The sequence below is a fragment of the Stegostoma tigrinum genome, chromosome 3, assembly GCF_030684315.1.
Source record: "Stegostoma tigrinum isolate sSteTig4 chromosome 3, sSteTig4.hap1, whole genome shotgun sequence".
Lineage (NCBI taxonomy): Eukaryota > Metazoa > Chordata > Chondrichthyes > Orectolobiformes > Stegostomatidae > Stegostoma > Stegostoma tigrinum.
This window is the reverse complement of record NC_081356.1, coordinates 56496062-56640240: the sequence shown is the minus strand read 5'-3', so window position 1 is coordinate 56640240 and position 144179 is coordinate 56496062.

Genomic DNA, 144179 nt, shown 5'->3' with positions numbered 1-144179 from the left:
GATAGGGTGATGATGGGATGGCAACATACTGGTGGTGAGGGATCTTCGTTCAGCATCACTTGTCAGAAAAGTAAGGATTTGTTGGTTTTCACTTTCCCAATACATGCTACCAGCATACATTTCAAACGCCGTCCTCTATGTCTATTCTAAAACTTGGGTAGTTCCAGACATCCCATTTAGAAATTTTAGCTTCTGGTTACAAGCTGGGCAAGCAGTGACAAGGAGAGGCCATGTCGATCATATTAAATTAAGTGTTGTTGCATGTTTATGGCACAGAGCCATTCATGACAACAAGTGAGCATGCTGCTGAAATAAGTGGGGCATCCACAGGTCAGGCAGTCACCAAGGTAACAACTAAATTTGTTTCACAGAGTTCTGCTGCCACTGGATATTTCCTAAGGCTGCGCGGAATTTGTAGATTTAGCATGTGTTCTGCACATGGTTGGCCTTCCATAAGAGCTAGAGCGATTGATTCACTGAACATTTGTTTTGTAACAGTAAATAGTTCCATTCTGTGAATATGTTGGTGGTCGTTGAAAACATTGGTGGGGGCGGGGGTTAGTTTTAAACCTGAGCATGTGTGATTTAGAGGAAAGTGGAAGGTAAAATATGTTACAAACTGAAAATCACCCCCATCTTCTGAAGAGGCTGCCTCTGTTCTCTGACACCCACCACCCTCCCAGCTATCTCCTCCTCAAAAGATATTCAGGTTCCCAACTGAGTTCCCACCTGACAAGTACACAGCTCTGTTAGGTAGGCAATCTGTCAGTTAATTTCAGCAGTTAATTACTACAAGTTTTTCATTTTGAATTCCTCAACCTCTACGCCCACAACCCCTTGCACCATGTGCCTTGCCCCTACAATCCATCCTTTTTGTGGCACTAAATAGATATTGGGATCAATGTGTAATGAATAAATGTGAATATTTCCTGTCCAGAATTATTTCATAGCTTGATCATTTTAACAGAGCCTGGGTTATATCACTTTTGAGACAGGAAATTCATGACGGCAAAGGAAAGTAAGATCACTGTACAAGTATGTAAGTGTAACTCAGTTGGCTGATTTGCAATGCTGCGCAACCCTAACAGCACAGGGTCATAAGATTGTAAACCCATAAGCAATAGGAGCAGAATCAGGCCTTTCGACCCACTGAGTCTGCACCACCAACCATTCAATCATGGTTGATATGTTTATCAAACCCACATTCTGGCTGGTCCCTTGATCCACTTGCTAATCAAATTCCTGTACATGCGGGGTTTACCATCGAGGTTCTGCCTTCTCAATCTCACTCCTTGCCTAAAGTGTAGTGAACCTCAGGTTAAATTCACCACCATTTGTCTCTCTGTGATATGAGAGTAGCCTATGCTCTGCTAAGACTATGAGTGATCCTATGTCTTATAAATACATTACTCTAAAAGGTCCTCTCTGCGGACTTCATTTAATTAAGAGATAACAAGGTGTAGTAGAGCTGGATGAACACAGCAGGCCAAGCAGCATCAGAGGAGCAGGAAAGCTGATGTTTCAGGCCTAGACCCTTCTTCAGAAAGTCACAACATTTCTGAAGAAGGGTCTAGGCCCGAAATGTCAGCTTTCCTGCTCTACTGATGCTGTTTGGCCTACTGTATTCATCCAGGTCTACACCTTGTTATCTCAGATTCTCCAGCATCTCCAGTTCCTATTACCCTTGATTTAATTAACCTGTTTCTTGCGTAACCCAGTTTTTCAGGCTGGTGGCTAAAAGCTAAAAACTGGTTTATAAGCTCTGTCGCAAATACTTTAACAATGATAAAAGGTGTCAAATAGAAACAATACTATTTCAGAGAATTTTAAGCTTCGTAAATGTGCATTTATAGACTTGATCTGTGCAGCACATTATAACTCAATCATAGCAAATTTTAGAGGCATTTGAGCAAAAGATCATTCAGTTTAGTCCCTAATACGTTATTTTTTGCCCAAACAAAGAAACAGCTAGAAATGTGGGTAACAAATTTCTTATTGTTGAAGATCCAGACATGATTTGCCTGGGAAAACAGATGTTCGAAACAATGACGTTTGTTCTGAAATGTTGTGGGACAAACACAAGTAGCAAATTTAATATCATTCCAACCCCAAAAGGAACACAAGGATGCTTGTGGCTTACAAGGATGAAAATTCCTTAAAATTACTAACCACATAGACAGAAAGAAAAATAAAGCAATAAGCGCAACAGAATATATTGAAAATATATACAAAAAATATTGAAAATGATTCCTTGGATGACAAATCATATTTTTTTAAACAGTCAGCCACGTTAGCTATTCATTTGACTAAAATGTGTAACTTAAACTTTAATCAGAAACAATGGTCCTTCAAGACAAATTTAGTTGGGCTTGCACTTGCATCCTCATTTGTCTCTGAACAGCTGACTTTATCAGCATTGAGAGAAATTAAAATAAGATTTGTCACCATGTCATTTATGTTAGGTTTGTTACAGATAAATGTTTAGGTGGAGAACTTGAGAAAATCACTTTACATTTATCGAAATTAAACTCCATCTGCTACTCCTTAGCCCACTGGCCCATCTGATCAAGATCCCATTGTACTCTAAGGTAACCTTCTTCACTGTCTGCTACGCCTCCAATTTTAGTGTCATCTGCAAACTTACTAACCATTCCTCCTATATTCACATCAAAATCATTTATATAAATGACAAGAAGCAGTGGACCCAGCACCGATCTTTGTGGCACACTGTTCGTCACAGGCCTCCAGTCCAAAAAATAACCCTCTACCACCACATTCTGTCTCCTATCTTCAAGACAATTTTGTATCCAAATGGCTGGCATTCTTTAGATTCCATGTGATCTAACCTTAGTAACCAGTCTACCATATGGATCCTTGTCAGACTCCTTGCTGAAGTCCATACTAGTCCGCTCAGCTTTTATTAATCTTGTACGCCACTTCTTTGAAAAACTCAAACAAGTTAGTGAGACACGATTTCTCATGCACAAAGCCATGTGACTATCCCTACTCAGTCCTTGCCTTTTCAAATACATGTAAATCTTGTCCATCAGAATCCCCTCCAACAACGTACCCACCACAGATGTCACTCTCACCGGTCTATAGTTACCTGGCTTTACCTTACCAAATTTGTTATACAGGTGAACCACAATAGCCAACCTCCAGTCCTCTAGCACCTCACCTGTGGCTATGGATGATACAAATATCTCAGCACGGGGCCTAATGATCACTTCTCTAGCTCCCCGCAGAGTTCTGGGATATATCTAATCAGATCGAGGGGACTGATCCACCTTTATGCATTTTAAGACATACATCACCTCCTCCTCTCTGGTATTAACACTTTAAAGTTATCACTATTTATTTCTCCAAGTTCTCTAGTTTCCATATCTTTCTTCACAATAAATACTGATGCAAAATACTCATTTTGTTTCTCACCCATTTCTGGCGGTTAATCCTAAAACATAGTCAGCCTTGTTGATTTTTAAGGAGACCTGTTCTCTCCCTAGTTACTCTTTTGACCTTAATATATATGAAGAGTCTCTTTGGATTCTCCTTAAATCCATCTTATGTCCCCATTTTGCACTCTTGATTTCCCTCAAAGTCCATCATTACAACCCTATCCTTCGTAAAGATATCTGAGATCTCCTCATATATTTGCTTCTTGATTTCTGCTGGCTATTGGGGCCCTGTAGCACAATCTCAATAAGGTGATTACCCCTTTCTTGTACTTCAGTTCCACCCAAATAACTTCACCGGATGCACTTCCAGGAATATCTTCCCTAAGTACAGCTGTAATGTTATCCCTAACCAAAAACACCACTCCCTCTCCTCTTTCGCCCCTCCTTCTATCCTTCCTATAGCATCTGTACTAGGAACATTAAACTACCAGCTCTGCCCTTACTTGAGCTACTTTCAGAAATGAGATCCCAGGCCTATGTTCCCAACTATCCCCTAAGGTCTATCCCCTCTCTGATGAAGGGTCTAGGCCTAAAACGTCAGCTTTTGTGCTCCTGAGATGCTGCTTGGCCTGCTGTGTTCATCCAGCTACACACTTCGTTATCTTGGATTCTCCAGCATCTGCAGTTCCATTATCTCTATCCACGAAGGTCATCTGTCTTACCTGTACGGCCTCTTACATTGAAATAGGTGCAGTTTAATTTATCAGTCTTACCTCATCCTCTGCCTTGCTCTTGCCTGCCTTGGCTAATTGACTTGCGCCTCTTCTCAACTGTACCAGCCTTGGACTTATCTCTTTTCTCACTATCTCTTTGCCCACCCCCACCCCCCAACTAATTGTAGCACGAGCAAATGTCCCCTGCCAGGACATTGGTCCCCTTCCAATTCAGGTGCAACGTGTCCTTCTTATGTGTGTCAATTTCAACTCCAATCCAGAATTCCAATGATCCAAAAATACAAATCCCTGACGCCTGCACCAGCTCCTTAGCCACACATTCATGTGCTCTATCGTCCTATTCCTACTCTCATTAGCATGTGACACCAGGAGTAATTCAGATATTACTATCCTCAAAGACCTTCTTTTTAACTCCTTTGATTTTGGTTCTTGAGTTTTATTTTATCAGAATGTGTACCAAAATACTGTGAAAAGCTGTGTTTAGAAGCTCTATAAGCAGACCACAGCAAGCAAAGAATGTACAGATCAAAAAGACTTAGCGGCATACCAGTTACATTCCAGATTACATTATTTGAGCCTATTCAACAGTCTGATAATGGCCAGAAAGAAGCTGTCCTAAACCTGCTCGTGTGTGTTCAGGCTTCTGTATCTTCTGACTGACAGAAGAGGTTGTAGGAGATCATTACCAGGGTGTAATGGGTCTTTGAGGGTGGCTGCCTTATATTCTCTCTTCAGAACCTCATCCTTTCCTCTTTCTGTGTCATTGATACCAACATGTACAATGAACTCCTGCCAGTGACTCTTCCCTTTTGAGGACATGCTGCATCTTCTGTGAGACACCTTTGACTCTGACACTAGGGAGGAAACACATTGTTCTGATGTTTTGCTGTCAACTCCTGAATCATCTGTTTGTTGTCCCTGACTAGAGAGTCCCAAATCACAATCAATTGCTTGGAACCCTCACATGTCCCTCATTACAATAGAGCCACATGACCTTCGTCAAAATTGATGTCTGGGCTGGGAATCCTAAAAACAATAGGGCAGGAACAAAAGGATTAAAAAGGAGGAAAAATATGTCTTTTTGGACAAAGCTAGAATTTGGCAACCTAATGAAGACACAAGATGACGGTTGCAAGATTAGGTGTAATATGAACTGACAAAGGTGCAATGAGTGCAGTAAGGTTCAAAGGCCAAGTAACATTTGTAGGAATGAACAAAAATCCCTGTTATTTAGAATACTGGGCCAAAAACCTTGGATTTTAAAACAAAAAAAAGGCAGCTAGGCAATGCCTGGAACACACAAACAAGCAGGAAATCTATTCACATCTTATTGAAACACATTTATACCTACTGCAAGGGACAGGATGCCAATTATCCTCCAGAAGAGCAACAGTAATACCATTGCTAAAGCCAGGATAAGATACCTGTAATTCAGTATAATTGCAGGCCCCAATCTCACCTGAGCTCATAAACAAATAAAGAGAGAGAAGGTGAGAAGAAAGAAGAACGATACACCTCAAGAGCTATACACCTGCAGCTACCAACAGGAGACAGACTCCAGAGAGCTACCGCACTGAGAAAGACTCCTACAGCCATCTCCAACCATTGATGACTGACCACAACCTGCAGATTGAACAACCAACAACCTCCATGAACCTCTGGCCTATCAACAGCACAAGGTGTCAGACACATTGTGAGGTGAAAACTCTATCACAAAACCCGTCAAAAGTAAGCAAACCAAAGTAGTCACCCAATACATCCACAACAAGTCTCACCGAACCAGTGGAATCAACACAGATTGAAGGACTGCTCGAAGCCTTCAGCAAAGCATTAGTGAAGGCAAGCAAGAATGGCCAGTTGTAACTAAAAGCGTGTTTATGCCCTGTGGTGAGCTGATTTTCCTCAAGACCCAAAGTATCCAACCTAGCCAGCAGGGAGGGAAAGGTGGGTTGGTGACAATGCACCGCAGGGCCAGGAAGTCTGATTGAAGCCTTTGTGTTTAAACTACTCTTTAGATTGTAACAGTAACTGGCCTGTATTAATAGTTAATAACTGAAAGTGTCAGTTTCACTATTTAGCATTTTATTTATCTCTTGCAATTTATTCACCTCTGTATTATTTTCCTATTTATTACTTTTGCCTTTTTTTACTTCTTGTTTGCATTTAATAAACAGATTTTTTTTGCCCCAAAACACCTGCCTTCTGATTTTTTACTCCACCTTCACTAACCTAAGTCCAGTGTCAGAACCAGGGACATGGTGGGTGATGCAGGCTGCCTGAGAGTTCCGGCAGGATTATCAATTGCACAGACCAAAACTCCCTACTGAATGGCAAGCATGAAGGGACACCGGCAGAGTGACTGTGGTGTTGTGGAGGGTGTCGGGAGGCAAAGTCTCAGATGGCTCATAGGATTTCTTCGTACATCTTTAAAAAAGTGGCTATCTCAAAGAAATGGGTCCTAGAAATATAGAAACAGATGTTATTGTTCCTAGTGTTCAGGTACACCCAGGGGATGAAGGGCCACCTGGGGTAGGGTATACGAACTGAAGCTGTAAGAAGTAAGAAGGAGTGGTACCCAGGGGGAGGTAGCCCCTCAATAAGAAACACAACTACATTGGATGAGGAAAGAGCGGGCACTGGTGGAAGGTTTGCCCCAACGCATGGAGGTGGGGTGAGGGGAGCATCTCCTGTGCCTGTCCAAGAACCAGGTCCAGTAGCACAGGGTTCCCTAACTTCTTTGAGGAGTTTTTAACAGTATTCCAGGCCAAACTCTTAGTGATGACAGCTACTGCAAGTGCCCCCACAATCTCACACCGAACCCCAGCCTTTGATTAGAGCTGGAAGGGTTCAAGGTGAACCCAAAGGAGGCACTCTTGGGTTGGCAGGAAGGGAAATCCCTGGGTTTGATTGTTTTGGTGAGGAAAGAGGAAAGCTGCACACCTTGCTGAGGCCCAGGCTGGCACACTGGCCAAGGAAGGAACCCAAACAGGTACCTGTTGGGACCTGAGGGGCTCAGGCCTGATAGCAGCAACCAGGGATAGAGGGGGAGCAAAGTGGGGTATAAGGGTAGCACTGGCCCCAGACCTAAAGACAATCCAGGCACAGGATCCCATCCTCCAGCCTCTTTCGAGGACAATGGCTGGGGAAAGAAGGTGGAATGCCCTCACAACATAATGAAACAGTCGGGGGTGTGAATTGCAGGATGGGGGCAGGCCCTGGATGGTAGGAAGCCCCCATGGGAAACCCTAGTCCCACAAGCCTTTGGGCCAGGGCAGGTTAACCCGCGCACAGTTTGGGACTCCGGAAGTTCCCTGGAGCCTCTGGGGAAGTCACACTTCCACAGATCACAGATCAGGCAGCAGCCCTGAAATGGAGAGGCTCCCTCCACCCCCCCCAACAGAGAAGATCTCAGGCAAGGCAGCACTTACGGACAGTTAGGAGGTCCCAAGGGTGGACACTGGCTGGGGAAAGAAGGTGAAGTGCCCTCACAAAATAATGAGACCATCAGGCGGTGTGAGTTGCAGGAAGGGGGCAGGCCCCGGATGGTGGGAAGCCCCCTGGGGAAGTTAGGGTTTGTTTCTCTTGGGGTTTGTTGGGCTAAGATTTGAGGAACTTTTTAGATATTGGGCTGTTTCAATATGCAGCTGAGCCTGAGTACTGCTGAAGGGCAAGGTTGTATTTGTGTTCAGGACCATCAAATGGACAATGTTTTTGCTGCTGGGTTGCCCTAACAGGGGGAGATTGGGTAGACGCCAGTGGTAAAGGGGGTCATTTTGCTGGCTGTGTGTCCTGCCACCTCCAGGGCACCAGGGTACAGTTTGGTACTATGAGGGGAAATGAGGTCACTGGGCCTCCCTTACAATAAAATTTAAAATGAAGGCTCACTTACCAGAATTATGTCCACAGAGGCAGAGTGACTGCTGGAAATGTTACAAAAGGTTCCACAAGATAGAATTTGGGGAATATAAATCAAACTGATACATACATACCAAACACATTTGGGGGCACTAACCCAAACAGGGAATCAATTGAAGGGTACAGTATTGACCCACAGATCCCGACTCTAGAGAGATTGTACTACTGGCCAGAGATGTGTGTGCGTGAAAATTGTGTTGCTGGAGGGGTCTTTTAAAGAGGATGTATTTTGTTTATCCTATGTAAAGACAAACATGCATAAAATGTATTTAAAGTTTGGATCTGATGTCCTATACGTACGCTGCACCAGTATATTTTGATAAGTTTCTCTAATCCTGCCTTGTGTTTTCCTTTCAGGGGGCCGAGTACTGTCTTGGAGGGAAAAAATGAGTGTGAGTGGGATTAGGTAATCTGGGAAGTTGGCTTTTGGGTCTCGATGATTTTTGCTCACCTGAAGTGATACTCTAGGATGTACAGTACCAAGGGGGGATATGTAGGAGTGAGCAAAAATCCCTGTCATTTAGAATACTGGACCAAATTCCCTGCATTTTTATCAGAACTTTTAAAACAATAAAAATGTAGCTGGGCTATGCTCTGGAATACACAATCATGGGGATACTGTCTGGAACCATGTTTCAGTTAGAAATCCTATTCATGCCTCAGCCCTAAAGGAACAATGGACCAGAGCTAAGGCGACAACTTCATACATCTTGGACATAGTAGGAACTGCTGATGCTGGAGTCTTGGATGACAAGGCGGATAAACACAGCAGGCCAGGCGGCATCAGAGGAGCAGGAAAGCTGATGTTTTGGGTCTGGACCCTTTTTCAAAAATGGGGGAGGGGAAGGGGGCTCTGAAATAAATAGAGGGAAGGGGAGGCGATGATAGAAGGTGGATAGTGGAGCAGATAGGTGGAGAGAAGACGGACAGGTCAAGGAGGCCGGGATGAAGCCAGTAAACATGAGTGTAGGTAGGGAGTTGGGATGTGTGTTGGTCAGTGATGGAGGAGGGGCAGGGAGGTCGGAGGAAAGACAGACAGGTCAAGGAAGCCGGGACAAAATGGGGGGTGTTGGTCTTGGGATGAGGTCGGGATGGGGAGAATTTGAAGCTTGTAAAGTCTACATTGAGACCATTGGGTTATAGGGTCCCCAGGCAGATTATGAGGTGCTAGTCCTTCAGTTTTCTGGTGGCATCGTTGTGTCACTGGAGGAGGCCCAGGATGGACTTACCTGCGCTCAGTCAATGACAAACAACAACACCTCCTAGTCATGAACCACTTCAACTCCCCCTCCCACACCTTGGACGATATGTGCATTCTGGGCCTCCTCTGGGTCACGACAATGCCACCTGAAAACTGGAGGAACAGCACCTCATATTCCATCTGGGAACCCTACAACCCAATGATCTCAATGTGGACTCTACAAGCTTCAAAATCTCCCCACCCTGATCTCATTCCAAGGCCAGTATCCCTCTCGTCCACACCTCCTTGACCTGACCATCTTTTTTCCCACCTACCCGCTTCTCCCTCCTCACTGACCAGCCCCCATCGCAAGTCCATACCTATACTTATCTTTACTGGCTCCATACATCTTAGACTCTTTAGGGGTATCAAGGCATTCAACTTCAATTAATATTCATTCACAGAAAACACCAGACATTCCATGCAATTGCAATACATTTACACTTACTCCAAACAATCAAGAAACCTATTCACCTCTAATTGAAAGATATTTACACCTACTGCAAGCATCAGGAAGACAATTCATCTCTAGAAGAGCAACAGTAATACTATTGCCAAAGCCAGAATAGGTGGCAAGATAAGAGACCTTCAATTTAGTATAATTGCAGGCTCCAATCTCATCTGAGTGAGAGAAAAAGTAAAGAACAAGAAGGAGAGAAGAAAGAAGAACGATCCTCTTCAAGAGCTATTCCCCTGCAGCTACCAACAGGAGACAGGCTCCAGAGAGCTACCGTACTGAGAAAGACTCCTACAGCCATCTCCAACCACTGACGACTGGGCTGCAGACCAAACAACCAATAGCCTCCAAGAGCCACTGACCTATCAACAGTACAAGGCCTCGGACTCTTCCTGAGGTGAAAACCCACCTGTAAAAGCCACCAAAAGCATGAAAATCAAAGCACTCATCTGATACATCCACAACACGTCTTACTGAACCAGTAGAAACAACACAGGCTGAAGGCCTACACTGTTGGAGGTCTTCAGCAAAACACAGTGATGGCATGTAGGAACGACCAGCTGTAACTAAAAGCGTGTTTATGCCCTGTGGTGAGCTGATTTTCCTCAAGACCCAAAGTATCCAACCTAGCTAGCAGGGAGGGAAAGGTGGGTTGATGACAATGCACCGCAGGGCCAGGAAGTCTGATCGAAGCCTTTGTGTTTAAACTACTCTTTAGATTGTAACAGTAACTGGCCTGTATTAATAGTTAATAACTGAAAGTGTCAGTTTCACTATTTAGCATTTTATTTGTCTCTTGTAATTTATTCACCTCTGTATTATTTCCCTATTTATTACTTTTGCCTTTTTAATTTCTTGTTTGCATTTAATAAACACAGATTTTTTTTGCCCCAAAACACCTGCCTCCTGACTTTTTACTCCACCTTCACTAACCTAAGTCTAGTGTCAGAACCAGGGACGTGGTGGGTGATGCAGGCTGCCTGAGAGTTCCAGCAGGATTATCGATTGCACAGACCAAAGATCCCTAGACATTGCTTTCACTCATTGATTAATATCTACTTTGGCGTATAATTGGAGCCTGTGATGATAGTTATAGCTTGATTAGTAACCAATATTTCTTAGGCATTCTCCACTGCTGGAAGTCAGCCCAGTCAGTTCTCTAGGATGGTTCTCCAATCACCATTTGACCGGCCAAAGAAGCTGATGTGGACCACCAAGCTGTTTCTTTAAAATTGAGTTAAGTGCAAGCAGAAGATTTTGAAAGGAGCTGTTTTTCCAATCTCTCTCACATTTGCTGCTGATTGGCTCACGAGAGAGCCAGTCTGTGACTGTGGGAATAGGGACCTAAATGATTTCAGTGATATAACTCAGTGTTACATCTCCCGCTGAAGCAATGAATCTGGAGGACAGGGACTTGGAGATTTTCCGGCAGACACAATCTTGGGGAGATGGAAACTGACAGGCAGGCCACTGAGAATGAAATCAGAGATTAAGAGTGTTGGGGCAGGGTGTGCTTGATTTCCAGCGCACTCCTTGTATCAGAATGCTTTCCTTATTCATAGCAGATTGTTACAGATTGCCAAATTGGAAATTAGGCTTCATTTAGCTGTGTTACTAATTAGAATTTTCCAGCCCTGAGGCACTGAAAGTACTTGTTCTTTCTGGCACCCCTGCTATGTAACTTTGACAGGAGTCTGCTGCAAGGGAAGGAATTTAGCTGAGGCCTAAGTTTGCAGAAATTCTTGCTCAACATTATGAGGGATGGAACCTCAGTCTGCCCTTTACAAAATTGACTGTGTAAAAAGAATGGGGATGGCATTCAAAACTTCAAAGCTCCTACGTCAGCTGGTAAAAACACATTCCGCAGCCAGCCTGTCAGAACTACCAAACCAATGCATGGTGTAAGTGGGGCACGCTTGTGGATCAAGACAGAAATATGTCCTGGAATCAGAAAGAAGACAGTGAAACAAAACAAATTTAACACATGGAGTCATACAAAGAGAGGTGCAAAGGGCAGCTGATGGACTTTTTTGAGGGGGTGGAACCCAACACTGCCACTCCTGATAGGCCTATCTTTGACATGACATGCAGTTAGCCATGGTTTAAATTTCTCATCTATGATACCCACAATTGACAAACAAAGCCTGGTCCTCCTTTTGTCAATATTGGTGGGATCTGCAGCAGATGTCTCAGGCAGCCACATTCTGACTCTTGCCAGAACACTGTCAGCCCTATTCCCCACAGATTCTTTTGGGCCAATGTCTCACCAATAACAGGTTCTGTAGAGCTGACTTTAAATATTTTTCCATACATTTCAGTATAAAGAAACTACTGTCCTCAGCAGGATTAGAAACACATCAGAAGAGACTACACCTGGCTTAATGCCAGAACATCCGCCAGCCCTTGAGTAATTCTTTACTTCTGATGCCAATATCAGCTACATTGAGCTCCTGCTGAATGTACTGATGGCCACGAGCCATGGCACTGACTTTTTCTTTTACTACACACCTGGGCTAATGAATGAATTCCTTCATCAATGTCTTAGATCAGCCAAATATCAGGTTTTAGATGCAGAGACCTTGTTCTGTGTGCTTGTGTCTGTGTCTGATTAACTCTCATTAATAGTGCAAATATGATTTAACCATTAGAAGTGGCCTAATGAGAAGCAGTGAGAGATGAAAGCTGGACAGTAATCAATCCCCCTGTGAGGTCTCTTTTGCAATGTTATTCTCCATTTGGTGTGAGTTACTGAAACCTGTCATTGTAGATGTTGGCTTTAACATTTGCAGGGCGCATTCAGGGGGATGCCAAAAATGGTTGAAGATTCCAACAAGTTTGGGGCTTAGAACTACTTGGGCTTGATGGCAAGGCCTCATTGACATGTTTTGTAATCCTCTTCTTGCCTGACAGCTGGCCTATTTATCAGTCTGCCCAATGGCCAAGCAGGAAAACCAACGGTAACCCTGTGGTCATTCCTTGCCAGGTTGAAGGGGTAGTTGGCTATCAAGGTTCAAAGAAAAATAAGAGAACATTTGGTTTAGGAAGGGAATTCAGCTTTTACAGCTGGGGAAATTTGTTGTGGCTAGTGTAGGCTCCCTTGAGAGACTGGATGAGAACTTTTATTTCTTCTGGCCCACGAGGAGTGCTAGATAAGGCGGTGGCCTTGTGGACTTTTGAACTCCTGCCTCCTTTTCTTGACCCCTGGGAAACTCACAGAGCAGCAGAGAATTTTAATTAGGGCTCTGAACTGCGTAGTGGGAATAATGTTTAAGTATGTTAATAAATTGTCCTGTCTCTTCTTGACATAAAAAAGGACAAAGGGCACAGGCACAGCCAGTTGTGGATGCAAACTTAGATTAAGCTTAGTTTTCTTACAGATCCCCACTCCTTGACTCAATTCAACACATCATGTGTGTGAATCTTGGGAGAAGAGTAGTTTGAATATTTGGACACGTATAATCAAAGTAAGTCACTGGGGACGTACAATGTGTGTAACATATCAGTACAGCATGGCTGAATGTCTTGATTAATTCACCAGGTGGATATTTTACAGCTTCAAGCACAATAAACTATTAACCAAAATGAATGCAAATGGAATTGAAATAAGCATGTGACCCAGGTTATTAATTGGTTGAGAGGTAAGCATCAGTGTAAGTGTGAAGTGAATACTCACTAATCTCAAGAGATGTCAAATGGTGTTCTCCAGGGCTCTATATTTTCACTCAAGCTAATAATGCTTTTGATTAAATAAGAGTCACATCTATAAGTTTGCAGATGACATCAAGTTTGGTACCACAGTAAGTTGTGTGGACGGGAGCAAGAATTCACAAAGACATATGCATAGAAAAATATCCTCATCTGGCAACTGGCGATTTGCAAGTACAATGTAAATTCAATAGGATGTTGAGTAGTGTTGTAGAACAGAGAGACCTATGGGTTCAGATAGGTAATTCTTTGAAGTTTTCATCACATTTGGACAAGGTGGTTAAGGAGACATTTAACACACTTGCCTTCATTGCTCAAACCTTTGAGTATAGGAATTGGGAAGTCATGTTGAGGTTGTATTGGGCATTGGTGAGCTCTCTTCTGGAGTATTGTGTCCAGTTCTGGTCACCCTTCCTAGAAGGATATTTTTAAGCTGGAGAGAGTTAAGAAGAGGCTCATCAGGAAGTTGCCAGGAATGGAGGGTTTGAGTTATAAGGAGAGGTTGGATAAGCTGGGACTTTTTTCACTGGAGTCTAGGAGGTTGAGAGTGCCTTTATAGAGGTTTATAAAATCATGAGGGCTATGGATAAGATGAATGGCTGGTGCATTTTCCCTGGAGTAAGGTATTTGAAGACTGGTGAGAATATTTTTAAAGCGAGAGGAGGAAGATTTAAAAAACACATGCGGGGAATTTTCTTTACATGAAGTGGTTTATGTGTGGAATGAATTTTCAGAGGAAGTGGTGGATGTGGGTACAGATACAACATTTAAAAGACATTTGAATAAGTACGTGAATAAGAAATATTTGGAGGAATATGGGCCAAACACAGGCAGGTGAGATGATTTAGTTTGGGATTATGGTTGGCATGCACTGGTTGGGCTCTGTGTTGTATGACTCTATGTAATGAAGTGTGAGACTATCACTTTTGATTCAAGCAAGTCAAATGAAATAGTTTCTTAGTGGTAACATGCCAGGAACAGTGGATGAGCAAAGGAATTTGAGAGTCCAAACTACAAAATGTTAGTGCACAGAATCACAAAGTAATCCAAAAGACTAGTAGAATATTGGGATTTATCACAAAGACCTCAAAATTCAAAACTGCAATTCTTCAATCACATCACCTTGATCAGATGTAATGTGGAGCGCTGGATTTATTTTGGGGAGCACAAGGTGTTTAAACTGATCAAGGATTCTATAGAAAATTAAAGAACAAGTGACCTATTATTTAAAGCTGGAACTGACCCATTTGGAATAATGTCTAGAAGCAAAATTTCTATAAATTCAGACATTATTGCCCTAAAGGTTTGTGGTTGCAGCTGTTTCAATCACTGTACATGACCTTTTCATTGCATTTATGGAAATATTTCTAATTTTGCATTTATTTTAGAGTGCATTGAAATTCAAGATTGAATGGAAAAGAATTATGACAGAGCTGTAGATGTTGTCTATTGGACTTTAGCAAGCACTTCGACAATATTCTGCATGGTAAATTGGTTAGTAAAGTTAGATCACATGGGATCCAGGGAGAACTAGCCAATCAATACGAAATTGGCTTGACAGTAGGAGGCCCAGTGTGGTGGTAGATAGTTGTTTTTCAGAGTGGAGGCCCGTTATCAGTGGTGTTACACAAGAATTGATGAGGGACCCCTGTTGTTTATCATTTATGTAAATTATTTTAATGAAAATATAGGAAGCATGTTTAATAAGTTTGTGGATGACACCAAAATTGATGGTATAGTAGACAATGAAGAAGGTTATCTAAGACTTCAACAGAACCTTGATCAGTTGGGCAAATGGGTCGCGGAGTGACAGATGGAGTTTAATTTAGATAAATGGGAGGCATTACATGATGGTAAGGCAAACCAGGGCAGGACTTACACAGCTAATGGTAGGGTCCTGAGGAGTGTTGCTGAACAGATAGACTTAGGGATTCAGGTACATAGTTCCTTGAAAATGGCATCACAGGTAGACAGGGTGATGAAGAAGGCATGCTTGCCTTTCTTGCTCAGAGTATTGAGTATAAGACTAGGGACCTCATGTTGTGGCTGTCCAGAACATTGATGAGTACTTTTGGAGTACTGCATACAGTTCTGGTTTCCCTACTGCAGGAAGGTTATTATTAAATTGGAAAGGGTGCTGGAATGATTTACAAGAATATCACAGGGACTGAAGGGTTTGAGGTTTAAGCAGAAGCAGGATAGGCTGGGACTTTTTTACTCTGGAGTGTGGATGTGACTTTATACAGGCTTGTAAAATTATGAGGGACATAGAAAAGATGAATAGCAAACGTCTTTTCCCTAAGGCAGGGGAATACAAAATAAGAGGGCTTAGGTTCAAGCTGAGAGAGGAAAGATTTAAAACGGACCTGAGGGGCAACTTTTCACACAGATGGTGCTGTATATATGGAATGAACTGCCAGAGGAAGTGGTAAATGCAAGTATAGTTACAACATTTAAAAGACTTTTAGACAGGTACATGAGTAGGAAAGGTTTACAGGGATACGGGTCAAAAGCAGGCAACTGGGACTAGTTTAGTTTGGGAAATATTGCCTGTATGGACGAGTCGGTCCAAAGGATCTGTTTCCATGCTGTATGACTCTATCACTTTACGTATCAAAGCAATGCATGGAGCATTATTTGGTTTCTAGTTCAGGCCTCAAAATGGTGTCTAATTTCTATTAGGTGCTGCTTGTTAAGGAAATGTCAGGAAGTGACATACTTCTATGAAAATAAAATACTTATATGCTCATGGCTGTCACAATTCCTTTTTACCAAAGAAACAAAAATGCAGTTTTCAGAGTTCACTTTAGTCTAATTTTAGTGTGTAAAAATGTAACCATTAGTTTGCTATCCATGATTAGCTTTTAAAGAGGGTGGTATTCAGTTCTACGTGCCACATCTTAGCTATTTGAAAATACCAGTTAGATCTTTAATGGCATGTATTAGAAAATAACAATTCAAGGTGAAACAGCTTAAGAGAAAGAGTTTCAGTTTTGGCTTTTGCTGTAAATCTGTATAATCCAAGTCATGGGAGAGTGACATCAAAATTTGTTTTTCTTTCCAAGACTTGGACTAGTCCCCTCCAGTACAATTCAAGGTTTGTTATATAAGTGGAGAATGAGGGCTGTATTTTTCTTCTTTGTAGCAAAGCAGCATTGTCATCCAACCCTCTAACTTGGAGCTGGATACATTAGGGATCAGTTAAGTTTCTGGAGGGATGACCTGTGACAGATGTGGTGAACTTTGCTTTGTCCTTCCCATTAATGCTCTTACATTAAATGATTTAATCTTTGTCGCTTGTAATTTATCTCCCCATTATATTTGGCAAGCTCTGGTAATTCATATCTTGTACTGTCAACATTGTTTGGATTGTGAACATTTTAGTGAACTCTTACAACATAAGATAGTGTCATTTATCAAATATTTTTATGTCAGTTGTGCTGTATTTTACAGTAGGGAAACATATACAAATCATACAATTTAAGAGAGAGCCAAGGAGGAATTTCTTCTTTCAAAGGGTATCAAGCTGGGTCATTAAAGATAGTCAAGGCTGAGATGGACAAATTTTTAATGAGTAAGGGAATCAAAAGTTATAGGGAAAAGGCAGGATAGTAAAGATGAGGCTTATCAGATCAGACATGATCACATTGAATGGTGGACTAGTTTCAATGGAATGAATGGCCTAATTGTGCTCCACATCTTAGGTCTGATGTTCTAAGTGTCACTATCTGCATAAGCTTGAGCTCTGGGCTTTGGAATTTGTGTGGGTGCTTCTGTCATTCTAATTGCATTCATGAGGCAGAGAACTATGTGGATAGCACATATAGGAAGGTGATCACACTGCTGATTAGAAGTGTATGAGCAGATTGGAAATGTGTGACAACTTGGCAGTCTAAGAAAGCCAGGTAGATAGTGCAGGTCCCACTGAGCCTCAGGAGAGTGCAGCCAGTGAAAAGTCCATGCCAATAAGGCTACCTCAGCTGTACAAGTTGTGGGGTGGAGAGTAAAGAACAATGGAAAGGCTGTAATGATGAGGGATTCCATAGTTAGGGGATCAGACAGGAGTTTCTTTGGCAGCAAATGTGAGTCCATGATGATGTGTAGCTTCCCTGGTGCCAGGATCCAGTATGTCATGGTGCAACTGCAAGACATGGTTTTGGGGGAAGTTGTGGTTCACAATTGGTACCAGAGACATAAGTAGGAACAGGGGTGAGGTCCTGAATGCAGATTTCAAGGAGGAGGGGACAGAAGTTAAGAAGGAAACTAGTAGGTAGGATCTCAAGAGCAGTAGTCTCAAGAATATTCCAAATGCAATGTTCTAGTGAGCATAACAATAAGCATTTGAACGAGTTCTGAGACTGGTAGGACATGTAAGAGCTGGCTGGATTATATCTGAACAGGACAGGGACTCATATGGAAACACATCACTCTACTAATGTAGGCAATGCCTAGTGGTATTATCGCTAGACTATTAATCCAGAAACACAGCCGATTTTCTGGAGAGATAATGGGAACTGCAGTTGCTGGAGAATCCAAGATAACAAAGTGTGAAGCTGGATGAATACAGCAGGCAAAGCAGCATCTCAGGAGCACAAAAGCTGACGTTTCAGGCTCTGATGAAGGGTCTAGGCCCGAAAAGTCAGCTTTTGTGCTCCTGAGATGCTGCTTGGCCTGCTGTGTTCATCCAGCTTCACACTTTGTTATCTTCAATTTTCTGGAGATTCAGGTTTGAATCCCACCATGGCAGAATTTGAATTTTAAAATGTCTGGAATTAAGAATCTACTGATCACCATGAAATCATTGCCAATTGTCAGAAAAATCCATCTGGTTCACTAATGCTCTTCAGGGGACAAAATCCGTCACCCTTACCTGATCTGGTCTACATGTGATGCCAGGCCCACAGCAATGTGGTTGACTCTCAACTGCCCTCTGAAATGGTCTGGCAAGCCACTCAGGTATACCAATCACTACAAAGACTCAAAGAAATAAAACTGGGCAGATCCCCTGGCATCAACCTATGCACCAGAAAAGACAACAACAGAAACAACACTGTCTACCCTGCAAAGTCCTCCTCACTAACATCTGGGGGTTAGTACCAAAATTGGGAGAGCTGTCTCACAGACTAGTTAAGCAACAGCCTGCCATAGTCATACTCAAATACACCTTACAGACAATGTTCCAGACTTTACCATCACTGGATATGTGCTGTCCCAGCAGCAGGACAGACTCAGCAGAGTGATGACATAGTGGTATACAGTCGGGAGGGTGTTGCTCTAGGAGTCCTCAACATTTACTCTGGAATCCCTGAAGTCTCACAGTTAAACATGAAACCTCCTGCTGATTACTACATACCATCCTCCCTCAGCTAATGAATCAGTACTTCTCAATGTTGAACAATACCTGGAAGAAGCACAGAAGCTGGCCAGGGCACACAATATGCTCTGGATGGGGGGTTTAATTGCCCACCACCAAGTTTAGCTCTGCAGCAGTGCTACTGATGGAGCTGGTCAGGTCCTAAAGGACATAACTGCTACACAGGGTCTGCGGCAGGTGGTGAGAGAACCAATATAAGGGAAAAACATACTTGACCTCATCCTTTTTAATCTGCCAGCTGCAGTTGCATCTGCCCATGACAGTATTGGTAAGAGTGGCCATGCACAGTCCTTGTAGAAATGAAGTCCTACCTTCATATTGAGAATAACCACCATCATATTGTGTGACACTATCACTGTGCTAAATGGGGCAGACTTCACACAGATCTAGCAACTCAAAACTGGGCATTCAGGAGGCATTGTGGGCCATCAACAGCAGTAGAATTGTACTCCAGCACAATCTGTAACCTCATAGCCTGGCATATCCCCCATTACCATCAAGCCAGGGGATAAACCCTGGTTCAATGAAGAGTGCAGGAGGGCATGTCAGGAGCAGCACTAGGCACACCTGAAGATGAGGTATCAACCTGGTGAAGCCACCAAATAGGACTGCTTGCATGCTACACAGCGAAAGCAGCAAGTGATAGACAGAGCTAAATGATCGCACAACCAATGGATTAGATCTAAGCTCTGCAGTCTTGCCACATCTAGTCATGAATAATGGTGAACAATCAAACAACTCACTGGAGGAGTAGGGTCCACAAATATCCCCATCCTAAATGGTGGAAGAACCCAGAACATCAGTGCAAAAGATAAGGTAGAAGCATTCACAGCAATCTTCAGCCAGAAGTGCCAAGTGGACGATCGATCTCGGCCTCCCCCAGTGGTCCCCAGCATTACAGATATCAGTCTTCAGCCAATTTGATTCACTTCATGTGATATCAAGAAATGGTTGGAGGCTATGGACCCGGACAACATTCTGGCATTAGTACTGAAGACTTGTGCTCCAGAACTCGCCGCTCCCATGGCCAAGCTGTTCCTGTACAGTTACAACACTGGTATATACCTGGCAATGTGGAAAATTGCCCAAGTATATCCTGTACACAGAAAGCAGGACAAATCCAACCCGGCCAATTACTGCCCCATCAGTCTACTCCTGATCATCAGTAAAGTGATGGCAGGTGTCATCAACAGTGCCATCAAGCAGCACCTGCTCAAAAATAACCTGGTCAGTGACGCCCAGTTTGGGTTCCACCAGTGCTACTCAGTTCCTGATCTAATTACAGCCTTGGTTCAAACATGGACAAAACAGCGAAATTCCAGAGGTAGCATGAGAATGACAGCCCTTGATATCAAGGCAGCATTCGAATGCGTGTGGCATCGAGGAGCCCTCTCAAAACTGGAATCAATGGGTACCGGGGACAAATGCGCCAGTGGTTGGAGCCATACCTGACACATAGGAAGATGGTTGTGGTTGTGGGAAGTCATTCGCTTCAGCTCCAGGACATCTCTGCAGGAGTTCCTCAGGGTATTGTCCTTGGCCCAACCATCTTCAGCTGCTTCATCAATGATCTTCCCTCCATCATAAGGTCAGAAGAGGGGATGTTTGCCGATGATTGTACAATGTTCAGCACCATTCGTGACTCCTCAGATACTGAAGCAGCCCATGTTTACATGCAGCAAGATCTGGACAATATCCAGGCTTGGGCTGACAAGTGGCAAGTAACATTCATGCCATACAAATGCCAGGCTGTGACTATCACCAATAAGAGAAAAATCTAACCACCATCCTTTGACATTCAAAGGTGTTACCATCACTGGATTCCCCCATTATCAACTTTCTGGGGGTAATCATTGACCAGAAACTCAACAGGACACACCATATTAGACACTGGCTACAAGAGCTGGTCAGAAGCTAGGAATACTGTGGCAAGTAACTCACTTCTTGACTCCTCAAAACCTGTCCGTCATCTACAAGGCACAAGTAAGGAATATAATGAAATACTCCCCACTTGCCTGGATGAGTGCAGCCCCAACAACACTCAAGAAGCTTGACAGGACAAAGCAGCCAGCTTGATTGGCATGACATCCACAAGCATTCACTCCTCCACCACCTACACTTAGTCTCAGCAGTGAGTACTATCTACAAAATGCACTGCAGAAATTCACCAAAGATCTTCAGACAGCACCTTCCAAACCCCCGAACACTTCAATCTGGAAGGACAAGGGCATCAAACACACGGGAACACCGTCACCTCAAAGTTTCTCTCCAAGTTACTCATCATTCCTCCACGGTCACTGGATCAAAATCTTGGAATTTCCTCCCTAATAGCATTGTGGTCAACCTACAGCAGGAGGACTGCAGAAGTTCAAGAAGGTAGCTCACCACCACCTTCTCAAGGGCAAGCAGGAATGGGCAAGAAATGCTGGCCAGCCAGCGATGCCACAAATGAATAGAAAAAAAATCCCTGCATGGACTCTTGCAGATACTGATGGGATTGGTTTATCCTCTTGTCCAAGTATGAGAACTTGAAGTGTAATCTAAATTGGAAGGTAACTAATATGGTGAGTGGAAGTAGAAAAGCTGTGAAAGACCCGAGAAGACAGAAGAATCAAAGCCACATGCTGAGTTTACCTCAAATGCAGACTATGTCAAAAAGACAAAGTTAAGTACACAGCATTATAACAAGGTAAATCAACTAAAGGCATAAATATATGTAAATCATTTCCACTGCAGAAATAAAGCTGCATGGTGACTAGCACTGGGGACTGGATATTCAATGTTTAGGGAGGACAGACATGAAGGAATAGGAAGTGAAGTTGTGTTGATAGCATGGGTCTGAAGAAAATTCTGAAGAAGGGTCCCAACCCGAAATGTCAACTTTCTTGTTCCTGTGATACTGCCTGGCCTGTGTGTTCTTCCAGCTCCATGCTGTGTTATTTCAAATGTATATAGATTGGTTAAATCGTGAGCACTGAAACTATGGAGGGTGAGTTTCTGGAATGCGTTAGGGACAGTTTTCTAGAGGAGCTTGTTGAAGAGTCAACTAGAAGACATACTATTTTAGATCTCATGTATGTAATGATAAACAGTTAATTTTTAGCCTTGTGGTTAATTAATCTTCAGGGCTAAGTAACCACAATATGGTAGAATTTTACATTATGTTTGAAAATGATGTAGTTAAATGTGAAGCATTGGTATTAAATTTGGATAAGGAAGACTATAAAAGCATAATTGCAATTATGAATTATGAAATTGAAATTACAAAAGCATAAATTATACTACATGCTAAGTATAAAAAGACAGAGATTAAGACTAGCATGGGTGCAGGCACAATGCCCTAAATGGCCTTGTTCTGCACTGAGACAGTTTTGCGATTCTGTGATTCTATGAAGCACAAGTTGACTGAGCTGGATTGTACATCAAAAGGCCACACTACATAAGCAATGGACAATCTTGAAAGCACTATGAATATGGCTCACAGCAAGTACAACTGTGGCTAGCAAAGAAAATTAAGGATTGTATAAGATTAAAAAGAGAGACTTATAAAGTGGCCAATAGTAAATCTCAAGATTGGGAAGATTCTGGACAACAGCAAGGATAGCCAAGGAAATGATAAGGAATAAAGACAAGAATCCAAATGCAATCTAGCAAAAGCATACAAAAATGAACTGTAAAGGTTTCTACACATATATAAAAAAGAAACTTTTGGCTAAGATGAATGTGCATCCATAAAAAGCAAAACAAGGAGAATTTATCATGGGCCCATAAGAATGGGACAGAAAGCAAAATGATTACTTTGTGCCTGTTTTCACTGAGGAAGATACAAGAAATCTCTCTGAATTAGGAAGCCAAGAGACTGAGGAGAATGTGGAATTGAAAGAAATTAGCATAATTAAGAAGGTTATACTGGAGAAATTAATGGGCTGGAAGCTATTACATCCCAGGGATCTGATAGCCTACATCCCAGAGTGTTGAAGGAAGTGGTTCTCAAGATAATCAATGTCTAACAACAATGAGTCAAACTACAGAAGGGAGTTAGAGGGCTTGGTGATGTGGTGCAGTGAAAATGATCTGTCTCTCAACGTCAGCAAAACTAAAGAACTGATCACTGACTTCAGAAAGAAAGGAGGAGAACACATCCCAATCTACACCAATGGAACTGAGGTTGAGATGGTGAAAAGCTTCAAGTTTCTCAGAGTAACAATAACTGACAACAGGTCCTAGACTGCCCACATAGATGTGACAGTCAAGAAGGCACAAAAATGCCTCTCCCTCCTCAGACAGCTCAGGAAATTCGGCATGTCCACAAGATCCCTCACCAACTTCTTTAGATGCACAATTGAAAGCATACTGTCCGGCTGCATAACAGCCTGTTATAGCAACTGCTCTGCCCAGGACCGTAAGAAACTACAGAAGGTTGTGACCACATCCCAGACATCACGGATGATAACCTGCCACCCATGGACTCTATTTTCATGGCATGCTGCCGCAGAAAGGCTGCTAACATCATCAAACACCCATTGCACCCTCGTAGTGACAGCCTTCAACCTCTTACGTCAGGCAGAAGATACAGAAGCCTGAGCACACACATGAACGAGTTCAGAAGCAACTTCTTCCCAGCCATTATTAGACTGATGAATGAACTCTCCTGCCTCAAATAATCCTGATCTTGCTAACACTGATCTTGTGTAGTACGTTCCCTATGCAATGTAACCTGTATGCCTCTTTCAAAGCTTTTGTGATCTGTACATCTTTTGTTTACTATGGTCTGCCTGAATTGATCATAAACAAAGCTTTTAACTGTATTTCGGTATACATGACAGTAAATCAATCAATCAACCAAGAAATCCAGGGAGCAGGGCTATCACTAAGGAGAAGGTGCTAGGAAGCTGAAAGATCTGAAGATGGCTAAGTCACCTGGACCAAATGAACTACATCCCAGAGTTCTGAAAGAGATAGCTAAGGAGTTTGTAGAGACACTGGTGGTAATCTTTCAGGAATCACTGAAATCAGAGATGGTGCCACAGGACTGGAAAATGACTAATGTTACAGCCCTTTTTAAGCAGGGAAGAAAGCAGAAGACTGGTTAACCTTGCTTTGGTTGTCGGTAAGGTTTTAGAGTCCATTATTAAGGATGAGATTGTGGGCTGCTTGGAAATGCATGGTAGAATAGGGCTGAGTCAGCACAGCTTTGTCAACTGGAAGACATGCCTGATAAATCTGTTAGAATTCTTTGAGGAGGTAATGAGCAAGTTATACAAAGGAGATCCTGTGGATATGATAGATTTGGATTTCCAGAAGATCTTTGACAAGGTAGCAGACAGAAGTCTGCTCAATAAGATAAGAGCCCATGGTGTTCGGGGCAAGTTACTGCATGGATTGAGAGTTGGCTGACTGGCAGAATAGGATATTCCATCCAGAATTGTAAAAAAATCAGGGAGCCTCACCCGGAGATTGAGTGTAACAATAAAAGTCCGAGTGACCCCTATATTTTAGCCCACACAACCTATACCATGAAGACTGGGTTCTTGTTGAAACAGTTGTCTCAAAGCTTATGAACAACCCTAACTGTTTACATTATTATAAGATATCAGGCTTGCATAAATTTGAGTTCTATTCTTACTGATGTTGCAGCCACATTGCATCACTGTAAAGGTGAGCAAGGACCTTTATACTGGAAGATCATATGTCATATCAGCTAACTTCCTTAAAGTGACAGTGCCTTTTTGGAATTTCTGTCATAATGCAACATTCTCCATTTTCCTTTAAAAAATAGGAACACCTTCGTGGTAAACATATAAAAGGATGTATATAGATACTTTAACTCAAACACATTAAGTAAATAATTTGGTAAATGTCTAGCATGGCAGGATCTAGACAATTCGTTATCATATCTTTACTCTGTTACTTCACTGTATAGTCTGCTGCCAGTAATTGTGGATCAATGTGAATCATTTGCTTCAGATGCATGGTTGTTATCTCAAGATACTTTCAGTATCTGAGGAGCCATCCTGTATGACAGATGGCTGATCATACACAGCTTGAATGTGTTGCCTTTTTTTTGCAAAATTTAACTACTGCTTATTGCATTTCATATGGTCTAGGCTGGACACACAACTTAGCATCTTTCCATGAACCCATGCACTCAAGCAAAGATTGTAAACTCTTTCATTTTGTCCTGGTTCAGTTTGGGATAAATGTCTGCATGCTCTTGTGCCATTTTCTCAAAGGATACATTGAGATGTCGTTGTGTGGTGAGAGAACAGATGGCAGGAACTGTATGAATCTGTCTTTCAAAGATCATATTTGCTGCTAGGGATAATCTATTAACCTTGAGGAACAGCATAAAGCTTCAATACAGCAATCCAAAAATTTTGGCCAGTTGTCTCACACTGGATGTAATCTTTCTTTGGTATAGGAAAGTTGTCAGGATTACCAAAGTAAACTCCTATGGCAGGTAATAGGGACAGCACTTCACCGTTAGATTGTCTATGTAACTCACCAGTGTTGTCATATCCAAGCACCAAGAAATATTGATCAGGAGGCAGATACCTCCAACCTTTGCCTTGCCCACAGATGCTAGGCAGGCCATCCGATTGATTCAGAAATCCTCAGGTTATAAAGTACAGTCAATTGGAGCAGAAGTGAGCCATATCCCTGTAAAGCAGAACCCCCAGCAGTCTCTCAATTTCCTTTGGTAGGCAAAACTAGTAAGATTATCCAGCTTGCTTTCAATAGTTTGGATATTTGTCAGGAGTATGCAGGGGAGAGGGAATTTAAGCCACCTTGTTTCAACCTGACCTGTCGACTAGCATACTCCCCACGTTTGCTGGGTAAGTAGCCGCTTCTTGTTGAGCTTGGAAATTGAAGCGGATGGTTCTGCCATTCTGGAAGGTGAGTGGGTGCATTCGAGGGAGTCCTGGCCTTGAGCGTTTTGGGAGTCTTGTTATGTCTTTATGACATGTGTCCTCTCCATGGTATTGGATTGCTGATTGACATAGAATAGAATCATAGAATCCCTACAGTGTGGAAGCAGGCCATTCAGCCCAACAAGTCCACACCGATACTCAGACCATCCCACCCAGACCCATTCCCCGAATCCATACATCCCTGAACATTATGGGCAATTTAGCATGGCCAATCCACCTAACCTGCACATTTTTGGACCATTGGAGGAAACCAGAGCACCCGGAAGAAACCCACGCAGACACGGGGAGAATGTGCAAACTCCACACAGATAGTCGTCTGAGGGTGGAATCGAACCCGGGTCCCTGGTGCTGTGAGGCAGCAGTGCTAACTACTGAGCCAACGTGCCGGCTGTCTGAGTTGGACCTTTGTAAATCTGGTAAGAGGCTGGTCAGTCCATTATCACGAACGTAATTCTAAGGTCAGCAGTCAGGCCTCATCAATTCATGCAGTCAGGAGCTCCTAGTCTTCATCGGGTCAGATCTACTCAAGTCATTGGTTATTTTCGGAAGCTGAAAGGCCACCAGACCTGTAAGATTTAAAAGAACAATATAATGAATTCAATATGCTGAGATTATGCCCCCTGGTCCTAGACTCTTCCACAACAGGAACCGATCTTTCACATTTACCCTATCTAGTATCCTAAAAAACTTACATGTTTCAAATAAGATTACCTCTACTCATTGAAAATGTAATGAGGACAGACTCAAAGTATTCAACTTCTCCTCATGGGACAGCCTCTCCATTGTTGGTATCCAGTGAACCTTCACTGGACTTCCTCTAATGCTGTTATAATTTTCCTTAGATAAGGGGATGAAAACTGTTCACTGTATTCTATGTGTGGTTTAGCTGGTACTTTGTATAATTCTAGCAAGACTTCCTTAGTTTTATACTCTATTCGCTTCAAAATAAAGGCCACCTTTCTATTTGCCTTCCCTATTACTTGCTCAATGTGAACACTAGTTTGTTGTGGTTTATTCATAAAGACTCCCAAATTCCTCTCTGCTGTAGCTTTCTGCAGTCTTTACATTTAAATAACATTCAGCTCCTCTGTTCTTCTTGTCAAAGTACAAAACCTCACATTTTTCCTGTGTTTTACTCCATCTGCCAAGATTTTTTATATGCCTTAACCTATATATATCTATCAGCAAGATAACTGTGAAATGTTGCACTTTCGTAAGGCAAATCAGGGCAGGACTAACACCCTTAATGTTAGGGCCCAGGGGAGTGTTTCCGAGCAAAGTCCCTTGGGGTGCAGGTTCATAGTTCCTTGAAAGCGGAGTTGCAGGTAGACAGGGTAGTAAAGAAAGCTTTTGCCTTTATTGGTCAGTGCGTTGAGAATAGGAGTTTGGATGTCATGTTATGGCTGTAGAGGACATTGGTTAGGTCACTTTTGGAATACAGCATTCAAGCTGGTCTCCTTGCTATGGGAAAAATGTTGTTAAACTTGAAAGGGGTCAGAAAAGATTTACAAAGATGCTGCTGGGGTTGGAAGGATTGAGCTGTTGGACAGACTGTATAGAACATGGAACATAGAACATAGGACAGTACAGCACATACAGTACGGGCTCTTTGCTTACGATGTTGTGCCAACCTATTATCCTACTCTAAGTTCAAGCTACCCGGCATACCTTCATTTTACTATCATCCATGTGCCTACTCAAGAATCACTTAAATGCCCCTAATGTATCTGACTCCACTACTACTGCCGGCAGCACGTTCCATGTACCCACCACTCTCCGTGTAAAGAACCTACCTCTGACATTTCTCCTTCACCTTCCTCCAATCACCTTAAAATTATGCCCTCTCATAATAATCATTTCCACCCTGGGAAAAAAGTCTCTGGCCATCCATTCTATTTATGCCTCTCATCATCTTGTACACTTCTATTAACTCACTGCTCATCCTTCTTTGCTCTAATGAGAAAAGCCCTAGATCCCTCAACTTTTGCTCATAAGACCTACCTGCCAGTCCAGGCAGCATCCTGGTAAATCTCTGCACCGTCTCTAAAGCTTCCACATCTTTCTTATAATGAGGCGATCAAAACTGAACACAATATTCCAAGTATGGTCTAACCAGGGTTTTGTAGAGCTACAGCATAATCTTGCGACTCTTAAACTCAACTAGCCTGCCAGCGAAAACGAACATTCCATGCATTTTCTTAATAACGCTATCAACTTGGGTAGCAAATTTGAGGGATTTATGGCCATGGAACCCAAGGTCCCTCTGTTCCTCCACATTGCCAAGAACCCTGCCATTAACCCTGTATTCTGCATTTTAATTCGACCTTTCAAAATGAATCAGTTTACACTTTTCTGGGTTGAATTCCATCTGCCCCTTCTTTGCCCAGCTCTGCAACCTGTCAATGTCCTGCTGCAATCTACAACAGCCCTCCAAACTATCCCCAACTCCACCAACTTTCATGTCATCGGCAAACTTACTAACCCACCCTTTCACTTCTTCATCCAAGCCATGTATAAAGATCACAAAGAGGAGAGGTCCCAGAACAGATCCCTGCAGAATGTTACTGGTCAGCGAGCTCCAAGCTGAATAGTTTCCATCGACCAACACCCTCTGTCTTCTATTGACCAGCCAATTCTTTATCCAGAGTTCCCTGAATCCCATGCCTCCTTACTTTCTGAATGAGCCTACCATGGGGAACCTTATCTAATGCCTTGCTAAAATCCATATACACCACATCCACTGCTCTACATTCATCAATGCATTTTGTCACATTCTCAAAGAAGTCAATAAGGCTTATAAGACATGACCTTCCCCTCACAAAGCCATGCTGACTATTTCTATTCAAAGTGTGCTTTTCCAAATAAACATAAATACTATCTGTTGGAATGCTCTACAATAATTTGCCCACCTCAGAAGTAAGACTGACTAGTTTGTAATTCCCAGGATTATCCATATTCCCTTTCTTAAACAAGGGAATAACATTTGCCACCTTCCAATCATCCGGTACTACTCCATTGGACAGGGAGGACATCACCAGAGACACGGCAATCTCCTCCCTCGCTTCCTGTAGAAACTTTGGGTATATCCCATCTGGTCCTGGAGACTTATCAATCCACATGCTTTTAAGAATTTTGAGCATATCCTCTTTCCTAACATCAACCCTAACATTTAAGCATATCAGTCTGTTTCATGCTGTCCTCACAAACATCAAGGCCCCGCTCACTGGTCAATACTGAAGCAAAATATTAATTCAGGACCTCCCTTACCTCCTCGGACTCCACCCACAAGTTCCCCCCACTATCCCTGATCAGCCCTACCCTCCTGCTGCTCATCATCTTGTTTCTCGCATAAGTGTAGAATGCCTTGGGGTTTTCCTTAATCCTACCCACCAAGGCTTTTTCGTACCCCCTTCTAGCTCTTCCAAGTACATTCTTCAATTCCTTCCTGGCTACCTTGTAGACCTCTAGGGCCCTGTCCAATCCTTGCTTCCTCAATTTTAAGTAAGCTTCCTTCTTCCTCTTGACTAGATATTCCACATGTCTTGTCATCCAAGGTTCCTTCATCCTACCATTCCTTCCTTGCCTCAGTGGGTCAGACCTATTCTGCACTCATAGCAAGTGCTCCCCAAATAACCTCCACATTCCCGTTGAGCATTTTCCTCTGCACAGTTCCTGCCTGATAGCATTGTAATTCCCCCTCCCCTAATTAAATACTTTCCCATACCATCTGCTCCTATCACTCTCCATGACTATAGTAAAGGTCAGGGAGTTGTTCTCACTATCACTAAAATGCTCTCCCGCTGAGAGATCTGACACCTGTCCTGGTCCAAGCACCAAATCCAATATGGCCCACCCTCTGGATGGCCTATCTACATAGAGTCAGAAATCCTTCCTGGGCACACCTAACAAAATCTGCCCCATCCAAACTATTTGTATTTAGAAAGTTCCAGTCTACATGAGGGAAGTTGAAGTCACCCATGAAAACAACACTGTGACTTGTGCAACTTTCCACCATCTGCCTCCAAATCAGTTCTTCAGTGTCTCTGTTGCTAGTGGGGGGAGGTCTATTGATAACTCCCAATAAAGTGACTGTTCCTTTCCTGTTTCTGACTTCCACCTATACTGACTCAGTAGACAAACCCTCCTCCACAACCTCCCTTTCTGCAGCTGTGATACCATCCCTGACTAGCAATACCAGTCCCCCACCTCTTTTAACTCCCTCCTTATTTCTTTTGAAACATCTAAACCCCCGAACATCCAACAACCATTCCTGTCCCTGTGTTATCCAAGTCTCCGTAATGGCCACAACATCGTAGCTCCAAGCACTGATCCATGCTCTAAATTCATCAGCTTTATTCCTGACACTTGTTATATTGAAGTAGTCACACCTCAACCCATCACACTGACTGCCAGCTTGCCCTATCAACTGTTTATCCTTCCTCACAGGCTCTCTGCATGCTGTATCTGCCTGTACACCAGCTCCCCCATCCTCTGATCTGTAGCTGCAGTTCCCATCCCCCTGCCAAACTAGTTTAAACCGTCCTGAAGAGTTCTAGCAAACCTCCCATCCAGGATATTGGTGCCCCTCCAGTTCAGGTGCAACCTGTCTTTTCTGTACAGGTCCCACTTTCCCCAGAAGGTATCCCTATGACCCACATGTCTGAAGCCTTCCCTCCTACACCAACATTGCAGCCATATGTTTGGCAGCACTTGCTCTCTATTCCTAGCCTCACTAGTCTGTGGCACTGGTAGTAATCCTGAGATTATTGCTCTGCTCGTCCTGCCTTTTAGCTTCCAACTTAACTCCCTATATTCACTTTTCAGGTCCTTTTTCCTAGTTATGTCATTGATACCAATGTGTAACCACGACCTTTGGCTACTCACTCTTCCCCTAAAGTATTCTGTAGACTTGATCCGAGACACCCCTGACCCTGGCTCCGCGGAGACAAAATAACATCCAGGAGCCTTGTTCGCACCCACAGAATCCCCTGTCTGTTCCCCTCACCATTGAATCTCCAATCACTAACACTATCCTATTCTTCCCCCTTCCCTTCTGAGCCACACAGCCAGGCTCAGTGCCAGAGATCTGGCCGCAATGGCTTTCCCGGTAGGTCACCCCCCCCAACCCCCTCCACCAACAGTATCCAAAGTGGCATACTTATTATTGAGGGGAACAGGCTCAGGGGATCCCTGCACTGTCTGCCTATTCCCTTTCCCTCTCCTAACGGTCACCGAGCTACCTTCATCCTCTAGCTTATGTGTGACAACCTCGCTATGACTCCTCTCTATCACCCCCTCAGTTCCCCAAATGAACCGGAGTTCATCCAGCTCCAGCTCCAGTCCCTAACATGGTCTGTGAGGAGCTGGAGTTGGGTGCACTTCTCGCAGGTGCAATCAGAAGGGACACTAGAAGTGACCCTTACCTCCCACATGCTACAAGAGGAGCATGCAACTGCCCTAGCTTCCGTTCCCTCTACTCTAGATTTACAAAAGGGATAAAGAAAAAAAAAGCTAACTGTACTGACCCCTCACACAGTCTTTTGTTTGGAGGAGTAGGATGTGTGGCAAATAGTGTTTCTGGTTTAGCTAATGCCTGATTATATTATTTGATGTACCCGGCTGCCCCCGGTTCATGCTGTCACCATTCCCGCCACTGAATCAGAATAGGCTAGGGATAATTTCCCTGAGCATTGGAGGCTGAGGGGTGCCCTTACCGAGGTTTATAAAATCATGAGTGGCATGGATAGGGTGAATAGCAAAGGTTATTTTTCCCAGGGTAGAGGAGTTCAAAACCAGAGGGCATAGGTTTAAGGTGAAAGGGGAAAGATTTAAAAGAGACCTGGGCAGCAACTTTTCACATAGACGGTGGTACATGGATGGAATGAGCTACCAAAGGAACTGGTGGAGGCAGATATAATTACAACATTAAAAGACAACTGGAGGGTACATGAATAAGAAGGGTTTAGCAGGATATGGGCCATATGCTGGCAAATGGGACAAGATTAATTTAAAATAATAAGGGCTGTACAGTGGCTTGGTGGTTAGCATTTCTGCCTCACTGCACCAGAAACCTGGATTTGATTCTACCCTTGGACCACTGTCTGCATGAAGTTTGCACATTTCCCCCGTGTCTGCATGGATTTCGCCGAATGGTCCAGTTTCCTCCCACAGTCCAAAGATGTGCTGGTTAGGTGTTATGGCCATGCTAAATTACCCATAGTATTCAGGGATGTTTAGGTTAGTTGTTTAGCCATGGGAAATGTAGGGTTAAGGGAATTGGTAAGAGGAATGGTCTAGGTGGGATGATCTTTGGAGAGTCAGTGTGGACTTGTTAGGCTGAATGGCCTGTTTCGACACTGTAGGGATTCTATGGTTTGCATGGACAAGTTGGACTGAAGGCCTGTTTCCATGTTGTATGACTTTATGACTCTGTGTAATTTTCACCACTTGTCTTCCCACCATTTTTATGTCTGTGCAACTTGCCTATGGCAAATTTACTTTCCTCACTAAAGTCATTCATACGTATTTTAAACAATTGTAGCCCCAGCATAGGGCCCTGTGGCACACCATTTGTTATAGGTTGCCATCTTAAAAATGCACCCATATTTCAACCCTGAATGACTCTTCACCAAAAAATTATCATTAACAGAATACTGTGCTGAATATCTTCAGCACTTTCTGTTTTTATCTTGCATATTTTAAGAATTGGCAGCTTACATTTTCTTAATTGTATTTACAAATTTCACTTAGCAAAATATAGGCCAGAATCAAACTTTTACAATGACTAATAAAAATAATCAACATTTAATAAGTAAAACACAAATCAATACAAATGTAAATATGAATCGAAGTTTGATTCAGTAATGTTAAAGTGTCAGAATTGAATTATTTTACGGATGTTAGTTTGTCTGCTCATTTAACATGTTCAGTTAAAAGGATTAATACCTCAATTGAAATTGTTTGCAAGAAAATTTCATACAAATATGTTAAGAGTTCATAAGATGACACCACGCAGTGCACTTTAATTCCATCTGATCCCAAAACAATTGTGGCCAATATTAAATTCATCCAAATGACATGAATATATCTTGTGAATATGTTAAACAGTAACAGGTATGACAAATCAAACATAGCCTCTGTTGTAAGAATTAAGTTGTGTTAATGTTTAGCTTAGTTAATGTTGATCTCACTGAGCCTAGATATGCGCATTGCCTCATTACCAACCACTCAGAGATTCTCCTATTGATATCCATCATATTTTCAGCAGTCTAAAGCAAAGTAACTCACAAATACCTCACCTGCTTTTATTTCCTATTAAAATATTAAATTAATAAATTATTTTCTCTCTATGGTTCATGAAATGGTTCAGTTTTTGTTAAAATAAGTTTTTTTTGAGCAAATTAGACAGCAACACTTCACCTTTCCACGGCATAATTAAATGCAGAAATGCAATTGCTACTGCCTGAGGTAGCCTTCTCTTACAAGATCAGCAGGCTGTAATGAAGATAAATGAAATGTTAGTCCTTATTTTAAGGGGATTGGAGCATAAAGGTAGAGATGTCTTATTGTAATAGCGCAAGATGCTGGCGAGTCCACATTTGGAGTATCATTCTGAGAAAGGGTCACAGGACCTGAAATATTAACTCTGATTTTTTCTACACAGATGCTGCCAGACCTGCTGAGCTTTTCCAGAAACTTCTGGTTTTGTTCTGGAGTATTGTAGTTTTGGTTTCCTTATTAAAGGAAAGATACTATTTCACTGGAGGCAGTTCGGAAAATGTTCACTCGGATAATCCTAGTATGGAAGGATTATTTTATGAGGAAAGATTAAACAGGGTGTGACTCTACTCACTGCAGTTTAGAAGAATGAGAGATGATCTCATTGTGTCACACAGAATTCTTAAAGGGCTTGACAGGATAAACACTGAGAGGGTGTTTCCGTTATGAGAGAGCCTAAAATCATAGGGCGTAGTCTCAGAATTAAGGGACATTGATTTAAGATTGAGATGAGAAGAAATTTCTGCTGTCTCAGAGGGTTGTAAGTCTTTGGATTGTTGCCACAGCGTGCTGAGGGGGAAGAGAACTTGTGTATATTTAAGGTTGAGATAGCTAGATAATTGATAGTAGGGGTATCAAGGATTATGGGGAAAGGACAGGAAAGTGGATGTGAGGAATGTTGGATCAGCCAGGGTTCTATTGAATAGTGGATCAGTCACAGAGGCTGAACAGCCTACTTCTTTTCCTATTTCTTATGGTCTCGTGATGTCACCTAACTTTCTAACACGTATGCTGCCTTTCTGACATATTTGTAATATTATAACAACTGGGTGCCTTCCCTTTGGATGAGATGTTAATTTGAGTTTGACTGTCAGTTGGCCAATCCAAGTTGATATGTGACCACTGGTGGTCAGATCACTGCTGTGGCCATTTTAAGTCAGGATTTTTGTCCCCATCAAAAACCAATATCATCTCAGGAAATAAATCAGCTAATAGACTTCAAAAATCAAAATGAACATTATACTTTACAGATATACGAGTGAGATTTTCACAGTTGCTGATGCTGTCATTAATTGTACAATGATTCATTGGAAGCCAGCTTAGAGAAAACAGCAAAGATCATTTGCAAATCTTAGATGGGTTTGTGAAAAAAAAACTAGGCAAGTCAGCAATTCACAGTGGAAGTATTAAATTAATGACTATAGGTTTAGTCAATGTTTACCCAAATAGAAATTATGCAATCCAAAACCTAGGACTTGCACTCAAGTTGTTGTTAGAGATTTTGCGAGCTTTCTGATTATCTGAGTTCTGCCACTGATCATTAACAGCCAGAATCCAATTCACAAAGCTGTTATTGGTAGAGAGGTTGCTGCATGTGCCACAGGCTGTTTTACTTCACAACTGTAGAGGGGTCAAAGATTTAAGGCAAGCGGCAGGAAGCATAGAGAAATTTTAAGGAAAACGTTATTCACCCAGAGACTGCTGGGTATTTAGAATTCATCGTCTGAAATTGTGGTGGGGACAGGAACCATCAAAACATTGAAGAAATATTTTGATGAACGTTTAAAAATGCCACAGCATACAAGGTTATGGGCCAAGTCCTTGGAAATGAGGTGAAAGGAGATAAGTGTTTGGTGCCTGGCACAGAGACAATGGGCTGAAGGGCCTCCTTCTGCACTGCAAATTGCTGTGACTCTATGACAGTGAATTCAGCAAATTCCCTGACATTTTTGTTCACTGGTTCATGGGATAAGGCCATTACTGGCTATATTTAATTATTTCCCATCCCCAAGATGGCAGCAGAGCAAGACGCTCCAGCCGGAGCTCCTCTGCACCATCTGTTCTCTTTCCTTTCCTTTTTATCTCTCTTCTGTTTCTCCCCCTTCTGCATTAAGGCAGTGGAGGAGCTGGTGATACGCTGAGGTGAACCTTGGAGCAATGGCTGGCATGTGGAAGCAGAACTGAGCAGCAGCCAGCACGAGGGAAACAGTCCCAGAGAAGTACCTGACACAGGGGAAACAGTTCCACAGCAGTGGTTCTGCAGGGGAAGCACTCCTGGAGCAGTGGCTGATTCGATGGAAGCAATCGTGGAGCAGTGGCTGACTTGATGGAAGCAATGCTGGAGCTGTGGCTGATGCAATGGAAGCAATCCTGGAGCAGTGACTGACGCAGTGGAAGCAATCCTGGAGCAGTGGTTGACTTGAAAGAAACAATCCTGGAGCAGTGGCTGATGCGATTGAAGCAATTTTGGAGTTGTGGCTGATGCGATTGAAACAATCCTGGAGCAGTGGCTGATGCGATGGAAGCAATCGGGGAGCAGTGGCTGACTTGATGGAAGCAATGCTGGAGCTGTGGCTGATGCAATGGAAGCAATCCTGGAGCAGTGACTGACGCATTGGAAGCAATCCTGGAGCAGTGGTTGACTCGAAAGAAACAATCCTGGAGCAGTGGCTGATGCGATGGAAGCAATTCTGGAGTTGTGGCTGATGCGATTGAAACAATCCTGGAGCAGTGGCTGATGCGATGGAAGCAATCCTGGAGCTGTGGCTGATGCGATTGAAACAATCCTGGAGCAGTGGCTGTTGCGATGGAAGCAATCCTGGAGTTGTGTTTGATGCGATGGAAACAATCCTGGAGCAGTGACTGACTCGATGGAAGCAATCGTGGAGCAGTGGCTGACGCGATGGAAGCAGTCCTGGAGCTGTGGTTGATGCGATGGGAGCAATCCTGGAGCAGTGGCTGATGCGATGGAAGCAACCTGGAGCAGTGGCTGACGTGATGGAAGCAATCCTGGAGCTGTGGCTGATGCGATGGGAGCAATCCTGGAGCTGTGGCTGATGCGATTGAAACAATCCTGGAGCAGTGGCTGTTGCGATGGAAGCAATCCTGGAGTTGTGTTTGATGCGATGGAAACAATCCTGGAGCAGTGACTGATGCGATGGAACCAATCTGGAGCAGTGGTTGACGTGATGGAAGCAATCCTGGAGCAGTGGCTGATGCTGGGGATGCAGTCCTGGAACTTAGTTTGGAGGAGCTGAGAGTTGGTATGGAGTGGAATGGAGGCTTGGAGCCGAGCGGGGACAGTTGTTGGTCTGGGATCTGGCGTAAGCAGTCAGACCATGTTGGGAAGCCCCTGTGCTGTGCTGCTGCAATGCAATGTTTATTTGGAATTTTTTTTAATCGGACTGTAATGTCAATCCTTTGACTATGTCTTTTTTCTAACTTATTCTTCAAACACTGTAAAGTCATGCAACTCTTTTTGCTCTTCTTTTGTTCCTAAAATTTCTACCTAGGTACTTGTATCTAAGATGGTGCTATAAGAGGTGAAATTGTAAAACTTTTCACTGTACACCTCAGGTGTACCTGAGTACATGTGACAATAAATGTCACTCTGTTACCCTGAGGATATGGAAGCTCCATGGTATGGAAATGGCCACTCAGCCCATTGAGTCTACCGACCATATGAAGAGCATCCCACCCAGAGTCAGACTTTAATAACCCTGTCCCTGTAACTTCTCACTTATCATGGCTAACTCACCTAGCTTGCACATCGCTAGACATTACAGGGCAATTTACCATAGCCAACCCACCTAACCTGTAAAACTTTGGATTGTGCGTGGAAATTGGAGCACCTGGCAGAAAGGGGCCCTTCGGCCCTTTGCCTCACTGTCAGTCACCAAGCACCTGTCTCCTCTCATCTCATTTCCAAGCACTTAGCCAATAGCCTTGTATGTTGTGGCATTTTTAAGAGCTCATTAAAATACTACTTAAATATTGTGATGGTTCCTGTCATCTTGTAGAAACCATAGGAAGAACATGCAAATTTCACACAGGCAATCAACCAAGGCTGGAATCAAACCCAGATCCCTGGCTCTGTGAGGCATCAGTGCTAACAACTGAGCCACTGTGGTGCCCACTTACTGTGAAAAGTCAACCACATTGCTGTGATTCTGGAATGAATCAGATGATATCTAACTTTGGTTCACAAAATTAATTACAATTACCAATAACTTCCAAATCAAATTTTGAAATTCTATTATTCAGACATTTGCTAAATAACTGATAACATTTTAGCTGACAGTTTCCCATTACTTGAAATCACATGAAGAGAGGCCAGTCCGCTGATCAAATTGTTCCTTTTACCCTGTTTACTGCTTTCTGTCAATCATAGGGGCTAGTGCAGATGTTCTTAAACTCCAGGATTTATACCATACCGCAGTGTGTTGCAATGTTCTTTTGTGTGAGGGTGATGATTAGTTAAATATTGGTGCATATCATACAAGTACTTTGAAACACCACCCTCTTCCACCCTTGATTATATTATTTTGATTCCCACCTTCAGTTATCAGGACCATTACCGGCAAGATTCACCTACATGCAGTGTTACCATCTAAATATAACATATTTGTTTAGGAGTAATTAGTAATTAATGAATCTACATACCGATATTCATCAGGTTGATTGAACTTCATAGGATATAAACAGTGCTGATCACTGCAGAACTTCTGCATCTTGTGATGCCACACCTCATTGCAAGACTCGGATATTTTTGTTCAAATTTTGATTGGTCTATTAATGGTTGTAAGCCCTAGCTTATAGATTTTATTGTGGATCACTGCATTTCCTGCACGGCCCTCAACCTACGCAGACACTGGATACTTTTGAATGTTGATTGTTCAACTAATTATCAAGGGTGAATTTGAAGGTTGAAAACACAAAATGTGAGTTTTTCCGGCCACATTCTGAGTCATGTGCTGTCATATCACACTCTTGACCTCTCCTTCCATCAGCACTGCCTCATGTTAGCTCAGAACTGTCCTGCCTATCAGTTCCACTTAAGTCTCTAGCCCATTCAATGCCCAAACAAGAAACTTTTTCTCTTGCTTTAAGGTATTAAGAAACACAATCTGCAACAACTCAGAGATACCCAAACCTCTCTGGAACCTTTCTCCCATCCTCTTCTCTCAGTCTTCATCCTTTCTCCTAAACCTACCTTCTGTTGAGTATTTACTATCACTTCTGACCTTCTGCTATCTGATGCTGAATGTTCTTTGCTCAGCAATGATCTTAATTTTATCCCTCTGTACACCCACCTCAATGTATTTCAGGCATGGCATGACGTTGAACTCTTTTTCTGTCGCTTCTACCTCCATGCCCATTTCTGCAGACAAGAATCCACTCTACATCCCACAGACACCTTCAGCCACCTCCAAGTCACTCCCTGCAACTGGACTCATCCCTCTGGCCTTTTACTTGAATATGGCCTGTTCATTGAGCACTGTCTGTGCGACATTGGTCGCCTTAATTACTCTGCAAACCTCCCTTACCCATTCAAACCTATCTGCCTCTAAACTAACTAAGCTTTGTGATCTCATCTTCAACCCTGACTTGTCATCAAACTTGACAAGGGTAATGCTGTTGTTGTCTGTTGTACTGACCTCTACATTGTTGAGGCTGAGTGCCAGCTTTTGAACATATCCTCCTCTCTCCCCAAGACCATGACCCGACTATGGAACATCAGGCTATTGTGTCTGTGAGGGACACTAATCTCATTGTATCTGGGGATCTACCCCCAAATAACCTGTCAGCTCATAGCCCCTAACCTCATATAGGCTGCTTCTACCGTCTTCTCAAAATCCACAAACAGGACCGCCCGGGGTAGAACTATTGCTCCTGCCCCACCCAAACTCATCTCTTCCTACCTGACTCAATATTTCCATTCCTTGGCCAGTCCCTTCCCACTTATATCTGCAAGTTTTCTGATGCTTTGTGGGTTAAAGCACTATCCCTTTACACCCCCATCCCACTTGAAGACAGTCTCAGGGCTCTATGCTTCTTCCAAAAAAAAAGACCTGAACCATTTCCATTCAACACCACCTTTCTCCAGTCACTTGGAAATAGCAAGAACTGCAGATGTGGGAGTGAAAGTCAATACAGTGTGGAGCAGGAGGACAACAGTAGGTCAGGCAGCATCAGAGCATCAAGATCAAGCAGCATCAAGACGGATGAAGGGTGTAAACCCGAAACATCGACTTTCCTGCTCCACTGTTGCTGCCTGAACAGCTGTGTTCCTCCAGCTGTATGTGTATTGGCCACCCTTCTCCACCTGGCTGAGCTCATCCTCACTTTGAACAGCTTTAACACCTCTCACTTTCTTCAGATCAAAGGAATATCTGTGGATACCCATGTGGTCTCAGTTATGCCTCTTTCTTTTTGGGGTGTATGGAACATTCGATGTTCTAGTCCTTCATGTCCCACTGCACAACTCTTTCTCTGGTACAATGAGAACATTATTGATGCTACTTCCTTCTCTCATTTGGAATTGGAAATGTAACAATTTCACTTTCAAGATCCACTCTGCAGTCACCTTCACCTGGTCTGACTCTGAATCCTCCCTTCATTCCCCAACATCTCTGTTTCTATTTCTGGAAATCAGCTGGCCACCAGTATCCACTACAAACCCATCGACTTTCAGTTACCTTGACTATACATCCTCTTCCCCTGCTTTCTGTAGAAATTGCATCCCATTCATCCAGTTTCTCCACTTACACTGCATCAGATCTGATGATGCTTCCTTCTATATGGGGGCCTCAGAAATGTCCATCCTTTTCCTCGACCCAGGATTCCTTGCTATTGTGGTGTACAATTCAAAGGTACCCAGGCCCCTCTGGATTCTTCCTTCACTTCTCTTCTCAGTCTCAATACTTTCTCCTAACTCTACACTCTATCAAGAATTTATTATCCTTTCTGACTTTCTGTTGTCTGATGCTGAACGTTCCATATTCAGCAAGTGTCTTCATTTAATCCCTCTATGCCCCACCACAATGCATTTCGGGCATGTTGAACTCTTCTTCCATCACTTTCACCTCTACACCTACTTCTTTGGAGAAGAGCCTTTTTTCTATTGCACTGACCCCTTCATTTTCCTCCAATCCTCTCCCTCCATTTGAAACTCTCCTGCTGTACTTTTACCTGCTCGCAACCTGTCCATTCTGAACTGTCTACATGGCATCAATATTCTGTGCCCCTCACCCATTCAAACCTATCTCCCTCTGAAATGACTGCATTCTGCGCTCTCAGATCCAACCCTGACTTTGTAATTTAGCCTGCCGACAAGGTTGGTGTTACTGCTGTCTGGCATACTGAGCTCTACATTACAGAGACTGTATGCCTACTCTCAGGTACCTCCTCCTATCTCCCCCGGACCATGACCTCGCCATTGAACATCAGACCATTGTGTCCACAATTATCACTAATCTCACTGTATCTGGGGATCTACCCTGATGACCTTCAAGCTCATTGTCCCCCAACCTTGCAGTACTCACTTCTATCTTCTTCCCAAAAATCACAGGAGGACTGCCCTGGCAGACCCATTATTTCTACCCATTCCTGCCTCACAGAACTCATCTCTTTCTACCTTGACTCAATATTTTCTCCCCTTGTCCAGTCCCTTCCCAGTTAATTCCTTCTGATGCTTTACATTGGTTTCAGAAATTTCTGGTTGACTGGCACAGCCACCTCTTCACCATGAACGTTCAATCCCTTTACACATCCATCTTCATCAGGACTGTCTGCTTCTTTCTGGAAAAAGGGCCTGAATTGTCTCCATCCACCACCACCCTCCTCCATTTGGATAAACTCATTTACACTTTGAACAGCTTCTCCTTTAACTTCTTCCACTTTCTTCAAGGCAAAGGTATAGCCATGGGTACCTGCATGGTCCCCAGTTATGTCTATCTCTTTGTTGGGCACATGGAACACTCTTTATCCCAGACTTACCCTGGTCCCTTCCTACAACTCTTTCTCCAGTACATCAATGACATCACTGGTGCTGTTTCTCTCTCTCTGGTTCAGATTTGGAAAAGTTTATCAATTTCACTTTCAATATTCATCTTGGTCTCACCTTCACTTGGTCCATCTCTGACTTCTACCTTCCTTTCCTCAACATCTCCATTTTCATTTCTGGGGATAGGCTAACTGCCAATTATCCTTTACAACTTCATAAACTCCCATCCTCATACCCTGCTTCTGATTAAGATTCCATTCCATTCTCCCAGTTTCTCCTTCTCAGTTGCCTCTATTCTGATGATGCCATCTTCCAAGTATTCTCCTTCTCTCCCTTGTCAGTATTTCACAGCGACCATTCTCTCTGGGCCACCCTGGTCCACTCCAAACAGTCCTCATACTCTGATGGCACCTTCCTATGCAATCTCAGGAGGTGGAACACTTTCCCAGTTACATCCTCTCTCCTTACTATCCAAGGCGGCAGATACACCTTCCAGATGAAGCAGCAATTTATCTGCCCTTCACTTAACCTCATATTTGCTGCTCACAATGTGATCTCCTCTACAAAACAAAGCACAAAACTCGAGAAACACAGACTCAGGCCATCGCTTTGTGAAACATTTATACTCAGTCTGCAAATATGACCCTGAGCTTCCAGTTGCCTGCCGCACCTGTACAACACTGAGTTCCCTAGTCAATATTTCTGACTTGGGGCTGCAGTGCTCCAGTGATGCTCAAAGCAAGCTTGAAGAAATGGTTTTTGTTTTCCTCTTAGGGACACTGTAGCCATCAGGACTCAATATCAAGTTCAATAAAATTACAACATAAACACTTTCTTCCATATCCTTTACCCACTCCTGTCCTTTAGCCAGGCTCTTTCAGGACAAGGGCTGCTTTCAGCCAGAAAACCCACTCTCACTTACCTATGAAACTCATTATCAGCTTTTCTTTGTCCTTTTGCCAGCCCAACTGTTGGGTTCCATCTTTGCTTATCTGTTCACTCCCCCACCCTCTGTCTTCAGCATATATACCACCGTTCCCTAGCTACTATCAGTTCCTAAGAAGGGTCACTGGTCTCAAAACAGCAATCCTGCCTTCTCTCCACAGATCCTGCTGGACCTGCCGAGTTCCTTCATTTTTTGTATCACATATCCAGCATCTATAGTTCTTTGTCGGTAAGGTTCTGTCCTCCTGTTGCAACTCTCTCATTTGCATGGAGTTGCCACTGAAAGGATGAGTGGAAGTACTATGAATAGAGGAAAATTTATTGTGGGGGGTTTTTGCTGTAGAACCTGGTGTACATTGTTCTTCCCAGAAATTCTTTGAGTTTCGAAAGCATTATTGTTGATTTATGCTACCCCCCCAGCCCAAGGGTTTTGGCTTATATTTTAGAAATAAGGTGCACTGTTGAAATGAGTAATGGTAATAGGGTTAATGGGAAGCTCAAAATAAGCAGTAAGTGATTGACTCCACTTTGACCCACACAGACCGGTCATTGCAGACATTCTTACTTCATATCACTCAGCTGCACAATATATCACAATGCAATTAGGAAATTAGACATGAGAAAACAAACATTTCTTAACATTCATTCCTCACATTCACATTAAAAATGTTGTGGTTTCAAAGTTAAAATTATTTTTTATTTATAGAAAGAAAAGATTAATTTATAAATTCTGCGAACTATTTAACAAAAGGTAGAGGGCACTTTCATTTGAGCTTTTGAAGTATAGTTAAGATGCTTGCCTCTGATTAATATGTGTTCACAATTTAAACCCAAAAGCATGTTGTGTTTGGTTGGCTCGCCAAGCTGGTTTGTTGTTCCGCAGATGTTTCATTACCCTGCTGGGTAACATTATCAGCGCAGCCTCCAATGAGACTCCATATACACTCTATTCTGAAGGGAAGCCGGAAGGGAGGTTATACAGCTCAACGGACACCAGAGTTTAAATGACAGGCAGGAAAACGCAGCAACATTTCATTGGAGGCTGCACTGATAATGTTACCCCTCAGGGTAATGAAATATCTGCGGAACAACCAATCAGCTTAGTGAGCAAACCAATGACATCATTCACAACCCGAGCTACAAATCTACCCAAAAATCTTAGAGACCAAAAGCATAGAACATAGAACATAGAACAATACAGCGCAGAACAGGCCCTTCGGCCCTCGATGTTGCGCCGACCTGTGAACTAATCTAAGCCCCTCCCCCTATCCCATCATCATCCATATGCTTATCCAAGGACTGTTTAAATGTCCCTAATGTGGCTGAGTTAACTACATTGGCAGGCAGGGCGTTCCACACCCTTACCACTCTCTGAGTAAAGAACCTGCCTCTGACATCTGTCTTAAATCTATCACCCCTCAATTTGTAGCTATGCCCCCTCGTACAAGCTGACGTCATCATCCTTAGAAAAAGACTCTCACTGTCCACCCTATCTAATCCTCTGATCATCTTGTATGTCTCTATTAAATCCCCTCTTAGCCTCCTTCTCTCCAATGAGAACAGGCCCAAGTCCCTCAGCCTTTCTTCATAAGGCCTTCGCTCCAGATCAGGCAACATCCTGGTAAATCTCCTCTGCACCTTTTCCAATGCTTCCACATCCTTCCTGTAATGGGGTGACCAGAACTGCATGCAATATTCCAAATGAGGCCACACTAGCATTTTGCACACTTGCAGCATGACATCACGGCTCTGGAACTCAATCCCTTTACCAATAAAACCTAACACTCTGCTAGCCTTCTTAACAGCACTATCAACCTGGGTGGCAACTTTCAGGGGTGTATGTACCTGGACACCACTATACCTCTGCACATCCACACTACCAAGAACCTTTCCATTGACCTAGTATTCTGCCTTCCTACTATTCTTCCCAAAGTGAATCACCTCACATTTATCCACATTGAACTCCATTTGTCACCTTTCAGCCCAATTCTGCAGTTTATCCAGGTCTCCCTGCAACCTTCTTCCACAATGTCCACCACTCCACTGACTTTAGTGTCACCTGCAAACTTACTAACCCATCCACCAATGCCTGCGTCCAAGTCATTTATAAAAATGACAACCAGCAGTGGTCCCAAAACAGATCCTTGAGGCACACCACCAGTAACCAGACTCCAGGCTGAATATTTTCTATCAACTACCACTCGTTGCCTTCTTACAGAAAGCCAGTTTCGAATTCAAACTGCTAAATCTCCCTCAATCCCATGCCTCCATATTTTCTCCAGTAGCCTACCATGTGGAACCTTATCAAAGGCTTTACTGAAGTCCATGTACACCACATCAACTGCCCTGCCCTCATCCACATGCTTGGTCACCTTCTCAAAAAACTCAATGAGGTTTGTGAGACACGACCTGCCCTTGACAAATCCATTTTGACTATTTCCAATCAAATTGCTTGCTGGATGATCATGAATCCTATCTCTTATAATCCTTTCCAAAACTTTTCCTACAACAGACGTAAGGCTCACAGGTCTATAATTACCTGGGTCATCTCTACTGCCCTTCTTGAACAAGGGCACAATATTTGCAATCCTCCAGTCCTCTGGTACTAAACCCGCAGACAATGAAGACGCAAAGATCAAGGCTAAAGGCACCGCTACCTCCTCCCAGGCGTCCCAGAGAATCCTCGGAAAAATCCCATCCGACCCAGGGGATTTATCTACCTTCACACCTTCTAGAATTGATAACACCTCCTCCTTACTAACCTCAATTCTTTCAATTCTAGTAGCCTGTAACCCAGTCTTCTCCTCTACACTATTATCCTTTTCCTGAGTGAAAACAGATGAGAAATATTTGTTTAGGACCTCTCCAATCTCCACAGGGTCCACACACAACTTCCTACTTCTGTCTTTGACTGGCCCTATTCCTACCCTAGTCATCCTCTTATTCCTCACATACCTATAGAAAGCTTTAGGGTTCTTCTTTATTCTACCTGCTAATGTTTGCTCATGTCACCTCCTTGCTCTTCTTAACTCTCTCTTTAAATCCCTCCTAGCTAATCTGTAACTCTCCATTGCCTCATCTGAACTATCTCGTCTCATCGTCACATAAGCCCCCGTCTTCCACTTAACAAGAGTTATAATTTCTTTAGTAAACCACGGTTCCCTTACCTTATCACTTCCTCCCTGCCTGACGGGGACATACTTATCAAGGACACGCAATATCTGTTCCTTAAACCAGCTCCACATTCCGATTGTCCCCATCCCCTGCATTTTGCTACTCCATTCTATGCCTCCTAAGTCTTGTCTAATCGCATCATAATTGCCCTTCCCCCATCCATAACTCTTGCCCTGTGTCATGTTCTATCCCTTTCCATCACAAAACTAAACGTAACTGAATTAAGGTCACTCTCTCCAAAGTGCTCACCTACCACTAAATCACACACCTGGCCTGGTTCATTACCATGTTCCAGATCCAAATGTGGCCTCCTCTCTTGTCGGCCCTTCGACATACTGTGTCAGGAAACCATCCTGCACACATTGGACAAAAAACTGATCCATCCAATGTACTAGAGTTATAGTCAATGTTAGGGAAGTTAAAGTCTTCCATAATGACCACCCTGTTCCTTTCACTCCTACCCAGAATTGTTTTACCAATCTTCTCCTCCACATCCCTGGAACTTTGCGGAGGCCTATAAAAAAACTCCCAGCAGCGTGACCTCTCCTCTCCTGTTTCTGACCTCAGCCCATACCACCTCAGTAGATGAGTCCTCGTCAAAAGTTGTTTCAGCCACCGTTATACTGTCCTTGACTAACAAAGCCACACCTCCCCCTCTTTAACCGCCTTCCCTGATCTTAATGAAAGATCTAAACCCTGGAACTTGCAACTTCTATTCCTGACCCTGCTCTATCCATGTCTCCGAAATGGCCACAACATCGAAGTCCCAGGTCCTTACCCATGCTGCAAGCCAAAACAACCTTATTCCGGATACTCCTGGCATTGAGGTAGACACAATTCAAACCAGCTTGCTGTCTGCCAGCACACTCCTGCGACTATTCTCTTCCTCCTAGGTACTGGAACTACACCTCAGTTTCCCATCCCCCTGCTGAGCTCGTTTAAATCCACCCGAATAGCACTAGCAAATTTCCCACCCAGGATATTAGTACCCCTCTGGTTCAAGTGCAGACCGTCCTGTTTGTAGTGGTCCCACCTTCCCCAGAATGAGCCCCAATGGTCCATGTGCCTGAAGCCCTCCCTCCTGCGCCATCCCTGCAGCCACGTGTTCTCCCTGTTCTTTGCCTCACTATCACGTGGCACGGGTAACAAACCAGAGATAACCACTCTGTTTGTTCTAGGTCTCAGCTTCCACACTAGTTCCCTGAAATCCTGCCTGACACCCCTATCCCTCTTTCTACCTATGTCGTTGGTACCAAAGTGGATATGGTCACCCTCTCCCTTCAGGACCGCTAAGACACAATCCGAGACATCATGTACCCTGGTACCTGGGAGGCAACATACCAACTGTGAGTCTCTTTCGTTCCCAACAAACCTTCTATCTGTCCCTCTAACTATTGAGTCCCCAGTGACTAACACTCTCTTCCTATCCCCCCTTCCTTGCAAGAGGGACAGACTCTGTGCCAGAGACCTACACCCCAGTACATGCCCCTTGTAAGTTGCCCCCCCAACGGTATCCAAAACAGTATACTTGTTTTTCAGGGAATGACCACAGGGGATCACTGCACTGACTGCTTTTCCCCCTTCTAACAGTTACCCAGCTTTCTTCATGTTTAGGAGTAACTACTTCCCTGTAACTCTTGTCTATCACTGACTCTGCCTCCCGAATGATCCAAAGTTCATCCAGCTCCCGCTCCAGTTCCCTAATGCGGTCTTGGAGGAACAAGAGTTGGTTGCACTTCCTGCAGATGTACTTGGATGGGACACTAATGGCATCCCTCACCTCAAACATCATGCAGGAGGAACATTCCTCTACCTGCACTGCCATCCCTGTTAGTCCCCTTGTCAGAAAGTGAAGTAAAAGAAGCTTACCTGATTTGTCCCTGGTGTATAAGGTTAGAGGAGGTGGATGGATGGGAGGCCCTATAAGGATCACTTATATAGCTGAGGGGAAAAAAAAGTCCCTCCTTTCCCAGAAACCACTGCTTTCCGAGGTGGTGCTGCTGAAAACAGAAATGGAGGGCTCCGATGTTCGAGGTAAGCCCTGACAGGCCCTTGGTCCAAGCTCCAGCTTGTGCTGCTGCTGAAAACAGAAATGGGATGTTATTACATTGTAGGAATCTAAAGTAACCTTTGCTAAATTTGAAATGTATTTGGAAGTGAAAAAATAAAGAAGTGTGTTAGTGTGGGGCCTGATATTTTGATTAGATCTAACATTTGTGTACCATTACTGATGATGGATACCAAGAGATGGTCTTGTTAAAATGAGCCTTGGCCTCTCAGTGCACCATTGTACCATGGAGAAAATTAATATATCACTCTGACTTGGGTCTGCAGCAGTGCTCAAGTGATGCTCAATGCAAGAAATGGTTCTTATTTTCCTCTTGGGGGCATCCTCACAGACATGCCCTGTTGACAGCACTTCTTATGAAATTTTAAAAAATAGTATAAATCAGAGAATCCTCAAAATAGGAAGTTTTTCTTCAACTCCCCAATTTGTTTTTATCTACACAGTCTGCTTTCTGGCAGCTTCAAAATAATTAAATTTAGCTGAGTGTGTTTTGTTCAAGTTGCATGCCACTCACCATATGTTAGTACTTTTAAACTGTGAGATTGAAGATTGTGTCATTTAAACAGAACATCCGGAGTCCAGTTTCAAAGGTATGGAAAAACACCGCAGTACAATGGATTTTCATGACTGCATCAGTGGTTAAAAGTCTGCTTACTGACTTGAATAGACCAGTGCAATTGGGCTGGAATATGTTTTGCTTCTGGTTTCCATCTGTTGTGCAAGGTCTTTAAGACCCTGCAACAAAATTATGATGACATTATGTAGCTGCTTCCAACAGGGCATAAATAACAGTGTGGGAGGAGTTAATCATAAAGATTGAAGTTGGTAGATCTTTAGATTTCAAGAAATAGTCTTTTGACATTGTAAAAACATTTCTGAAACTAGTATCTTACATATTACCATGTATAGTAGAAGGCTAAGCTTGAAGACAGTTCTTGACTTTGCCTTCTCATTTACCAGCGCCAACTCTCCAACACCTCCTCCTACCGCCCCCTTGATCATGACCCCACCCCCGAACACCAAACCATCATCTCCCAAACCATCCACAACCTCATTACTTCAGGTGACCTCCCACCCACAGCCTCCAACCTCATCATTCCCCAACCCCGCACCGCCCACTTCTATCTCCTTCCCAAAATCCACAAACCTGACTGCCCTGGTTGACCCATTGTCTCTGCTTGCTCCTGCCCCACTGAACTTATCTCCATTTATATGGACTGCATTTTCTCCCCCTGTGTCCAGGAACTCCCTACCTACATCTGTGACACCACCCACGCCCTCCATCTCCTCCAGAACTTCCAATTCCCCGGTCCCTATTGATGAAAGTATCGGCGCTGCCTCGTGCTCCAGTGAGGAGCTCGAACAGCTCATCAACTTTGCTAACACCTTCCAGCTTTCCTGCTCCTATGATGCTGCTTGGCCTGCTGTGTTCATCCAGTTCTACACCTTGTTGTCTTGAACTCAAGCTTTCAAGACGTGACCCCAAAAAGACCACCCATCTGGATTTGAACTGGATTGTCACTTGTTGAAGATAGTTGGTAGAGAAGTTTGAAAATGTAAACTGGAAACCAAAGATGCATTTTCAAAATTTATGAGAAGCTTAGTTTACCAATTGAATGGATTATCTCAAAATTCAGGAGACCATTTTCATTGAAACATTCAGAGAATAAGGATATCATTGAGTCCCAAGTGTCTTTGTCAATTCTTTGAAAGAGCTAACTGAATTGGCCCACTCACCTGATTTATTCCCATAGTCATACAGGTTTACGCTTTTCAACTATGTATTGCATTCTCTTTTGAAAGTAACAATTGCCTCTGCTTCCATTACCTTTTCAGGCAGTGCATCCCAAGTCAGAGAACTCACTGCGTACATAATAGCTCTGCTTATCTTTCTGGAATCTATGCCATGGATTTGAGAATGGAATAGTTAAAGAGTGAGGAATACAGTTATAATACATCATGAAATGCTGTACCCTAAATTATGCATGTGCTTATTAAAGTGAATGATTTTAAAGTGAATGCGCTTAGAAAAGGTGTGTCCATTAAATAATGTGATTGACACATTGTTATTTCATGTTAAAAGTGTAAAACTACTTGAATGTTTTAGAATAGATTATCTACTGAATAAATTAATATTCTGCATCGTACAAGATGGAGAGCACAATGTAATAGAATGTAGACAACAGAAAAATACAGCACAGGAACAGGCCCTTCAGCTCACATGTTTCAACCAACCATGAGACTGTTCTAAACTCATCATTTCTGCCTTGCATATCCCTCTATTCCATGCCTGTTTATGTGGCTGGGTAAATGCCTCATAGACACTACTACATATCTGTTTCTATCATCTCTCCTTGCAGCATGTTCTAGGCACCTACCATCCTCTGTGGAAAACTTGCTTTGCATATGTCCTTGAAACATTCTTGCTCCCATTTTAAACGTATCCACCCTCATATTTGATATTTCCATCCTGGGAAAAAGATTCTGACAATCCAACCAATCCATGCCTCTCAAAATTTTACATACTTCTGTCAGGTCACCCCTTAGCCTCTGATACCATAGGGAAACAATCCAAGTTATCCAACCTTTCCTTATAGTTAACACCAGCTTTCCTGCTCCTCTGATGCTGCTCGGCCTGCTGTGTTCATCCAGCTCGACACCTTGTTATCTAACTTTTTAAAACTTTTGCTTTCTGTTTCTTTTATTTCCATTAAACTTTTTGACATCAAGAGTGTGATGACGAGAGTTCAGAAACATTATGTTTTAGTTGGAGTGAAGGGTAAGGCTGGTGAGATTAAGGAACAATGGATGAATAAAGATATTGAGGTTCTAGTCAAGAATAAATGAGAATTTTATTTTAGATAGAGACAATGAATCTAAGTTTGCTCGCTGAGCTGGAAGGTTAGTTTTCAGACGTTTCGTCACAATTCTAGGTAACATCATCAGTGAGCCTCCAATGAAGCACTGGTGCTATGTCCATATGACACCAGCACTTCACTGGAGGCTCACTGATGATGTTACCTAGAATGGTGCCAAAACATCTCAAAACTAACCTTCCAGCTCAGTGAGCAAACTCACATCTAGAACCTCAACCTGAGCTACAAATCTTCTCAAAACTCGCTAACAATGAATCTAAACTCATCGTTTCTGCCCTGCATATCCCTCTATTCCATGCCTGTTTATGTGGCTGGCTAAATGCCTCTTGGACACTACTACAATGTTCAATGAATCTCTTAACCAATATAATGATAACGTAGGGACATCCTTTGGAAGGAAAGCAAAGAGGAGATGTGAGATAGCATTCACAGATAAGGTTAAGGACAATCCAAGGAGAGCCTACAAATTCATTAAGAGTAAGAGGGCAACTAAAGAAAGACTATGGCCCCTTAAAAATCAAAGACATTCTGGAGGTCTTCGAGAATATAAAACTGGATAAATCTCCAGGACCTGACCTAATGTATCCCAGAATGCTGTGGGACATAAGAGAGGAAATTGCAGGGCCCCTTTCAAAAATATTTGCATCATCTGAGGCGAGATGCCAGATATCTGGACCATTTGAACATGAAGGATTATGAGGAGAAACTGGGGAACTGCAGACCAATGAATCTGAATTTAGCTGTGGGTGAGTCATTGGATGTGAGTTTAAAAGATAGGATTTATAAAGATTTGGAGATGCAAAAGTTGATTTTGGATAGTCAGCATGATTTTAGGCAAGGAAAATTATGTCTCACAAATGCAATTGAGTTTTTTGAGGAAGCTACCAAAATGAATGATGAGGGCAGAGTAGTAGACTTTGTTTACTTGGACTTGGTAAAGCCTTTGACAAGGTTCCATATGGTAGACTAATTAGTAAAGTTAAGTCACATAGGGTTCAGGATGAGCTTGCCAATTGGATACACAGTTGGCTAAACAGCAGGAGACAGAAAGTGATGGTCGAGAGTTGCTTTTCAGACTGGAGGCCTGTCACCACTGGTGTTCCACAGGAATCAGATCTGGGACCTCTTTGGTGTGTCATTTATATAAATGATTTGGATGAGAATATAGAAGCCATGGTTAATAAGTTTGTGGATGACACCAAAATTGGTAGACAGTGAAGAAGGTTTTCTAAGATTACAAACAGATCTTGATCAAGTGGGCCGATGGGCTGAAAAATTTCTCATGGAGTTCAGTTTGGATAAACATGAGATATTGCTGAGGTTGGTTGGCTCGCCGAGCTGGTTTGTTGTTCTGCAGACATTTCATTACCATGCTTGGTAACATTCTTAGTGCAGTCTCTGATGAAGCGTCGGTGTGTTTTCCTGCCTGGTTTTTAAACTCTGGGGTCCGTTGTGATGGATTGCCTCACTTCCAGGTTTCCTCCATAGGAGAATGTATATGGGGTCGAGTTCAATGTGTTTATTAATAGCATGCTCCATGGAGTGCCACGCTTCCAGGAATTCTCATGCCTGTCTCTGCCTAGCCTGTCCCAGGATCTTGGTGCTGTCCCAGTCGAAGTCATGGATCTCCTTGTCCATGTGGATTGAGATGAGTGAGTATTGGCCATGTCTTTTTGTAGCCTGTTGGTGATCATGTACTCATGTTGTTAGTTTCCTTCCTGAAGAAGGGTCCTGACCCGAAATGTCAACTTTCCTGCTCCTCTGATGCTGCATGGCCTGCTATGTTTATCCAGCTCTATACTTCAGTATCTCATAATTTAGGTTACTGTATTGCAGTGCCAAGCTTATATTACACAAGGTGATGTCCTTTGGGTAAGACATCACATCAAAGATATAGTTTACATATTCTGGTAGTTCAGATGGCTCTTCAAGATAAGTGTAGGGAAGTTTAACAATTAAAGACACAAAATTTATATTATTAATCACTCATACCTTTGCTGTTTGTGACAACTTTCCAGAGATAGAATAGTTAATCTGTTTGAATACACTCTGTAGTTAGTGGGGTGGATCTTGACTTTCTACTTTGTACTGACATAAAATTGGTCATTATGAGTCAGCAACTCTTTTATGTCTTTAGAACATAGAACATAGAACATAGAACAGTACAGCACAGAACAGGCCCTTCAGCCCACAATGTTGTGCCGACCATTGATCCTCATGGATGCACCCTCAAATTTCTGTGACCATATGCATGTCCAGCAGTCTCTTAAATGACCCCAATGACCTTGCTTCCACAACTGCTGCTGGCAACGCATTCCATGCTCTCACAACTCTCTGCGTAAAGAACCTGCCTCTGACATCCCCTCTATACTTTCCACCAACCAGCTTAAAACTATGACCCCTCGTGCTAGCCATTTCTGCCCTGGGAAATAGTCTCTGGCTATCGACTCTATCTATGCCTCTCATTATCTTGTATACCTCAATTAGGTCCCCTCTCCTCCTCCTTTTCTCCAATGAAAAGAGACCGAGCTCAGTCAACCTCTCTTCATAAGATAAGCCCTCCAGTCCAGGCAGCATCCTGGTAAACCTCCTCTGAACCCTCTCCAAAGCATCCACATCTTTCCTATAATAGGGCGCCCAGAACTGGACGCAGTATTCCAAGTGCGGCCTAACCAAAGTTTTATAGAGCTGCAACAAGATCTCACGACTCTTAAACTCAATCCCCCTGTTAATGAAAGCCAAAACACCATATGCTTTCTTAACAACCCTGTCCACTTGGGTGGCCATTTTAAGGGATCTATGTATCTGCACACCAAGATCCCTCTGTTCCTCCACGCTGCCAAGAATCCTATCCTTAATCCTGTACTCAGCTTTCAAATTCGACCTTCCAAAATGCATCACCTCGCATTTATCCAGGTTGAACTCCATCTGCCACCTCTCAGCCCATCTCTGCATCCTGTCAATGTCCCGCTGCAGCCTACAACAGCCCTCTACACTGTCAACGACACCTCCGACCTTTGTGTCGTTTGCAAACTTGCTGACCCATCCTTCAATTCCCTCGTCCAAGTCATTAATAAAAATTACAAACAGTAGAGGCCCAAGGACAGAGCCCTGTGGAACCCCACTCACCACTGACTTCCAGGCAGAATATTTTCCTTCTACTACCACTCGCTGTCTTCTGTTGGCCAGCCAATTCTGTATCCAAGCAGCTAAGTTCCCCTGTATCCCATTCCTCCTGACCTTCTGAATGAGCCTTCCATGGGGATTTTATTCCCATTGGTTTTAATTGCATGTGAAGTCTTTGAAGAATTTTCTCAGAGATAAAACATTAAGACCATTAGATGTACATGAAGAAGGAGGCTATTCAGCCTATCAAGTCTGCTCCACCATTCAGTGAAATTGAGCTGATTAGATAATCCTCAACTCCACTTATTCACCTTTGCCCCTTAACACTTGATCTTCTTACCAATTAAAAGTTTGCCTTTCTTGGCCTTGAGTGTACTTGAAGACCTATCCTTGATAGCCCTCTTTGGTAAAGAATTCCACCACCATCTGAATGAAGAAATTCCTTCTTACCTCTGTCTTAACTGGGAATCCCTTATTCTGAGATTTGGCCCTCTGGTCCTGGGTGTTCCACAGGGGAAACTTTCAAATTCACCAATCAAGTCACCTAAGAATTTACATATTTCAATAAGGTCACCTCTTCTTCTTTGAAACTCCTGTGAGCATAGGCTCAATGTATTCAATCTGTCCTCATAAGACAGTCCCTCTATACCTGGCGTCAACACAGTGAACCTTCTCTTAACTTCCACCAATGCCAATATATTTGTCCTTAGATAAGAGGACCAAAGCATTCTAGGTTGGTTTAGCTTTAGCAAGACTTTTCTAGTTTTATACTCTATTCCCTTTGAAATAAAGCCCATCATTCTATTTGCTTTCACTATTACCTCTATCCGTTCTCGCATATTACATCCAACACCATGGGCTCATTTCTTTTTAAGTCACCTTCTGGAAATCCATGTAAATTACAGCTGCTGTTCCCCCTTTATCTATCCTGCTTGTTACCACGTCAAAGAATTCTTGTAAATTTGTCACTCATCATTTCCCCTTTATTGTGGCATGCTGTTTCAGCTTGATGATATTACACATTTTTAAATGCCTGCTATTATTCCTTTTTAATAGACTCTCATATTTTCCTATTGACAGACATTAAGCTGAATGACTTATATTTACCTGTTTTTGATGCCTTCTCTTTTTAAATAAATGTGTCACATTGGCTGTTTTCCAGAGCTCTAATCTTTTAATAATGATGAATCCAAATTCAGCTCGTATATTTTTACATTTCTTCTTATGTTATTGTTTCTCTTGGTCATTTCCAGAATGTAAGGGTTCTAGAAAGATTGCTACCACCATCTCTGTTACCTAAATTGAAATTGCTGGCTAGGAAATTTCATACAAATATGTTTTCATAGGATGGCATTACACAACACAATTTAACTCCATTGGATCCCAAAACAATTGTTGGTAAAATTAAATTTATCCAGAAGACATGAATATACCTTGTAAACATGTTAAAGAAATATCGAACATGGTAAATCAAAGATAGCCTTTACTGTAAGAATTGAGTTGTGTGAATGTTTACAGTCATTATGATTAATATAACCGAGGCTAAGTATATATGTTACCTCATTACCTACCAACCAGAAAGATACTACCCTACTAATGTTCATCATATATTCAGGAGTATAAAGCAAAGTGACTCTCTGACTCACAAACACGCACCTCAATCTATTTCCTAACAAGAATAATGAATTAATAATTTATCTTATTCATACTTTTCTGTTCTAGTTCACTGTGTTCCTATACATTTTGGTAAAATTAATGTAGTCTTCATGTTAATACCACACTGATACATCAAAGATTTTCCCTATTCATTTTCTTCTATATTCCACACTCCCTGTAAAAATGCCGACTCATGCTGCAATACAATTTATTTAACCTACTTTTCTAATCATTTCTGAAGCAGATGGGACCTGAATTCAGGCCTCCTGGCTCAGAGGTAGGGCCACTACCACTGCACCATAAGAGGGCCCTGCTGGCAATACATTTAGATTATAACCTATTTTTCTAATCAACCTATTGAGAAATCTTACTACTATTTCCTTACTATTACACATACACCTCCGGAGCAGATGAGACTTGAACCCAGATCTCTTGGTCAAGAGGTAGGGATACTATCACTGCACCCTCCATTAAGAGACCCTCTCCAAAGTACTTCCTTACTATCTTCCACTCTTTTCAGGTGTTGACTCATTCAGGAAAAATCAATATGTATTTAAGCTCAAAGAAGATCAAAGATATTTATGTCCCAATTCATTGTTAACATTTATACACTTGTTATCAGGGCTAATTGGATAGTAATTAGAAATAGGACTCAAACTCATTTGGTCTCCTTTCATTCCTAAGACCAGGAGCACATTCTATTTGAAGATAAATTACCAAATCAATTGCCAAGGATCAAAATAAATAGTATTTTCAAGGAATTCCTGTTATTCCACTGTTTGCTACAAATAGTTTTTCATGAATATGGTCATGTTTATTCTTGATAATAGCATGTAAACATTTGAAATAATGTACTTTTGAAGTTTATTTATATTGTTATTTGTTTGGAATTGAGGATTTTTGGCATTTTGAGTTTTAATGAATATGAGTGTATGTTAATCTACTAAGAAAATTCCACAGAATGACACTTCAATTAATTGACCACATTGAGTATGTGGCTACAGATAGCTGAGAAATAACACTTTCCCATTAAATAAAATTCACAATGAACAGCATTATAAAATCGACATAATTTTTCTTTCTAAATTCCTAATCAGCACCAGAGAATACCAATTCTCTTGGGGATCAAGAGAATAAACCAACTTAGTTTTAGGTTGGAATGCAAGTAGAGCTCTGTTTGCCAAAGAACATGTATACAACCAAATAAGGTAGCATTACTTGGAAGAAGCTGCCCAGATCAACTCTTTTGAGAGTTTCCTACCAGTATCCAGTCATCTGATTTGGTTCAACATCTCAAATTTGTATGACAAATGGGTTTCTATTAAAGGTATTTATTGTGCATTACTGAAAATAGAAAACTGTTAGCCCATGCAGCAAAGCTCTTTTATCCAAAGGCTAAAGTGGCTGAGCAGCATGAGCTTTTTAGTTGAAAGATTAGAAGCAAATGCAGGTGTAATATGAAATTGAAGAACACTGCTTTCGCTTTCAGGATCTGTTGCAGTTTCAAGAAAACATTCAGAATAAACACAGCATCACCTCTAATCCACTGTCAGTCTCTCTTCTTCATTTGTTTATATAAAATGGCTGGAAATCTTGGGTTGGCTTACAAATGTCTGCTGTTAAGATTGTTTATGGGTAGAATCTTTAGTGTGCTTTAACTTCACAACCTCTGCCCTTAGGTAACTCTGCTGTTACTAATGGTCTTTATACACACATTTATTTATATAGAGAAAGACTGATGGGTCCTAAAGTTAGGATTTTGCATTGCATGTGCCAGTTTAAGGACATCTAGTTTCAGTAAGCAAAGAATAAAGCTCAAGTTAGACAATGGCTTCAGCTCTGGGCAGGAATACATTGCTTTGCTTGTAGGTGCTGACATGCATACATAGACTTTTCAAGAATGCTCAAATGCTGGTGCCATTTTCAATATCAACGAAAAGCCGATGAGGCAGTTTGACAGAAATAAAGTTTTCAACTCAGCTAAACTCCCTACAAAGTTCTTAAAGTTCACTTTGCATTTGTTGCAATTATATTTCAGTATGTATGGAATAAACTACTATACAACATGGCCCATAATATGTGCTCAGACTGTGAGGGTCTGTTCTGTTTAATGAATCAAGGCAGGACTTGGGCCAACAAATATACTGAGAAATAGAAGAGCTGTGCACTGTGACACTCAGTGATTTTCAGGCATGATAATTGAAAATTTCATAACTCATGCACACAAATGCTCCACTAGATCCTTCTTCACCATTACTCTCCTCTGACCCAATCATGTCTTCTAATCATATCACTGTGTTGTGTACCTGATAACCTTCAATCTTTCCTGTCAGACCCTGAACAGTTTGGAAAGATTTCAACTGGTCTTTTGCCCTGACCCCTGAATTTTGAGCTCAAAATTTTGCTCAACTCTCTTTCTGTTGACTTTCACTTCGACACCCACTTATTCGATCACAATTGCATTTCACTGCAGGTCCTTTTTATCATCTTCAGAATTATCCCTGCACTGTACAGGAAACACTCCCTCCAGCCCTGATTTGCTCAGTGAGAAATGGTAGTGAGCTGTAGAGTCATAGTGATCTCTAGCACAAAGGTCCTTCAGTTGCATTATGTCTGCGCTGATCAAAAGCAATCACCTAACTGCTCTAATCACATTGTCCTTCTGAATTTCTCAGTTCTGTCAAATCCAACACTACCATTGAAATTAAATCTGTTTACGATGATAATGCCGTTCTTGTGGAGTATTGTAAGGAATTCTCTCTAACTCATGGTTTGGGCTTGAATGGATTGCCCAAAAATGAGTTTATTATTGAGATAAAATAGGACAGTTATTACAATGCTAATGCAATAAACTCATTTTACCAGACCCACGTACGACCCAAACTGATCAGGTATGGCTCTGATAGGCACTTTTAGCTGATCATCATCACAGCTCTTTTCAGCAGGGCCTTCACTGGTTAAAACGACCCTTATTTATCCTGTCCACTAAAATTTAGAATTTTCTTTATTGATATCAGAGATTACTACTTGAATTGCTGTAAATTGGGAGAGGGTAGTGTGCAGTGGGAACTGCGGTTCTTGTGCACCAGTTGCTGAAGGCAAGCATGCAGGTGCAGCACGTGGTAAAGAAGGCAAATGATATGTTGGTCTTCACTGTGAGAGGTTTCAAGTGTAGGAGCAGACATGTGTTGTTGCAGTTATACAGGGCCTTGGTGAGACCAAGATAAGCGGGCAGGTGCAGCAGGTGGTAAAGAAAGCAAATAGTATGTTAGCCTTCATTGCGAGAGGTTTCAAGCACAGAAGTAGGGATAAGTTATTTCAGTTATACAGGGTCTTGGTGAGACCACACCTGGAATATTGTGTGCAGTTTCGGTCTCCTTTTCTGAGGAACGATGGTCTTGCTCTCAAGGGAGTGTAGCGAAGGTTTACCAGGCTGATTCTAGGGATGGCAGGTCTGACGTATGAGGAGAGATTTATTAAGTTAGGATTGTTTTCAGTGGAGTTCAGATGAATGATGGGGGAGGTCTCATAGAGATTTATAAAATGCTAACAGGACTGGACAGGGTAGATGCAAGGAGGATGCTCCCGATGGTGGGTGTGTCCAGAATCAGGAGCCACAGTATGAGGAATAGGGGTAAACAATTTAGTATGGAGATGAGGAGACATTTCTTCACCCAAAGAGTAGTGAGCATATGGAATTCATTACCACAGGAAGTAGTCGATGCCAAAACACTGAATGTACTCAAGAGACGGCTAGATATAGCACATGGGGCAAATGGGATCAAAGGTTATAGGGAGAGAGTAGGATTAGTCTATTGAGTTGGATGATCAGCCATGATCATGAAGAATAGTGGAGCAGGCTCGAAGGGCCAAATGGCCTCCTCCTGCTCCTAACTTCTATGTTTCTATGTCATCTGATGCTCAATAATGTGTATAGAAACCAGGTTCCTTCTCAACAAAGCTGCAAATGTAAAGGCTATCCTTGTAGTTTAATTGTTAATCAGTTTAACCTGATGTCTCCTTTCTGGTAACAAAGAGTCAGGAGATGATCTGGAATCCCAGATAGGCAAATTCTTATTCTCCAACATGCACCAACATAGTACCTAGTACCTAACAGAGGCCAAACATCAACTCTTTGACACCTCTGCCACCTCCCCCAGACCATAATTCCATTAAAAATCAAAAAATTGATTTCAGACCTTTACTGGTCTCATTTCTGTCAATGATCTTACCCCCAAAGCCTCTACCATCATTGACTCCTCCTGCCAGCACTGGCCAGACTGCTTCTACCTCCTTTTCAAAATCCACAATCACTTCTGCTTTGGTGTGCCCAATTTTTCAGCCTTTTTCTGCCCCACTGAACTAAATTCTTCCAATTTTGACTCTATTTTTACTCTCCTTGTTCACTGTCTTCTCATTTACATCTATGAACCTTCTGATGCTTTCCATTCATTTAATAATTTCTACTATCCTCACCTTAACCAGCTCATTTTCACAATGGATGTCCAGTATATCCGCATCCTCATCTACACAAGGATGACCTGAAAGTTCTCTATTTCCTACATGAATGGAGGACTAATCATTGGCTATTTGTGACATCAGTACCGTCCTCTTCCTGGCTATGCCTTCCTGTGGAACTGCTGCCAAGTAAGGACTACAACTGTAAACATCTACAGTAGACTTTCTTCTGATAGGCCTTCAAACTCCATTGAACATCTCATCAAATTCTCATTCTATTCTGAATCTAAAAACATTTTCAAACTCCACATCAGTGTCTGACACTTTTTGATTTCACTATACTCGCTTCCATAACAGAAAAGCCATGCTAAGGTTAATGCCCTCACAAACATTTTGGATCGTGGATGCCATTTCATGAGGACCAGGTTTCCATGGCACTGACATAGAGATTGTATGGCACAAATGTTTTCAGTTGCTCACTCTACCACCTAACCTCCTCAGATGTGCTCCTACTGTGAGATGTTCTATGCCAGCACAGTCAGTTATTCACACCATAGATTCTTAAAATGATTCTACAGGGTGGCATGGTGGCTCAATGGTGAGCTCTGTTGCCTCACAGCATCAGGGGCCTGGATTCAATTTCAGCCTTGGGTGACTTTCTGTGTGGAGTTTGCATGTTCTCCCCATGCCTGTATGCTCCACTTTCCTTCCATGGTCCAAAGATGTGCATGTTAGGTGGATTGGTCATGTTAAATTGGTCAGTTTATCGAAGGATGTGTAGGTTAGGTTGATTAACCATGGGAAATGCAAGATTACAGGGATAGGATAGGGGGCCAGGTCTGGGTGGGTTGCTCTGCGGTAAATCAGAATGAACATGTCGGGCCAATGACCTGTATCCACACTGTATGGATTCTATGGAACTGCACAGAATGAGGTCAAACAACCCATCCTGGCTGAACAAGCTATCCAACTAGTTCCACCCTTAGATTAGATTACCTACAGTGTGGAAACAGGCCCTTTGGCCAAACAAGTCCACACCACCCATTGGAACATCCCACCCAGACCCATCCCCCCATAACCTACACACCCCTGAACACTACGGGCAACTTAGCATGGCCGATCCACCTAACCTGCACATCTTTGGACTGTGGGAGGAAACCGGAGGACCCGGAGGAAACCCACGTAGACACGGGGAGAAGGTGCAAACTCCACACAGACAGTTACCCGAGGCTGGAATCGAACCCGGGTCCCTGATGCTGTGAGGCTGCAGTGCTAACCACTGAGCCACTGTGCCACCCCAAACTTCTGGTCTTTGAGTGGAGATTTGTCTCTAATCTCCATTCCTTATCAATTCTATCCATCTCTGTGGTAGCAATCTGAGATTAAACCAGTTTTTGTGCAATCTTGGAGTCATGTTTGATCCCAGAATGAGCTTCAGACCTCATATTCATACCATATATCCATCTTTAAAATATCACCTCACTTTGATTCAGCTCATCTGCCGCAAAAACCCTCATTCGTAAATTCTTTAGACTTATTTATTCCAATGCACATTTAGCTGCTCTGCCACATTCTACCCACTTTAAACTTGAGATTATCTACAATTCACTGTCCATGTTTTAACACACAGCAAGTTGTCTTCTCCCATCATCCCACGCACCAACTTTGCTGATTTTCATTGATACTCAGCGTCTCTCCTTGTCCCTCCCTATAACTGTAACCTCCTCCATTAAACTGAGACCATTAATGCAAACTGAACAACGCCACACTCAGATAGAGAAAGAGCATCAATCTTTGTCTTTGTGAGCATTTTAAAACATACTTGTTTGGGAGAGATGAAATGACAGTGGAGTCCACTCAAAGCCACTTTAAAGCATTTTCCTCAGTTGCTTCTGTCTGCTGCAAAGCATCTGCAAAGAATACTTCTTTGCACCAGATATCTCAGAGTCACCGAATTATTCTGTTGCATAAGGAGGTAAATTGGCTCATTGTATCTGTACCTAATTCTCTTATCTAGTGCCAATCTCCTGTCTCATTTGGATGTAACATACAAGCAACAAAGACTGTTGCTGACATGTTGTTGTGAGAGCAGTACTCCCTGTGAAAGAAGTTGAGGATGGCAAGGGAGAGTGTGAAATCTTCCAGAATCAATGAGAAGCAACAGCTAGATGAGGCCAAGAATTCACAAACCCATCAGAGATATTGAAATTGGAAAACAAACATCTTTCTCAAATCAAGCAAACTATGCAAGAATTCTCCAAGTGCTGCAGGAAGTAGAAATGAGAGAATGATCTGAAAACATTAAGGGCACATCTATTGCTATACCTATTGCACATACAGAAATGAAATGATAATCCAAGATGATACTTTGTGTGATGGAAATTGTCATTAACCCTGAGGGAAAAAGAGATATTGAGGGGCAACAGTAGTAGCCATAAAGAAATGGAGTGTGAAGAAGGCAAGAATAAGCAGTTAGCCTGAGGACCCACATCACCTTGTCCGTAATTTGTAATGAATACCGTGGTAAATAAGCTAAAACACTGCTTATAGTACAGATATTCCAGACCAGGCAATGGATGAAGCTTGAAGTAAACCTATTCACTCTCACAGGAACTATCATCTTGTCACTATTGATATTAGTCTAACTACTAGGGGTGAAATTGTAGAATGCCTGAAAGGACACTTAGTCAGACTGGGATTCCAGATATTGTAATAAGTGACAGCAGCCCTCAATTCACAAGTGAAGAATTCAGCCACTTATGGAGAATTCAAAAATTCAACACCATATATCATCTCCACACTAGCCCCAATCAAATGTAAAGGTTGAGGTGAAGATTAAAATTGCCAAAGGGATCATAAAGAAATCATTCAAATCCAGGTCTAATTATATAAGGCACCTTTTGAGTAGAGAAATACATCTACAGCCCAAAGATTTACATCATTAGACAAAGTACTATTCTAACAGTGTGTAAACACTACAGCTACTGAAACAAGAAGTAGTAACAGATGTGAATAACAAAATTAAGTTGAAATGATATTAGGTCAAACTTCACTTTGACAAAACTTCCTAGGCATTGCCAGAACTGACCATTGGAGGTCTAGTTAAGTGCAAATGGTCAACAGTCTCAACAAATGTCAGGCTACATTCAACTTGAGACAACTGTTGAGTCATTGTCACCTATGTCACATGTGGTGTACGTGAGTAATCAGATATCATCCTAACTGCAAACATTTATGTACAACTGGATAAGCTGTCCTTTCACTCACAACTGACAGAAAGAACAGAATGACTATTAGCCCCAGAGGCATTCCCAACAATGAAAATTGATCCGTCACCTTGTTACCATGGCAACAACACCATCCATGATAACCACACTCTCTGGAGAAGAAACATCATTCTAAGAATGAGCAGATATTAGACAAACAGCTGACAGCAATATACATGCATACCTCCCCAACTCCCTTTCATCCATAAGATTATTTAGAGAAACACAATTATACCGTTAGTGTACTGGCTGGTGTGCCATATTCATGTGGCCATTACCTCTGCTGTAGATGTCTTTATGTGCAATCTGTGGCAGCTGTTAATTCCACATCACATGGAACAAAGAGTTTTCTTGAAACCTATACCTTTGACCAAGCTTTTTGTCATCTGACCTAATGTGCCTTAGCATATTTATGCTTTATAATGCTCCTATGAATTGCCTTGGGATGTTTTATTATGTTTAAGGCATTATATAAATATAAGCTGTTATTGTTATCCTTATCATGATAACCTTCAATCCCATTTCTAAGGAGTTGTGTATTCACTATAGGCTTTTTGAATTTAAAACACTAACTATTATTTCTCATTCCATGAACCTTGTCCAGGCAACCTCCATCCTGTGAAGCAGAAAATTATTGTTGGCCTTATTAGCAGACCGACACAAATATATGACACTATTTGGTCTGATATTTTGTGGGAGCTATAGCTTATTTGAAATATATGGATTAATGTCTCAATTTCAATGCCAGACGGAGGGGTTCTTGATAAAGTTATTTATCTACTAATAAAGCCAACAGTAACTTCTACAGTGTAATCTTATAAACACAGTCTACATTTTAAAAAAACCTGTCTTAAACATGTGGTGTTTTACCATGCATTGACTTGCCCAAGCAAGAGTATTTTCAGACCTTGATCAGACATCAGGCTTTTCTCAATGATAAACAAATCCTGGAAAGTGCAGTGGGGAAAAACCAAGAAATACCTAGGCACCAGACATTTGGTTTACATTAAAAAATATTGTAAGCCCACTGTACAAACGAAATAGTTGGCCAAAATACCAATGGGTAGTAAATTAAATTTATATAGCAACAATTTTGTCAAATGGCATGCAATTATGGGTGGCATGATTGACCCTGTTGCTGTTCTTATATTTGCACTGTTGATCTTAGGGGTGGAGGTTTGTTTGTTCCTTCCAGTTAAAGTTATGTGGCTTTCTTTCATTGGTTTGCTTTGCTGCATGTTGTTCTGCTTTGGTGTTTGCACGGGTGGGAAGTCTTGTTGATGTGGTAGTAGATTAGGAATGGAACCTATTGGCAAAAGATGTTCACCTGATTCAGTCATGCTGACCTTAATTTAATCAATTTTCACAATACTGCAGGCTATGTGCGTGAAGGGAAGGGTACGGTCTGTGACTGGTTCAGTAGATGTACTGTAGCGATAAAGTTAGAACTTCATTCCAGAGGCTTAGCTTCTTTAGAATCATAGTGGAGAGATCCTGATAGAATACCAGAGTTCTCTTCAATAATGAGTAGAAATTTTTTAAAAACTTCCATTGCAAATTTGGCCAGCAGCACTATATTTTTAAGTTAACCCAGAGAAGTGAAGATTCATATTCTCAACTTGAATCCTCCAATATTCTCCTGCACTTCTGAGTTTCATTCATGTTTGTGGCAAATGGTCTGGCATGCCTGATGTTTTATCTTAAATTCAATCTAGCTCAAGTTGTCACAGACTATGTACAACGCTTCATAGGTGTGAACCCATTTATCATTGGAACTCTTCCAAGATATTTTTCTCAAATTAATGTTGCTCATTTTCTGATGCAGAGGAAAGTATCATGGCTTCAATTGTTCAAATGTACCAAAAATGGATTTGTGTTTGTCCAGAAGAATCAAATGTTTTAAGGTATAATGTGGAATTTCAAAGCCTGCACAGAGCTTTTAGAAGGAATATATAGAGTCATAGAGTCATGCAGCATGGAAACAGACCTTATGGTCCAAGTCATCTATGTTGGCAAATCTTCCCAAACTAAACTAATCCTACTTGCCTGCGTTTGGCCCATGTCCCTCTCAACCTTTCCCATTCATGTATCCATCTATATGTCTTTTAAATGTTGTAATTGCACCTGTATCTACCACTCCCTCTGGCAGTTCATTCTACATAAGAAACACCCTCTATGTGAAAAAGATACCCCTAATAATCCATTTAAATCTTTCTCCTCTCACCCTAAAAATATGCCGCCTAGTTCTGAATTCACCCACCCTACGGAAAAGACCTTTGCTAATCACCTTTTCCATATCCCTCATGATTTTATGAATCTCTATAATGTCACCCCTCAACCTCCTATGCTCCAGCGAAAAATGTCCCAACTTATCCAGTCTTTCTTCATAACTCAAGATTTCTGTACCTGGCAACAATCTCCTCTGAGCCTTTTCCAGCTTAATAATATCTGCCCTATAACAGAGCACCCAGAACTGTACACATTACTCCCAAGAGGCCTTACCAACATCCAGTACAATCTCAACATGATTTCCTAGCTCCTATGTAAGTCAAAGGACTGAGCAATGAAGGCAAATGTGTTAGATGCCTTTTTAACCAGCTTGTCTACTTCTGATGTAACTTTCAAAGAACTATGCACCTGAACCCCTCAGCCTGTCTGTTTGATAACACTACCCATGGCCCTACCATTAACTGTACAAGTCCTGCCTTTTCTTGTTTTACTATTTATCCAAATTAAACTCCATCTGTCACTTCTGAGCCCGTTGGCCCATTTGATCAAAACACCTTTGTAATTTTAAATAATCTTCTTCATTGTCAATGGTACAAGCGATTTTGACGTCATCCACACACTTACTAGCTGTACCTCCTAAATTGTCATCCAAATTTTTATAAAAATTACAAACAACAGTGAACCCAGCACCGATCCCTGCAGAACATCACTTGCCACAGGCTTTCTTGCCAAAAATACAATGCTCCACCACCACCCTTTTTCTCCGATGGTCAAGCCAATTTTGTATCCAATTGGCAAGCTCTTGCTGAATCCCATGTGATCTAACTTTAATAATTAGTCTACCACACGGAACCTGGTAAAGGCTTAACTAATGTTCATGTAGACAATGTCTACCGCTCTGCCCTGTTCAATCCTTTTGGTTATGTCCTCAAAAAACTCAATGAAGTTTGTGAGATAGAATTTCCCAAACGTAAAGCCATGCTGACTATCCCTAATCTGTCCTTGCCTCTCCAAATGCTTGTAAATCCCGTCTCTCAGAATCCCCTCCAACAACTTAACCACCACTGATGTCAGATTCACTGGTCTAAAGACTTTTATAAATAAAGTCACAAAATTAACCAGTCCTCCGGCACCCTCATCCATTGCTGTAGATGATACAAAATATCTCTGCTGAGGCCCTGCAATTTTTTCCCTAACTTTCCACAATGTCCTGGGATACACTTGATCAAGTCTGGGAGATTTATCTACCTTTATATTTTTGAGACCTCCAGCACTTCCTCTTCGGTAATGCGGAATGTTTTCAAAACGCCAATTTTCATTCCCCGAGTTCCCTAGCCTCCATTTCATTCTCCACAGTAAAAACTGATACAAAATATTCATTTAGTGTCTCTCCCTTTTCCTATGTTGCCACACATAGAGAACCTTGTTGATCTTCAAGGGGCCGTACTCACTCCCTAGTTTCTCATTTGCTCTTAATGTGTTCGTGGAATCTCTGAATTACTCTTAATCTTACCTGCCTGGTTATCTCATATCCCCCTTTTGCCCTCCTGATTCCCTTCTTAAGAATGCTCCAACACCCCTTATTTTCTTAGAATCCCTACTGTGTGAAAACATGCCATTTGGCCCAATGCACAGTTTAAAATGGAAGGGCGCTAGATTTGTCTGTACATAATAACATACACACAAAAGAAGTAGTCAAGATTGGAAACATGGACTGCACAAGCCATGTAGAGCCTTTACTTGAACCTACATCTGAAAGGTAATAGCATTGTGAAGAAACTGTTATGTTGTCTGATTCTTCCAGTACGCAAGAGTAATGTAATGCAAAGAAATTCCCATGGTATTAATTGGCACATGCTTACAAAGCAACACTAAGATAAGGAGCTCAAATAGTTATTTGTATCAGCAGCAGAAAAGGGGAGAATAAATCATGGATTATGGAGCTTGCACCTCAGTCAAGACAGGTGCAGCATGATAAGAGCAAAAAATCACCATTGACAAGACAACAAACACAAAGCATATACATCGCATTCTGGCTCTTTCCTCATAAATTAATAACTTGACATCAGATGCTAGAACCACTGAATTCTGTGCAGCATCTCCCAGCTGTGAAGCTAAAGTTACTGATGCCCTTAACAGGAAAGCAATTCACTTTGTCCACTTCATTGTGGAACTAGTGAATCAAAGTGCCTGAGCTATGGGATTTGCAGCCATCAGGTATGAGGGGCCAGTGAATGCATCCATGTGATGCTCAGGCATCCATGCCAGAACAGACGGGATTTCACTCCTTCAATGTCCAGCTTGTGAGTGACCACGGGCAACAACTCCTGCATTGTTACCCCATTATCTGGGGAGCTGGCACGATGCTAATATTCTGCACAACCTCAGATTCCACAGATGTATACACCCCACTGCTTTGCCTCAGGCTGGGGGTGGGGAAGGGGGGTTTCATGAGTGACAGGATATATCCCTACAAGTTATCTCTAGAAACAATCGGACTGAATCTAAGCAGCGCTACAATGATGCCTTTACATTCACAAAAGCCCTCATTGATCAGTTGAATGGTCTTCTGAAGATGCTTGGACAATTCAGGAGGGGCATTCCTTTAAAAGCTGGACAGGGTGTCCAGAATAATGATTTTTTGTTGTGCCCTGCACAATCTAGCTCAATGGCTGGATGAAGACTTAGAAGAAGGGAGGATGGGGTAGCCACCAGTCTCCTCAGATCAGGAAGAAGGGGAGTCTGATGGAGATGCTGAAGGAGCCATCAGTGATACTGAGAATCTGAGGAAGCCAGGGTCATCAGGAAAACAGGCAGAACTGGCCTGAGAACAGTTGCTGCCACCTAGATTGGAGAACAAATGACGTTTCAAGAATATTCACAGATACTCAGGAGTTACAGGAAATTGTGATGCAATTTGTTTCCAATGTAGTTCTGTACAGAAGATTTACTTCTGTGAACCCAAAGTAACTTAAATACTCTTTAATCTTTCATTTCCTTACACTACAACATCATGCTATATCTGGTCAGCAGCAACTTCTAGAAACCTGTGGATGGCTTTGCTGTCTTGCCTCTGATGACTGGTGGGAGTTTGTCCAGTTAGATAGGCTGTCGCTGCCAAAACAGGTCAGATGCTAGGTGACTGACCTCCTGCCTTCTCGAAACTTGTCCACCATCTGGCCTAGTCAGGAATGTAATGAAATACTCTCCAGTTTGCTTGATGTGGGCAGTTCCATTCACACTCAAGAAGCTCAACACCATCCAGAATGAAGGCAACCCACTTGATTGACACCTCATCCAGCACTTTCAATATTCTGTCTCTTCACTGCTGGCACACAGTGACATCAGTGTCTACCAGCTACAAGATGCATGACAGTAATTCACTCTGGATTCACCAGCAGTACCTTCCAAACCTGTGCCCTTTAGCACCTTGAAGAGCAAGGGTAGCAGACACAGGAGAATAGGCAAATATACAAATGATCTGCAAATTGCTCTCCAAGCCACACACCATCCCAACTTGGAATTATGTCAAGGTGCTTTTGACACTGATCGCACAAAATCCTGAAACTGCTTCATACCAGAACTGCAGATATCCCAATACTCCAAGTACTGTGGAAATTTAAATTCTCCAACTTCTCCAGGGTAATTAGGAACAGGTAATAAATTTTGGCATAGCTGACTGTGGTCATATCCCACGAACAAATACATATAAAAAAGGGAGTTGTTTCGGAGTAGTCAGCATGGCTTTGTGCGTGGGAGATCACTAATTTGTTAGAGTTCTTTTATGAAGTGGCCAGGAAGGTTAATGAGGGCAGGGTGGCAGACGTAGTCTATATGGATTTCCATAAGGCCTTTGATAAAGTTCCACATGGTAGGCTGTTCTGGAAGGTTAGAATGCATGGAAACCAATGAGAGTTAGCAAATTGGATACACAATTGGCTTGATGGTAGGAAGCAGAGGATAATAGTGGAAGGATGCTTGTTGGACTGGAGGCCTGTGACTGGTGCTGTGCCTCAGGGATCCAGTGCTGGGCCATTGCTGTTTGTTATCTATATTAATAATTTGGATGAGAATATTCAAGGCATGATTGGTAAGTTTGTGGATGACAGTAAAATAGGCAGTGTCTTGGACAGTGAGGAAGGCTACCAGAAATTACAGCAAGATCTTGATCAGCTGGGGAAGTGGCTTGAGAAATGGTAATAGATAAGTGTGAGGTGTTGCATTTTGGAAAGTCAAATCAAGATAGGAGTTTCATGGTGAATGGTAGGGCCTTAAGGAGTGTAGTAGAACGGAGGGACCTTGGAGTTCAGATGCACGATTCTCTGAATGTGGAGTCATAGGTTGACAGGATAGTGAGGAAAGCTTTTGGTACAGTGGCCATCATCAGCCAGGATACTGAGTATAGAAGTTGGGAAGTTATGTTGCAATTGTACGTGGCATTGGTGAGTTCGCACTTAGAGTGTTTTGTTCAGTTTTGGTCACTTTGTTATAGGAAGGATGTTATTAAACTTGAAAAAAGTGCAGAAGAAATTTACAAGGATGTTGCCAGGACTCAAGAAACTGAGTTATGGGGGCATGTTGGACAAGCTAGGACTTTTTTTTTAGAGCTTAGGAGACTGAGGGGACATCATATAGAATCATACATGATCAGAGTGGCATGAATAAGGTGAATGCATTTAGTCTTTTTCCCAAGGTTGGGGAATTGAGGACTAGAGGGCATCAGTTTAAGGTAAGAGGGGGAAGAATACATGGGAACCTGAGGAGCGACTTTTTTAACACAGAGAGTGGTATGCCTATGGAATTAGTTGCTTGCAGAAGTAGTTGAGCGGCATTTAACAACATTTAAAAGGCATTTGGACGAATACATGGATATGAAAGATTTAGAAGTATATGGGCCAAGTGTATGGAAATAGACTTAGAGTGGATGGACATATGGTTGGCATGGACCAGTTTGGGCCGAAGGGTCTGTCTCCGTGCTGTAGGACTCTATGAAAAGAGGACGACTGGAGATATCCAATCTCCCCTTCCCCTGTTCAAAAGAAGTCTTACTGGACTCGAAATATTAACTCTGTTCCTCTCTCCACAGATTCCGCCCAACCTGCTGAGCTTCTCCAGGGCTTTCAGATTTATATTTCAGATTTCCAACATCCACAGTATTTTGTTTCTATTCCTTCAATGTCCCCTTCTGTGCAAGCATGCTCTCTTTGTTCACTTGCCATGTCAGCCCTGAAGAAGGTGAGGTGCCTAATGTTAGGCAGTTCCCTTTACATCTACATAGGATTATGCAAATTATTCTTTTGAAGAATAATAGGACCATTAAGAGTCATTAGCATGGGTGCATGATTACATTACCTGCATTGCTACATACAGTGAGTGATCAGAATCCAGAACTGTGATTATTCATGTGCATTATTTGTAAGATGAATGTGGGACGAAATTATGCATTACAGTGTTCTGATTGAAAGCCGGTTCACTGTGATCAGAGCTACAGTTGACTGGAATCAATGAAGGTTTACATGATGTGTAGACCTAATATTCATGTGATTAGTGGCTCACAATGCTCACTCACACTAATAAAAGTAGCTACTGTGATCCACGCTGCCTTGGTGACTCCTGATGACCTCTTGATGTGCACTGTTCAGAAATAGTAGATCTCTTTTCTCCAGGTCAGCCTATAGCAGAACCTCTAGAACGGTGTGACTGAAGTACAGGGCTGACCTCTGGCAAGTCTCTGACATCTCGAAGGGAGACTGAAGATGATGGGCTGAGGTCCACTGATGTTCTGGGCTGCAGAGAGTGAAGTGTTGTCTTGGTGCCTTTTAAACTGTCCGTCTGCCATTACAACTTGGTCTTTTTCTCATAGAACATTGTAGGGATTCTATGTGGAAACAGGCCCATTGGCCCAACAAGTCCACACTGACCCTTGGATCAACCCACCCAGACCCATTCCCCCAATAACTCACCTAATCTACTCATCCCTGAACAATTTAGCATGGCCATCCACCTAACCTGCACTTCTTTGGACTGTGGGAGGAAACCGGAGCACCCGAAGGAAACACATGCAGCCACGAGGAGAATGTGCAAACTCCACACAGACAGTCACCCAAGGGTAGAATCAAACCTGGATCCCTGGCACTGTGAGGTAGCAGTGCTAACCACTGAGCCACCATGCTGCCCAGGTCTTTAAGGGTCTCTATTCTCTCCCTTGTTACTGTTTTGTCCTCAAAGTATTTGTACTTGAGTGTACATAATTGTGTAGTTAAAAGTCACAGCACATCGAAGCGGTAGTCCCTCCTGTTCTTCCTTTTAACTCCGCGCATACTTAGAAATTCAGACTCTTCTTATATGTTATTACGTACCTCTGTGGCGGGTGGGACTTGAACACAGATGCAGGGGACACTACCACTGTGCCACAAGGCTTCTTATTTTCTTTCACAAACACAATGATTACCACTTTCTAAAACACATGAAGCACCTCAGACTGTCTGATGTGCTAAATGTTGGGTTTAAATTAGTTTCCAATTGAAAGCTCAAGAAATTTAACTGGCAACCAAAACAAGTGCAAAGTCCACAGAACAAAGCTTAGGATGCTTTCCCATGCCAGATTAACATCTAAATTCAATTTGGCTTTAGCTCTTATTAAGGGACTGCCAAGAAACCATGGATGAGAGATAGACACTTCACTAGATCCCTCAAGCCAAGGAATTTGAGAAATCAACTGGCTCCAAAGGTGAATCAATCAGCATTATCCCATCCAGAGGACAGTACTCATACTGGGGGAATGAGATGGTTATCATTCGATATGCCAGAAGTTGAGCAAAGCATTTTTGCAGGCTCAGAAGGAGCGCCCTTCTGAAACTGACATTACTTGATTATTTTTAAATGGTCCTGGGGTTGTCTCTCTTTACTGTTACTCAATACCTGATAACAAGTTCTAGGCATGTTACTCAAAGTTTGCATTCAGTATGCAATAACGAGCCTCAGATCCCAGCTTACTTGTTTAGGGAACCTTCTGTCAGTGGTAGGGAAGTGCCCTGGATGAGCAAGAAATTGGCTGAATCAATACAGAATACATCCATTACATTTCGGACATAGTAGGCAACACTGAAGAATATTTTACACCGTAACAAAAGATTATGGTAAAATGAATATCGCACCCACCTCTCATAGATAGGAAAGAAAAAATGGGGGCATTCATAAGAAAAACTCTAAAGGGCATACACCAAGGTCCAAGATTTCACATTTTGCAATAAGTTCTGCATCAAGTTGCTTGACTAGATTTTCCACTGATTTGGCTTGGCTACCATTGAATAAAATAAATCTTCTGGTGCCAGCCTGATTTGAGTAGTTTGTTTGCAGACCTGAGTAGGGGAGCTTGCTTTGGGAATGAGAGTAAAATGGCACATACAGTTATTTCCTAAGTTGGAGTAAGATTAATTGCTTTTAAAGCAATTGGAGAGAAGTTTTAAATCACAGATCAATTTAAGTATGGCTGCTCAAGCTTTGGTTCAGACATCCAATGGACACTACTGCTTTTGGGAGAATTATTGAGAAGTGATGGTGATTATTTGGGGAGTGGTTTGTAGTCAACTTCTTATCTCCAGCCCATCCAAGATCAGGTGAAAAATACTAAAGAAGAAGCTTGCAGTGAAATGGCTAGAGTTCTAGCAGCAGTGAGTCTTGGGTTCAAGTCCCATCTGCTCCAGAGCTTTTTCATAACATTTCTGGACAGGTTGTTAAAGAAAATGGTGACCAGTTAATGGAGCAAAAAAAGTAAACCATCAAAAAATTAAATAGTTATGTCATTATTTGTTTGCAAATGAAGGTTTATAAATGAATTGGTTTATATTCATGCTTTTTCCTTCACTGTGAACAGAATGATTCTCCTGAAATGCAACGATCCATCATACACGAGCCAAGTTGCTCTTCACACAATCTCAGGTAGTGAATGCTAGCAGATGTCTACACAAAAAAATTCTGGATGTAAGTTTGCTCGCTGAGCTGGGAGTATTGTTTTCAGATGTTTTGTCACATTTTTTATTTGAAAAAATATACTTTATTCATAGAATGTACAAAAAAAGACATTTATACACCTACCCAGTCATGCAAGCCGCTCCGGGTTACCCAGGTGGTACGTACACCAACTAGAGGCAAAAACAAAACAAAGAAAAAACAAAGCAAAGAAAATACCCCAGCAGTCGTCTCCCCGCACAGTCCCCGTTGGCCCCCTGACCAGTTGGGGAAGGCGCCAGCTGGGCCCAGTTACCAGATAGGGCCCTTTTTTCTATTCTGGATGAGGGGTTTCAGACGGTGGTCTTTCCCCACCGCGCCTCGGCGGCGGCTGCCCCAAGCTTTAGCGAGTCCCTCAGCACGTAGCCCTGGACCTTGGAGTGCACCAGCCTGCAACACTCGGTCAGGGTCAGTTCTTTCAGCTGGCAGACCAGCAAGTTGCGGGCAGACCAAAGAGCGTCTTTCACCACATTGATAGTCCTCCAGGCGCAGTTGATGTTGGTCTCGGTGTGCGTCCCGGGAAACAGCCCACAGAGCACGGGGTCCTGTGTCACAGAGCTGCTCGGGATGAACCTCGACAAATACCACTGCGTCCCCCTCCAGACCTCCTGCGCATAGGCACACTCCAGAAGGAGGTGATCGACAGTCTCGTCCCCCCTGCAGCCGCCTCAAGGGCAGCATGCAGTGGTGCAGAGATTCCGGGTGTACATAAAGGATCTCACTGGCAGAGCCCCTCTCACCGCCAGCCAAGCAATGTCCTTGTGCTTGTTTGAAAGTTCTGGCGATGAGGCATTCTGCCAAACGACTTTGGCAGTCTGCGTGGGGAACCACACGATGGGATCCACCCTGTCCTTTTCCGGAAGGGTCTCGAGGATACTACGTGCTGACCACTGCCTGGCGGCCTTGTGATCAAAGGTATTTCCCTTCAAAAATTACTCCACGAAGGACAGGTGGTACGGGACGGTCCAACTACTCGGAGCGTTCCGCAGCAACAAGGCCAGGACCATCCTTCGCAACACTGGGGACAGGTAGAACCTCAGTAAGTAGAGACACTTGGTGTTTGCGTACTGAGGATCTACGCACAGCTTGATGCAGCCGCACACAAAGGTAGCTATCAGGGCGAGGGTGGCGTTCGGTACGCCCTTTCCCCCATTTCCCAGGTCTTGGTACATGGTGTCCCTGCAGACCCGGTCCATCCTCGACCCCAAATGAAGTGGAAGTTGGCCCTGCTGACCAAAACAGTGCAGGTCCAGGGAGTCTGTCCTGACGGTGGAGGGGATGAAGGAGCAGTCGTCCCAGTTCCCGAAGAACATGGCCTCGCTCTTACTCCCATTGACTTTGGCACCCGAGGCCAGTTCAAACTGGCCGCAGATGTCCAACAACCTACTCACCGACTGACGATCGGTGCAGAAGACGGCGACATCGTCCATGTACAGGGAGGTCTTGACCTGAAGGCCTCCGCTGCCTGGGATAGTCATGTCCTTCAGGCTCATGTCCTTCCTGATGGATGTGGCGAAGGACTCCACACAGCACACGAACAAAGCAGGAGAGAGTGGGCAGCCCTGCCTGATTCCAGATCTGACGGGAAAACTGTCCAATTCCCACCTGTTGATCGAGACTGCGCTAACGATGTTGGTGTAGAGCAGCCGGATCCAATTGCGGATGCCCTCCCCGAACCCAAATTTGGGGAGGACATCCCTCACGTCAGCATGAGAGACCCTGTCAAAGGCCTTCTCCTGGTCCAGGCTGACGAGGCAAGTATCCACCCAACTGTCCTGCACATAGGCGATCGTATCCCTGATGAGTGCGAGGCTCTCAGCGATCTTCCTGCCCGGCACAGCACAGGTTTGGTCAGGGTGAATCACCGACTCCAGGACAGACCTGACCCGGTTGGCTATGACCTTGGCCAGGATTTTGTAGTCCACGTTCAATAGTGAAATGGGACACCAATTCTTAATTTTTCTCCTCTCCAGCTTCCTCTTGTAAATGAGGGTAATGATGCCCTTCCTCATGGACTTGCACATTTCCCCTGCCCGAAGCGCACTATCGTACACCTCCAGCAGGTCCTGGCCGACCAGGTCCCACAGAGCGGAATACAGCTCGACCGGTGAGCCGTCGTTCCCGGGAGTCTTATTCCTCTCCAAGGACTTGAGGGCTCTGGTTAGCTCATTCAGAGATATCGGCCGGTCCAGCCACTCCCTCGTGCCGTCATCTAAGACCTCCGTGATCGACGACAGGAACGGTTCGGAGGCTGTGCTGTCCGTGGGTTTCGTGTCGTACAGTCCGGCATAGAAGGATCTGCTGATCCACAAAATGTGGGCCAAGACGAAATCACCGAGAGATCGTCCTCCTTCAGCCGGCTAAGCACAGAGCTCTCCTTGTGCACCTTCTGAAAGATGAAACGCGGGCACATCTCATCCTGCTCCACGGAGCGGACCCTGGACCGGAAGATTATCCTGGAGGCCTCCGCAGCGAAGAGCAACGCTTGCTGGCCCCTCACCTCGCAGAGGTCCTCCGTGACATCGACCCCCACCAACTGCAGAAGGAGCAGGTTCTGCACCCTTTTCTGGAGTTGCGACAGCTTTCCCCACCTCTCTCTCATCTTCTGAATACCCTTGAGGACAAAGAACATCTTGATGTTCTCCTTCACCGTCTCCCACCAGTTGCCCGGAGACTCAAAGAGGGATTTCACGGTTCTCCAACCAGCGTACTCCCTCTTAAGCTCCTCGATGTTCTCTGGGATCAACAGAGTCGTGTTGAGCTTCCACGTCCCCTTGCCGGCCTGCTGGTCGTCCTGTAAGTGACAGTCGGCCAGTAGGAGGCAGTGGTCAGAGAAGAGCACCAGCTCGACGCCAGTGGACCTGACCGAGAATGCCCGTGACGCAAACAGGAAGTCTATCCTTGAGCAGATAGACCTGTCTGGCCACAGCTGCGGTCTGTCTGCAGGGGTGCTGAAGACATTGAGCAGCTTGGCGTCCTTCACCATGCCCATCAGGAATCTGGACGTGACGTCCAGTTGACTCCCCCCACTGTTGTCCCCACGCTGGATCTTCCAGCTGCATTGATGATGCAGTTGAAGGCTCCGCCTAGGATGATTGGCCTGGACGTAGCCAGCAGGGGTGGAATCCGCTGGAGGATGGCCAACCACTCACTCCATACCGCTGGGGCGTACACATTGATCACCCTCAGGGGAGCGTTCCTGTCGGTGACATCAGCCACTTGGAGGCGCCCCCCCACCCAGTTGTTCATGTCTTTTTGTGGCTAGTTGCTGTTCATGTATCCTGGCGGCTAGTTTTCTGCCTGTTTGTCCAATGTCGTGTTTGTCACAGTTCTTGCAAGGTATTTTGAAGATGAAAAACAGGCAGAAAACTAGCCGCTAGGATACACGAACATCAACTAGCCACAAAAGACATGACCCACTATCACTAGTCTCCTTACATACAGATGAGGAAGGACACCACTTTGATTGGGACAGCACATCCATCCTAGGACAAGCCAAACAGTGATACGCACAAGAATTCTTAGAAGCATGGCATTCCAACTGGAACTCCATCAACAAACACATTGATTTGGAGCCAATCTACCATTCTCTGAGAAAAAGAACAGGAAATGACATCACCAATGCAGGAAATGACATCACCAACCCAAGGATACTTAAACATATAAGTAGAAAGCAGGACATAACACCAGTGCTTCACTGGAGGCTCACTGTTGATGGTACCTAGAATGGTGACGGATTGTCTGGGAATGTACCTGCCAGCTCAGTGAGTCAACTTACATCCAGAACAAAATAAAGACCCACTCTTTTGTGGACTGAGAAGAGGACAGCATGACTATGTTGGAGGTGGAAGGAAGATGTTGGGTTGGCTGTGCACCCTTGCAACTGATGGATCTTAACGCTGGCTTTGGCCTAATGCTGGTTCAGGGGAGCAACCAACCTGCAACGATGGCTGTGGCGAGTGCTCATGCCCTGGGTCAGGGGGTCCGGAACACCATCTGCGTTTCCGTGAAGAAGGTGGATGCAGGTGCACCTATGGACCGCACCTTCTTCGTGAAGAGGGTCCTGTTAGACTGTTGTGGGTTCACTGCTGCGGACATCTACTGCCTGCAAGATTTCCCTGGAGGGGGTTTTTACGATGTAACCTTCAGGAGTGCTAGGCTTTGTGAGCACTTCCTGGAGGTTTTCAAGGAGAAAGGAGGTGAGGGCCCCTCTCTGTATTGACCGCTGTCCCGCTGTTTGTGATGCTGGTGCAGAGGAGCCGTATGGTGACTGTACACATGTACAACCCGCATGTGCCAGCAGTTGATGTCCTGACCTTCCTTGGAAGGTACGTGAAGGTGGAAGTGGACCTAACCAACATCATGGACCCCTTCGGGATCTGGACCAGTAAGAGTCAGGTCAGGGTGACGCTGAGGACGGGCTCGGACGGGAACATCGTACACCCACCGTCCAGCTTCACGATCGGCGGGGGTAAGGGCTACCTGACCTATGCAGGGCAACCTAAAGTCTGCAATGCCTGTGGTAGGTCAGGTCACGTGGCAGCTGACTGCAAAGCCACCACCTGCAGGGAGGAGGGACACCTTGCAAAGGATTGCCCACAAGAAAAAAGCTGCAACCTTTGTGGGGAAGCAGGCCACCTCTATAGGGCATGCCCGCAGCGGGGGACCACCTAGGCACAGGTCGCCGGCAGGGGCAATGCGGGGCAAGCCCCCCTGGAGGAGAGGAAGGCACCAGGGCCCTGCAAGGACCCCACTAATGTGCAGGAGGGCCAGGTCATGCAGGAGGGCCCAGCCCCACAGGATGGACCCGAGGCCAGCAAAGCACCCCTGCAGTCTCCGCTCCCCCCTCCCCACCACCCCCGACAACCCGGAGTGGATGGAGGAGGCGACAGGTGACCCAGGGGAGTGGATGACGGTCCGGAAAATGAGGAGGAAGGCACGCTGGCAGGCCCAGGCACCGCAACCATCAGGCGGGAAGGGGCAGCTACAGGGGGGCTATAAGAGCTCCTCTGTCGAGGGAGATTTGGACGAGGCCTGCCCAAAGGAGAAGCGAAAGATCTCAAGGGAGAAGGAAAGCAGCACCCCGCGTCCAGGTGACGGGAGGCATCCTGAGGCTCCCTCCGACACCCAGGCACATGCCGCTGGGGCCCTGGAGAGCACCAAGGAACTTTCAGGCAGGAAGGAGGAAACAGCTTGTCCCCAGCCTGACCTCGAGCCGGACTCTCCTGCCTCCGTACCGTCGACGGCGGGATGCCACCTGGAAGGCAGCACGGATAGTTTCCTGAGCCCGGAGAGGGTCCAGCAGTTCGCCCGGGCAATTGGCATGAAAGGACAGATGGAGGGGCTGGACCTTGGACTCGGGGAGGGTACTGCGGTCACTGCCCACAATGGGGGTACGAGCTGCGAGTGTTAATGTGCGCAGTGTCAAGTCCACCGCAAGATGTGTGTCCACGTTGGCCTACTTGACAACCGTCAAGGCAGACCTCCTGTTTCTGCCGGAGCACGGGATACCGCACCTCAGCAGGTACGGGAAATGGTCGGGCGCCTGGACCTGTGGGCCTTTGATCTGGTCGGGGGGTAATGACTGTCACTCCTCGGGCCGGGCAATTCTGCTGCGGGGGCGCAAATTCGCCATCTCTCAAGTTCAGGAGGTGGTGGGGGGGGGTGCCTCCAAGTGGCTGATGTCACCGACAGGATTGCTCCCCTGAGGGTGATCAATGTGTACGCCCCAGCGGTATGGAGTGAGTGGTTGGCCATCCTGCAGCGGCTTCCACCCCTGCTGGCTACATCCAAGTCGGTCATCCTAGGTGGAGACTTCAACTGCATCATCGATTACAGATGGAAGATCCGGCATGGGGACAGCGGGTGGGGGAGTCAACTGGACGTCACGTCCAGATTCCTGATGGGCATGGTGAAGGACGCCAAGCTGCTCAATGTCTTCAGCACCCCTGCAGATGGAGCGCAGCAGAGATTTACCTGATTGGGGCCAGACGAGTCTATCCGCTCAAGGATAGACTTCCTGTTTGTGTCACGGGTGTTCTCGGTCAGGTCTGCCGGTGTTCTTCTCTGACCACTGCCTCCTACTGACTGACTGTCACTTACAGGACGACCAGCAGGCCGGCAAGGGGACGTGAAAGCTCAACACGACTCTGTTGACCCCACAGAACGTTGAGGAGCTTAAGAGGGAGTACACTGGTTGGAGAACCGTGAAATCCCTCTTTGAGTCTCCGGGCAACTGGTGGAAGACGGTGAAGGAGAACATCAAGACGTTCTTTGTCCTCAAGGGTGTTCGGAAGATGAGAGAGAGGTGGGGAAAGCTGTCGCAACTCCAGAAAAGGGTGCAGAACCTGCTCCTTCTGCAGTTGGTGGGGGTCGATGTCACGGAGGACCTCTGCGAGGTGAGGGGCCAGCAAGCATCGCTCTTCACTGCGGAGGCCTCCAGGATAATCTTCCGGTCCAGGGTCCGCTCCGTGGAGCAGGACAAGATGTGCTCGCGTTCCTTCTTTTCAGAAGGTGCACAAAGAGAGCTCTGTTCTTAGCCGGCTGAAGGAGGACGACGGCTCGGTGACGTCATCTTGGCCCAACATTTTGAGGATCAGCAGATCCTTCTATGCCGGACTGTATGACGCGAAGCCCACGGACAGCACGGCCTCCGAATCATTCCTGTCATCTATCACGGAGGTCTTAGACGACGGCACGAGGGAGTGGCTGGACCAGCCGATATCGCTGGACGAGCTGACCAGAGCCCTCAAGTCCTTGGAGAGGAATAAGACTCCCGGGAACGACGGCTCACCGGTCGAGGTGTATTCCGCTCTGTGGGACCTAGTCAGCCAGGACCTGCTGGAGGTGTGCAAGTTCATGAGGAAGGGCATCATTACCCTCATTTACAAGAGGAAGGTGGAGAGGGAAAAAATTAAGAATTGGTGTCCCATTTCACTATTGAACATGGACTACACGGTCATAGCCAACCGGGTCAGGTCTGTCCTGGAGTCGGTGATTCACCCTGACCAAACCTGTGCTTTGCTGGGCAGAGAGATCGCTGAGAGCCTCGCACTCATCAGGGGTACGATCGCCTACGTACAGGACAGGTGGGTGGATACCTGCCTCGTCAGCCTGGACCAGGAGAAGGCCTTCGACAGGGTCTCTCAGGCTTACATAAGGTCGTCCTCTGCAAATTGGGGTTCGGGGAGGGCATCCGCAATTGGATCTGGCTGATCTACACCGACATCGTTAACGCAGTCTCGATCAACGGGTGGGAATCGGACAGTTTTCCCATCAGATCTGGAGTCAGGCAGGGCTGCCCACTCTCTCCTGCTTTGTTCGTGTGCTGTGTGGAGTCCTTCGCTGCATCCATCAGGAAGGACGTGAGCCTGAAGGGCGTGACTATCCCAGGAAGCAGAGGCCTTCAGATCAAGACCTCCCTGTACGTGGACGATGTCGCCGTCTTCTGCACCGATCGTCAGTCGGTGAGTAGGTTGTTGGACATCTGCGGCCAGTTTGAACTGGCCTCGGGTGCCAAAGTCAATAGGGGTAAGAGCAAGGCCATGTTCTTCGGGAACTGGGACGACTGCTCCTTCATCCCCTCCACCGTCAGGACAGACTACCTGAAGGTGCTGGGTGTTTGGTTCGGTGGAGCTGGGGCGTGCACCAAGAATTAGGAGGAGCGTATCACCAAACTGAAGCAGAAGCTGGGCAGGTGGACACTCCGGTCCCTCTCCATCGCGGGTAAGAACCTGGTTGTCAGGTGCGAGGGGCTTCCGGTACTGTTGTGTGTGGCGCAGGCCTGGCCTATTCTCTGGTCCTGCGCCGTTTTGGTCACCCAGGCCATCTTCCACTTCATTTGGGGGTCGAGGACGGACCTGATCTGCAGGGACACCATGTGCAAAGACCTGGGAAATGGGGGCAAGTACGTACCGAACGCCACCCTCCCCCTGATGGCTACCTCTGTGTGCGGCTGCATCAAGCTGTGCATAGCTCCTCAGTATGCAAACACCAAGTGTCACTACTTACTGAGGTTCTACCTGTCCCCAGGATTGTGAAGGATGGGCCTGACCTCATTGCCGGGGAACGCTCTGAGTAATTGGACCGTCCCGTACCACCTGTCCTTCGTGGAGAAAATTTTGAAGGGAAATACCTTTGATCACAAGGCCGCCAGGCAGTGGTCAGCACGTAGTATCCTCAAGACCCTTCCGGAAAAGGAGAGGGTGGATCCCGTCGTGTGGTTCCCCACGCAGACTGCCAAAGTCGTTTGGCAGAATGCCTCATCGCCAGAACTTTCAAACAGGCACAAGGATATTGCTTGGCTGGCGGTGAGAGGGGCTCTGCCAGTGAGATCCTTCATGCACGCCCGGAATCTTTGCAACACCGCACACTGCCCTTGAGGCAGCTGCGGGGAGGATGAGACTGTCGATCACCTCCTTCTGGAGTGTGCCTATGCGCAGGAGGTCTGGAGGGGGATGCAATGGTATTTGTTGAGGTTCATCCCGAGCAGCTCTGTGACACGGGACTCCGTGCTCTGTGGGCTGTTTCCCGGGACGCACACCGAGACCAACATCAACTGCGCCTGGAGGACTATCAATGTGGTTAAAGACGCTCTTTGGTCTGCCCGCAACTTGCTGGTCTGCCAGCTGAAAGAACTGACCCCGACCGAGTGCAGACTGGCGCACTCCAAGGTCCAGGACTACGTGGTGGAGGACGCGCTAAAGCTTGGGGCACCACTGCCAAGGCGCAGTGGGGAAAGACCACCTTAAGAAACCCCTCATCCAGAATAGAAAAAAGGGCCCTATCTGGTAACTGGGCCCAGCTGGCGCCTTCCCCAACTGGTCAGGGGGCCAACGGGGACTGTGCGGGGAGATGACTGCTGGGGTATTTTCTTTGCTTTGTTTTTTCTTTGTTTTGTTTTTGCCTCTTGTTGGTGTACGTACCCCCTGGGTAACCCGGAGCGGCTTGCGTGACTGGCTAGGTGTATAAATGTTTTTTTGTACATTCTATGAATAAAGTATATTTTTTCAAATTTAAAAAAAAGTGACGAAACGTCTGAAAACTAACCTTCCAGCTCAGCGAGCAAACTCCCATCCAGAACCTCAACCTGCGCTACAAATCTTCTCAAAACCCGCTAACATAAAATTCTTAGTGTGGAAGCAGGCCATTCAGCCCACTGAGTCCACATCAATCCGCCAAAGTGCATTCCACGCATCCTCCATCGCTGGGACCTTGTATATCCCATGGCTAATCCACCAAGCCTGCAAAACCCTGGTTAATAAGGACAATTCAGCATAACCAATTCACCTAACCTGCATACCTTTGATCTGTGGGAGGGAACCCACACAGACATAGGGAGAACGTACAAATTCTCAACAGACGGTAACCCAAGGTTGGAATCAAACCCAGGTCCCTGGTACTATGAGGCAGCAGTGTTAACCACTGAGCCACTGTCACCCCATGCTGGCACACACACTTACTGCGGGGTGACTAAATGAAAATTAAGGAAAGTGAATAGTCTCCAATATTTTCATTTGTATACTGTACAAATTCTGACTGACCATGGTATTCACATTTACATCTTAGCTGATATCAACTAAGCCAGTGAGCAAGAACAGTATCCAAATTAGCATTTATTAATTTATGAATCAAAGCATGTGCCAGAATAAGTGAGTACTGAGTGCAAATGTGATATGATATTATCTTGAGGTTCTAATAAGCTAAAGAATGGTTTTTTCCAGTTTAAGAAGTTGTGTGGTATTGAGTTCAGGATTTGAAAATGACTGAAATGGAATGTGATCTCTCAGCTTTCACTTCACAGCTGAATCGATTCAGCTCAGGTGCACGATGGCATTAAATTACTAGTCCAATACATACACTGAGCTTTTCTTTCCATTAAAATATGGCTAGGTGTCAAGAGGTGGTTCTTTCTACTGTAAACATGACTGAAGTAATTCTGTTCTGTTTACACTTGACCATTTACACTGTGAGTCAGTGCTAGTTTTAGTATAAATATTAATTTATACTTAGAGTGTGTTCAGAGCCAACACTGACAAGATGTTTGCTCTCGTTACTATTTTGCAGGAATTTGAGAAATTAATATCAAATGTACAATGTATGATAATTTAACAGAGGAGGACATGCTGTTAATACAAAACATATTAGTTTAGCACAGTCAATTAGATTCCAACTATTCTTCAACCTTCCCAAAGAATGATTGGGTTAATCCCACATTATATTGTATGAACTAACATGCTCATAGCGTTAAATGTATCATTCAATTACTTTATATATGTGAATAACACCAAAAAGGCAAGTATAAAATAGAGAAACTAAAATAGAAAATGCTGGAAAAATTCTGAGGTCTGACAACAACTATGGAGAGAACGGAGAATTAACATTTTGAGTCCAGTGTCCCTTCTTCAGAAGACCTGTTGAGTTTTTCCAGCAATTTCTGTTTTTTGTTTCTGACTTCCAGCATCCACAATTCTTTGTTTTTTCCTGTTTAATGTAAAATTGAAAACCTCTGCATACTCAGAGTGTATGACGCCAGATTGTGAATGCTCCTTTTGCAACTGAGATTGACTAGAAAATCCAATGTTCCTTCTGGAATATGCTTTTTACATTTTGTTTTCATATGCACAGCAAAATGTACTTCCTGTAATCGGGTCTGTATTTTCCTGTTACATGAAATGCAAGTGCAATGTGGAGGGGAGTATAGAGTTCTTGAACAGGATGGTGCTAATCTCATTAGAGTTGTAGAACGGTGATTTGGAGTCACAAGCTCCAAGGGAGCAATGGGAATTGTTGGGACTCTATCAGAATATGCCTAGAGTCAGTATTCACCTACCATAACACATCCAGTCTTGAGTCTTAGCTGCAAAACCCCACCAGTGTCTTCACAATGGCTGTGGACTAAAATCATTGGTCACTGCTCATCACTATCACGCCAAACAACCACTTCCCAGTTGAACAATTTCAGTCCCCAGCAACTTGTCCTCTCACTCCGCCCTCACTCAGCAATTCTCTACAGTCCTGATTAGGGATGCACTAACTTTCTATCATTCGAACAAGGTTACAGAGGGAAAATTTAGACATCCTTGCAGCATGCCATTGACTTCATAAACAGTGAGAGTTCATTGTATTTAAATTGGGAGGCATATTTGAATAATAAAGACAAAGAAATCCATAATAAATTGGAGAACAAATGTTTCAATATAAAATTGTACCCTTTCATTGACAAAAAGGTACACAAAAAGGAAGGGTATCTGAGAGCCTGCTTGAAGTCTTCCAGAGTTTACCAGACATTCTCCTTACGCAGTGGCAGCCCCCCATCTGCTGGTAAAATACCACTATGCGGAGGTGCCATGTTGCACTGAGGTGGACAACGTCAAAAGACATGCAACACCAGGTTATAGTCCAACAGGTTTATTTGAAGTCAACAGCTTTTGGAGCGCTACTCCTTCATCAGGTGAAGACACTTTACCTGTTGAAGGAGCAGCACTTCAAAATCTTGTGCTTTCAAGTATACCTGTTGGTAAATTGTTAGCAGAAAATGGAACAGGTCTTAATTGGCTGTTTGATTGGATCCACTATTGTCTACTTTCCAACTGCTGTGAAAATGGTATGGTACCACGAAGGCATTGGGAACTCTGGGGACACGTTCCCACAACATTTTAATGGCACAAAAACAAAGTTGCTGGAAAAGCTCAGCAGGTCTGGCAGCATCTGTGAAGGAGAAAACGGAGTTAATGTTTTGGGTCTGGTGACACCTCCTCAGAACTAGTTTTTATTTAACATTTTAGTAGCCTTCCTTCCTAAAAGTCTGGCCCCAAAGTTTGCATGCAATTCCGGCTGCTAACTGTGTTTCGCTCTTCAGAGTTGGCATGAAATGTTATCGTTTACCTGGGGAATGAGCTGGGCTGTTGGGGATAGTTACCATGGTGGCGCCACTATGGGGGCGGCACAGTGGGTCAGTGGTTAGCACTGCAGCCTCACAACGCTGGGGACCCGGGTCTGATTCCTGCCTCGGGCAACTGTCTGTGTGGAGTTTGCACCTTCTCCCCGTGTCTGCGTGGGTTTCCTCCGGGTGCTCTGGTTTCCTCCCACAGTCCAAAGATGTGCAGGTTAGGTTGTTTGGCCATGCTAAATTGCCCATAGTGTTCAGAGGTGTGTGGGTTATGGGGGATTGGTCTGGGTGGGGTGCTTCAAGGGCGGTGTGGACTTGTTGGGCTGAAGGGCCTGTTTCCACGCTGTAGGGAATCTAATCTAATCTATGTCCATTGCCTACCCATTTCTGCTGAGATTTCACTCATGGTCAATTAATGGCCATTTAAGTTTCTATTCCCACAACTGTTAGTATTTCTGTTAGTATCTTACCAGCAATGGCCTGTGCACATGCCAAGACTTAGTAATCTCTGTGCAAGTTGAGGGTGATCCCTTCTGTTCTTGAGCCAACCCATAGCACTCCAAATGCATTTGTTCTCCAAAACCCCCAGTTGCCCTCCTGGATCACAATCTGTCCTGCAGCCTACTTTATCACTCCCTATCAGTGAGAGTTTGTGTTGAAACATGACGGCAAGCTTTGGCTATTAAAGCTTCATTCCGAACTTTTGTATTTGCTGTCTGCTTCTGTCTTCACACCCTGATTTAAATCAAACCTATTCTGCCAGTGTGCTTTTCAATCTTTTGCGATAGTCAGTGTGCTATCGCATAGACTAAAATTGTAATGATACAGAGAGAAGATTAACATGGCCCCTTTGTTATAGTCAACACTGTTGGCTTGAACACCAGGCGAAGAACAATGAATTGACATTTAAATAGTCTTATCTTGCAATTGTAAACAGGAAACGAAGATGAATACAGGAGCAGATAAAGAAATGTGCTTTAAATGATAGGATGATTTAGCCAATACTTTTCACATCTTTAGCCTGTTTGTCTATGAATCGCTTTAAAAATGAGAAGATAAGGCTGAGAGGAAACAGAAGTTCATTTGAAGTTGTTAATATCCTGGATACTAGCAACACAGAAATGTCTCCTGTAAGATGTTTGTTTGAGTGCAAAATGGTTGTGCCAATCTAAAAGTGGAATTAGGTCCCTTTCATTTTATAATTAAGAAGCTATTGTAGGGATTGGCACATTCTAGAAATTAATTTATTCTGAGTGAAATTGATGTGGACCTGTACTATAGGTTTATTTTGTCTTTATGTGGCTTAACTAATGATTCCTAAAACTGATGTTACAGGTCAACTCCAGAAAATCAAAGTTAAATTTATCTTAATATGGATTTGGGAGTAGCGGGAATACTTGACCTTCCTTCCAATTGCCTCTTCACTCAGAAGGCAAACCTGTGCCTAATTTGTACTGTTCTGCAGGCATGACCTAATGTCTATCCTTTATCATTAAATCACTAATTCTGAATATTTATTTTCTTTTTTTGTATTCTACTCAGCCTTGTTTGAATCCTGAACTATAGGCTTGGCACTTTATTGAAAGTTCTTAACACCTGTAGTATATTTTAAAAAAACTAACCTATTACAAACTATTGAGTGTAAATCAGACTACAAGAAATACGCAAAAGCAAAATTTGCAGCTATTTGAAACATTTGTTTATCTGCACAATTGCAAGACCCCCTCGGCAAATGTAGTACTTCTAAAACACTAAATGAGAATCAGCCCACATGATACCTCAGTGTGTTTACTTCAACATAATTGATTTCGTCTTAGGTTCGTTGAAATGTAAACACAAAAGCACAAGTAGTTTTAATCAGTTTTCCATCCATGGGCTTAACAGAATGTTCAGCTGTGCCAAAGCTGTTCTGCTGAGATTGAAACAAATGAATGTCTGCTATTCCTCATAAATCAGATAACACTTCCCAAACAATTCAATTTCATTTGGAAGGTCACTAACTAATAGTATTGAAGTTAAAGAACTAAGCGCTACATTATATCATAAATTATATCTTTACTGAGATATAGGTCTCTAGAATAGGAAAATATACCGTTTTACACCTGCCTTACTGGAAAAGTACATTTTCGCGATGGAAAATTGAATTTTTTTTACACTTACTCTACTTCTATAATGATAATACTAACTTAGTTTTTTGTGCAGAAGATGAATAATGTTGTTAAATTTTTGTATTCTTAAATTTATCTTTGCTTCATGCGGATACTATGCAGGTGTAGTAGTTTGCAAATCAAATTAACTGAGTATCACTAATTTTTGAAGAATTCAAAATATACATTCAAAATCATATTAAAGCATGAACCAGGCTTCATAGTAGTGCTGCAGAAACGAAGTATTCGCCTGGCCTATAACATTGGGGATTCCAGTTTTGACTTAAATGTCTCATTTGTTATCATAATTTTTTAAAAAGGTTATGAAAAATTTGCAGATTACAATTTCTCCAGCTCTTCAAAAATGCACTGCATTTATCTCATTCATTCAATATTCTTCACATCTTTAGAAACACAACTTAAGGGTCAGTAGCAATGAATAGCAAAGAAGCAATGCGATGAGGTACTGTTCTTGGACTTTGTCTCCAACATTAGGGAGAGAAAAAGCCAGCCTAGATTCTTGCTCTGGATCACTAATTAGTGACTCCCCTTACAGGAACGTGCATCTGTGTAGATGTTGGATCAGAGTCAGCTGTGATTTACCCCGTTGCAGAATGGCTAACACAGTACATGTCTATGCTATAGGTAGAACGATTCCTTGGGTGAAGTAACAAGAGGCTGCCATTTCTGTAGAAACATAGATATTATTCAGAAGAGGAACAGGGAATAAAATCATAATGTTTCTACTATATACTATATAAAAAGATCTTGAATATATCGTATGGTTCCTGTTAGTGTATGCAGCAATTTAAATGCCAGCAGCAACCAAGAAGGAGAATATTGGCAGGAAAACATGCTGACAACATAAAAAGAACAGACCACCCAGCTGAAGCAACTAATATATGGAGTAAAGCTGAGTCAATTCAATTAAAAATGCAAAGAAACTTTATTGAACTGATTTGATTTTCAGTTTTATTAAAATAAATGGTAAAAAAATGTGACAAATTCTCAAATGGACAAGAATTGAGCCTCACCACATGTCCAAATGACAAAGTTAAAGATTGTACTCCAAAGTTTCATCAGAAACTGAAACTTCCATCTGCGTGTAAAAAGCCTGCTTGAATAAAATAAGTCACAAGATTCTCTTGAACCCAGCTTACTTTGTCAAAGTGTTCATTTTTGATACCACTGCTGACCTTTGGCAGATACCATAGGGCCAACTCATTGATGTGAAAATGACTGGAAACCTGCTAATAGCTGGATGCCAAACTGTGAAGGTGAGATAGGAAATGATAAACAGCTACTGGACTAACAGCTTACAGGAGAAAGTCTAGCATTACTAGAAGGTCCTTGAGCCCAAGGTGGCTCCCTGCATAAACAGGTGGATGCTTTCGATGTAAGTGAATGATCCTTTCAAAATACTATCAACTGCATTGGCAGGGTCAAGGTTACTGAGCCCATTTTGAGGTCATTACTGTTTTATTATTGTCTGCTGATACAAATTACAATTAACTCTAGTGTCTCTTTTAAGCATTTTTAACATTTCTCGGACTGATTTTAGGAACATTCCTTGGACCCAAAACATTATATCGAATTTCATTTCACACTTCCAGATGCTGTTTACTCTCCCTTAGTGGCTCCTCCTTCTCCTCCACATCAAGGAATGCGAAATATAATTGCATACTCATAGGTATTGCCATTATTTTAATCAATTTGGATGGATTCCCTTTAAGAGGCGGGTTGACTTCCTCTAAATCTTTCCCAAGCAAAACCCACAGCTTCAGTCCTTGGAAAATAAAGGGATAGGCTTTCATATGTTGAATTCCATCAGACAGGAGGCAGATGTGCCTCATTTGCTCAGAGTGAATGGGCTGTTTAGTGCTTATACATTTAGAGCAGCTCTTGCCCAGAGAAAGTTTAAAATGCAAATACAGAGTTTGCCTTCTGCAAATAAGTTGAGGGTTGGGATGGGCAAGTTGGATGGAGTCTCTGAAGGGTTAGCCATCACAAAAGTTGGTTTGAAAGGCATCATCCAGACAACATGAAAATAATTTCAACAGTTTATCCTACCTTTCTTCCCCAGTGGTCAACAGTTGTTTCTTTAAGGGTCACTGGATGCTAATAACAATGGTGCTTGTACAGCTCACTTGTTTTCTGCTATTGGAATAAAGTGTGAAATATTGGAAACATAAATCATGCACGATCGGATTGAACTTAAAATAAAGCAGTTGAAATACCAGTAAAATCAGATAATGTGGCACAGCAAATTCGCTCTGTTCAATCATGTTGGATAGTTAATGATGCCAGCCTGCTTAATCCAATGCTGTTCATACACAGACGCTTGAGCTCTCTTGCTCAGATTTGGTTAGACCTACATTCAAAATAACTTGAAGTAGGGAATATGGCAAATAATGTCTTCCTATCCTTAGTTACTTAACACATATAGTACCTGACTAGCAGGCTTATACTGCAGCCGTGTCAGATTGGTTTGGAAATCAGTGGGCTCTAACTTGATGGAGTCAGTTTCTGTGTAGCTTTTCAATGTGACATTGATTTTTAAATGAATCAGGGGCCAAAATTTTGAGGATGAAGTATTGGAGAGTTGACTTTATAGAGGGAAGCAGGATAGGAAATGATAGTTTAATTTAAAACATTTTTTAAAATTATGACAGGAAGGTAAGGGGACACAGATCCAAACTGAAAAATTAAATTTTACGTTAACGTAAGGACAGTTGTTACGCAGAGGGCAAGCAAAGTTTGGAGTATACTTGCTTACAGGGAGCTGGATGCAAAATTCATGAAATTGCTTATGAAATAATTAGATGAAGTGAGGTTAATGCATTACAAAAAGCTGAATGGCCTTCTTCATTGTGAAGTAGCCTTTAAATTGGAATGGCACAAGTGCAACTTGCTTCTGAAGTTGGAGAGAAATGGTTACTGTTGAACTGTTCCATTCTGTGCAGTGTTTTTTGAGGTACTGTTGCTGGACTGTTGAAAGAAGGTTTCAGATCAGAAAGCCACCCTGATTTGAAGGCTAGTACTTGAGATTAGTGAATGCTCATTCACAATTGCTAGTTTTCAACTCTACTCCTTAGGCAATAAACTGAAAGTGTTGAATGTTATAGGGACTGCAATATTGGGCTAGGAGCTGGAATTGGCTCAGAAAATCAAGTACAGGGATGAAAGAGATGTGATAGGATGTTTGTTTGCCCATTGCTTTTCTACCATCGACAGTCAAGATTGTCCCTCCCATTTAGAGGTCAATAATCCTACCTAAATGGACACTTGAGGCACCAATGATATTTTACCAGTGGCAGTATGTCTACTACAATGTGAGGAAATGGGGAGGGGTACTCCTGATGCCTGCAATCCCCTTATAACTTGCTGCGTTAGTAGCATCCACTGCTGCTTTCCCTTGGTTGGCCCCACTGACAGCACCAGTCACCACTCCTGGCAGCATGCTGGAACTAAAGTCTTGATTTATCAGCAACGTTTGGCCCTTGAAAGGATGGATAACTTGACAATAGATCATTAACATTTATAGGCCCAAAATCTAGATGAGCCTCAAAGAAACAGCTGAAGTAGTGTTGGTCCCTATCTTTCAGGTCCATAATTGGGGTCACCAATGCTCCAAAAATATCCAGCCCAAGATATATGTTTCCCAATCGTTCAAGAACAACCTGTTTGCAATCCCCATTCACATTTGAAGACTGAGAATGTTTTAGGAAGAATGAAGATTGTAATGATAACCAAATTTGATTTTATGATGCAGCTGATATGGTTTGACATATTTAAGTGGCATCTTACCGTGAACTTGGTATAGCATCAAAGAGGGAGAATACTCAGCCACTATGGTTATTAGAAATATTCAAATACATAGGTGTATTCATGATGGAATTCGACACAAATACATTTATAATATGTTTATTTTGCTTTCTGTGAGAACCATCAAATTCCAACACAACATACCTGCACACAACATGGTGAAGGTTCAATATGATTGCTGAATTTACTGCATGGATGTCACAAATATATTTGTGTTCCGGCTTCTTCACCTGTTTGAATGAAAAGCATTCACATTTGGTACATGCAGACCCAGAAGATTTAACTCATCTGGAACCACTGTCTCGGCAGATGGAGACAGCCTTGGGGATTCGTAGCAGGTATAGCACAGATTATAGAGATGAAAACAGGAAGTTACAAAGACACACTGACAAAACAAGTGAGTGAGTAAACTGTGACAAGATGGAGATCAATGCAGGGGAAGTGTGAGATCGTTTACTTTGGATCCAAGGTAGACAAATTAGAATGTTTTCTTATTAGGGAGAATCGGGAAACTGTGGAAGAGCTAAGAGATTTAGGAGTCTGTGTAATAAATCAGTAAAAGCTACTGCACAAGTCTATAAAGATTCTCAAAAAGTTTTATTTCATCGGTAGGGTTTTGGAGTACTAACACACTAAGTGATATTTTGATTTTACAGAACATTGGTCAGATACCCATTGAAGGTACTATATTTAGTTAAGGGGAGGAACTTAGGGAAAAGTGCAACAGCATTGGATCTGGTGCAATTTAGGTTCATCAGGATGATACCAAAGACACAGAATGCAAAATATAAGTTGGAAATATTCAGCAGGTCTGGCAGCATTTGGAGAGAAGGAAGCAGCATTAATTTAGATAACAAAGTGTAGAGCTGGATGAATGCAGCAGGCCATGCAGCATCACAGGAGCAGGAAGGCTGATGTTTTGAGCCGAGGACCTTCTTCAGAAATGGGGGAGGGGAAGGGGGTTCTGAAATAAATAAGGAGAGAAGGGGAGGCGGATAGAAGATAGATAGCAGAGAAGATAGGTGGAGAGGAGACAGACAGGTCAAAGAGGCAGGGATGCAGCCAGGAAAGGTGAGTGTAGGTGGGGAGTTAAGGAGGGGGTAGGTCAGTCCGGAGAGAATGGACAGGTCAAGGGGACAGGATGCGGTTAGTAGGTAGGAGATGGGGGTGGGTCTTGAGGTGGGAGGAGGGAATAGGTGGGAGGAAGGACAGGTTATGGAGGCGGGGATAAGCTTGGCTGGTTTTGAGATATGATAGGGGGAGGGGAGATTTTGAAGCTTGCAAAGTCCACATTGATACTATAGGGCTGCAGGGTTCCCAAACGTAATATGAGGTGCTGTTCCTGAAACCTTTGAGTGACAATGTTGCGGCACTGCAGGAGGCCCAGGATGGATATGTCATCTGAGATACGGGAGGGGGAGTTGAAATGGTTAGTGACTGGGAGGTGCAGTTGTTTAGTCCGAACTGAGCGTAGGTGTTTCACAAAGCGGTCCGCAGACCTCAGCTTGGTTTCTCCGATGTAGAGGAGGCCACAATGGGAACCGTGGATACAGTGTACCACATTGACAGATGTGCAGGTGAACATCTGTTTGATGTGGATGGTCTTCTTGGGGCCTGGGATGGGGGTGAGGGGAGAAGTGTAGGGGCGGGTGTAGCACTTTCTGCGGTTACAGGGAGAAGTGCCGGGTGTGGTGGGGTTGGAGGGGAGTGTGGAGTGGACAAGGGAGTCACAGAGAGAGTGGTCCTTCTGGAAAGCAGATAAGGTTGGGGAAGGAAAAATGTCTTTGGTGGTGGGGTCAGATTCAGCAGCATTAACTTGTTGGGCCAATGACATTTCAAGAGAACTATAATTATAAGAACATAAACATTTGCATGAAAGTATTTTGCATTCTCTTCAGCTTATTAGGCTAAGACATGATCAAATCTATGCCATTGAAAATGATTGTTCAAGTAGATAAGAAAACAAAATGTTTTTACATATGGGAGTGGGGTAGGCGGTGTGGTTGGGACAAAATAAGTCCAGACAAAGAATGTATTATTAATTATGTATTAATTGTGCTTATTTATATGTAGGTGGTGGACATATTCTGTGGATTCACTGCGCTCTGATAAGTAGGCACAGACTGAAACTGGTGTGGCTGGGTTAAGAGGTCCTTGATTGTAATGCGCATATCTACAATTAAAGCTGATAAAATATTGTGTAAAGACTGGCTCCAGTTCAATCCTTTATGCCTGGCTTTAAGCTACATGACAGCTGATGTTGGTTGCCTAAAAGATGGAAACCAAGATGAAATAACCGCACGGAGTTCGGTATCCCATCATCAATTTACCTTTTATTTATTTGTGCACAGTACTCTGGTGGTGTCCAGCCAGTTTGGAGACATTTGCCTGGACTGAGGAGATTCTCATCTCCTGGTTATATTAGTCAGCCAGGGCATTCCTGATTGTCAAAGGTTAGCAACCCCGATCAATGACCAGGTCAAGATAACAAAGTGTGGGGCTGGATGAACACAGCAGGCCAAGCAGCATCTTAGGAGCACAAAAGCTGATGCTTTGGGCCTAGACCCTTCATCAGAATTTGCAAAAATGTCCTATTGAGGAAATCATAAAAAGTGAATATAAATTATTGTAATACTAATGTCCTCTGATCTTCTGGGATTCTGAACCATATTTCTTGAAAGGACAGGCATGTGGTTCTAGTAGTATGATATTTTCAGAGAATGAATGACAGTTGGAGCAAATGTGGTTTGCCTTGCAATAATTCCTGGAGAAGCAATCATTTCCTTAGCCTTCATTGAACAAATGAGACGCCCTGCGCTGACAGAAAGAATAAAAAAAACTCAAAGGTTGCTACAGTTTGAAATAGTCCAGATACTGAATACAAACATCAACACAATAGATGGATCAAAGTCAGGCAGAATGAAAATGAAAGCTTTGGATGTTTCAGCAGAAGACAAAATTGCCTAAAGTAATGGATGAATGAATCTCAAGAATATCTAAAAACAGTAGGTGCTTCTGACATGATTCAGAGTATTATTTAGCCATGAACTATTCAAGGCAATGTAGCAGGGTTTTCAAGCTGTAACATTAAGAAGAAAATTTTGAGGAAGAGGCTGAAGATATCAATAATTATAAATTCAAACAAATTGTATTCATCACAAGAAACATTAGTCTTGTGATGGATGTGTTAGATACAACTCCTTTAATGGTGCATTGTTAGATAGTACTTGTACTTTAACAATACATGAGTTGGATTGCTTAAAGTCTTAGCTTGATTTACCAAATCATGTGGATAAATGCAAAGTTAAAGAGTATAAACTTATTACTTACATTAGATGTGCTATTGCTGATACAATGACATAACTAGAGAAATTTTACATGTGTGTAGCAGTACCTGGAAAACATCCTGGCTTGGCTTGATAAGTGACAAGTAACATTCATGTCAAACAAGTGGCAGACACTAAGCGTGCTTTTGATGAGAGTGAAACTAAATATCTAATGCTGACTGTTGACAGCATTGCCATTACTAAATCGTCTGCCATCAACATCTTGAGGATTACCATTTACCTGAAACTTAACTTGCCAAGTTAGGGTAGGTCAGAGATTAGGAGTTCTCTGGCAAGTAATTCAGCTTCTGATACTTGAAAACCTGTTTTTTACTGAGCAGGCACAATTAAGGCCCGGATAAGAGCAGCTCCAATGACATTCAAGAGGCTTGACACCATCCAAAACAAAATGGCTCACTTGTTTGACATAAGATCTGCATCTCAAGTTTTTGCATCCTCCATTGCTTTCAACCTTGTACAAGACGTACTTCAGCAAATTCCTAAGGATCCTTCAAAGCACTTTCCAAATCTCATGACCTAGAAGTTAAAACAAAAGGAAAGGGATAATCATAGGTAATAAGGAGTCAATTCTGACTTACCAGACAATCTGAATGACCTAAAAAGCCACTCAGTTGTATCTAATGACTACAGAGTGTAAAATAAAGAATGAAATTAGAAGGACCAGCCTGCATCGATCACGTCACCCAAAATGACAATATCAAACCTAGTCCTGTCAACACTGCAAAGTCTCTTTTGCAAACAATTGGGACTAGTGTTAAAATTGGGAGAGCTATCCTACAACCTAATCAGTATTAGCCTCTCATGTCTGCAGTTAAGGAATGATAACTTACTGACAATGTTCCAGATACCACCATCACTATCATAGGACATAGAACATAGAATAATACAGCGCAGAGCTGGCCCTTTGGCCCTCGATGTTGCGCCGACCTGTGAACTAACCTAAGCCCCTCCCCCTACACAATCCCATCATTATCCATATGCTTATCCAAGGACTGTTTAAATGCCCCTAATGTGGCTGAGTTCACTACATTGGCAGGCAGGGTGTTCCACGCCCTTACCACTCTCTGAGTAAAGAACCTGCCCCTGACATCTGTCTTAAATCTATCACCCCTCAATTTGTAGCTATGCCCCCTTGTACAAGCTGAAGTCATCATCCTTGGAAAAAGACTCTCACTGTCCACCCCATCTAATCCTCTGATCATCTTGTGTGTCTCTATTAAATCCCCTCTTAGCCTCCTTCTCTCCAATGAGAACAGACTCAAGTCCTGGTAAATCTCCTCTGCACCTTTTCCAATGCTTCCACATCCTTCCTGTAATAGGGCAGCCAGAATTGCATGCAATGTATCAATGTATGACTGTCCAAATGGCATGACAGAGGAACCAAATGTGGTATACAGTCAGTGGGTGTTGCCATGGAAGTCCTCAACATTGATTCTTGGGTCCCCTGAAATCTCATGGCATCAAATCAAACATGGGTGAGGAAGCCTCAAGATGATTATCACTCTTGGATACCATTATGATACAGGGCAAATAGATCTGCAGAAAGTGCTTGAAGTGCAAGCAGCTTCACCTCAGTGTCTATGAACGGGAGGCTGAGCTACAGTTAGTGTAATACATTGGAGAGGAGTAAAGTTACCTGGATTAATTGAACCAGGAGGCAGAAACACTACTTAGGACAGAGTCCTTTGATTTGATCAATGGTCAGGTACAAGATAGTGTGACTGTGTCCAAAACCGATAAGGGGACCAAAAGGGCAGGAGTGCAATATCATTCAATCGATTTGAGGTTCTCTCAGTCTGTTTGCAAACAACGGTTGCATGGTTAATGAACAAACTGGCCATGGCACTATGGTATTGGACGTCATTCAAGCAGTGGGGGGCAACAAGGAATGTAGGGACAGTACAAAGAGAAGGTTTGATGCTGTCATCTGCAACAAAGAAACAGAGCCCAAAAGGTGGTTAACATTATTGGTGCCAGGATTTAGGACACCAGCTCAGAGCTGGAAAGGAACTTACAGTGATCTGGGGAGAATACAGTGGCTGTGATCTACATAGGTACCAATGTCACAGATAGAATTATGAAAAAGATTCTTCACAGCCAGTATGAATAACTGGATTATAAATTGAAATGCAGAACCTCAAAGATGATGCTGTCTGGGTTATTACCTGGCTTACATTTAAATTTCATAAGGGAAATAAAAATACAGAGGTGAATACATGGCTCAAAGACTGGTGTGACGGAGTGTTTTCTGGTTTGTAGACCATTGACACGAGTACTCGGGTAAAGGGGGCTGTACAATGATGGTCTACACCTGAAGTGTGCCGGAGCCAATTTACTTGTGAACTGCTTAACCAGAGAAGTGGAGGCGGCTTAAGCTAAACAGTGGGGCTAAGGGATCATATGTGGAAAGATGGGCATATCAAAGATTAGAGACAAGTTAAGAGAGAAAAATTGTAATATTGGGAATGTGTGACAGAGATGGCAGGAAAGAGCAGAGATAATAAATGTAGTAATATACCAACAATCAAGACAAGATGTTACAAAGACAGCAAAAAGAAATCCAAGAACTCAGCATTTGAATCCATGTAGAATTCATAAAATAGTAAACAAATTGACAGTACATGCTAAAGTCGATAAAAATGGATCTGCTAGCCATTACAAAGACATGCCTGCAGGATGACAAGCATTGAGTCCTGAATATTGAAGGATGTATGACATACATGAAGAATAGGAAGATTGTTAATGGTAGAATGTTAGCACTATTAATCAAGGCTGGCATATGTGCAGTAGTTATAAATGACCTCATTTAGGACATTAGGGTATGGAATCAGTTTGAGTGGAGATGAGGAATGTTCCACACAGAAGTAGTCATTAGTTTAAAATACCATATGACCATAAGACACAGGAGCAGAATTAGGCAATTTGGTCTATTGAGTCTGCCCCGCCATTTGTTCATGGTTGATATGCTTCTTTACACAATTCTTCTGCCTTCTCTCATAACATATCTTACTTATCAACTGTCTATCTCTCCTAAATACACTCAGTGCCTTGGCCTCCACCACCTGTTGTGGCAATGACTTCCACAGATTCACCCCACCTCTGGCTGAAGAAATTCTTCTTTTTTCTAGTTCTAAAGGGCCATCCCTTCACTCTGAGGCAGTGCCTTAGGATCTTAGGCTGTCCTACTGGCAGAAACATCTTCTCGACATTCACCTTATCCAGAATCTCACTATTCTGTAAGTTTCAATGAGACCCTCTGTCATCCTTTCAAACTGCATCAAGGACTGACTCACAGTCCTGAACCACTCCTTATAATGACAAGTCCTTCATCCCCAGGATCATTCTTGTAAACTACCTCTGGACTCCCTCCAACACAAACATGTCCTACATTACATACAGGGCTCAAAACTGCTCACAACATTCCAAATGTAGTCTGACAGAGCTCTATACAGCCTCAATGCTACATCCGTGCCCTTGTAGTCTAGCCCTCTTCAAATGAAGCTCATATTGATTTGCTACCTTAACTGCCAACTGAACCTACATATTGACCTTAAGAGAATCCCGAACTAGGACTTCTAAGTCCCTTTGTGCTTCAAATTTCTGAAGCCTTTGCCCATTTATAAAATAGTTTACACCTTTATTCTTCCTCCCAAATTACATAACTTCATACTTTTCCACATTGTATTCCATGTGCCATTTCTTTGTCCATCGTTTTAGCCTAAATTTCAGCCTCTCCACCGCCTCAATACTACCTGTCCATCCACCTATCTTTGTAACATCTTCAAACTTTTCAACAATGCCCTCAGTTTCTTTGCCCAGATTGTTCATACATAACATGAATAGTTGTGGTCTCCACAGCAACCCCTGTGGAACTCCACGAGCCACCATCTGCCATCCTGAAAAGACTCTTGTATGCCTGCTGGCTGCCTTCTGCCAGTCAGCCAATCCTATACCTATGCCAGTACCTTGCCCCGAACAGCATGCGCTGTTGTCCACTCTTGACTCTCTTACCTTATATGTATCTAAAAAACCTGTTGCAATCTTATTTTATATTACTATCTTGCTTACCCCCAACTTCTCGCCTGTTATTGCTTGATTAGTTGTTCTCTGCTGGTTTTTAAATTCTTCCCAATCCTTTGGCTTCCCACTAATCTTCAGCGTATTGTATGACTTTTTCTTTTTTGCTGACCCTGAATTCCCTTATCAGCCATAGTTGCCTTGTCCTCCCTTCAGAATGTTTCTTCATTCTCAAGATTCATTTCTGCTGTGCCTCCTGAATTATCACCAAACGCTTCCTTTGTTCCACCTCCTTCCTTGCTAGGCTCCCCTTTCAATCACCTCTGCCCAGCTCCTCCCTCATATCTTTGCAGTTACTTTTACTCAATTCTTCTCCCTCTCAAACTGTAGGGTGAATTATTTCATATTATTGTCACCGTTCCTTCATCTTAACATCCATGATCAAGTCTGCTTGGAGTAGTCTACATTCAGGTCTACTAATAGTAAGCACAATGTGGGACAAAGTTTATAGGAAGAAATACTTTGTGCTCATGATAAAGGGGTGGCACTAACCATGGATGATTTCAATATATATATCAACTGGGGAAATCAAATTGGCAGGAATGGCCTGAATGGGAACTTCATGGAAAATATTTAAGACAGCATTTAGAGCAGCATGTTCTGAAACTGACCTGATAGCGGATCATACTAGAATTGATATTAATGACCTCAAAATACAGGCCCACTTTGATAGCAGTGACAATAATATGATAAAACTTTTCATCTGGTTTGAAAGGAAGAAGATGGCATATAAGACTAGCTGAACAAACATGAAGTGAACTGAAAAAATACGAGCCAAGGGATAGGTCAATAGAGCCACACTGGCAGACATTTAAGGTGCTATTTCAGAATACTCAGAATCAGAATATTTATAATACAGAGAAACAATTCTAAAGGCAATAGAGCCAGGGTCATAGAATACTGTTAAGATGGAGGTAAATGGTTTTGCTTTTGGCACGAGAATCAAAGGTTATTGGAAGTCTGATGGGAATGTAGAATTTGAAAAACAAACAGATCAGGCATGATCTTATTGAATGGCAGGACAGGCTTGAGGGAGGAAATGGCAAATTTCTGCTGCAAATTCTTGTTTCTTTATTCAGGTAATCCTTTATTGTGAGGGGTACTGAGTACAAAAGTAGGGAGGTTATGCGTCAATTATACAGGGCACTAGTGAGGCCACACTCAGAATATTGGTCTACTTAATTAAGCAAGGAGGCAAATTCATTGGAAGCAATTTAGAGAAGATTTACTACACTAAGACCTGCAATTGGCCATTTGTCTTGTGACGAAATGTTAGATCGACTAGGCTTGCATTCACTAGCTTAGAAGAATAAGGAGTAACACGACTGAAACATATAAAATCATCTTGGGGCTTGACTATGGAAAGTGTATCAGCTATCAGGAGAGATTAAAAAAACTTGGTTTGTTTTTATTTGAATGTCAGAGTCTGAGGGGTGACCTGATAGAGGTTTACAAAATTATTAGAGGCATGGGTAGTTGGAGTCTTTTTTTTCCCCGGGCAGCAATGTTAATTTCAGGGGGCATGGTTTTAAGGTAAAAGGGGAAATGCTTTTCCACAAAGGGTGATAAGTGACTGCAATGTGCTGCCAGATGAGGTACAGGTTGAAACAAAAACAAAGTTGCTGGAAAAGGTCAGCAGGTCTGGCAGCATCTGTGGAGGAGAAAACAAAGTTAACGTTTCGGGTCCGGTGACCCTTCCTCAGAGCTTCTCAGAGAGGTACAGGTTGAAACAGGTATAATACCAACATTTAAGAGGTATCATGATAGATAAATGAAAAGGCAGGGAAAAAAGGACATGATGCATACAGACAGAAGGTTTTTTTTAGGTTGGTGCAGGCTTGGTTCTTGAAGGGCCTGTTCCTGTGCTGTACTGTTCTTTGTTCTTCTTTGTTTAGACCTCATCATTTGAAATCGGAGAGTTGCCCATTTAAGATAGATAAGGAAAATGATTTTCCCTCAGATGGTTTGAGTTTTTGGAATTCTCTTTCTGAAAAAGTGATAGAAGCAGGTTTGTTGAATATTTTGATTTAGATTTTATTGTCTTGTTTACTCAAGTACTGAAGTACAGGAGTACAGCGAAAAATGTATACTGTCACTACACATGGCACCAGCTAAGGTATAAAGGTAATTAGTTTCAAAAAATTTAGGCGCAAAGTAGTAAAGGAAACAAAGTTAAACAGTTAAGCATTAACTTCATGGAATAAGTAAAAATAAAGAAATAGTGTAACAATTAACATTAAAGTTCTGAATATAAACTAGAAAAATAAGGGAACAAAGTTAAAAGTTCAAAGTCTTTAATCTTTATCTTTAATATATTTAATCTTTACGAAGTTGATAGATTCTTGATAAGCAAGCGAGTGAAAGGCTATCGGAGATATGTAGAAATGTGGTAATGATCATATTAAATGATGGAGCAGGCTTGAGGAACTAAATGGCCTACTTTTGTTCCTAACTTGTAAGTTCATATAACATTATAGGTAAGATTGTACAGTCCTTGTGGAGACAAGTCCTATCCTCACCTTGAGAACACCCTCAAATGCTGAGTGGCATTACCACTGTAATTAATGAAGTAGATTTCAAACAGCCTAGAAACTCAAGGCTGGACACCCATGAGGCGCTGTGATTGAGCAGCAGCAGAATTGTATCAACCACAATCTGTAATCTCATGGCACATCTTATCCCCAGTCTTCCATTACTATCAACCCCTAGGGGACAAACCCTGGTTTAATCAAAGTGCACGAGGGCAAGTAAGAAGCATCTTCAGGCTACCTGAAAATTAGATGCCAACTTGGTGAAGTTATAATCCAAGACTACTTGCATGCCAAATAGCAGAAGTCATCCCACAGCCAATGGATCAGATCTAAGTTTTGCATGTCTGCCACACTCAGCTGTGAATTATGGTCGATAATTAAACAACTAAAAACTGGAGCAGATTCCACAAGCATCACCATACTCAATGATGGGGGAGGCTAGCACATTGTGTGAAAGCCAAAGCTGAAACATTTAGATTCATCCTTAGCCAGAAGAACCATCTCAACCTCTTCCTGAAGTTCCCAGCAACACAAATGCCATTCAATCAATTCATTCAATTTGATTCTCTCCATGTGATATCAAACAAATAGCTCAATACATTGGATACTGCAAAGGATATGGGTCCTGAGAATACTCCAGTAATATTTCTGAAGTGCTGTGCTCCATCTGTACCAATAGCCAAGCAGTTACAGTATAGCTACAATATTAATGTCTGCCTGGGAATGTGGAAAATTATCCATCTATGTCCTGTCTACCAAAATCTTTCAGTCTAGTGTCTGAAATAACTCCATGATGGCTGGTATCCTGTCACCAAATCATTCTTTATTTGCACATGTATTGTTTATGACATTGATCTAGCTTGCTCAGAGCCAGCTCTTAGAATGAATAGAATCCCTGACACTCCTGTTTATAATCTGTCACTCAGGCCTCCTGGAGTACACCAGGTTAACAGCCCCAATCAGGAAACTCATATTCTACTTGGCTGACCCTTGTTCAATCACTCCAATATTGGCCAGCCGAATTAGAAAGGCTTGCCGACAATGCTACTAAACAGCAGAAAGGAGCTTGTTGTGGTTGTTGCAGGTAAGTCATCTCAGTCGCAGAAAATCACTGCAAGAATTTCTTAGGGTAATGTCCTTGGACCAACCTTCTCAATTGCTTCATCAATGAATGACCCTCCTTCAATCATAAGGTTAGACATGGAGATGTTCATAGATGATTGTATAATCTTCAGCAACATTCATGATTTCTCAGCGACGGAAACAGTTCTTGTCTATATATCACAGGCATGGGCTGATAAATGTAACATTTGTACATGACAAATGCCAATCAATGGTATTCTCCAAAAAGAGAAAGTCTAACCATTTCCCCATGATATTCAAAGATGTTACCATTGCTGAGTCTCCAAATTTCAGTATCCTGGAGAGTATCATTCATCAGAAACTGACTGGATCAGCCATATAAATACTATGAATACAAAAACAGGTCAGAGGCTAGGAGATCTGCAGCAAAAGACTCATCTCTTTTGCCTGCAGTGCCTCTCTACCATCTGCAATACACAGATCAGGAGCATTCTCTACTCAGAGAGTAGTAAGGGAATAGAACGCTTTGCCTGCAACGGTGGTAGATTCGCCAACTTTAGGTACATTTAAGTCGTCATTGGATAAGCATATTGACGTACATGGAATAGTGTAGGTTAGATGGGCTTGAGATTGGTATGACAGGTCAGCACAACATCGAGGGGGAAAGGGCCTGTACTGAGCTGTAATGTTCTATGTTCATAATGAAGTACTCATCATTTGCCTGAATGTGTGCAGCTCCAACCACATATAAGAATCTTGACCCATTGAGGACAAAGCAAGCAACTTGACTGGCACCTCATATACCATCTTGGATATTCAATCCCTTCACCAATGATGCACAGTGTGTACCATCTGCAAGATGCACTGTAGCAATTTCATTAGCACCTTCCAAACCCATGACTTCTACCACTTAGGAAGACAAGGGCAGTAGATGTATGGAAATGCTGCAACCTGAAAATTCCCCTTCAAACCACATACTATCCTGCCATGAATCATTGCTTGCTCATAGTTATGGGAACAAATTCCTGGAACTTCCTTCCTACAACACTGTGGGCATTCCTACACTCTAAGGACTACTAAGGTTCAAGAAGAACAGTTCATCACTACCCTCTTCAGATCAATTAAGGACAGGTAATAAATCTGGCCCAACTAGTGACACCTGCACCCCATGATTGGCACCTAAGATTGATACTGAAAATGTTATTGGGTGATAGATTCATTAGAGTGGATTCTCCAGCTGGAAGTGTAGCCTAAAAGGATTTTTTTTGCTCTTATGTTCACATAACTCATGGGAATATAGATCAACCAGACTAAAAGTCATATTTTAGTTATATTTGTTAAAGGGAGTTGATTCTGTTACCACACATAGAGGCATCAGAGCGAAAAACAATGGACGCTAACTAAACAGAGGCATCAATACTCTCAATGATTCTTGCAGGGTATTTTTTTCGTGAGATCTGCATGAAGTAAATAGAGAGAAAATGTTCTCACTCGTAAAAGGAACAGGAACAAGAAGGCATAGATTTAAAGCAATCTGCAAAAAAAATGGTGAAGTGAGAAAAATACGTTCACAGTGAATAGTTAGGATGTGGAATGCACTGTCTGAAAATGTGGTGGAGGCAAGTTCAATCGCGACATTCAAGTGAGCATTGGATGATTATTTAGGTAAAATTAATGTGCAAGGATATGGGGGGTGAAAGCAGGGGACTGGCACTAATTAATGATGCTGATTTAACAAGCCGGTGCAAGCACAATGGGCTATATGGCCTGCTTCTGCATTCTAACACTCTGTGCTGTTGTGATAACAAATAAATGCTGTTATATTAAAGAAAAGACAGTATTTGTGAAACTTGATCATTCACTTGACCTGGTTGTGTATTCAGATTAACCCACCTGCTAGTTTTGACGTGTTCAAGTAAAGTACATTCTTGTTGAGAATGTTTGGAAAGAAAATAAATATTTAAAACATTAAATCTGGATGAATGTGCATATACATTCCCATTATTGGAGATCCCAAAGGAGATGAAACAAGTAATTTTTAAGAGCTGCTTCACATGTTATTCTTCCTGTTTGTAGTCCAATGTAGCTGCTTACACAATATTTCTGGAGTGTGGGAATGGGCAATGTAGTTCTCTTGTTTGCAAAGCTAAGAAAATTATAAGGGTTATTAAAATTATTCTGGAGGCTGCATATGTGGGATTCAATTTGCTGAGGGGTGAAAGATTATTGGCGATATGCAGGAATGTAAAGTTGAAGTTAAAATCAGATCACTCACAAGCTTATTGAATATCAAAGTAAGCTCAAAGGACTGAGAGGCCAATGTAACCAAATGTGTCAAGTAAGGCTTTTTACAGCATGCAAATTGAAGATGCTTTAATAGGCAAATATCCATTGTGGGTTAATGCACATTCTACATGAAGTATAAAAACCTGTAAAGGAAAAAGGTCTGGATTGACTTTGTTGCTTTGAAGCAATGCTGGAAAGAAAGGAAACCTTTCAAACTGAATGAATAAAAGTTAGCCATCATCAGACTGTTAGCTTTTCAAAAAGAACTGCATGGTGGATGGAAAAATTCTTAGGGGCACTGGAGAACTATGTTGCAATGTAATGCTTTGTGCAGAATAGAAACAATTTTGTTTTAATTTGTTTTAAAACTTTCATTGTGGATGTAAACTCTAACTTTATTTGAAAGAAAAAGGGAATGTTCAATTGTACATTAATTGTGTTTAATGATACACAGATGACCTGTCAAAAGCCACTTGTGCTCTTCTAAATAGCACCAAACTGAAACTTCGTCTGCTTGATTAGGAGGTACATGTTTATAATGCATATCTCTATAAATAAAATCTCATTAAAATATACATGATTAGTTCCAATTCTATTTTTAACAATGAGGATTTTTGGAATAAATCAATTGTAACTTTAAAATTAGAGCTGGACCGTTTGAAGAATGTGATTCAGATTCAACTAATGCAACAACATAATTCCTGTGCAAGAGCCTGCCATTTGCAGATTTTTAATACAAATATATCTTCTAGCATTATGTAGAAATTGTCTGTTCTGTAGGTATATCTTCTATCTGCTCCATGGCAAGATGCCATTGTAGACCAAATTTGTGTAAGATTTGGGAGGTTACAACCTGATTTAATATCTTAATTAGGTTATACCTTAACTCTCCCAATGATCTCTTCTGAGTATTTGTTTGCTATAAAGATAAATGCTGTACTGAGGTTCTGTTAAATATGTGTACCCCATCATGTCTTCCTGGGTGTTATCCTTAGATATCTCACTATAGTCGTCATGTCTTCTTGGGTGTTATCCTTAGATATCTCACTATAGACGTCATGTTTCAATTGGGTGCTAGCCACTAAAGCAGCTTTCATTTATAGGATATAACATGAATTTCTAAACCCTTTGTCTACCATATGAAAGTATTGCTTCGTAGTTGTGTTTGAAGGCACTTCTAGGTGATTAAAATCTGCACTAAACACAGTGTTAGACTTTACAAAGGCCATTAACCAGTTCACCGGCGGGGGCATTTAATTCAGGAGGGGCTCAGATCCTTTCAACTAAATAGATCAGTATATTTTTCTTCAGAGTGGATTACAAAATGAATTTCCCTCCTTTACAATCCTTCAACAGTTTAGGGTTAGTGTTATCAAGTAGGCTGCCTGATGTGACAATAGAAATTGTCTCATTGCATGTGCTTAGTGCCATGACCCAAATCGTTGTTTCTAGGCAGGTAGGACACAGCTACTGGAGGAGCAGGGATTCCAGATTTGGAGGCTCGAGCGTACAATAGATGCTTAATTTCCCAAAGCCAGAAGTACTTTACAAATATTGAGTATTTTCATTTTTTTCTGTTGCTATCCTTATACAATAAAATTTCCAACCATATTCAAGGTTAAACTATCTAATCACATCCCATCTGGGTCCTATAAAAGATCAAGAATTCCTGCATAATTGCATTTTGCCTCTGCCATTTGTAACATTTTCTCACCAATTTTAATTGATTAATTCTGTAATTCACAGTATCCCTTATAATTAAACATAGTCACAGAACATTCATTATCTTCGTTGATACAGATCTTTCTTTTCTGTCAAGCGACTAAGATTTATCTGGCTACTACAATTTATTTTTCTCAAATGTTCTGCTCTTCCCTTTCTACTTGTCTTCATTTATTATCATTGAACAATTCTTCAATATGAAATGGTCCTACTTTATTGTCTGGAAGGCATTAATGCTATGTAATCAGCAAAGAACAGCTCTGCTATTCTCAAATCATCCAAATTTGTCTCTGTTTTGATTTTATCAGTTCTTTTCATGTCATTTATTTATGTGTAGGGCATAGGCCAAGCATAATTGTTGAAAACAAAGAGTTCTTCTTTTAATCAGTGTCCCTGGTTGACACCTTTTTATGATGAAACTGCAGTTGGTGTACTTATAAAGAGAATTGTGGGCTGTCTCATTTCCATTTTGTTTCCTGGTTTCCTGTTTATTTCCCACTACCCTAATTCCTCATATAACTTTGGTGCACAGGATAATGCTAAATAACAGCCTTTATTTCTCAGCAGATACATTTCTTTGAAGGAAAGAAAGGATATGATCATTCACATTCTTTCTTTTGCACAACATACTTGAATCGCCTCAGTATACTAGCAATTCTTTTGTGAATTAATTGTGCTTCACCCTCCAATCACCTACTGCACCCATACTGTAAGCAGCATAAAGGGAATCTCTAAACACGTGTATTAAATTTTTTCTCAGCTTCTCAGCTCGGAATGGTTGTAACATTAGGATGTTATAAAGATTTTCTATATTTCCTTTACTTTTGGTCTGTAGACTTAATATTAAAAATAAATACAAAAAGAATGCTGGAGAAACTTAACCAATCAGGTAGGTATCTGTGGAGAGCAAAAAAAGTTCTGATTTTGGTGTAACTCTTCTTATTTTTGCTATGGGCCAAGAACTGGAAATGGAATGGCCTCCATCTGCCCTGTAAGTGTCTATGAGTCTGTGAGTCTCTCCTGTGTGGAGGTATTGGGAAGTCTCCAGTAATGTCTTCCACTCACTCATCTCTGAAGTCCCATGTTGAAGGAGGGATAAAACACCTTTGAAGATGATGAATAGACAACCAGTGAATGAAAGAGAGTAGCGGTTTGCAAACAAATTTCTGTCTACAGCAAAGAACTAAAAGAAATTGGAAGAAATCCAAAGAACCAATTAATTGAATCCTGTGGTCCAGACTGTAACTATTTCCCTGATATTTGTTTCCTTTTCCACCCTCCAAGCCCATGTCTTGGCTGTCATTGTGTGTTTGTCTATTTGTGAAAGGGCGAAACATGAGTTTAAGAAGGGAGTTTAAGTTGATGTCTTGTAAGTTAGTAATTCATATTTTCTAATTATCATTATCTAAAGATAATTTGTTCATAATAAACAATTACGGTGAGTGTTTTCTTTTAACGTGAGTTCATCACTCAGATAAATTGGTGACTTTAGATTGTTGGACTACTTTTTTCAGATTTGTAACAACTTTGGGAATAGTGGTAAAACAGTATGAAGCTGTATGAACACAGCAGGCCAAGCAGCATCAGAAGAGCAGGAAAGCTGATGTTTCGGTTTGAAACCCTTCTTCAACTTCACACTGTTTTATCTCAGAATCTCCAGCATCAGCAGTTCCTTCTATCTCTGGGAATAGTGGGCTTGATTTTGAAGTGCACTGACCCTGTGGTTGTGATATTTTATATGCAAGTCAGAACTGCAGTGATTCAAGATTGTAGCTCACGCCGCCTTCTTAAGGGCAACTAGGAATGGGCCCAGTCAACAATGTCCACGTCCCCATGAGTGAATAAGAAAGAAAAGAACAGTTAGACGGATGATATACTGAACTGTTCCCTGTGCAGAATCAGTGTTAGGCACAATGGGGTCGAATTGAAATTGATTCAGCAGTGGATATTGGTCTGAAAAACATGGTGTGAACTTATTGATTCAAGATGGTTCTGACACCGGTGACTCTTTACAAGGTCTTTACAGCAGGTCTTATTCTCACATTTCTCACAACCATTCTGCACGTTTAAACTGAAATTCTATTCTATAAGAATTACAACAATGTTCTCTTAAATCTACTCACAGTCTGAAGATCCTATGAACATCCAGACCCCCGACGCTGGATTTGCAGACCCAGGTTAAACCTGCCAGCTTCTCGCAGCACCCACAAGGCAACCCAGAACCAACGCTTGAAATCTGACTTAGTAGAAACCTGACCCAATAGTGACCTGAACCCATCCAGAACAAAACCTCCCCCTACAATGACCAAACTCCAAGGTGATACCACGAGCTCAGAACAGAACTCTGACCCCACATCGACCAGCCCAGACCTAAAATCTGATCCCATGGCTCCTTGGCCCCAGGGAGGCCCAACCTGACCCGATCCGACACACTTACCTTCCGGAGCAGCAGACTCCCATCACCGATATCCAATTCTGACCAGAAGCTAGAATCCTACTGCTGCAACCAGACCCTGAAGAGGCCAGACCAGCCCAGACCCAAAAGAGAAAGAGGCCATTCAGCCCATTAGGTCTGCACTGGCCCTCTGAGGAGCAATCAATTCAGACCCAGCCCCCTATCCTATCCTCATAACCACCCATTTATCCAACAATTAATCCACCGAGCCTGCACACCCTGAGACACCACGAGGCAATATACCATGGCCAATCCACCTAACCTGCATGTCTTTGGGCTGTGGGAGAAAACTGGAGCACCTCGTGGAAACCCACCCTGACATGGGGAGAACATACATAATCCACGCACTCAGTCACCCAGGGGGGACTCAAATCCAGGTCCCTGGCACTGCGAGGCAGCAGTGCTAACTACTGAGCTACCATTTGGTGGCTCTTTCTGCCACTATCACGGAACAGGTTCTATGTCTTCCATGCATGACCTTCAACATAGCCCAAAAGGGTTGCATTGCTAATTTGTGAGTGTGCCTGGCTTGGGCCTTCTCCTTTGCATTTCCTCCTGCCATTGATCCACAAGATGTCTGCCACCAATCCTTTAAATTTTGCATATCCTTTCAGAATCCTGCCCTCATTCTGTGCCCACTGCTGGTTTTGGCAGGCAAATACCCCTTTCAGTCAATTAAGGCAAACCCAGGTGAAAATTGCTGCCAATGACTACTTCCCCTGGGAATAGTCAGGCTACTGACCCTGAATGAAAAATCTTGTCCGAAGTCTAACATCTCTCTCATATTAGCATAGGTGTGCCACAGGATTTTGGGTAAATGGGAAAGTTCTTATTCATTATCATTGCTGAGTTAAACTGTTTTTATTTCAATGTACTTTCTAAGCATTAGCTGAAGTCTTCTTTTTAATGACTGACTATTGAGGAACTTATCCAAAGATCTAAAGCATAGTCAAGAAAGCACCAAACAAAATGGAACCTGTAAAATGAGCTTAAATATTAACTTAAGATGTCTTTTATTTTAAAAGCTTAAAGATAGAGTGTACATTGCAAGATGTGTTGCATTTCTTTCTTCATAACAAAGAAACACCTTTTTGCCTTAACAATAGCAACAGTAATCTGGCTGGATGAATCTTCTCCCAATGTACACCTCAAAAATGGTGATAAGTTGAAATCAAAATTGGATGACTTTCATAAAAAACAGATTCATTCTGCCAGATTACTGTCTGTGTGGCAAATGTACAAAATATATCCATAAGACAACTTCCTTAACTTGCTCCATCATCATTTCCCTTTACCTTGCACTGACATCCCTTTTGTATAAGGTGAGACAATCTATTAGGATATATGGCCAGCATGGATGGGACAAGTTGGACTGAAGGGTCCGTTTCTATGCTGTGCAACTCTCTGATTCTGTGACTCTATGTACAAAAATTAACTATTCACATCTTGTATTCAAGCTATTTTAAATTTCATGTTCTGATTGAAAGACATGGTTGTAAAGTGGGCAGCACCTTGTTAGCATGAGACTTGCATAATTTAACTCCCGGGCAACACCTTTTCCTGCAGAGTAAAGAATAGAGATGAACTGAACAATTTCTGTTGTATCTCTCAACTCTGCTTAAAGACAGAATAAGCCTTTTAGAGTGAGGTTGCTTCTTCAATTTCTTTTTCTTAATTTTTACAGACCAGGTCAAATGAGCCAGGTTTCCCAAATAGAGGCATGATGCAAGAAATGCTTACTCCAACTCCAAGATGATAGTTGCAAGCAAATGTTCTTCAGGCACATCCTAACCCATCTATTTTGCTACTGCAATAAGTGCACAGAGGCCGGTGTCCTGTCACCGAGTCACCCTTTATTTACTCTTGCACAGTACACCGGCTGTTGCCAGCCACCTTGGAGTCAGCCCTCAACTGAGGAGATTCTAATCTCTTGGTTATATATATATTTTTTCCTCCTTGGTTATATTGGTCAGCCAAGGCTTTCCTGATTGGCCCAATGTAACAGCCCCTGTCAAGAATCTTATAGTCATTGAGGTCCACCTGGTTTCAGTCACTACATTTGCCCAATAGGGACCTCTTCCTGCAGGTGAACAAGTTTGTAAGCTTGTACTCTGGGGGAGTCTGCCAATGACATGACCTATTGCCTTGGACTGGCTGCAGCCCACTTGTTCATGGACACTCACAACATGCCAATCCTAATTCTGAATTAGTCTCCAGCAAGCCACCGTGCCAGTAAGCTGTGCTTGAGCGCCACTGAATCTTCCTCCAGTCTCTCTATCCTCAGTGCACTTCCACATGAAGCTCAAGGGTTGAGCAGCCTGCAAATCTTGGTAATTGAAAGTACAGAGCATAACGGGAAGGTAGAGCTGAGAGTACAGAGCTCGGGACAACATATGAGATCATTGCACATACAGCCTCCACTTCAAGCCATATTTCAGATTGAAGATGAGGATCCAGTAGGGAAAGTGGATAAGCTAACAAATAGCCTAACATAAGACACCTTCAGCATTGCCCAATGTCACTGGATCAATTGCATTGGTACTGTGGCCCTCACATCCATCCATTCAGGGGTGCCGAGGTGACGGATCATTGTGGTCCTACAACAGTTATCTGCCTCACCCCATTGTTTGGGCCAACCTTCTCCTGCAAGTGATTGAAGTGAATGAGTGACTGGAGTGAGTGAGTGAGTTTCTCCACCAATTTCTGGTTTTGTTTTAAGGAGAACTATGAGAAACGTAAAGATAGTGTGAAAATTTCAGGAAAAACTCAGCAGGTCTGGCGGCATCTGTGGCGAGAAAGCAGAGTTAACATCTTAGGTCCAGTGACCCTTCTTCAGAAAAATGTTCTGCTGAGGTTTCCAGCAATTTCTGTTTTTGAAGCTACCTAGTAACCTGTCTGCATTAAGAGGCAACACAGGGATGCTGTGAGTATCCAAGTTGGCGCAGTGTGAGTGAGCATCAATAAAGCCAAGCATCCTGTCTTCCAATGCATGAGATGGAACCCTGCAATTATGTGTGAAGCAGCCTGGCCACAGCATTGCAATGTAAAGTATCATTGAACTTCAGGAAGGAAAATATTCTGCCTGGAAGTCAGTGGTAAGTGGTGTTCCACAGGGCTCTGTCCTTGGGCCTCTACTGTTTGTAATTTTTATTAATGACTTGGATGAGGGGATTGAAGGATGGGTCAGCAAGTTTGCAGACGACACAAAGGTTGAAGGTGTCGTTGACAGTATAGAGGGCTGTTGTAGGCTGCAGCGGGACATTGACAGGATGCAGAGATGGGCTGAGAGGTGGCAGATGGAGTTCAACCTGGATAAATGCGAGGTGATGCATTTTGGAAGGTCGAATTTGAAAGCTGAGTACAGGATTAAGGATAGGGTTCTTGGCAGTGTGGAGGAACAGAGGGATTTTGGTGTGCAGATACATAGATCCCTTAAAATGGCCACCCAAGTGGACAGGGTTGTTAAGAAAGCATATGCTGTTTTGGCTTTCATTAACAGGGAGATTGAGTTTAAGAGTCATGAGATCTTGTGGCAGCTCTATAAAACTTTGGTTAGACTGTACTTGGAATACTGTGTCCAGTTCTGGTTGCCCTATTATAGGAAAGATGTGGATGCTTTGGAGAGGGTTCAGAGGAGGTTTACCAGGATGCTGCCTGGACTGGAGGGCTTATTTTATGAAGAGTGGTTGACTGAGCTCAGACTGTTTTCATTGGAGAAAAGGAGGAGGAGAGGGGACCTAATTGAGGTATACAAGATAATGAGAGGCAGAGATAGAGTTGATAGCCAGAGACTATTTCCGAGGGCAGAAATGGCTAACACGAGGGGTCATAGTTTTAAGCTGGTTGGAGGAAAGTATAGAGGGGATGTCAGAGGTGGGTTCTTTACACAGAGAGTTGTGAGAGCATGGAATGCGTTGCCAGCAGCAGTTGTGGAAGCAAGGTCATTGGGGTCATTTAAGAGACTGCTGGACATGCATATGGTCACCGAAATTTGAGGGTGCATACATGAGGATCAATGGTCGGCACAATATTGTGGGCTGAAGGGCCTGTTCTGTGCTGTACTGTTCTATGTTCTATGTTCTAAATAATGTGTTCTCTTTCCTGTCTGTGATGAGTATGCTTGCATGCATGAGATGTGTGTTTTCCTACCCTTAGTGTGGATATCAAATTTAATATTTTTAGCGGCAATGTTTTCAGAGTTTATGAACAAAGAAGGTTATTTAGTTACATACACTTACTCTGAATTTAAAACATGACATCTCATTTACTTGTCTTTCATACCATCACACAGATAACAAATAGATACAGATGAAACCAATACTCTTTTCGAGTTTATAATTATCTCAGTCATTTTCCTGGCTGTTCTGTAATTTCTTAGATGATTTTAAAGCTTTAAAGTTGATTTTCCAGTCTGGTGAAATAAAGGATTCTCAGCAGCAACAATGAAGAATTGTGGAACATGTGTTGCCTGCAGAAATGAGTGAAAGGCCTAATTAAGGATGCAAGGCTTTAGCCGCACCATCTCTGTGATTCACAATAATCATCTTCTGCAATCTGCCTTCATACAGAACAATGGAAGTAATAAGGCACAATCTCAAAGAACTAGCATTTGGGCAATATAGTCAATATCTAATGACATCTCACAGGTAGTTTGCATATCTCCTTATTTACCGCCTCACCTTGTTCTAGCAGTCAGATTGTCCAGGGTGCCAGTCAGTAAACAAAGTGCATCTGAATATTCTCACATTTTATTATCTGGGAATCTCCAGCATCTGCAGTTCCCATTATCTCTGCATCTGAATATTATTGCTTCTCAGGACTGAATACTTAGAAAGCCATAGAAGATGGGCTTCTTAAGACTCCCAACGTGAAGAGTACATCCTGTCCACTGGTCCTTTTCAGGTCATCAGCAGCATACTTGTAGGGGCTCAAGAATCAGAAAATTTTGGGGTGGCATGGTGGCTCATTGGTTAGCACTGCTGCCTCACAGTGTCAGGGACCCTGTTTTGATTCCACCCTCAGGCAACTGTCTGTGTGAAGTTTGCACATTCTCCCGAGTCTGCATGGGTTTCCTACAGGTGTTGCAGTTTCCTCCTACAGTCCAAAAGTGTGCAGGCTAGGTGGATTGGCCATGTTCAGGGATGTGTAAATTAGGTGGGTTACAGGGCAATGGGTCTAGGTGGGATGCTCTATGGGTCAGTGTGGACTCATTGGGCTGAAGGGCCTGTTTCCACACTGCAGGGATTCTATGATCTATGATGATAAAATATTTTCCAACAATGAATGCAGCGGGTTTGATTACATGGATGAAAAATTAATGAAACAGTTGGCAAAATGGTTTGAAAATTTTCACTGGGGTTATAGTAAAAGAGTAGTCAAAACAAACATGGGGCTAAAAATGGACCAAAAAGGTCTTGCAGATGGCAAGAGCAAGGTTAAGTAATTGAAAGGGTGTTTTACATTTGGTTTAATGAAGGAAAAAGACATTGTTTAAGTCAGACTGAGGGAGGATGCAGTAGACAAAATGATTAGGATAAAAATAGATAAGGAGGAGATGCTAAAATGATGGTGATACTCAAAAAGGAAAAATGACTTATCCAGAAGGGATGCATCCAAGGTTGCTGAGGGAAATGAGTGTTGAAGTTATGTAGATTCTAACTACAATCTCTCAGTTCTGCTAGATAAGACAATAGTGCAAGAGGACTGAAGGATTACTAATGTTGCACAAGGAAACAAGGAGTCACTTGACAATTACAGGTAATCATCTCAATGTCAGTGGTGGAGAAACAGTTAGGGACAATAGTCTAGGACAAAATGAATCGGTACTTGACAATGTTTAAAACTCATTCATGGGATATGAGCGTCGTCGGCTGGTTAGCATCCATTGTCCATCCCTAGTTGACCTTGAGAAGATGGTGGTAAACTGCCTTCTTGAGATAATCAATCCATGTGGTGCAGGTTGACTCACAATGCCATTAGAGAGGTATTTTGGCCCAATACCAATGAAGGAACAGTGACATATTTCCAAGTCAGGATAGCGAATGGTGTGGAGAGGAACTTGATGTAGATGGTGTTCAATGTATCTGCTGTCCTTGTCCTTCGAGTTGGAAGTGGTCCTGGGTTTAGAGGTTGCTAAGTATTTTCAGTGAATTTCTGCAGTTCATCTTGAAGACTGCGCACACTGCAGTTGCTGAGTGTCAGTGGTGGAGGTGGTGGATGTGGTGCCAATCGAGCGGGCTGCTTTGTCCTGGATGGTTTCAAGTTCTTGAGTGTTGTTGCAGCAACACCCCTTCAGGCAAGTGGGGAATATTCCATTGCACTCCTGACTTGTGCTTGTAAATGGTAGAGAGGCTTTGGACAGTTAGGAGGTGAGTTACTTATTATAGAGACATTATAGAGACGTACAGCATGGAAACAGACCCTTCAGTCCAACTTGTCCATGCTGGCCAAATATCATAGATAAATCTAGTGCCATTTGCCAGCATTTTTCCCACATCCTTCTTGACCTTTCCTATTCATTTACCCATTCAGATGCCTTTTAAATGTTATAATTGTTCCTGCCTCCACCGCTTCCCCTGGCAGCTCATTCCATGCTTGCACTAAGCCTCTGCATGAATATGTTGCCCTTCTGGTCCCTTTTAAATCTTACACCTATCTCACCTTAAACCTATGTCCTCTCGCTTTTGACTCCCCCACCTCAGGGAAAATACCTTGTCTATTTACTGCATCTATGCCCCTCATGTTTTTATAAACTTCAATAAGGTCACCCCGAGCCTCTGACACTCCAGGGAAAATATCCCCAGGCTTTTCAGCCTCTCCCTGTAGCTTAAACTCTGCAACCCTGGCAACATCTTTCTAAATCTTATCTGAAACTTTTCAGGTTTCACAATATCCCTCCTGTAGCAGGGTGACCAGAATTGCATACAGTATTCCAAAAGCGGCCTAACTAATGTCCTGTACAGCTGCAACATGACCTCCAAACTAGCCACAGTAGTCCAAGCCTCTGTCCTGCTCTTGTAGCCATTGTGTTTATATGGTAAGTCCAGATGAGTTTCTTGCAATGGTAGCCCCAGGATGTTGGTGATGATAATGCTATTGAATGTCAAGTGGTGATGGTTAGATTATCTCTTATTGGAGATGACTATTGCCTGGCATTTGTGTGACATGAATGTTACTTACCACTTGTCAGCCCAAGCCTAGATATTGTCCATAATTTGTTGCATTTGTACATGGACTGCTCCAGTATCTCAGGAGTCATGAATGGTGCTGAACATTGTGCAATCATCAGCAAACATTCCCACTTCTGACCTTATGATGGAGGGAAGGTTGTTGATGAAGCAGCTGGAGATGGTTGGGCCTAGGACACTACCCTGAGGAACTCCTGCTGAGACATTCTGGAGTTAAGATGACAGACCTCCAGCAAAGATGACTATTTTCCTTTGTGTCAGTTATGAATCTAACCAATGGAGATTTTGCCCCCAGTACCCATTTATTCCAGTTTTGCTGGAATTCCTTGATGCCACATGAATTTGGCCTTTGATGTTAAAGGCTGTCACTCTCAACTCACTTCTGGAATTAAGCTCTTGTGTCCATGTTGGAATCAAGGCTGTAATGAGGTCAGGAACAGTGTGGCTGTGGTTGAACCCAAACTGGGTGTAATAGAAGGTGTTATTTTATTGATGCCACCTTCCATTAATTTACTGATGATGGGGAGTACACTGATGGGGTGGTAATTGGCTGGGTTGGATTTGTCCTATCTTTCGTGCACAGCACATACCTGTGCAATTTTCCACATTGTCTTGATGACATCTAGTTTTGCACTTCCCAAAAGTTGAAATACTTTTTCAATATCTAATCAAACAAGCCCTTTACCTCAGTCAATCAACAATGATTGGTGTGGAAACAAGAAAACCATTATGAGGGACAAATTAATCTATCATTTATAAAATTTGGGAGTAACAAAGGACAGCGAGTATGAGTTTGTTAAAGGGAAATCTTTCCTGATGAACTTGATTGAATTCTTTGGTGAGGTAACATTGAAGGTTGATCAAAATACTGGAGTAGATTTTGTGAAATAGACTTTCAATAAGCAATCAACAAAACAACAGACAGGAGGCTTTGTAAGAAGATACCCAGGCAATTAACAAGTAAATGGCAACATGGATACACAACTGGCTCATTGAATCAAAAGATAGTCTTAGATGTTGGTTAGATTGCATGGTGATCTGTAGTGCTGCTCCTCAGGGGACAATTATAAATTCATTATATACTACTTAGATCCATGTATGAGGAGCAGTAACATAAAATCTTAACACAATATAGCTTTCAAAAAGTAGTGCATTATGATGATGATAGTTATTGGTTTCAGAATAATATAGACAGAATGGTGAAATGGACAGTGATGGCAGATGGAGTTCAATGCGCGGGATCTTGGGGTACAAATTCATAGCTCCTTGAAAGTGGCAACACCAGTGGATAGGATGATAAAGACAGCATACAGGACACTGAGGATAAAAGTTGGCAAGTCATGTTGCAGCTATGTAAGACTTTAGATAGTCGACATTTGGAGTATTGTGTGCAGCTCCAGTCGCCATAGTGTAGGAAGAATGTGATGACTTGGAGAGATTGCAAAAGAGGTTTGCCAGAATGTTGCTGGATTTGATTGTATTTGCTATAAGGAGAGATTGAACAAGTTTGAGACGCAGAGGGTGGCGGATGCCTGGAACACAGTGCCGGGGTTTTGAAGAAACAGATATGATAGCAAGTTTAAGAAACATTTAGACAGACTCAGGGACAGACAGGCAATAGAGGGATATGGACTATGTGTAAGCAGATGGGCTAGTTTAGAATGGTATCATGGTCAGCACAGACATAATGGATTGAAGGACCTACTTCTGTACTGTACTGTTCTATGTTTCAATTCTGAGAACCACAGTTCAGGAAGCTATCAACAACTTAGAAAGAATATAGAGGAGGTTTAACAGGATGTTAGTAGAGATTAGGGTTTTAAGTTATGAGGCAAGGTTGGAAGAGTTGGGATGATTTTTCTTGGAGCAGGAGAGGTTAAAGGTTGATCTAATAAAGTTTTTCAAAGAGGATTGTTGAAACAGAAAGGAAACACTGCTCTCTTTGGCAAATGGGTCAGTAACTAAAGGTTACCGAATCGAAATGAATGTTAAAAAGTCTAGAGAAATGATGAAAAAGACTTGTCAGAATTTGCAGAGATAATGGGAACTGCAGATGCTGGAGATTCCAAGATAATAAAATGTGAGGCTGGATGAACACAGCAGGCCAAGCAGCATCTCAGGAGCACAAAAGCTGACGTTTCGGGCCTAGACCCTTCATCAGAGAGGGGGATGGGGGGAGGGAACTGGAATAAATAGGGAGAGAGGGGGAGGCGGACCGAAGATGGAGAGCAAAGAAGATAGGTGGAGAGGGTGTAGGTGGGGAGGTAGGGAGGGGATAGGTCAGTCCAGGGAAGACGGACAGGTCAAGGAGGTGGGATGAGGTTAGTAGGTAGCTGGGGGTGCGGCTGGGGGTGGGAGGAAGGGATGGGTGAGAGGAAGAACCGGTTAGGGAGGCAGAGACAGGTTGGACTGGTTTTGGGATGCAGTGGGTGGGGGGGAAGAGCTGGGCTGGTTGTGTGGTGCAGTGGGGGGAGGGGATGAACTGGGCTGGTTTAGGGATGCAGTGGGGGAAGGGGAGATTTTGAAACTGGTGAAGTCCACATTGATACCATATGGCTGCAGGGTTCCCAGGCGGAATATGAGTTGCTGTTCCTGCAACCTTCGGGTGGCATCATTGTGGCAGTGCAGGAGGCCCATGATGGACATGTCATCAAGAGAATGGGAGGGGGAGTGGAAATGGTTTGCGACTGGGAGGTGCAGTTGTTTGTTGCGAACTGAGCGGAGGTGTTCTGCAAAGCGGTCCCCAAGCCTCCGCTTGGTTTCCCCAATGTAGAGAAAGCCGCACCGGGTACAGTGGATGCAGTATACCGCATTGGCAGATGTGCAGGTGAACCTCTGCTTAATGTGGAATGTCATCTTGGGGCCTGGGATGGGGGTGAGGGAGGAGGTGTGGGGACAAGTGTAGCATTTCCTGCGGTTGCAGGGGAAGGTGCCGGGTGTGGTGGGGTTGGAGGGCAGTGTGGAGCGAACAAGGGAGTCACGGAGAGAGTGGTCTCTCCGGAAAGCAGACAGGGGTGGGGATGGAAAAATGTCTTGGGTGGTGGGGTCGGATTGTAAATGGCGGAAGTGTCGGAGGATAATGCGTTGTATCCGGAGGTTGGTAGGGTGGTGTGTGAGAACGAGGGGGATCCTCTTGGGGCGGTTGTGGCGGGGGCGGGGTGTGAGGGATGTGTCGCGGGAAATGCGGGAGACGCGGTCAAGGGCGTTCTCAATCACCGTGGGGGGGAAGTTGCGGTCCTTAAAGAACTTGGACATCTGGGATGTGCGGGAGTGGAATGTCTTATCGTGGGAGCAGATGCGGCGGAGGCGGAGGAATTGGGAATAGGGGATGGAGTTTTTGCAGGAGGGTGGGTGGGAGGAGGTGTATTCTAGGTAGCTATGGGAGTCGGTGGGCTTGAAATGGACATCAGTTACAAGCTGGTTGCCTGAGATGGAGACTGAGAGGTCCAGGAAGGTGAGGGATGTGCTGGAGATGGCCCAGGTGAACTGAAGGTTGGGGTGGAAGGTGTTGGTGAAGTGGATGAACTGTTCGAGCTCCTCTGGGGAGCAAGAGGCGGCGCCGATACAGTCATCAATGTACCGGAGGAAGAGGTGGGGTTTGGGGCCTGTGTAGGTGCGGAAGATGGACTGTTCCACGTAACCTACAAAGAGGCAGGCATAGCTGGGGCCCATGCGGGTGCCCATGGCCACCCCCTTAGCCCCCTTAGTCAGAATTTGCATCTCCCTACCTGCAAAGGTCCTGCAAACGTATTGCAAAAATAATTTTAAATAGGAGCCGTTCACGCTAATGAAGGCAACTGGTCTTTGTTCCTCCTTCACAACATCAAAAACTAAGGATTAATATTGGTGCCTGTAAAATGCAGTGAAAACTGACAAAATAGATAATGGACAAATAGAGAAGTTAGAGACACGGAAGTTGGAAACTCACTGGAAAACATGACAATAAAGGATCTGGATGATCCAGTAAAGTATAGTTCAGAACTCCCTTTCATACAACTCTATCAAGTCCTCAGACATTCAACTTATTCTGGTTTTGCTGTATGTCAGAGTCTAGCCTTCACACCTGCAACTGGAGTTAAATGTGCAATGGACCTATCATTTAAATTAGACTTTATCTTTTAGTTAGGATCTCCCATTCACCTCAGATAGGATGCAGCCTCAAACTGAGTTAAAATGATGAGAGCTGTGGAAAGGGTATGGGTTGTGATTTTAGCCTCTTTGCCTGCACTGTACTGCCAAATAAAATCAGCACAGTAACATCTGGCTGGTGAATGTTTCTCTTTCTCAGTCCATTGCTTTCTACAAGTTGTGTAAGTATTTAAAGAAGACTTGACTGAAGCTGGCATGCTTTCAGTGACTGAAATAAATTATGTAGGATTTATTTTGAGTAGATAAGAGTTCTGTCATACAAATTCAGAGAAGACAATGAACAGAATCAAATTACTAGAAAAAGGCATCGTCAAATATGATTTTGTGGATGATCTAATTTTCAGTTAACTTTAATCTTCGTTCAGAAGTTGGCATGCTAGATAGTATAATAATATTCCAGTGTAACAGTTTTAATAATAGGGTATTATAATGATGATTCTAACAGTTGATGGTAATTTGATAGGCCAAGGATATAAATGGAGCTCAGCTGAGGTGTACACCATCATCATGAAATGTTCCCATTATCTACTGAATACAAACATTAAAAAATACAACCTATCAATTAATATAAACATTTCACACTGTTTACATTGATATGAAATAACACACAATAGATCTGTTATTATGTGTATTTAATCATGTAGGTTGTTCCAGACTACCACACTGGCCCTCAATTCCCTTGGACTTTTATCATTGGACTAAGGTAACCTCCTCAGTTGTGTGCCAGAGACCTCAATTATACACAGAAAAAGAGGTATCCATCACTCCAATGACTGAGCTACATCAATGAGTTCTCAAAAATTAGAGGAAAATCAGGGGTCTTAATGGTCCACCTTTAAATTTGTGAGTATAACATTATATATGATTCAGCAAAAGAGAGGCTTAATTTTCAATTAATATTTACAGGTGGTAGTATGATTCTGGTAGTCCTATTGTTAAATGATAATTTGCATTTGCATTAAAAAGTTTAAAAAATAAACTTTGTCAATCTTAAGAATTCAACTATTTCACTTTTATTTGCCAGGGAAGCATATCATGGGATGACTGTTTGATCGTAAAACACATTGATAGTGAATTGGCAGCCATCTTATATATCTCTCAATTTTCTTCCCCATTGATTTTTGTGGGTGTTGACGTAATTCTTTATTATTCAGTAATCCATCTTTCACCTTTAATATCATCATTAAAAGCTTTCTTGTCTCAAGGACCAACATCCTTATGATGATTATGCTATTGGGAAGAATTTAAATGAGTTTTACAGGGGCAGTAGTGTGAAGAACACAAGTGCATTACTACAACAGGGACAACATACTTCAGTAAAGGACTCAAGACGCAGAGGAATCTGAGATAATGATGAAGGGTCTAGGCCCGAAACGCCAGCTTTTGAGATGCTGCTTGGCCTGTTGTGTTCATCCAGCTACACACTTTGTTAACACAGAGGGATCTGTCATGTTGAGTTTCAGGGCAATAAGGAAAGACTGCATGGCTCCACTTTACGCCAGGAGTATTTTGGCTAAGACAGATGAGTTAAGGATGTGGATTGACATGTGGAATTGCAATGTTGTTGCCATCACAGAGATAATGGGAACTGCAGATGCTGGAGAATCCAAGATAACAAAGCGTGGAGCTGGATGAACAAAGCAGGCCAAGCAGCATCTCAGGAGCACAAAAGCTGACATTTCGGGCCTAGAACCTTCATCAGAGAGGGGGATGGGGAGAGGGTTCTGGAATAAATAGGGAGGGGGGGAGGCAGACAGAAGATGGAGAGAAAAGAAGATAGGTGGAGAGGAGAGTATAGGTGGGGAGGTAGGGAGGGGATAGGTCAGTCCAGTTTTCTTTTCTCTCCATCTTCAGTCCGCCTCCCTCTCTCTCCCTATTTATTCCAGAACCCTCTCCCCATCCCCCTTTCTGGTGAAGGGTCTAGGCCCGAAACATCAGCTTTTGTGCTCCTGAGATGCTGCTTGGCCTGCTGTGTTCATTCAACTCCACACTTTGCCATCACAGAGATATGGTTGAGGGAGAGACAGTATTGGCAGCTTAACATACCAGAGTATAGGATTCAGGCAGGTCAGTGGAGGGTGTAAAAGTGGAAGTGGTGTTGCATTATTAATTAAAGACTCAGTTACTTCAGTAAGGAGATGTAACATCTTGGAAAGGTTTTGAATTTTGACTTTGTGGGTGCGAGTTAAGAATAAAAATGGGGCAGTCACACTATTAGACAAGTATTATAGACCTCCAGTCAGCGGGTGGTAAAGGAGCAAATATGTAAACAATTCACTGAGATATGTTGAAACAAAAATAGTCGGAAGTAACACAACACCAAGTTATAGTCTAACAGGTTTATTTGAAATCACAAGCTTTCTAAGCACTGCACCTTCATCAAGTGAAGTAGAGGGAGCGCACAGGCACAGAATTTATAGGCAGGGAGATAATTGCAAGATAATTCCAGGTAATTAAGAGAGTTGAAAGAAAGTACAAATGGCGTGAGTGCAGTGTTAACAGGCTGACTAACAAGTTTTTGCAGGAGATCAAAAGTGTCAAATGATGTGAGTAAAGTAGAAACAGTTGGATAACAAGTGAAGAAATGACTTGATCCAATTAATTAAGGCAGAGAGATAATTACAAATGGCTTGAATAACATTATAGGTATAAGAGTCGCATAATGAGGGTCTAACCAAAGTAACAATTCATCCAAATCTGTACAAACTGATTGATGTCGAGAGATAACAACAAGTTATCAATGTGATGGTGTCAAAACAGATTTTGCAAAGACAGAACAGTGTATTGGGGTTACAGGTAGTATGACATGAACCCAAGATTACAGTTGAGTCCGTACTCATGGGTGTGGAACTTGATGATCAGTTTCTGCTCAGCGATTCTGCATTGTTGTGTATCTCGACAGCTGCCTTGGAGGATGTTTACCCAAAGATCATAGGCTGAATGTCCTTGACTGCTGAAGTGTTCCCCAACTGGGAGGGTACATTTTTGTCTTGCAATTGTTGTCTAGCATCTGTATGGTCTTGAAAATATACCATGCCTCATGGCACCCTTGCCTGCAGCATATGTGGTAGACAACATTGGTCGAGTCACATGAGTGTGTACCATGTATGTGGTGGGTAGTATTCCCATGTGTGATGGTAGTATTCATGTCAATGATTGGACATATCTGGCACAGGTTGCTATGGCAAGGTTGTTTAGGGTTGTGGTCGCTGTTGTCCTGAAGGCTGGGTACTTTACTGTGAATGATAGTCTGTTAATTAACTGGTACATAGGCCATTCCCTCACTTGCTACTCAGCCTACTGACACTTCACTCACACCATTTGTATTATCTTTTGACACTCTTAATTACCTTGCAATTATCTCTCTGCCTATAAATTCTGTGCCTGTGTGCTACCTCTACTTCAACTGACAAAATAACAATGGTCTGAAAGCTTGTGATTTCAAATAGACCTATAACCTGTGTCATGTGACTGAGTTTGTCCAACACAGTCCAACATGGTCCAACACTAGCACTTCCACATCGTGGAAACAAAAATAGGGTAATTATATTAGAAAATTGCAACTTCCCCATCATTAATTATGTTACTCATGGTATAAAGGATTTTGGGGCTGGGCGGGAGCAGATTTCTCGAAATGTATTCAGCAGAGCCTTTTATATCAATGTGTAGAAGATTCAACAAGGGATGGAACAGGTCTGGACCTAATTCTGGGAAATGAAGCTGAACACTTGCTTGAGGTGGCAGTGAGAGTGTATTTTTACAGGTAGCAACAACACAGTATATTTTATATTTGTAACAGAAAAGGAGAAAGGTGATCTGCAAGAAACTGGGGAAAGGCAGACTTTATTAAAATAAGGCAGGATCTCGCCAAAAACAACTGGGAAAAACAACTTCTGGATAAGCCTATAGCTGAACAATCGAGGCATTTAAAATGGAATTAGCATGAGGGCAGGCCTAACATGTTCACTTCATGGTGGAATGTAAGGGCAGCAAGCCCAGTGAACCCTGGATGTCTAGGAATATTTAGGATTAGATAAGAGAGGAAAAAAGGTGTTTCAACAGGTACAGAAGCAGGAAATCAACAGTGGCCCTAGTAGAGTATAAAACATGTATGAGGGAACTTCAGAAAGCAATTAGGAAAGCAAGGAGGAGGCAAGATTAGAGAGAAGCCCAAACTACTCTATTAGTATATCAATGGGAAGAGGATAAGCAGGGAAAGAGTAGGACCTATTAGCAACTAAGTGTGTGGAGCTGAAGGACATTGGTAGAGTTTTAACTGAATACTTCACTTGGGAGAAGGAGGATGTAGGTACAGAATTCAGTAAGTGTGAGGTTGTTAGCAGTTTATCATAGGAAGTGAGAAGATATTGGAAATTTTCTAAGGCTTAAAAGTGGATAAATCTCAGGTATGAGTGAATTGTTTCCCAGGCGGCTGTGGGAGATGTGGGACAAAAGTTAAAGGACTTAGTGAACCTCTCTGGCCAGATGGGAGGTGTCAGAGAACTGGAGTACAACTAATGCAGTTCTACTTTTCAAGAGGGGTGATAGAGATAAACCAAGGAATTACAGACCAATGAGTCTTACATCAGCAGTTGGGAAACTGTTGGACAAAATTCTGTAGGTGAGAATTTATCTTCACTTGGAGAGACAAGGTTTGATCAAGGATAGTCAGCATGGCTTTTTGTCAGAGGGTGGCCATGGCTGACAAATTTGATTGAACGTTTTCAAGGAGATGACCAGGTGTGTAGATGAGGGTAGCATAGTTGATATAGTTTATATGGATTACAGCAAAGCTTTGGACAAGGTCCCATATGGGAGACTGATTAACAATGTAAAAGTGCAAAGGATCCAAGGTAACTTGGCAAGTTGGATCCAAATTTGGCTTTGTTGTAGGAAATAGTGGGAGAAAGGTGTTTGAGATGGGATGCCAGTGTTCAATGATATACCATAGGTATGAGTTCTGGGTCCCTTATTGTTTGTGATTTATATCAACCATAGAAGGAAATGTGGGAGGGATGATAAGTACTTTTGTGAATTACACGGAGATTGACTGGATGGTTCTCAGGAAGGAACATGCTCTTAGTTTATAGGAGGATATAGATGGTTTGGTGAGATGGACATATCAGTGGAATTTAACCCTAACACATGTGCGATCATACACTTTGGAAGAAGTAACAAGTCAAAGGAGAACACAACAAATGTTAGATACTAGGAAACTGAGAGAGACAGAGAGATTTTGAGCTGCTTGTCCACAGATCCCTGAACATGGCAGAACAGGTTAATAACATAGTTAAAGAAGGCATATGGGATATTTGCCTTTATCAGTCGTGGCATAGATTATAAGAGCAGAAAGGTTATGTTGGAGCTGTACTGAACTTTGATCTGGTCAAACAGTAGTAACTGTGTGCACTTCAGTTCGCCGCACTATAGGAAGAATCTGACTGCACTGGGAGTAGTGCTGTGGAGATTCACCAGATTGTTGCCTGGAATGGAGCAGTTTAGTTATGAGGAGGGAGTGGATAAGCTTGGCATGTTTTCTTTAGAGCACAAAAGGCTAAGAGGGGATCTGTTTGAGGTGTATAAGATTTTCAGGGCATTGACAGGGTGGATGAGAAGCATCTGTTGCCCCTAGTTGAACAGTCAGTAATGAGGTGCCTTAATTTTAAGGTGAAAGGCAGGAGATTTAAGAGGATTTGAGCACATTGTTTTCACCACAATGGGTGTTAGGAATCTGGAATGCACTACTTGGGAGGGTAGTTGAGATAGGAAACATCACAATCTTTAAAAAACATTTGGATGTGCATTTTAATTGTCATAATATTCAAGGCAACGGACCAAGTGTTGGAAAATGGGATTTGTGTAGATTTAAAGCGGCTTTTGCCAATGCAGAGCTGATGGCCCAAAGGGCCTCTTTTGTTCTGTATAATTCTTTATAATTCTGTATAAAGAAAGCAACACAGCAACACTGGAGGAGAGTGTCTTCAAATGCAGTGGCTGCAACGAGACTGTCGCTCCCGTGTGGGCCTGTACAGCCACCACAGATACTGCGCTATCACCAGCAGCTGAATCAAAACTCTTCGGGCGCAGATCCATGGTCTCTCGAGGCTGACGGATGCCACACTGACACTGAAATTCTATGATTCTAATTTCTCACCACCCCAGAGTGTTGACGGTCATTGAATCTCTTATGACATGTTTATTCTGAACCACTGACTTGGCTGAAAATATTAATTGAGCTGTTGGAGTATAATAAAAAACAAATCTGTTTTGTACACAGTTGAGAGACTGAATATAGGGCAATAATTTGGCCACAGAAAGCAAGACCTCTGCCCCTCTCCCCACGATCCCCATCCCTAAAAATTTCTCTCCACTATAGCACTTACCTTGACCCTTGGACCCATGATGTCGGTTGTCTGACAAGAAGTAGCTATGGCATTCTCAAATGGACCTCTGACTGTGCTGCTCTAATTCTCCAGCAGCACGTGCTGGGCCTAATTTCGGCCTCAGTGGTCTTTATTTTGGAGAAAGGCACACTGCTGCCATTCAAAATGTCTGAAAGGAGGAAGATTGCTTTGACACGTGAGCGTCTTGCACTTTTTCAACAACGACCAAGACACCCGATAGGAATGGAAGATTCTGCTCCATATCTAATATTTTCACAATTTGGAAAACTTACATCTAAGAGACTCTCATCCCATAGACTTTACAATGCTGGAACTGATCCAAAATGCTGTGCTTATGCACCAAAGTAAAGCCAGCAGATCAGGAGTAGTTCAAGCAATGATCCATCCAAAATGATTTCAACATCTAATCTTGTATTCCATGTAGGTCCCTCTTTTTCAGTTTGTTCTGTATTATCAAAACATTTAACTTCAAAAAGCCACAAGTCGTAATTACATAGTATGGTTTAGAAAAGTGAGTGAACGAAAGAGTTGCAAGGTGCTGATTTACGCCTTGTTCCTTGTGTTTCAAGATATTTCTAACTCCCAACAAAGATCACAAGATCAGCAGATGGGGGAAATGTTCTTCTAGTGAATCTCCTACCAGTGCCATGATCTCCTTACATGATCCTCTCAGTCTTTTAACAAGAGTCATCTGCTCTTTAGACCACTCGTTGCTGTTATTAGTCCACTGAATGAGTTTTTAGCAATTTACTTCACTTGGCATGACAATATTTAATTAGCTGGAGTCTTTCCTACTCCTAAAAGCCCCTTTCTTTTTCTGAGAGAATGTGAATTTGAAGTATTTGCTCTCAAAAAAATACTCTTATTAGAATTGCTAATATGGAGAGAACCACTAGAAGATACTATTCATAAAACCATAAGACCATAAGACATAGGAGTGGAAGTAAGGCCGTTTGGCCCATCAAGTCCACTCTGCCATTTAAATCATGGCTGATGGGCATTTCAACTCCACTTCCCTGCACTCTCCTCATAGCCCTTGATTCCTTGTGAGATCAAGAATTTGTCGATCTCTACCTTGAATGCATCTAACGTCCTGGCCTCCACTGCACTCCGTGGCAATGAATTCCATAAGCCCACCACTCTCTGGCTGAAGAAATGTCTCCTCATATCCGTTTTAAATTTACCCCCTCTAATTTTAAGGCTGTGCCCATGGGTCCTAGTCTCCCCACCTCACGGAAACAACTTCCTAGCGTCCACCCCTTCTAAGCCATACGTTATCTTGTAAGTTTCTATCAGATCTCCCCTCAACCTTCTAAATTCTAATGAGTACAATCCTAGGATCCTTAGCCGTTCATCATAAGTTAAACCTACCATTCCAGGGATCATCCGTGTGAATCTCCGCTGGACACGCTCCAGCGCTAGTATGTCCTTCCTGAGGTGTGGGGCCCAAAATTGGACACAGTATTCTAAATGGGGCCTAACTAGAGCTTTATAAAGCCTCAGAAGCATATCACTGCTTTTATATTCCAACCCTCGAGATAAATGACAACATTACACTTGCTTTCTTAATCAGGGACTCTACCTGCAAGTTAACTTTTAGGGAATCCTGGACCAACACTTTCAGATCCCTTTGTACTTCTGCCTGACGAATTTTCTTACCATTTAGAAAATAGTCCATGCCTGTATTCTTTTTTCCAAAGTACAAAACCTCACATTTACTCACATTGAATTTCATCAGCCATTTCCTGGACCACTCTCCTAAACTGTCTAAATCTTTCTGCAGCTTCCCCACCTCCTCAGTACTACCTGCCTGTCCACCTATCTTCGTATCATCGACAAACTTCACCAGAATGCCCCCAGTCTCTTCATCCAGATCATTAATATATAAGGTGAACGGCTGCAGCCCCAACACTGAGCCCTGCGGGACACCACTCGTCACCGGTTGCCATTTTGAAAAATGAACAATGAAAAGTTATGTTACCATTGTGTTTACTGTTTTCATCATGATTTTCATTTCTATGCAATCATTTGACACCAATAATTCAGCAGAACCATCTCATACTGAGTGAGCAAAAATTAGATCATGATGAAATACAAACGAAATGAAAAGAATTAACTCAGTTATACAGTAAAGGAAAAGTTAGCACAGTGAAATCACAGGACTAATCTCCTATTAGAGAAAAACAGCTGGTGGTGGTTTAATCTGAAGGTCACTACACCTCAAACAAGAGGCAAGGTTGTGAAGGCATAACCCTCATGATACCATTGGCTGATGTGGGATTTGAACCCATTCTATTGACATTTCTCTACTGAGCTAACACACTTAGCCAAAAAAATCTTCATTTGTGTAAGTGTGAGTGATAATGGGAACTGCAGATGCTAGAGAATCCAAGATAATAAAGTGTGAAGCTCGATGAACACAGCAGGCCAAGCAGCATCTCAGGAGCACAAAAGCTGACGTTTCGGGCCTAGACCCTTCATCAGAGAGGGGGATGGGGTGAGGGTTCTGGAATAAATAGGGAGAAAGGGGGACGCGGACCGAAGATGGAGAGAAAAGAAGATAGGTGGAGAGGAGAGTATAGGTGGGGAGGTTGGGAGGGGATAGGTCAGTCCAGGGAAGACGGACAGGTCAAGGAGGTGGGTTGAGGTTAGTAGGTAGGAAATGGAGATGCGGCTTGGGGTGGGAGGAAGGGATGGGTGAGAAGAAGAACAGGTTAGGGAGGCAGAGACAGGCTGGGCTGGTTTTGGGATGTAGTGGGGGGAGGGGAAGAGCTGGGCTGGTTTTGGGATGCGGTGGGGGAAGGAGAGATTTTGAAGCTGGTGAAGTCCACATTGATACCATTGGGCTGCAGGGTTCCCAAGCGGAATATGAGTTGCTGTTCCTGCAACCCTCGTGTGGCATCATTGTGGCACTGCTGGAGGCCCATGATGGACATGTCATCTAAAGAATGGGAGGGGGAGTGGAAATGGTTCGCGACTGGGAGGTGCAGTTGTTTATTGCAAACCGAGCAAAGGTGTTCTGCAAAGTGGTCCCCAAGCCTCCGCTTGGTTTCCCCAATGTAGAGGAAGCCACACGGGTACAATGAATACAGTATACCACATTGGCAGATGTGCAGGTGAACCTCTGCTTAATATGGAAAGTCATCTTGGGGCCTGGGATGGGGGTGAGGGAGGAGGTGTGGGGGCAAGTGTAGCACTTCCTGCGGTTGCAGGGGAAGGTGCCGGGTGTGGTGGGGTTGGAGAGCAGTGTGGAGCGAACAAGGGTGTAAGGTTTGGATTTTCTGTTTCAACATGATATAATCAAGCTTATGTCCGCTCACTTATAATGTACTAGCTTGCTAAATTTAATGCTCACTTGGCACTCTCATCATTTGGCACTTTTATAGCCTGACCAGAGGTTATGGGTTTGAGTGCAGCCTCAGACAGACACTTCAATGAATTACTGAATGAATGCTGCGTTGTCAAATAACATATTAAACTGACATCCCATGGCTGTTGTGGTGGACACTGAAAATCCTGTTATATTTATTGATGCAAAAACGCAGTTACCTAGTGTACAGTCAATGAACACTAACACATTAACCAACGATTTATGGTTTTGCTGTCTGTGAGATATTAGTGGTAGCTACAGAGTCCGCTTTTGCCTTTAGAAACAAATCATCTCACTCCACAATTAATTAATTGTACATTTAGAGAGATTAACTGATAAGCATTGTATTATTACACACATTCCAGATCAGGCAGGCAATGTAACTTTAGGCAGATAGGTGACATTAAGACATGTAGTATTCCAGCATAAAAATCCTTGTATTATTTTCACAATACAGTGAAATGGCGCCAGTGTAGAGTGTAATGTAACAGTCTTTCAATCATAATTCAGTAAGCATAGATCCTATAGTATTTGTAAGTTGAGACCTTGTAACAGTGTAATTGTTCGTTAATAAACTTCAAGACATCGTCTCAACAAGAACCCAGTTTTCATGGTATATGTTATGCGGGCTAAAATATAGGAAAGCACTGAGACCTTATCATGCTGACAGTTACATATGACCCAAGAAATTATGTCATGGTGGCAGTTAGTAGTGGTAGCCATCTTGTGGCAGCTAGTTGATGTTCATGGATGATAGTAGGAGTAGCAGTTAGAAAAGATCCTTTTCTTAACAACCATGAATGATCTAGACATTCAATATCAAAGTTTACAAGCAACAACAAATACCAAGTGCTTAAACCCATTCTGAAGCACAGTAACCTTAGTAGAGAAGGAAATACTTTCTCTCTTAAAAAAGATAGGAGGTCAAATTTGATCCAATTTTTAAAAAAAAGAGTTGTATAGGTCGTATAGGTTAGCTCCAATCTAGTAATATGATTCATGGGCAACACATAGAGAGAATATGGTAAAAAAGATGTTCTTTGGTTACTCAATCCTTACTTGTGTCTAAATTTTGCTCAATTCCACCTGCTTGTTTTTCAGAAATAGCGTGAAAGTGACAATAAGGCACATGTGACGTCACCCCAATCTCTCTTTTGGAGCAAACACCAGCTGCAGACACTATTCTATCGCTTCTAAAACGGCAAACAATATAAAATAAAGACAAGCTAACAAAGAAAAACAGACAAAGCATTATCATAGTGATTGGAACCAGGAGGATCCTGTTGACCATGAGATCCTTGATTGCTGTTGTTAACCTAGGCCAATCAGGGAGCCCTGGCTGACCAATATAAATAGAGGATTCAGAATATCCTTACTTCAGGGATTGACTCCAAGCTGACTGACCACAACCAGTGTATTGTATACATGTAAATAAAAGGGAATGTGGTGTTGGGATATCAACCTCTGTGCAGATATTTCAATTACACTACAATACAGAATATTTTAGCCCAGCATTTTTAAAGAGCATAGAATTGTAAAGTGAAGAATGAAAGCAAACCCCTAAGCATGGATTGGCAAACCACTAATACCCTATCAGAATTTTAGCTGTTTCAAGAATAATTCAAGTTTTACTTCATAGATCAAAAAACAGCTGATGATGAAAGGTAGCAAACTCTTCTTGCTTTGTTAGATTAACGATTAAGAGGAGACAATCCTTGGACATTTCTAATGATGAAGTTCACCATAGCGGATTTCTGATTTTATAGAGACACAGCTTAAAGTTTGAGTCAACTTCACATTGGCTTGAGGCCTTGTCTTATCAGCAATAGCCAGGTGAAACAATCCACTGATTCATAGGAAGGCGTCAAAACAAAGATACAGAATATGAATTCACTGTAACTAAGTTAGCCGAAAGGTGTATTGAATTGGTCGTTGCCTCTGCAGCTATTAAATCTTTCAGAAAAGCACTTTTAAACAAGCTCAAAGAATATACTATAAATGCACTGCACTATTGGATGATGTACACAAGGTTGAAGCCATTGTAAGTGGCCCAGCAGCTTCTAAAGGTGCTTGATCCCTCAACAAATACTAGAGCTGTGAAAAGTGTCAGTAAAACACCAAATCTTCAAAAACATGCAAGCTATATTTCACAAGGGGACATTGGGCAGAAATGTACACAAGATGTCTGATTGCATGAAGAACACAAGGTACATCACAGTGTTCACAACAGTATTTGAAGAAGAATCAAACATGGCGCAATATCAGGGAGTACTCTAAACTTCTATCCATGGCACACAAGCGTATGAATGAAGTCTAAGAAATATCTATATGATCACAACTTACAGACTTCAGTCAGGCTGTAAATGCCATTAACTGGAAATATGACATAGATGTCATCAGAAAAGCTGAAGTTCAGCCTCCATCCAAGTGAAACACTCTAAAAGAAATGGATAACATGCGGTATATGCCAAAATTGGCACAGATGCATCTTAGTGCATCTTAAATAAGATGTTCTTAAGAAGCTAGCATGGCATGTTGCAGTCCACACATGATAAGCCAACAATTTACAGTGAGTCTGACAACTCGTTCATTGACATTATCCATCTTCAATGTCAAAGTAACTCTTAGGGATGGAAGCCTGAAACCTTTTATATCATATATCATAGCAGGATCAGCTATTTTTAGCCTGCCATTATGCACAGTTCTACAAATTATTACAATCTATGATGTAACAATTATGGCAATTGCAGTTTTAAAGAATCCATTCTGCAGCATCAAGTCTATCCATGACTTGACTAACTTTATCCAGGTAGATTTGTGCAGAATTAACACTCCAAATTAGGTCAAATTACAATCTGGTACACACAACATGACCTGCAAAATCAAGAATTCTGCTGATTGGTGCACCTTATTACTTGCATTTCAAAGAAAGACTGCACCATACGTTTGTATGTTTAATTCTAAGGTGATTGGATACTGTATCAAAGAGATACCCACTAGAATTCATACTCTGAACAAACTGTATCTGAATTTTACACATAGTAAGATAAAAGCAAAATACTATGAATATTGGAGATGTAAGTACGAACAAATTGCTGGAGAAACTCAGCAGGTCTGACAACATACGTGGAGAGAGAAACAGGGTTAACGTATTGAATCTAATGAGACTTCTTTGGAATTTAGTTCATATTTCCAAAAATGATACCAAATATTAATATTGGTCTTGATTAATTTATTCACAGTCACAGGAACTGGCAACCTTTAGAACATCTTTCAGCAGATGTTGCTTCCTTAGATTATGAGCTGGTATATCCGTAAGCTAGGATGTATTCCTCCAATAAAATGATCTTCTCTGTCAAGAACTAACAAGTTGTCTCTATTTTACAGATGACACTACACTCTTTGGAAGCACTAAACATGTGCTTGATAGTAAAATATATCGAATCAAAATGAGTCAAATCAATTTATTAGGTAAATCTACTTGTCGAACAGTATTTGCCTTGATCCCAATAAAATAGGACATACCAAAAGTGTCTACTCGTGAAGACAAAAATGACTTATGAGGATATTTTAGTTTCTTCAACTTTTGATCCTCATATATTCTGAATTTGTGGTAAAGTGTCACCTCTGTGAGAGCATATCCGCAAAGATGTACCATACAGATGGCAGGAATATCACAAATATATTTCTAAATCCTCCCAAAATGCTTTGTTATCCAGTAAATATGTACTTCTATACTCTAATTCTTCCAAGCTTACCATACTGGAAGCAGATACATCCTTCGAAGGCCTTGTGGGGCATGTCTGCTGCAGCATGATAAGCTTATTGTGTTTCGCAGTATTTCGCACTTTATTTCAAAGTGCATCAAGTATAAAAGTAGGGAGGTATTGTTAAAACAGGGCATTAGTCAGATTACAGCTGGAATTCTGTGAAAAGATTTGGGGCCTTATCTCAGGAAAGATGTACTGACATTGGAGTGTCCAGAGAATGTCCACTAGACTGATAGCAGGCATGGGAGGATTGTCTTATGAGGAGAGGCTAATTAGATTGGGTCTGTACTTATTGGAATTTAGAAGAAGAGAGGTGACCTTATTGAGATAAGATTCTTATGGGATTTGACAGAATAGATGAAGAAAAGTTGACTCTCTGTTTTGAGAGAGTTTAAGACCACAAGCCATAACCTCAGAATAAGAACATTTAAGACAGAGATGAAGAGGAATTAAATTGCTCAGAGGCTAGTGACTCTGTGGAATTCTTCATCGCAGAGAGCTGTTGAGGCTCAATTATTAAGTATATTCAAGGCTGAGAAAGATGGATTTTTAATCAGTGAGGGAATCAAGTGTTAAGGGGAAAAGGCAAAAAGAGGATTATCAGATCAGCCATGATAGTTTTGAAATATGGAGTAGATTCAATGGGCTGAATTGTCTACTTTTGTCCCTAAGGGTTTTGATTTCAAAATACTTACAGCACCTTGGACAAATTAGTAAAACATTGAAAGGAAAATGCTTATTATAGTTTGCAGGAAACAATGGTTCCATACTAATCTGCTTTGCAAGAAGTCAATTGCTCATACAGAACACAAACTGCGAGAAATGAACAAATGAAAACTATTCATGTGCACCTCCCTGACCCTAACAGCCACTTGTGAAGATCCAAAGGTATGGTTTAGATTACAATACAAACAGTTTCCCAAATCACTATTTCTAATGTTCACAGCTGACTTCCAAATTCTGCAAAAAACAGCGATATTCCCATAAATTTACAAAGGAATGTTATCAAATCTGATTAAAAAGATCACTTGAACATCAACCCCATACATTTTGATCAAAGTCAAACAGGGCCAAAACATGGTAAAATGACAACTATTTGCAACTGCTCAGAAAGATTATATTCACAGAGCCTAAGTGCATTCAACAGGTGCCCAAACAAACATCTTCTTTCTGACCATTCAGACACAAATTATGAATTTTCCATGATGTAGATTTTTAGAGGTAAACAGATGATAATTCCACAAGTTCTATCTCAAAACATGCCAGATTATATCCATATAGATCATGTGGGTACAGGGAAAATCAAGAAATTTGCAAAGGAATCTATCTTTGTGTCCAGCATCGATCAGGGCATTGGTCAACTGATTCTGAAGATATCATATCAGGTGACAGCCATGTAATTGCAACAATTGTACACATGAAATATATCAACCTCATCAACTCATTCCAAACTACATTCCTTCTGAGCCAATGTGCATAATTGTTGATGACACTTTCCATGTCCAAGGATATAACTATATCCAATTTCACCAAATTCACTATTGTGTGAAAAATCAAAGTCACTACTCGTTCAATGGTTGTTGACACATTGACGGCAGTATTAGTATGTTCAGTGTACCCCGACAAACTGTGTCTGACAATGGTCTGCAGTACGCTAGTGCACCCTTCCAAGCCATGTGCAGAAATGCAATGCCCAACATTTTACGTCCTCTCCTCAGTGCTATCAGTCAAATGGTCTCGCAGAGTACACTGTTCACACAGTAAAGTCCATGATGGTCAAGTGCAAAGCGACTTGCCAAAATGTTTAGTTGGTATGTTAAATCTACATGATACTTCTCAAGACAACATCTTATCCTCACCAGCAGCACTCATGTTTGGAAGACAGACTCACCCAGTTCATCATTCACACATTCTCACACCCAATCACATGCGTACGATGATTTGTTATGAAGACGGGAGAAAAGGGCATGATCAATGAACATGCAGACAGTAATCTCAACTTGACTCAGGATAAAGTGTAAGAGTTCGAGATTGTCATTTGAACACAGACTTGTGGAAAGATACTATGCCATTGTGCCCACCCTGGGTATACATTTGCCATGAGCAAAGAAATGACAACACACCCAAACCGCATGTAAATGATTGCCTGTCATACAGAATGATAACTCAGATACTGAAGATATCATGTCAGACAAAGATAATGTCAACAAATTATACACATCCAACCATGATGGCACAAAGCACACCACACAGTGAATTTAGAGAGGCAAGTTATGTTAATTGCATAAGGACTCAATCTGGTTGTGCCATACCCCTGTCAACATGTTATCCTAATGCATAGAAATAATGGATGGCATCATACACAGGTTGTGTGACATGGGCAATGGCATGATATGAGGTAGAGTCTGATAAGAAATCTAGTGAAGTCCATCTTGATGTCAGGATCATCTGACATTATTGCCTATGCTTTTCAGGCTGATATTTACACTGGATTTCCATGTCAGCTGCAAAACTCTCCATAGAGCCAGGCAGATTATCGTATGCTTGAGGAAATTTCTACTCATTGTGTACCTGCCTTGCCGCAGCTTCTGGTGCCTTGTATATCTGTCTGCTCCTTCTGTTTCTCTCTATGCATATGGAAGATGTCTGATTTCCAACATGACACTGTCTTCTCCTACCTGAGGCTGAGCAAATACCTTGTCTCCAGTAGTCCTCTGAGTGCCAGTGGCCTGAGGCAATTCTTTCTCAGCCTACTCTCACAGTGCAGTGTTGTAAAATCAGGGCAGCGTGTAGTCAGTCAGTCAGCCATGTAGTTTTGCCGTAACATAGCCATCATGTAAGTAAACAGAGGGAGGCTTTGGTGTAATGGTAATATCACAGAGCCAACAATCCAGAATTTCAGGCTAATGTGCTAAGGACATGGTATTGAATCCCACCATGGCAGATGGTGAAATTTGAATTTAATAAAAGACTGGAATGTAAAACTCATCCAATGATGGCCATGTAAGTACTGCCTATTTTAATTTTTAAGAAAGGCTCACAATTGCCCTACAGAGAAGGAAGTTTGCTCTACCTCATCTGGCCACTCCAGACACAGAAAATCACTGACTCTTAACTGTCCTTGGGCAATCAGGGATGAATAATAAATGCTGTTCTTGCCGGCGACAAATTTATAAAAACACTGAAGCCAGACTATGTGCATGTCTGAGAGCTTAAAAGAATGTAAATAGTCAGTGTTGTTGAAGAACTTCAATACATCTGTCTCAGAAAGAATCAGCCTTCATGGTATTTTTAGCTTGGTTTAACATATAGCAAAGCACACAGACCAAGTAACACAGACAGTGGTGTTTGAAGCAGAGAAACCATGTCATAAGAACTAAAAATATTACCAAAATATAACAAAATGAAACTGCAGGTGCTACAAAGAAAAACTAGAAAATGGGGATAGTAGGAACTGCCAATGCTTGAGAATCTGAGACAACAAGGTGTAGAGCTGGATAAACACAGCAGGCCAAGCAGCATCAGAGGAGCAGGAAAGACGACGTTTTGGATCTAGACTCTTCTTCTGAAGAAGGGTCTAGACCCGAAATGTTGGCTTTCCTGCTCCTCTAATGCTGTTTGGCCTGCTGTGTTCATCCAACTCTACACCTTGTCATCTTAGAAAATGCTGGATTGCAAAGCAGGCTCAAGGCTGAATGGCCCACTCTAACTCCTATATCATATGTTCAAATGGATTCTCAAAAGGGCAGTCAGCATTGTGACTGCTCTGTTCTTTCCATAACTATGGCTCCACATATTACATGTCTCTATAACTTTATGCTTTTGTTTCAAGTCTTGTCAATATTGTTAGTGGTTATGAGAAATCCCTTATTGAAAACATTGGATGCGAAATTTGTTTTTTGTGAAGACACACAAAAGGCCATAGTTGTCAGCCTACTAAACTCCACCTAATTTTCTTTCTCATTAATTTCAAAGGGGAAAAAGGTATGTTGAAAAGCAATTGAATTAGGCTTATGTACCCTCTTCTTACTGTGATTCATTTTTAACCTCTCTTCGCAATGTTATCGTTGTTCTCTTTAATTTTGCCTCTTTGTTGTCACAATATTTTTTAAAATATCTTTTGTAATTTCAGCATCCTGCTTCAGTTTTCTCTGTTTTAGAGCAATGAAGATCTGATGCAGTAAATATCTGTTACAAATAAATGAAGTAAATATTTTCATTATGGTTTTCTCAATTCTGCAGCTGGCCAGTATTGCCATAATTGCAGTTCTCAGTGAGCTATGACATTTCAGAAATTTCTCTTTTACTAAATTTTTTTGGGATAATTAAATCAGAAATAATTAGCTCAATCCAAAACAATTCAAATTAAGTGTCAAAAGAATGGGGATAAGGAAAGTCTTGACAGGCAGTAGGGCTTAGGGAGGAAATTGTAGAATGTGAAGTCTGGGTAGCAGAAAACTGAACTAATGATGTTCAAGGGATAGATAGATACACAGGAAGATAGACTTGTAGGAATGTAAAGTTTGGAAAGAGACTTAAGGATGGACTTTGAAGTTTATGCATGTTATTTTTATGCTTTTAGAGTGATGCTCTGATACTATAAGCCAATTTTGGTCAGCAAGGACAGGAGTGATAGATGAAAAGAGATTAGAGTAGAATAGGATAAAGATATCAGAGTTCTCAAAGGTGGAAGATAGGAAGCTGAGCAGGAGGTAGCAGTGATGAAGATTTCAGCAGCCCATGAGCTAAGGCCATGGCAGGTGAAACAGGAAACATACAAGTGGAGGTAAGTATTATTTCTGATGAAGATGCATGTCCTACTCAGTTTAGGATTAAATAGAATGACTAAGGTTATGCCTAATCTGGTTTAGCCTGAGGCACTGCTGGAATCATTGGCAATGGTACAGAGCATAGGTGCTGGCTGCAGTCATTGGTTTTGATCCCTTTTTTGGTTAGCTGAAGAAAATTGCTATTTGTTATTGCACAGAAAGTTTGATTACGCAGGTGCGGGGAAAGTCAAGAGAGGTATTAGAAATATAAAATGGAGTTGAACGGCTGTACATATGGAAGTTGCGCTCATGTCTAGCTAATGCCATCAAGTTGCAGCATATAGTTAAGGAAAAGGAGGTGGGATAAAGTTAGATAACTGTTCAGGGCACTCTGGTTGAAATGATGGTGTATAGGCAGAAAAACAATTTCTGAAACTGTTCTAGCTATGATTAGTGTGAAACTAAGCAAGGGAGGTATTCGTGAGTTCGATAGTGAAGAAGAGGCAGTGGAGGAGGTTGGCGTGATTGAAATTATCAAAGAACACAGCGGAGGCTGAGAAAGGAAATGAGTCTTACAAAATTCCAGGGTCCATTCTCTGTTGCTTCAGGCCCAAAATACCAAACTGAAAAAATTCAAAACTGGAGTTGCTGAAAATGTGTCCATAGGAAAAGGACACAACACATCATCCAAGGAAGTTAGAGTGATTAAAAAGGTGTTGGAGCTGGTAGAGGTAGTTTTTAAGGTCAGAGGATCCAGAGTGACTTTTTGAGGGGGGCAGCAACAATGAAGATTTTGAAAAGGAGGGTCAGTTGCTGAGAAGAGATAACAACATCAGTTAAGATAGGAATCAGGGACATAAGTGGGTGGTCAGAAATTAAATGATCTTAGAATAATATGTAGAAAAACATAATTAAAGCTTTTCCTAACTTGTCAGAGAGCATTAGATGATTATTTGGATTGAAATAATGTGCAAGGCTATGGTGAAAAAGCAGGCAATAGGCACTAGGTAACGATGGTCGTTTGAAGAACCAATTCAGGCATGATGGACCAAATGGCCTCCTTCCACACTGAAATAATTCTGTAAATATTTTAGTTCTGAGTCTAATTACTTTGCTGATTATTGCTCAGCAGTGATTAGACATGTTGAAACTTGAGTCTACCAATATCCATTTCCAATTAATGTTTAAATACTCCAGCACAATTCATGGAGTGTATCGGCTACCCTCCATTTTCTTTTTGCATTTGATACTTTACCTTTGAAAGCTAAATTCAATTGGCTGCATACAATCAAATATTGTACGGTCTGTGAAAATACCTGAGAAGCATGCCAATGTCAGCTTAGACCTGGGCTGTGCTTTCAACTTGAAAAATGTTATTCTTTGTAAAATTATTACTTAAATAATGTATACTGCTTAAAATGCATTTTAGCTTTGAAGAGCATCCTAAGAAAAGGGATCAAGATATTGATGTACTTTGGGGGTGTAGACTACAAATGTAGCTTCATAGATCTTTCATTAACGAGAATTGAGACATGATCCAGGGGAACGTTGAGCCAGAGGTCATAGTTTTGAAGTTTGAAAGCTTCAAATAAGGCTTGAAATTTGACAATTATTTGTGGGAAGGTGTGAGAAAGAGTGTAGCAGCAAAATAAGATGAGTTATTTTTATTAATTCATGCAACGTGGGCATCACTGGCTAGACCAGCATTTATTGACCTTCCCTAATTGGGTCAGAGGGCAGTTCAGAGGGCTGTGGATCTTGAATCTCATTTAGTTCCCTGAAGGAAATAGCGAACCAGATAGGTTGTAAAACAAGCATCAGTGGCTACTGTTTTATTACAGATCATTATTTAATTTAAATGTCACCACCTGCCATATTGGGACTAATTTCCATGTTCCAGAACATTAGCCTCTGGTTCTGGGTTAGTTGTCCAGTGACATTACTAATACACCACCACTTGCACAACTCACTTATCCTTTGTATTTACTTTCTTCATACAACTAAGTGGAATTCCTTGTCATTCATCAAAAAATATTCATCTTTCATGCCATTTTCAGCATGCTTTAATGATGAACATGTTGTTAGACATTATAGTCAAACAGATTGTATATATTCCTGCATATTCATGAAGAACTGGTGTGTCTATCAAAGGCTGGAGAAGTTAAAGAATGAATTTGGTAGAATAATTTATAAAACACTGTCAAAAGCTCAGTGGTTGGCACTGCTGTATCACAGTGCCAGGGGCCTGGGTTTAATTGCAGCCTCATGTGACTGTCTGTGTTAAGTCTATGCATTCTTCCGTGTCTACGTAGGTTTCCTCAGGGTGTTCCAGTTTCCTCCCACTACCCAAGTATGTGCAGATAAGGTGGATTGGCCATGCTAAATTGCCACTAGTGTCCGGGGATGTGCAGGTTAGGTGGATTAGCCATTGGAAATGCAGGGTTACAGAGATAGGGTAGGGGAAATGCGTCTGGTTGGGATGCTTCTCAGAGGGTGTGGACTCGATGGGTTGAATGGCCTTCCACACTGTGGGGATTCTATGAATAATTGTCACTCTGTCATTTTTGTAGGTAATTACATGTATTTTTTGCAATTATATGCTGTGTTATCACATCATAAACTTTCAAAGTACTCCACACCATTAATTACTATTTGAAGGGCATTGACATCTGCTGGGGAGGCGAATGTCTTTGCCAGTGGCACCCTATAAATTTCCATTGAGTGAATCACCAGTTAATTTTTCTTTTTTGCTGATACTTGTTGAGGGACAATGATGAAGAACTTTACTCTTCTTTATGCAGTTTGGTGGGATCTTTCCTTTATAACCGAAAATGCTTATGGGCTACTAATTTAATGGCTCAGCAACTGCAGTATCTTTTCAGTAGTGCAGTGCTACCTCATTATCTCACTGATGTGTCAGTTCAGGCTATGAACTTAATTCCTGACGTGACACTCTAACCCTTAAAATCACAAAGTATTACATTACAGAAAGAGGCCCTTTGGCCCATAGTTACTGCAAAGGTTATCAAGCACCTATCTAATCCATTCCTGAGCACCTGACTCATTGCAAGGCATACTGTCATGTTTGGAGTGTTCATTTAAATGCTTTCTGAAATGCTAACACCCTTTCAGGCATAGACTTCCAGATACACACCATTTTCCATGTGAACAAAATCTTCAAATCCCTTCCAAGTCTGCCTCTTCCCTTAAAACTTTGCCCCTTGGTTGTTGACTCCTCTAATATGGAGAAAAGTTTCTTTCTACCTACTCTACCGATATAAACTTGCATAGCACAATCAGGTTCCCCTCAAACTTCTATGCCTCAAAGAAAATAACCCATGTCTATGTATTCTCTGCTCTGAGCTGAAGCGCTGCAGCCCAGACAAATTTCTGATGAATATCTTCTGCACCTTCTCCAGTGAAATCATATCCCCCTTATAGTATAATAACACAGGACTCCAGCTGTGGGTTAACAAACATCCCATATAGCTCATAATCTCCCAGCTCTTGCATTGAATGCTTTGACTAATAAAGGCAAGTAACCCATATGCCTTCTTAACTACCCTATTCACCTATCCATTTCAAGGATCAATGGGGATACCTAAGTCCTACCATTCATCTTCCAAGACAGAGGGTGGAAGCGACACTGATCGAAGCAAGCAATACGCATTTAAATTTAAAATAGAAAAAAAAGCAAAATTATAATATAATGCTTACAAGCTGCATAGGAACGCGGATTGATTCAACTAAAGAGGGCAGCCCTGGCTGAATCTTAGTGAAGGTATAAACTATTGTTTACAACTCAACAAGGCAACACTAATCCTTAATTCTTAATTAATCTCTACTCTCTTAATAGTTGTTGGCATATTTTAATGGGCTTGTTGTATACTAACCCTTTGTGCCCCTGCAAATCGCTTTCAATTCTAGCTCATTACAAAGCCTGCGAAATGCAGCAAATAATCCTGAAAGTTGAATAGACCACACAAGGCAAGAAGAGTGTAATTACTACAGGCTGTTTATAAATGAGAAGAGGTGGATGGAAATGTATCTTCCAGGGTGGTGATAGCAAAATTAACTACTCAATGCAAATTAAATAGCATGCTTTGACATGTTGTAAGTTTTTTTAAAATCCGAGAGGTTGTAATACAAAAGCAGCAGCATGGGAGAACTAAAAGTGTTTGAACTTTGATTGTCAGTATCCTGTCAAGCCTGTAAGAAATAATTTTATCTCAAACTTGTTGTGCCCATGACTGTAAAACATATTTTCTAACTCTTTCATCAATGTGGACTTTTCTATGGACATAATCTAGAACAAAATATCCTCGGAGTAATCATAGAATCTATACTGTCTGGAAGCAGGCTATTCACCCATTGAGTCCACACGATCCAGATCCAGATCCAGATCCCAGTATCCCTGCAATTCCCATGGCTAAACTACCTAACCTGCACAACCCTGGACACTAGGGGCAATTTAACATGGCCAATCCACCCAACCTGCACATATTTGGACTTACACTTAAAGAGGTATCTCACCTATTTTTGAAAAAGAAGTTAAAAATGGATAAACTTAATATTTTCCTTATAATATTCTGATATAAATTTGAAATACTTCTGTTTAGGTATAAAATAGTGAAAATATGTCTTGGAGAAATTACGGGTTCAATTCATTTGGTTACATTTAATATTCAAATGATATAGAACAGATGAGTCAGACGGCTACCCACCCATTACTCCTGATCCCTACCCATTTTACTGTCCAGCTAATTTTCTGCTATCATTTTAGAGGACGCTAGGAGCGGCAATTCATTTTTAAGCAGATTAATGATAATAAAGTGATAACACTGTAACAGCCAGTATTCCTAATTCCTGTAATTTTTGCCTTTTCACCAACCTATTATTCAGCCATCATAAAGCCAGTTCCATCATTCGTTGCACTAAATTAAAAGTCAAAGGGCTAAAAATTTGATTGACCCCAAAAATTATTGTGGATATTGCAATGGACAGTTATAACACATCTGTTCAAAATAACGCAGACAGCACGCAAGCCATGTGATGTTTATTTACACCATAGTGGCATGCAGCCCAGTACTGATATGCTGTTAAATAGCGGCATATATGATAAGATCCACACTTCCATTCAGATGGTATGGCTGTAGTTATGTCCATGATAAGTATCCAACCCTATTACAGATTCATTTTCACCAAATCTTCATAGAATCTCTACAGTGTGTAAATGCGCCATTCAGCCTAACAACTCTCCCAGTCTCACCTCACTACTCTATCCCTATATTTCCCATGGCTAAACCGTCTAACCTTCATGTCCCTGGACACTATGGGTAATTTAGTATGACCAATGTACCTAATCTACACATCTTTGGACTGTGGGAGGAAACCAGAACACCTGACGGAAACCCACGCAATCACAGGGAGAATGAGCAAATTCCACACAGACAGTCGGCCAAGGCTGGTATTGAACCCAGTGTTGTGCGACAGCAGTGCTAACCACTGAACCACCGTGCCGCTTAAATAATTAATACCAGGTAGGAAAGAATACGTATACGAAGTTTTTGGCAAAAGGAAGGCTCCATCTTGATAAAGACAATAGGTTTATTACATTGTACTCAATAAATCAATACATTGCATCTGAATTTCCTGATCATCTCTGTGAGATCTTAGCCTATAGTTAAAAATAAATACACTCACTGAAAGCTACATGGAACCTAGCAAGAAAAACAACTGGAGCACGGGTTAATTCCATTACTTCCTGATGGGTGGAGCTTATCTCATGATGTTGGTTAATCTTTTCTGGTAGTAACTGCCTTACAGAATAGATAGCTGCTCACCACAGCAGGGAGCCCATGTCTATATTATATGAAACCAGCCTGGTCATTTAAAAGATGATGTGCATCCCGCTGTAGCAGATGCTGGAATTGGCTTGGGAAAAGTTCCGTACCTACAGAGGAGTAATGATAGCACAGAATAGCAGAAAGCATACCCCTAAATTTTCCAATGCAGCTGTCAAGGCCTAATGGAGGCCTAATATGGGAAAAAAGAAGTGCTCAAGATAAGTGCTTAAAGGAAAATAACAACTAATAGTCATGGTGCTTAGTACCATAAGTGTAACCACAAGAACTCAAATATGGAAAAAGAATGGACAAGAAGGAAATGAATATGAGGTAGCTTTGTACATAATGGAAGGTATCAGCCCTGTGGTGGATAGTGATGTGGTGCAGTTGATCATGATGTGGAATTAGTTTTGATGAAATAAGGAGCAGCAAGGGAAAGGGTGGTAGTGTTGGGACTGGTTTATAGATTCCCAAAGAG